Consider the following 122,755-nt stretch of genomic DNA (forward strand, 5'->3'; position numbering starts at 1 on the left):
TGGAGGATGAATAGTGTCATCCCTCTTCTCCTCTCCTCTCTAAAAACCGCGGCCCTCTCTCTCTTAGGGCTGAAAAAATGAACTCAAAGCTGATTAAATGAGCTTATATATGTTGGACCTTGGCCCGGTTTGGGTCCGGTCCAACCCGTTAGCGTTTTTGGTCCGTTTGGCCCACTTTGGGCCAAAACCTTTAAGATTAGTGTCCGATTTTCAATTCTAAATTATTTTTATCCTTTCAAAACAATAAATCAATTTTCCAAGATATTATTTTTCTAAAAACACAGTACCAGACAGACTTAAATCGGTTCAACCGGTTCATTTGTCGGTTCGCAATTTTTTCTCAGAAAATACATTTTCTGACTCAGAAAAATCCATTGAAACCAAATTTCACCTTTATAATTTCAAATTAAAACTTCTAAATTTTGAATCTATTCTTAGCACTAAAATCATTATTTTTATAAAAACGGTTTTGCGTGAAAAACTCGGGTTCTTACATCCTCCCCTCCTTAAAAAGATTTTTGCCCTCAAAAATCCGAGTTACACGACATATCCCTATCAAAACGCCCCACCGTGTCGATGTTTTCTTTCGCCTTCTGCTGCATCACTCTGATTATCGTCATTGCGCACCCGAAGTTTTCCTTAAAACAAATACCGATTTTGTAATACTTTTCAAAACCTTCAAAATAAGTTCAATCTAAACACATTCTTTGTTAACGCTTTTTCAAAGGAGTCAAAATCATTTGTTCGTAAGTCAAATACTTGAAATCACGGTTTCCTCGGATAAAACTTTTCAATTTAAATTCGCATTCAACAAGATAATTTAGAAACCAAGTTCACAAATTGATAAAATCATAGAACTCACTTTTTCTTTTTAAACAATATCCTTCAAAATAAGATCAATATCGAACCAATCATTATTCAAGCCATAAGTCACTTTTTATTTCTCAAATCTCTTCAAACTCATAATTCAACTTTTCCTCAAAATCAATTTCCTTTCAAATCTTAGTCACTCAATATAACATTTTACAAAACTTCCAAGAGACTTTCAATCATCACCTTAAAACGGAACTTTCTTTGAGATGACACAAGACTCTAGGGAAGAATAACCTGCCTCACTTCTTAAACTCTTTAGAAATCCTTGGAATCATAATTACTCAAATTGAAACCATTTAAAATGGAGACTTAAAATCAAAATCAAGGCATGTAGGCCAAAAGTTCCGAGCCACTTTCAAAACCAAAATGCTTAAAAGCCAATTTCATTTCGTTCGTAAATCGGAAACCTTTCCAAGGCTCGGAGTTGTTTAATCTTGCTGAGTCAAAATTTAAAGAAAACTTCAAAGGCAAAACGAACCTAATTAATCAAAGTTCAACTTCTTTTAAAATCCACTAAAACTCTTCCAAAAGTACTTCTTTAATCAAACTTCAAAACATAGGTTCTTTCTCATTTAAATCAATCTTAAAACATCCACTTCCCGTAGACAGATTAAACTTGAAAAACATCTATTTCTTAATAAATCAAGAACCAAGTAATAGAACCTCTCAAATTCATTCCTTTTCTAAATCACATTCTTAAAACAAAATCTTAAATTTCATAAAAATTTTGGCAGTATCTCCCCTAAAACTTGGACTTTGCCACCTTTTTCGGGTCCCAACCAAAACCATGTTTTCCAATCCATTCTCATCCAACTTCAATATCAAATAATTTCAATGTCAAATCAGTTTCAAAATCCAACCAACTTTAACATTAAATCGTTACCAACTCTCAACCCATTACCAATAAATCAAACCAACAGTTTTTTCAAACTATTTTCAACAGTTTCAAACAAATTTTCAAAATCGTTTTAAGCTTTAAAACCTTTTTAACAAGAATCCAAACCATACCATCTAGAAATTGAAAATCTTAAGTAAAAACTGCAAAAGCGTCACTCGTTACTTCAGTTGCCACAAGTGTTAAGCCGCACCCATCATCCGATATGCCGCAACTCCACGAACAGATTTTTTCGGAACACGCTGAACTCGTAACGCATAGGCTAAGATAGCCATCCTCATTACCTCTCCATGTAACGTGATCGACCTCATCCGTGAGTTGCCCTTCGGGTTTCTTTTTTACACCAAACAATCGATACCGAGGTGATCAGTCTCAATACCTCAAGCCTAGTGCTTCAATTATCCCCAAAGGTACTCACAAACAAGCATGCTATGATATATCAAGTAGATATCCTAAATAGCATGAAAGAAAAATGATCCAGAGTATGCAATGAAGCACAATCGGTCCATCCCTCAGGCTCACGAGGACGAACCACTCTGATACCATTAAATGTAACACCCCAATTACCCTAACCTTACCTCTAGCCATAAGACAAAGGTTAATCAGAGGTTACGACAATCCTAAGGCTTATACATATTTATATATAGAAGGAAATAATATAATCTAGAAGCCTGATGATGGAGTAAGCTCAAAACAGAATTTCAGAAGCGCGAAACGTTCACACGAAGCTAACGCACAAGATACAAGATATAGGTGAAAGAGAATAGAACAAATGTATATATATAGTAATATAAACATAGGGAACTAGCCGCAGCTTGTGGAGTTTAAGCCGACTAGTTACAAATATAAAAATACAGAGTTTTAGAATTAAAACAGCTTATACAACCTATCTCTCAACATAGCATCTAAAGCCATAAAGATAAAATACAAAAGATGTGAGAGTAACTATAACAAAGTAAAATAAATTAAACCAAGGAAGAACCATACTCCGCTCTGTCACCATATCCGCAATCTCACCGAAGTAGATTACGACCTGCATCTGAAAAACAACAACAAAGTATGGAATGAGAACCGGAGGTTCTCAGTATGGTAACAGTGCCCAATGATGTAAGATGTAAGGCTCCGGGATGCCGAAGGCAATCCTAGAACTTCACATCACATACTGATATTCAAGCTTAGAGCAAAATAAATAAAACAACTTAAACCATAAACCAGGGTTATCTAAACTTAGGGGATTCTAATTAATACTAATCACACCGATGTATCCCACAGCCTTCGCCAACCTTACCTCCATGCGATCCCATCGCCACCGCCTACCTAACCTCCTCAGCACCAGACAATCACAATTAATGCAAACAAATAAAACACAAGTAGAAGCATATAAAGCAAGTAGTTTAAGTAAGCAAATAGGCATGTTATACAATTAGGCAAACTCACGTAATCAAAGCAAACAAGCACATAAAAGATGCATATGATGAATGCCTATCCAATTGGCTCGTGATATCACTTGTCGGTCCATAAATGCCAACCCGACACATCCTTTCGGATGTCACTTTTCTGCCGCACCCACGAATATAGTGTCGGGCACACTCTATTGAGCCACAGATATTGTGCCGGGCACACTCTATTCACCCACGGATATAGTGCCGGGCACACTTGCATGCATAACCCAAGGATATAGTGCCTGGCACACTCTTGCAGCAGAAAAGATTATCAATCATAATCCGATCCTAGAGACATGATACCATGCACACTATCATAATTAACCCAAGGATATAGTGTCTGGCACACTTTCCACATTCAACAAGCTCATCAACCTCACATCATCACCAGTCATCACCATTTCTCATCTCAAATCACTTTTAATTACCAATTCTCCATATTCATCAAGATCATCATTCTCTTCGAGTCCTCGAATCATCTCAACCATCCTCAATTCATATTTTCCATTCCAACTCAATAGTTCATCAGTTTCCCAATTCATTATCAACAACCACCATATGCACCACTCTCCCTTCTCTATCAACTAACTCATCCTCAATACACCAGAAATCTAAACCTCCGTTTGCTAAGTTTCCAAGAAAAACTAACTAAAGCTTCTAAAGTTCATTCCTAAGTTCTAATACCCAAAATTAAACCCAAAAGTCTTAAATGGTGTCACATAAGTATACAATTTTGTTGGGAAAGTGAAATAGTTTAAAAATAAAGTTTAAGTTATAAAACAGGACGTGTGCGTACGCACAGGCATTTACTTTCCCAACTTGTGCGTGTGCACAGGGCTGTGCGTGCGCACAGGTTGTAAACCCTCATTGGTGTGTGCGTGCATAAGCTGTGCTAGCGCTACAAACAGCACGCCCATCCCTGCCTGTATGTGCGTACAGGTCTGTGCGTCTGCACAGGTCTGTGTGTCTGCACAGGTCTAAAATCTTGCAGGGTTGTGCGTGTGCACAAGGCTGTGCGTGCGCACATACCAGATATCCCAAAATTCTGTAATTCTGCAGAATTTTTAGATTTCGACACCAACCTTTGAATGATCATAACTTCTTCTACAAAATTCTAAATTTTACAAACTTTATATCAAATCGAAGGGTTTTCAATAATCTTTAATTCTAAACCAAATTCAATAAATTTTGAAAATCGAGACAGAAGTTATGATCAGGCAAAGTTTACCAAAAATCCATTTTTACCCAAAATCTCAAATACTCAACTCTAACCAACTTTCTAATTAAAACCAAACTAGTCACAGCCCAAACAATACCAAAACAGCCTAAACTCATATTAAACACTACTTCAACCATTTTCTCAATCACACAACCTTCTAAATCATTCAACAATTCCAATTCTCACCAAATTCACATTTTCCACTTTCCATTAACCTCATTAACATCAACTAACCCCATCAACCATTAACAATCCTCAAATCATCATTACCCAATTTCTCACATCATACACCAATACCATCATTTACCATAATTAACACAACTCATAAATAATCATCAACAATACCAATAACTCTCAACAACCATAAAAATATCAATACTCATGCTCAATTTTCTCAATATCAACAACCATCATAACTCTTATAATCAGTACCAACCATCAACAATATTAAAAATCACTACAATTCCTCCTCACTCTCAATAATCATCAATCCCTCATCAACAACAATAAACCACACATTTCTCATCAACCTTCATGATCATTAAATACCATCCACCTCAATATTCATCATAAATCATTAAATACCAACAACCTCATCAAATCATATAATCATTATTACGAGTATTTGAATTCATTCCACATAACACCATCACTTCATTTATCAACCCTCATCAACAACACCAATCATCAATACTCCCTAACACCAACAATTACATCAGTTCACATATAATTATTCATACACCAATATCATTCAATCCTATCTTAGGGTCAACTAGCCTAAGTGTCCAGAAATGTTACATATTACATAAAGAAAACCAAAACCATACCTTGGCCGATTTCCAAACGCACCAAACACCAAATGAAGCCACCAAACTTGATCCAAAGCCTCAACCAACTCCAACAAACACCAAAACTCAATCTAATATCACATATATATACCAACATCAAAACCTAATATACACAAAACAACTAAACACAAGGGTTTAGTGGAACCTTACCTTATCCAACGAGATTAGGGGTAAAATCCAATATTTACCCGCTACTAGAGATTACCTAAACAAGCAAAACCACAAAACTTGCTCAAGAACTAAACCAAAAAACATGCAGAACTTAGGGCTGGAAACTAGGAATCATAACGCGATTCCTTACCAGATTTTCTTGAATAGAAGAGAAGAGCTCGTCGAGAGCTTCACGTGGCTACAAACGGCTCGTCAATCGGAGCTCCGTAGCTCAAGTTATGGCTCCCGGAAGTGGAGGATGAATAGTGTCATCCCTCTTCTCCTCTCTAAAAACCGCGGCCCTCTCTCTCTTAGGGCTGGAAAAATGAACTCAAAGCTCATTAAATGAGCTTATATATGTTGGACCTTGGATCCGGTTTGGGCCCGGTCCAACCCATTAGCGTTTTTGGTCCGTTTGGCCCACTTTGGGCCAAAACCTTTAAGATTAGTGTCTGGTTTTCAATTCTAAATTATTTTTATCCTTTCTAAAAACGGTTTTGCGTGAAATACTCGGGTTCTTACAAATGGTATATACCGATCCCAGCTCGTCGGCTGGTCCAAAACACAAGCCCTTAGCATATTATCCAAGGTCTGGATAGTTCTTTCTGATTGACCATCTGTACGAGGGTGATATGCAGTACTCAAACTCAACTAAGTCCCAAATGCACGCTGAAAAGCTCCCCAGAACCTTGATGTGAAATGAGGATCTCTGTCAGATATAATGGTAGAAGGCACGCCATGCAACCTGACAATCTCTTTGATATACATTTGAGCCAATTCTTCCATTGTGCAACTTATTCGGATAGGAAGAAAGTGAGCTGATTTTGTCAGTCGATCCACAACTACCCAAATAGCATCACAACCAGACCGGGTTCTAGGCAAACCTATCACAAAATCCATTGTGATGCTCTCCCACTTCCATTATGGAATCTCTAAAGGTTGAATAGTTCCTCATGGTCTCTGATGCTCAATCTTAACCTTCTGACACGTTAAACATTTAGATACATGCAATCCGACATTATTCTTCATCCCTGGCCACCAGAACATCACTTTTAGATCCTGATACATTTTGGTGCTTCCTGGATGAATTGAAAACCCGCTCTTATGAGCTTCCTTCAAGATACTTTGTAGCAGGTCTCCGACGTCTGGCACAACGATCCAGTTTTTGAACCTCCACAAACCATCTTGACCTTCTGACACTCTCCACTGTTTTCCCTATTCAACTGCTGGTAATACCTTACGTATTGCTTCACTATCTCGATGAGCCTTTAGAAGTTCTTATTTAAAATCACTTAAAATCTGCAACTGACTTAAACACAAAATTCCAGATTCTTCTCTAACTCCTAAGTTCAAACCTTGAAATGCCTTTAGTAACTCTTCTTCTAGCAACATCATCTAAGTTGCATATAAAGACTTCCAACTCAAGGCGTCTGCCACAACGTTCGCTTTTCTTGGATGGTAATTCAATTCGAAATCATAATCTTTCAGAAGCTCCATCCACCTCCTCTGATGCATATTCAACTCTTTCTGCTCAAAGAGATACTTCAAACTCTTATGATCTGAGAAAACATAGAACTTAATGCCATAGAGATAGTGCCTCCAGATCTTTAGAGGAAACACAACAGCAGCAAGTTCCAAATCATGTGTCAGTTAGTTCATCTCATGTGGCCTTAATTGTTGTGAGGCGTATGCTATAACATTCTGGTGCTGCATCAAAACGCACCCCAAACCCTTTAATGATGCATCATAGTACACTTCAAATGGTTCACTTGGTTCAGGCAATACCAACACGGGTGCAGTAGTCAACCTGTGCTTCAATGCTTGAAAACTCTCCTCACACTCCGGAGTCCAGACAAAAGGCATATCCTTCCTAGTCAACTTAGTTAAAGGTAAGGCGAGCTATGAAAATCCCTTAATGAATCTGCGATAATACCCTGCCAAACCTAGCAAACTCCTGAGCTCTGTCACTGAAGTTGGTCGCTCCCAATTCATTACTGCTTCCACCTTAGCAGGATCTACTACTATTCCCTGCTTACTCACCACATGACCGAGAAACTTCACCTCACTCTTCCAAAACTCGCATTTAGATAACTTAGCATACAACTTCCTATCTCTCAGAATTTGCAGCACAATTCGTAAGTGATTAGCATGCTCCTCTTCAGTCTTAGAGTAAACGAGAATATCATCAATGAAGACAATAACAAACTTGTCTAGATACGGCCGAAAAATCCTGTCCATATAATCCATGAATACTACCGGGGCATTAGTCGATCCAAAAGACATCACCGTATACTCATAATGACCATAACGTGTCCTGAAAGCAGTTTTTAGAATATCTTTATCTCTAACCCTTATCTGATGATATCCAGATCGCAAATCTATCTTAGAAAACACACTGGCACCCTATAACTGATCCATTAGGACGTCGATTCTAGGTAACGGATATTTATTCTTTACAGTGATCTTATTTAACTGTCGATAGTCAATGCACAAGTGCATACTCCCGTTCTTCTTCTTTACCAGTAATATTGGCACTCCCCACAGAGAAACACTTGGTTGGATGAAATGCTTACCCAACAGATCTTCTAACTGAGCCTTTAGTTCAGCCATCTCTAACGGTGACATCCTGTAAGGAGTAATCAAAATTGGACCGGCTCCAGGCACCAACTCAATTGCAAATTCAACCTCTCGGTTAGGTGGAAATTCATTAAACTCTGATCATCACCTGATACTCCCGCAGTTAATAACATAATACCCTGACATTCAGTTCCAGAACAGTTTACTATCATAGAGTTCAAATAGTAACTATTCACCACAACAGGCTCTTCTGACCCTTCCGGCATAAACTGTACTGACTTCTCAGAACAATCAAGAAAAACATGATTCTTGGATAACCAATCCAAACCCAGAATGAGATCAAGACCAGTCATTGGTAAACAAATCAAATCATGTACAAACTCATGCTGTTGTATACGAAATAGAACTTGTGGACATCCTAACCTAGTCACCATAGCTTCATATGTAGCATTATGCACTTTCAAATCATAACCTAAAACCACCATTCTCAATCCTAACTCATTAGCCTTTTCAAATGCAATAAATGAATGAGTTGCTCCTGAATCAAATAAAGCATTTAAGATTTTACCAGCCATTTCACAATTACCTCTAATCAATGTCTCAAATCCCTCAGCACCTGCTGCAGAAGTGGTATATACTCTCCCCGGCTGCTGTACCCTACCAGTCTCATACTTCTTCTTCTCCGGACAATTATTGGCCATATGCTTGGGCTGTCCACAAAAATAAAATACTCCAAGTCCTAACCTACACGGAACTCCAGGATGATACTTTCCACACCTCTGACAGTTCAGATCCTACTATGGCTACTTTCCAAACGTTCTTCCCTGATTAATATTAGTATTTGGCCTCCTATAATTACCCTGGCCTTGACTCTGCTATGGAACAAAGCCTCCACGCTTGAAATTCCTACCTCTCGGAGCAAAGTTTCTCTCTGAAGGCCTCTTAAAAGGCACCCTCAAACTTCCTTTCTCTGCTGCCGCCTTTTTCACACATTCCTCTGCCACCCTACTCTTATTTACCAATTCAGAAAATACTCTGATCTCCATTGGGGCAACGAAACTCAGAATATCACTCCGAAGATCTCCCTCATATTTAATATATTTCCATTCAGCAAAATCTTCAAGCGCACCTTGATAGATACGAGAAAAGCGACATAACTCCTCAAACCAGCTAGTATACTCAGCAACAGTCATCTGTCCCTGCTTTAACTTTATCAACTCAAGTTCCTTAGCATTTCTGGCTGAATTAGGAAAGTATTTCTTATAGAATTCTGTTCAAAAGACCTCCCAAAGAATCGCAGCACCATCAGGCTGCAGGATACGTTGTGTTCCCTGCTACCAATACTGAGCCTCACCTTGCAGCTGATAAGTTCCAAACTCAGCCCATTGCTCTTTAGGAACCTGTTGGGTCTGCAATGCTCGTTCCATATCCTGAATCCAATTATCTACGTCAGTGGACCATCCTCATCATTATTGTTCCCGTGATTACCCTGGTTTATCTGATTACCCAGTGCCTTGGCTATAGCCTGCAGAGCTGCAGCCATATTTCCCAGGGCAGCCATGAAGTCTACTGGATCATTCCCTATCAGGCCAGGAGTAACGGTGCCTATCCTACCTCTACCTCGCCCGTGACCGCGTTCGCGAGTTGACATCTGGTCCCTATACACACCAAACAAGTGATGTTAAGTTGATCAGTTTCAATATCGTAGGTCTAATGCTTTAAGTTCCAAATGCATGCTCACAAACGTATATGCCATATATATCAGTCAGATATCCTAATAGCACATAAACACATATACAGAGAATGCACAGAAACATAATCAGTCTGTCTTTCAGAGGTGGTAAAATAGAGGTGGTATGATATTACGACCTCTAAAATAAAATGTATACATATAATAGTAGAAAGATTGTAATATACTAGGAGCCTTGAATAATAGGGAAAATAAAAATCGCGAAATAAAAGCGCAACGCTCAAGAAACGAGTTAACTTGCGTGCTAGGAAGGATATAACCATCAAACACAAGATTATAAAAGTAGGAATAGAGTGCCAAAGATACAAAATAACAAGCTCCTAACTCAGCCCGTGAAGTCAAGACTGGCCGGAGAATATTTACACATATATATATATATATATATATATATATATATATATACATATCCAAAATCCAAATGTACATAAACAAAATCCTACCTCTCCATAAACCTCTAAGAGGATCAAAAGAATAAGTTATGCGGAGAGAAAGCTAAGTACATACATATACATCACTGCACTGTCTGCACAACAAAATAACTCAGTAACCACTTCGCCTCAGGGGTCCAAACGCCTAACGAGATGCCTCTCGACCTGCATCTGAAAAATAATAACATAGTATGGAATGAGAATCAGAGGTTTTCAGTATGGTAAAGGTGCCATACACAAAAGATATAAGGTTCTGAGAATGCCAGAGGCAATCCTAGAACGCCGACACTCAGATTATAGAGCTTAAAGTATTAAACAGAAGTCATAAAAGGTGGTTTTCTAAGAGTATCTAAACCTGACTTAACTTAACCTTAAATCTAAATTCCATACTGCCATTACTCCATACCTCTATCTCCATCAGTATTTCACAGACAGTTAACAGATAAAAGCAAGCACAAGAAGGTTACAAATACTGCAGGAAACAAATATATATTTAGCATGGCAAGTACACTTAGGCATACCCAGTTAATGCACAAACAAGTAGTTCAAGTAGAATGCATATGATGCATGCCTGTTCTATGGCTGATGAGGCTCATCTGTCGGTTATCCAGCCAACCCGACAAGTCCAAAAACCTTAGACTGTCCCTCGACGTGCATTCCCAAGAGTCTATGCATAGCTTTTTCTTAAATAATCAATATTGCTCAATGGAGGTTAACATTCCCGAGAATTTATAGTGCCTGGTCACCCTTACGTCATAGGGTCAACAGAGTATCGAGTTTTCAACCTGGTACATATGGTGTCAAGCCACGATACTTACCCAGGGAATCTCATATCTCAGATCATTTAATCTTTTAAGCCAAGTATCATACATGATCATTCATTTGATTATCAGGTCAAGTATCATACATGACCATCCGTAACATTTCATAGTCAATTCATCACTTTACAACTTTACTTCATTTCCAAGTTATCCCCATTTCCTAACTTCGTCTGAATATCAAGTTTAACACTATTATTAATAATTAAAGGAATGAAAATAGAGGTTTAAAGGTTTGAAATTTAGTTTAAAATGTTAAATATCATGTTTGCTAAAATAGAGTCCACGCGTACGCGTGGGATGTAAAACTGCAGCTCGCGCGCGTTCCCTTGTCATGCGTACACGTGGGTGAAAACTTCATGTCATGTGTGCGCGTAGGTGACGCGTACGCGTGGACATGCTTGTTTGCTCCTCATGCGCACGCATGGGACCAGTCGCATACGCATCGCCAAAAATCCACTCCACGCGTACGCATGGGCATACATCCTTTAAAAAAAATAAGGCAAAATTGCAGTAGCTGGGAAGCAAAACTGTTAAAACAGGATAGTTTGTAGGTACAACTTTCAAATTCCCATAACTTCTTCGATTTACAATATTTTTCACCCGTTCTTCAAATGGCATAAACATCACGAACCCAATTTTTATTTTAAAATAAGCTGGAAATAAATTGAAGATCTGGGAGCTAGGTATGCCTCGTCGAAGTTCGGCCAAAACCCAACCTTTGCAAAAGCACCCAAACCTCAATTTTCAATCAAAAACTCCTTTCCCTTTACCACTAATCTGCATTCTTCAATATAACATTCCCCTTCCTCATCATTCAACAATCAGCACAATACCCATTTTCAAATCAACAATAATACACTTTCAATATTTAAGTCCATCAATCAATCCCAACCAAAAACCATAGTTGACCAATCTATCATCATAAACATACCACAAGTTCATACTTCCCCAAATCATCAATTATCCAACAAACACCAACCAAACATATTCATTAACAAATTACTAAACATTCAATGTTCACCTGCATTCCAACTTATCCTATGATCATCTAGTCTAAGTTTTCACAGAACATTATATATTAAATACAAGAAACCTAAATCATACCTTGGCCAATTCCCTCGTAGTGATCAAAGTAACTTATTTAAAACAAACACAGCACTTCCAAAATTCAGTAAACACTAGGCTCGGGTTCCTCCAAATTCGAATATTCACAATTTTAAGCTCCAATTATTTATTCACAACCTAATACACATTTATAACACATATATACCCAGTTTAATACTCAAAGCTCAAATTCAATAAAAATTAAATAGAATTATCGTATCCTTACTTTACTCAAGCTTTACATAAGCAAGAGTGAACCTTTTTCTCAAGCTAATTGGATCCTAAAACATCAAATTAAAGAACAAAGAAATTTAATATCTCTACTAATTTTCCAAAAATTGGGGAAGAAGAGGCTGAGATGAAATAACATGTTACCTATGAAATTATTCTGGTAGAAACATAGAGTTCGACGCGGTGAACGCGTGGCTGCAAACGGTGCGGCGATTGGAGCTCGGACGGAGGAGTTACGACAAATTGAAGTTACTGTAAACGTTCGGAAGGTTTCTCTTCTCTCCTTCCCTAGAAGGCTTTCACGCTGCATCTAGAGGAAATGAGGAAGAGAAGGGCTTTTGGGCTCATTTAATATGTTGGTCCGGTTGGACCGACGGTCCGGTTGGATCGACGGTCCGGTTGGACCGACGGTCCGGTTTGGGTCCAGTTCAACCGGTTCGTTTCTTTCGGTCCAATCTTGGACTGTTTTTTTGAAATTGGTGTTAAAATTCTCGTTTCAATGAGCTCTATCCTAATTTAATATAATATTCGCATTTCTAATCTTCCTTATTAAAAACCAATTTATTGACTAATTATTTACTAATTTAACGGGATTTACACGCAACACTAAAGCTGAGAAGGGTAGCTTCGTCATTTATAAAAAAGTTTATTAGAAAGGACGATTTAAATGGAAATGCAACATTAAGGACGATTTTAAATAAAAAAATAGATCAGAGACGGTTTGGATTTTGACCCTCAACATTAGGAACCAAAACAATACTTACTCTTTATTATTATTATTGTATAAGAATATATATTTGATATTTATAAAAAAATTCATTATACTATTGTAAAAAAATTGATTATTTTACTATGTTAAATTTGATTATTTTAATAATTAATTATTTTGTTAGAAAGATATTAAATAATATAATACATAATAATATCTAATTTTGTGTTAATAATATATATATATATATATATTATGATTTAAGCTGAATCTATTTTTAGTTAATGAATGTATGTTGACAATAAGAAGAGAACAACTCTTTTTATCTCTCATCTCTAAATTAAGGTTAGGCTTACGAACACAACATTGTACTGAGGATAGAGATTCCATACAGGAGTGTCATCTCAAAGCAAGATAATTTTGAAATTCAATGTTCTTCCCACCATTGAAGGTTCTCCTTAATTTGGTAATGAAGACGGAAGAAAATATGTCCATATGATGAACGAACTAAAAAATTCTTTTTTCCTTTGGGTCAAGATAAACAATTAAGTAGCATTTAGAAAAGAGAGACAAAGATTAAAATAAATCTTAATATTGTGTTTGGTATAAAGTGGAAGATAGAGACTGATATAAGAATAAAGTTTTAATTTAATTTGCACAAAGGTTAAAATTGAAATTAATTAATTGAAATAAGAGTATTTTAGATATAAAATGTTATTAAAATTTTAGTCTCCGTTTACAAAAGTTTCTGTCCCTGTATTCTCATTTTTTGAAAGTATTAAAATACTGGAATTTTAGAAAAAAAAAACTGAAATTTTAGTACCAATTTCTAAAATAATAAACATAATATTAAATTTTAGTCTCTTAATTTTCGTTCTAATACCTCAAAACAAATGTTATTCTACCACTTTTACCACTTTCTTAGGAATTAGAATTGAAATGACCTATAAATGGTATCCTATATCATGTGAACTTTTTCTTTGATAAGGATCCTATTAGGTATTAGGTTCGCGCCCAAAATTGACTCTCCTCCCTCATAACATAATTGCTATTGATATGCTACAGTTTCGAACATCAACCATCATTAGTTTGCTATTGATCAAGACGCTCCATTATATTGACTATTTGAGTCCAAATGATGGGGAATGCATTGAATTTACAGGTCCTCTTCAAAGCAATATAGTTTTGCTAATAATTTGATATTGTGTTTGCTAATAATTTGTTTATTTGCTAAAAATATACATGTACATAGATATAAATACACGTAAATATATATAGTATATTTGATAAGAAACTAACAAAAAGACATAAACACATTTCTCATTAAAAACCAATTTGACATCTAATAAGGAAGAAATTGTTGGTGATCAAAGTAATGAGAGTAGAAAGTGAAATTAAAAAAAAAAAAAAAAGTAAACTATCATTTCTATCTACAAAAATAAAAAATGCTGATAAATTTATCCATAAAAAAAATACTATTTATTTTAATAAAATATGAGTTTCATACAACAAAATTATCTAAACCTAAAAAATCACATAAAATCTCAAATTACCCTTATCATCATCTACATCATGTTTTTTCTCTACACTAACCACTCCATTATTCTCATCTACTCATCACCTTACCACCACCACTACCACTAACCCCATCCTCTATCTCTCACCAATAATCAATTGATTTTCAAACAATCCTAGCAGCAACCCCTTCTTCCACTGCTGTACTCCTTCCGCCTTGGTCACTCCTCCTTCTCTCCTTCTTTATCTCGTCCTTGCCGACCAGAGGACCTTCGCACCAGTTCCTGCTTCGCTGCCGCCATCAACCCTAGAGCCACAGTGCCCCGCCTCTTCTCTCTTCACTGCCAACCACCCTCACCTACCGTGGCTACCTTCACCTCACCAGCTGCCACCACCGCGGGTCCTCTTTGCGAACTAAAACCGCGGCGAGCTCTCTCTCTTTCTCTGTCTCTTTCGCCTTTTAGTTTAAACCACCGAACTCTAATTCACTTCTCCTTCTCCTCTTCTTCCCCTTCTTCTTTCCTCTTCAAGAACCAGAAACCTCTAAACCACCATCACAGCCCTGCCATCATCGCCGTCCGCACTTTCAGTCACCAGAACTACCGCGAACCACCATCGTCTCCACCATCTGCGACGAACCCGAGCCATCCTCACCGTCCCAGTCGTTCTTTCTCTCGATCCAAACCACTGCCAGCAAGCCACTCACCAGTGTCGCACCTCCTCCACCAAACCCTAACTCAACCCCCTGTTCTCACTCTCTCTTCTACTCTAACGAGTTGCCGACGACATCACCATCATCATCAGCTTCTCAGTTGCCGAACCCCTTCAGAGTAACTGCCGTAGCTAGCGTCTCTCTTGTCGAACCAGAGCTGAAACAGAACAAGCTCACCTCTGTCTCTCAGAGTTTGGCTCTGGTGAGGATTGCTCAACTCGTTCAACAATTCGTTCAATTTTCCACATGACCTGTTTGAGTTTGGCAATTAATTTGTTGCATGAGCATTAGGTTGTAATACTCTGTTCTGAGTTCAATGAAAAGTTGAAAACAATGATAATAAGGATAATTTGGAGTTTTATGTAATTTTTTAGGGTTTGGATAATTTTGATATGTAAAATCTATGTTTTATGGATATAAATAATAATTTTTTTATGAATAAATCTATTAACGTTTTTAACTTTTATAAATAAAAATATTAATTTATTCTTTACAAAATTTGAAAGGGACAAAATTATAATAAAAATGTGTTTTGTTGTGATATGGATGACCACGTAGACTCACCTTCTCAATATTGAAGGAATCATTCTCAAGAGAGAATGGATTTAATGAGGTTTGAAAAAGCTAGTTTTGTATGCCTATAAAAGGATGTACGGGCAAAAGGAAAAAACAACAATAACAACAGAACAAAAATATTATTCTTCCTTCCTTTTCATACAAATAAATCAATCCTCTTTTATGCAATCAAATACCCTTCTCCTTATATTACTATTACAATTCTTTCTCTTCTTTTATTTTATAAGTATTTTAAATTCTATTTTCTATTACTCTTTACATATAATATTAATAGCAATATTAACCATCTTTATTATATTGAGATAGTATCAAATGCAAATCTCTCTCTCTTTATTTTTAATACTTTTTCTTATCTTTGTATATATATACACATTACAACATATAATATTATTATATATATATAAAAATTATTATTGGGCTAATTATTTTAATACTAGAGTCTTCTATTTGTACATCTCTATTATATATATATCTTTTATTTCACAACACGTTATCAGCACAAGACTCTGATCAAATTTTTAGGAAGACTCAGGTAACAAATTTTCATTATGTCGAAGCTCTCTCATCTTGAATTCAATGCTCTTGACATATCTGGAAACAATTATTTATCATGGATACTAGATGCTGAAATCCATCTTGATTCAATGGATCTTGGAGATACCATTAAGGCTGAAAATAATGCATCCCAGAAGGATAAAGCTAAAGCCATGATTTTTCTCCGTCGTCATCTTGACGAAGGATTGAAAAATGAATATCTTACATTAAAAGATCCTGCAGATCTTTGGAAAGACCTTGAAGAAAGGTACAATCATCAGAAAACGGTGATACTTCCTCAAGCCCGGTATGAATGGACGCATTTGCGTTTACAAGATTTTAAATCTATAAATGAATATAATTCTGCAATGTTCCGAATCACCTCACGAATGAAATTGTGTGGGGAAAAATAACTGATCATGATATGTTGGAGAAAACTTTCTCAACCTTCCATGCCTCGAATGTGCTCCTGCAGCAGCAGTATCGAGAGAAAGGATTTAAAAAATATTCTGAATTAATTTCTTGCCTTCTTGTTGCTGAACGCAATAATGAGTTGTTATTGAAAAATCATGAAGCGCGCCCAGCTGGCGCTGCCCCATTTCCTGAAGTAAATGTGGCAAATTACCCCAGAAGAGGTAAATGGCAAGGTTTTAACAATAAGAAAAATTATGGAAGGAAAAAGAATTATGTTCAAAAGAGAGGATCTCACCAGAAGTGGGACAAAGATAGGAATATCGGGCAGAATAAATCAACCGAGGAGAAGTGTTTCCGCTGTGGTGGAAAGGGTCATTGGTCTCGTACCTGTCGTACCCCAAGGCACCTAGTCGATCTTTACCAGGCATCTTTGAAAAAGAACGACAAAGGAAAGGAAACAAATTTTGTTTCAAATGATGCTGAGAACTCCACCACTCATTATGATGTATCTGATTTCTTTGAGGACCCTGAAGGAAATATTGGCCATTTGATCAATGATGGAATAGTTTAATATGTGAAATTGTGAAGTATCTATGTAAATAAATAATGTAAAAAATTTATTGTTAAAGTTTTATTTTCTATGTATTTAAGTTTCAAATGTGATGTACATAAATAATGAAATATTAATATTTATGAATTTTGAAATTATTAATTGTGTCAAATTTTAAAATAAAATTTTGGTATAGGACATTATTTTATGTACAGTGTTTCTTAGAAAAATAATTCTGATCAAGTATTCAATTTAACTATGCATACTACTCATTTTATTATTATTTGTTTTTGAAGAATGGCAAGGATATGTAATGAAGATGTATGCCTTGCGGATAGTGCAAGTTCGCACACTATTCTCAAAAGTGATATATATTTTACCCATCTTGTGCCAAAAGAGGAATATGTTAACACTATTATTGGCTCAGGCAATGTGATAGAAGGCTCCGGAAGAGCTATAATTTTGTTTCCTGGAGGAACAAAATTTATAATAAATAATGCACTATTATCTACCAAGTCTCTGAGAAACTTGTTGAGTTTCAAAGATATTCGCCGAAATGGATATCATGTTGAGACGATGAATGAGGGAAATCATGAGTATTTATGTATAACAACTCATGATTCAAATAAGAAAGTTATATTAGAAAAATTACCTTCACTTTCATCTGGGTTGTATTATACCAAGATTAGTGCAATTGAATCACATGCCACTGTAAACCAGAAGTTTACTAGCTCAAATGAGTTCATAACTTGGCACGACCGATTGGGTCATCCGGGAACAACCATGATGAGAAGAATTATTGAAAACTCTCATGGACATTCACTAAAGAACCAGAAGATTCTTAAATCTAGTAAATTTTGTTGTGCTGCATGTTCTCAAGGGAAGTTAATTTTAAGGCCATCACCAGTAAAGATTGGATTTGAGTCCCCTGAATTCCTAGAAAGGATTCAAGGTGATATATGTGGGCCTATTCATCCACCATGTGGATCTTTTAGATATTTTATGGTCCTAATAGACGCATCTTCGAGATGGTCACATGTGTGCTTATTATCTTCTCGCAACCTGGCGTTTGCGAGATTACTGGCTCAAATTATTCGATTAAAAGCACAATTTCCAGAAAATCCAATTAAAGCAATTCGTCTTGATAATGCTGGTGAATTTACTTCCCAAGCTTTTGATGCTTATTGTATGGCTAATGGAATAAGTGTTGAACATCCAGTAGCTTATGTTCACACACAAAATGGGTTAGCAGAATCACTTATTAAGCGCCTCCAATTAATTGCTAGACCCTTGCTTATGAGAACAAATCTCCCAACCTCGGTTTGGGGCATGCTATTTTACATGCCGCAGCACTTATTCGTTTGAGGCCAACGAGTTATCATCAATTCTCTCCTATACAATTAGCTTTTGGCCAGCAGCCAAATGTTTCCCATTTAAGAATATTTGGGTGTGCGATATATGTTCCCATTGCACCACCTAATCGCACCAAAATGAGACCCCAAAGAAAATTGGGGATATATGTTGGATATGATTCTCCCTCTATAGTGAGGTATCTTGAGATACAAACTGGTGATGTGTTTAAAGCCCGGTTTGTCGATTGTCATTTTGATGAATCAAAATTTCCAACATTAGGGGGAGAGAATAAGTTTCCTGAAAAGGAACTTAATTGGAATGCATCATCGTTGATGCATTTAGATCCTCGATCAGCGCAATGTGAACTAGAAGTTCAAAAGATTGTACATTTGCAAAGAATAGCAAATGAATTGCCTGATGCATTTTCCGATACAAAGAGGATAACCAAATCTTATATACCAGCGAAAAATGCCCCAATTCGAATTGATGTCCCAGTAGGACAAGTAGCTACTGAAGCGAATTCACGCCAGAAGCGTGGCAGGGCGGAAAATGTCCCAATTCGAATTGATGTCCCAGTAGGAAAAATAGCCACTGAAGCAAATACACGCCAGAAGCGTGGCAGGCCTGTCGGTTCTAAAGATAGAAATCCTCGAAAGAGAAAAGAGGTAAATACTATTCCTGTTGAAAAAGACATAGTAGAGACACCCGCAGTTGTCCAAAATTCTGATATAACGCCAGAAGACGTTCAGGTACCTGAAAATTGTGAAAATGACGAGATCTCGATAAATTATGTCTTTACAGGAGAGAAATGGGACCGAAATAAGACAATTGTCAATGAAATATTTGCATATAATGTGGCATTAGATATCATGCATGAAAGTAAGGATCTTGAGCCAAGATCAGTCGAAGAATATCGACAAAGAAGTGATTGGCCAAAATGGGAAGCAGCCATGAAGGCTGAATTAGACTCACTTGCAAAACGTGAAGTCTTTGGACCTGTAGTCCGTACACCTGCAGATGTAAAACCTGTTGGATACAAATGGGTATTTGTGAGAAAACGAAATGAGAAAAATGAAGTTGTGCGCTATAAAGCCCGACTTGTGGCACAAGGTTTTTCACAAAGGCCCGGTATAGATTATCAAGAAACGTATTCCCCAGTAGTGGATGCGATAACATTGCGTTATTTGGTCAGTTTATCTGCATATCATAAACTGCATATGCATTTAATGGATGTGGTAACAGCCTATTTATACGGCTCATTAGATCGGGATATCTATATGAAAGTCCCCGAAGGACTAAAGATATCCAAACCATCCAATGAATATTCGCAAGGGTTATACTCAGTCAAATTGCAAAGATCTTTATATGGTCTAAAGCAATCTGGACGAATGTGGTATAATCGTCTTACTGAGTATCTGGCCAAAAACGGTTTCAAGAATGATGATATATGCCCGTGTGTTTTCATAAAGAAAACTGCTTCTGGATTCATTATAATTGTTGTGTACGTTGATGATTTAAATATCATTGGGACTCCTGAAGAGATTCCAACAATTATAAAAATTCTAAAGGAAGAGTTTGAGATGAAAGATCTTGGAAGAACTAAATTTTGTCTCGGCCTGCAGATCGAGCATATAAAAAGTGGGATCTTTATTCATCAAACAACATACACAGAAAAGATCTTGAAAAGATTTTATATGGATAAGTCACATCCATTAAGTACCCCAATGATTGTAAGATCTTTAGATGTGAAAAAGGATCAATTCCGTCCTAAAGAAGAAAATGAAGATATCCTTGGTCCTGAAGTACCATATCTTAGTGCCATTAGAGCGCTAATGTATCTTGCTAATAATACGCGACCTGACATATCATTCGCGGTGAATTTACTAGCAAGGTATAGTTCCTCTCCAACCAGAAGACATTGGAGTGGAATCAAACAAATTTTTCGATATCTTCATGGAACGGTTGATATGGGATTGTTTTATCCCTATGGATCCAAGTCACAACTAGTTGGCTATGCAGATGCCGGATACCTGTCTGATCCACATAAAGGGAGATCTCAAACAGGATACCTGTTCACATATGGTGGTACAGCTATATCATGGAGGTCCACGAAACAGACGATAGCAGCAACCTCCTCTAATCATGCTGAAATACTGGCGATTCATGAAGCTAGTCGCGAGTGTTTTTGGCTGAGGAGTCTGATTCAATATATTCTGTCATCATGTGGACTGATTGATCATAAGATAGCTCCAACTATCCTGTTTGAAGATAATGCAGCATGTATTGCTCAACTTAAAGGCGGATACATCAAAGGCGATAGAACAAAGCATATTTCCCCCAAATTCTTCTTCACTCATGATCTTCAAAATCAAGGGACAATTGATGTGCAACAGATCCGTTCAAGTGACAATCTGGCAGATTTATTCACAAAGTCACTCCCGAAATCCTCCTTTGAAAGATTGGTACATGAGATTGGAATGCGCCGATTTCGAGACTTTAAATGATATCGGCAAGAGGGGGAGACTGTACTCTTTTTCCCTTGGTCAGGTTTTTTCCCATTGGGTTTTTCTTGACAAGGTTTTTAATGAGGCAGTCCCCATCACTAAAGGATATTGTATTCTTTTTCCTTCACTAAAACTTTTTTTTCCCACTGGATTTTTCTTTAGTAAGGTTTTAACGAGGCAATAATCCTGAATGGTCATCCAAGGGGGAGTGTTGTGATATGGATGACCACGTAGACTCACCTTCTCAATATTGAAGGAATCATTCTCAAGAGAGAATGGATTTAATGAGGTTTGAAAAAGCTAGTTTTGTATGCCTATAAAAGGATGTACGGGCAAAAGGAAAAAACAACAATAACAACAGAACAAAAATATTATTCTTCCTTCCTTTTCATACAAATAAATCAATCCTCTTTTATGCAATCAAATACCCTTCTCCTTATATTACTATTACAATTCTTTCTCTTCTTTTATTTTATAAGTATTTTAAATTCTATTTTCTATTACTCTTTACATATAATATTAATAGCAATATTAACCATCTTTATTATATTGAGATAGTATCAAATGCAAATCTCTCTCTCTTTATTTTTAATACTTTTTCTTATCTTTGTATATATATACACATTACAACATATAATATTATTATATATATATAAATTATTATTGGGCTAATTATTTTAATACTAGAGTCTTCTATTTGTACATCTCTATTATATATATATCTTTTATTTCACAACATGTTTTAACTTTTTGGCAAAATACTATTTTGTAAACAATAGATATGTGTCACGGTGTCATGTCGTGGTGGATAAGAACAACCAGACGCAACTTCAGTGCACCCTTCCACATTATGTAAGCACCAAAGTTCATCCTACTTGGACCGTGTTTAGAAATACATTGGGCAAAGTTATAATTGATTCTACTCTGGTGGGGTGGGAAAATTATCTTTTAAGTTTTAGATATATTTGACTGTTCACTCTAAAATCAATCAATTATGGTATCTAAAATTGATTATGAAAAAGTGAGAATTTTATTGTGATAAGAATGGAATGAATGCGCATTTATTAATTGGGCGGCTGAGTTTTTCAAAGTTTAATTTTTTAATACAAATTGAGAATTAATGAAAGTTGAATGTTTGAATTTTGTATGTATAAATAAAGGGTATATCTTCACGTAATATACACACAGCAATAATAAAAGTAATAGCAATTAATAACAATATTTTTTCTCTCTTTTATACTCTTCTCTCTCTTTTACATACAATACTACTTATATATATATATATATATATATATATATATATATATATATATATATATATATATATATATATATAACTTCTATTATATCAAGATAATTATATTGGTGAATATTAATTAGGGGTGAGCACGGATCGGTTTGCTTCGGGTTTATGGTGAATTTAGAACCGAACCGATCAAAATATAATTGGTTTGGTTTGGTTCGGATTTGTATTTTTTTGTATATGTACCCGAACCAAACCAAACCGATTAAGAACGGATTGGTTCGGTTCAGATAATTGGGTACCCGATGACTTTGAAATTCATAAAAAAAAATCAAATTTTTATCTTAAAAATTCAACAAGTACAATAAACATGTAACATCAATAGAAATAATCCAAACATGTTAAACGCCAAATACATTAAAAACTAAACTCATTAAAATCCAAACATATTAATAATGTATAATCATTGTCTAATGGAAAAGCCATATATATTTTTTTATTTTTTGTTATTTAATTAATATATGATCGGGTTCGCGGATTGGTTCGGATTCCGCACCCCAAAACCGATACCCGAGCCAATCACCAACAAAATTCATCGGTTTGGTTCGGGTTGGACCCGATTACCCATTGGTTTCAGAACCAATTTAATTGATTTGGTTCGGGTTCGGACGGGTAATCGAGTACCCGCTACCCGTGCTCACCCCTAACATTAATACTAGAGTTTTATATGTATATTTCTCTATCTTATATTTATATATTCCTTATTTATTTATTTCACAACACGTTATCAGCATGAGACTTTGATCAAATTTTTAGGAAGACTCAGGTAACAAATTTTTATTATGTCGAAATTCTCTCATCTTGAATTCAATCCTCTTGATATATCTGAAAATAACTATTTATCATGGATACTAAATGCTGAAATTCATCTTGATTCAATGGATCTTGGAGATACCATTAAGGCTGAAAATAATGCATCTTAGAAGGATAAAGCCAAAGCCATGATTTTTCTTCGTCGTCATCTTGACGATGGATTGAAAAATGAATATCTCACATTAAAAGATCCTACAGATCTTTGGAAAGACCTTGAAGAAAGGTACAATCATAAAAAAATAGTGATACTTCCTCAAGCCCGATATGAATGGACGCACTTGCGTCTGCAGGATTTTAAATCCATAAATGAATATAATTCTGCAATGTTTCAAATCACCTCACGAATGAAATTATGTGGAGAAAAGATAACTGATCATGATATGTTGGAGAAAACTTTCTCAACCTTCCATGCCTCGAATGTGCTCCTGCAGCAGCAGACCAGTAGTATCGAGAAAAAGGGTTTAAAAAATATTTTGAGTTAATTTCTTGCCTTCTTGTTGCTGAACGCAACAATGAGGTGCTCTTAAAGAATCACGAAGCGCGTCCAGTTGGCGCCGCCCCATTTCCTGAAGTAAATGTGGTAAATCATTACCCCAGAAGAGGTAGATGGCAAGGTTTTAGTAACAAGAAAAATTATGGAAGGAAAATGAATTATGTTCAAAAGAGAGGATCTCACCAGAAGTGGGATAAAGAAAGAAATTCTGGGCAAGATAAATCAACAGAGGATAAGTGTTTCCGTTGTGGTGGAAAGGGCCATTAGTCACGTACCTGTCGTATCCCAAGGCACCTAGTTGATCTTTATCAAGCATCTTTGAAAAAAGAAGACAAAGGAAAGGAAACGAATTTTGTTTCAAATGATGCTAAATATTCCACTACTCATTATGATGTGTCAGATTTTTTTGAGGATCTTGAAGGAAATATTGGTCATTTGATTAATGATGGAATAGTTTAATATGTGAGATTGTTAAGTATCCATGTAAATAAATAATATAAAGAACTTATTGTTAAGTTTTATTTTATATTTAAGTTTTAAATATGATGTATATAAATAATGAAATATTAATGTTTATGAATTTTGAAATCATTAAATGTGTTAAGTTTTAAAATAAAATTTTAGTATATGACATTATTTTTATGAACAGTGTTTCTTAGAAAAATAATTCTAATCAAGTATTCAATTTAACTCTGCATACTACTCATTTCATTATTATTTATCTTTGAAGAAAATGGCAAGGATATGTAATGAAGATGTATGCCTTGCGGATAGTGCAAGTTCGCACACCATTCTCAAAAGTGATATATATTTTACCCATCTTGTACCAAAAGAAGAATATGTTAATACTATTATTGGCTCATGCAATGTGATAGAAGGATCCTGAAGAGCTATAATTTTGTTTCTCGAAGGAACAAAATTCATAATAAATAATGTACTATTATCTACTAAGTCTCTGAAGAACTTATTGAGTTTCAAAGATATTCGCCGAAATGGATATCATGTTGAGACAATGAATGAGGAAAATCATGAGTATTTATGTATCACAACTCATGATTCAAATAAGAAAGTTATATTAGAAAAATTACCCTCACTTTCATCTGGGTTATATTATACCAAGATTAGTGCAATTGAATCACATGCCATTGTAAACTAGAAGTTTACTAACTCAAATGAATTCATAACTTGGCACAACTGATTGGGTCATCCGGGAACAACCATGATGCGGAGAATTATTGAAAACTCTCATGGACATTCATTAAAGAATCAGAAGATTCTTAAATCTAGTGAATTTTGTTGTGCTGCATGTTCTCAAGGGAAGTTAATTTTAAGGCTATCATCAGTAAAGATTGGATTTGAGTCCCCTGAATTCCTAGAAAGGATTCAAGGTGATATATGTGGACCTATTCATCCACCATGTGGATCTTTTAGATATTTTATGGTCCTGATAGATGCATCTTCGAGATGGTCACATGTGTGCTTATTGTCTTCTCGCAACCTAGCATTTGCGAGATTACTGGCTCAAATTATTCGATTAAAAGTACAATTTCCAGAAAATCCAATCAAAACAATTCGTCTTGATAATGCTGGTGAATTTACTTCCCAAGCTTTTGATGCTTATTGTATGGCTAATGGAATAAGTGTTGAACATCCAATAGCTCATGTTCACACATAAAATGGGTTAGTAGAGTCACTTATTAAACGCCTCCAATTAATTGTTAGACCCTTACTTATGAGAACAAATCTCCAACTTCGGTTTAGGGGCATGCTATTTTACATACCGCAGCACTTATTCGTTTGAGGCCAACGAGTTACCATCAGTTCTCTCCTATGCAATTAGCTTTTAGCCAGCAGCCAAATATTTTTCATTTAAGAATATTTGGGTGTGCGATATATGTTCCCATTGCACCACCTAATCACACCAAAATGAGACCCTAAAGAAGTTTGGGATATATGTTGGATATGATTCTCCCTCTATAGTGAGGTATCTTGAGATACAAACTGGAGATGTATTTAAAGCCCGGTTTACGGATTGTCATTTTGATGAATCAAAATTTTTAACATTAGGGGGAGAGATTAAGCTTACTAAAAAGGAACTTAATTGGAATGCATCATCCTTGATGCATTTAGATCCTCGATCAAGACAATGTGAACTAGAAGTTCAAAAGATTATACATTTGCAAAGAATAGCAAATGAATTGCCTGATGCATTTTCTGATATAAAGAGGATAACCAAATCTTATATACCAGCGAAAAATGCCTTAATTTAAATTGATATTCCAGTTGGACAAATTGCCACCAAAGCAAATACACGCCAGAAGCGTGGCAGGCCTGTCGGTTCCAAAGACAAAAATCCTCGAAAAAGAAAAGAGGTAAATATTATTCCTATTAAAAAAAGACATAGTAAAGACACCTGCAGTTGTCCAAAATTTTGATATAGCTTTAACACCAGAAGACGTTCAGGTACCTGAAAATTGTGAAAATGACGAGATCTCGATAAATTATGTCTTTACAGGAGAGAAATGGGACCGAAATAAGACAATTGTCAATGAAATATTTGCATATAATGTGGCATTAAATATCATGCATGAAAGTAAGGATCTTGAGCCAAGATCAGTCGAAGAATATCGACAAAGAAGTGATTGGCTAAAATGGGAAGACGCCATGAAGGCTGAATTAGACTCACTTGCAAAACGTAAAGTCTTTGGACCTGTAGTCCGTACACCAGAAGATGTAAAACCTGTTGGATACAAGTGGGTATTTGTGAGAAAACGAAATGAGAAAAATGAAGTTGTGCGCTACAAAGCTCGACTTGTGGCACAAGGTTTTTCACAAAGGCCCGGTATGGATTATGAAGAAACGTATTTCCTTGTAGTGGATGCGATAACATTGCGTTATTTGGTCAATTTATCTGCATATCATAAACTGCATATGCATTTAATGGATGTGGTAACAGCCTACTTATACGGCTCATTAGATCGGGATATCTATATGAAAGTCCCTGAAGGACTAAAGATATCTAAACCATCCAATGAATATTCACAGGGATTATACTCAGTTAAATTGCAAAGATCTTTATATGGTTTGAAGCAATTTGGACGAATGTGGTATAATCGTCTTACTGAGTATCTGGCCAAAAACGGATATAAGAATGATGATATCTGTTCATGTTTTTCATAAAGAAATATGCATCTGGATTCATTATAATTGCTATGTACGTTGATGATTTAAATATCATTGGAACTCCTGAAGATATTCCAACAATTATAAAAATTCTAAAAGAAGAGTTTGAGATGAAAGATCTTGGAAAGACTAAATTTTGTCTCGACCTGCAGATCGAGCATGTAAAAAATGGGATCTTTATTCATCGAACAACATACTATAGAGAAGATCTTGAAAAGATTTTATATGGATAAGTCACATTCCTTGAGTACCCCAATGATCGTAAGATCTTTGGATGTGGAAAAGGATCAGTTCCGTCCTAAAGAAGAAAATGAAGATATCCTTGGTCCTGAAGTACCATATCTTAGTGCCATTGGAGCGCTAATGTATCTTGCTAATAATACACGGCCCGATATATCATTTGCTGTGAATTTACTAGCAAGATATAGTTCCTCTCCAACCAGAAGACATTGGAGTGGAGTTAAACAAATCTTTCGATATCTTCATGGAACAGTTGATATGGGATTGTTTTATCCCTATGGATCCAAGTCACAATTAGTTGGCTATGCAGATGCTGGATACTTGTCTGATCCACATAAAGGGAGATCTCAAACAGGATATCTGTTTACATATGGTGGTACAGCTATATCATGGAGGTCCACAAAACAGACGATAGCAGCAACCTCCTCTAATCATGCTGAAATACTCGCGATACATGAAGCTAGTCGCGAGTATTTTTGACTCAGGAGTTTGATCCAATATATTCGGTCATCATGTGAACTGATTGACCATAAGATAGCTCCAACTGTCTTGTTTGAAGATAATATAGTATGTATTGCTCAACTTAAAGGCGGATATATCAAAGGTGATAGAACAAAGCATATTTCTCCCAAATTCTTCTTCACTCGTGATCTTCAAAATCAAGGGACTATTGATGTCCAACAGATCCGCTCAAGTGACAATCTGGCAGATTTATTTACAAAGTCACTCCCAAAATCCTCCTTTAAAAGATTGGTATATCAGATTGGGATGTGCCAATTTTGAGACATTAAATGATGTCGACAAGAGGGGGAGACTGTACTCTTTTTTTCTTGGTCAGATTTTTTTCCCATTGGGTTTTTCTTGACAAGGTTTTTAATGAGGCAGTCCCCATCACAAAGGATATTGTACTCTTTTTCCTTCACTAAGGTTTTTTCCCATTGAGTTTTTTTTAGTAAGGTTTTAATGAGACAATAATCCTAAATGGGCATCTAAAGGGAGTGTTGTGATAAGAATGAAATGAATGCCCATTTATCAATTGGACGGCTGAGTTTTTCAAAGCTTAACTTCTCAATACAAATTGAGAATTAATGAAGGTTGAATGTTTGAATTTTGTATGTATAAATAGAGGGCATATCCTCACATAACATACACACAGCAATAATAAAAGTAATAGCAATCAATAACAATATTTTCTCTCTCTCTTTTATACTCTTCTCTCTCTTTTACATATGATACTACTTATATATATATTAGTGAACATTAATACTAAAATTTTACATATGATAATACTTATATATATACAAATTACTTCTATTATATCAAGATAATTATATTAGTGAACATTAATACTAAAGTTTTATATTTATATTTCTCTATCTTATATTTATGTATTCCTTATTTATTTATTTCACAACAAATTTGTTATTATCAATCATAGTTACTTTTAGTGGAACTATTTAAAATCTAGGAAAAACAATTATTTGTATTCATAAATTTTGTGAATATTAATAAAAAATACTCATAAAAAAATTGGCATTGTATCCATCAAAAATGGTTTCATACGACCAAAATATTCAAACCCTAAATTTTTATTGACTTTTTAATACATTTTCAAATTAGCCCCACCTTTATCTTCAACTCCACCTCTATTTCCTCTCTTCTTTCCTAAATCTCCTATTTCCTAACACCTCCGCCGATACCTTCATCAAATCTTGCAGCCCAAACACCCCTTCTCTGATTGTTCACCGTTACAAGGTCTCCCATTCCCCTTCTCCTCCCCCGCGGTCCTCCTCTGCTCAAATCCCCTCTTGTTTTCCATGGAAATACGGCAAATTCGAGCTGAGATTGGTGTTGTTTCCAGAGTTAATGAAAATTCTTTTCGTGCTCTTAATAATCACCATGAAGGAAGAAGGGCCAATCGTGGAGAAGGGAGTTGGAGACGAGCGACCCCGTAGTTCAGATGAAGTCCTTGGTATTCTTACAGTTGTTTATGCATATTTTTTGCTTCCTATTAGTTGAACATGTTGACAAGTTGAGACCTACGTACATTTTTCATTTTTTATTACTGTTGCATATCTCTTTTGGTCTCATGGCCTGCTTAAAAAATGAAGATTTTGTTGACTCACATGTTTCCTCTTCAAGCCAAGTGCAATCATGCGAGAGGAGAGGCAACGGCCGTGCTGGGACCATCGTTAAAATTGAAGAAGGCGATTATGCCGAGAGAACAAATCACGGTAGTGGAGTCGTGCGATACGCTTTTTGCATCGACTTCGAGAGTTTCGGAGAACGTGATGAGGTTTTTGGAAGGGGATGGCGGTTGCGGAAGCATGAGCCGTGGTGATGAGGCAGGGCCTTCAATGACAGCGTTCAATTTAACAATAATATCATCTCCGGGAGGTTTGTGTAGCAACAAGAAGCCGTTTCGAAGGGCAACAGTAGAGGATTGGAAGCCAAAAGGGTGGGCAACAGAGTATTGGGAGTGTTAGATGTAGAAGAGGGTAGAGTTTCATAGGTGGTAGGGATATTTGGATGGTAATTGTTGTGAAAGTTTGGGATTTGGAAAGAAGTGGTGGTGAAGTTGAGGTTGAAGATAAAAGGTAGGGATAATTTGAGAATTTCAATAAAAAGTCAACAAAAAAATAGAATTTAGATACTTTTGGCATTCAGAACCCATCTTTGATAGGTACAACGTCAGTTTCCTTTTTTTATGAGTACTTTTGTCAACGTTCGTAAAATTCATAAATACAAATAGTTGTTTTTCCTAAAATCAATCACGTAGAACAAATGTTAAGCATTTTGAAACGTATAATAGGTACGCTAAATTAGCATGGTTATAACTTATAAGAGCTTACAAAACCATTCTGAGGCAATTGGACCAAGTGTTTAATTACAAACACACGAAATACATATCAGTTTGATACTTGAAAAATTAGGTTGATATTGTTGCTTCAAACCTTCATGTTCCATGCATCTTTTTGGTATTGGCTCGCATTTTGGAATTCTTCTAATCCTAGGGATATGCATTTTATTTTAGTTGGTTGATTGCATTAACTGTAAAACCAGTTTGATTCTGTTATTTGATCGTGTCTATCAAACACTTTTGGACATGTGGTATGTCATTGGAATGTTGTGCTTTGTTATAGACTTGCATTTTTTGTGGAATTGTGGTTGATTTACTTTGTATATTAAGAAATTTTGAGTATCCTTTCTAAAAGCTCAGGTGTTATTCAGCATTCCTTTCCATTAAAAATGCAGCATCTTAGCATACAAGACAGCAAATTAGATAGCACATGTACTTCATCATCCTAGTGTGTGACCAATGGGAATCAAATCCTCACTCACATGACCTAGTCATGTTTAAATTTTCAAGCATTCATTAAGAATGTTATACCATATATGAGACAAGAGAATCATATAAATGGGTTGTAATCATGTAACATGTTGGCTGAATTTTCACTACTGTTTAATCCATTTCCTATCTCGGGTCCAAATTTCATGCTAGATGCATATGTAACTTGGTATCTATGTTGAGTATAAATTGCAGATAGGTTTTTAGTTCATCAAATTTCATTTTTTGATATAGAATCCAATAAGTGCCTTGGAATTCAAAGCAATAATCGAATTGGCACCTCTTTGCTGATCTACTTTCATAAGTGACTTAATCAAACTAGCTTACAACCTTACTTCAATTTGCAGCAAACAACCATATGTCCCACGTCACATAGGGTAACACAACCTTCATTACCTCATCATGCAACGCTGGCAGATGGCTTCAGTTTCTTAGGTGGTGGGTTTCCTCCAGTGATAAGCACATACAAATAAAAACAGAGCATTGCAGAACTGAAAACAAAAATTGCATGCATGCATAAATAGTCTAAACAAAATAGGCATAATTTCGCAAGTCGCAACGAAGAGGCTAAAAGGAAAATTAGCAGTTTCACAGACAAAAGTGACAATTAATAGATAAGAAGCCACAGCTTGAGGTACCTTAAAATAGCACTGAAGCCAGTTGGAAATATTTTCTTTGCCTGCATCAAGAAAAGGGAAAATAAGTTTACTATGGAAAAATAGGCACAAGATAAGAGCTGATTTTGTCAAAATTGAATTTGTCAAAATAAGTTTACTACCAATGAGTAGCTCTGAAAGTTCTTCCACATAAGGATTCCTGCCAATGCTGCAAAATAAGGAAGCAACATGTCAAGAGATGAACTAAAAATTATCTAATTGATAATTGGACATCACCAAGCTGCACGATCTTAAGTTTCTTTTCTTTTATTTCCAAGAGCAATGAATAATGATGTCTTGAAAATGACGAAGTCCTATACCTGCTTGTGCTAGAATAAACGGTAAACTTGATTTTCCTTTCCTCCAGACCTTCAAGCTGAAGGTGCTGAGGAATAGTAAAACACCGCCAAAGAGCACACCACTGGTGAGTGTTGCGGTGCTCCGTGAAAAAAGGAATCCAATAATCCCTGCAGTTAGAATAAATCCACCTAAAACAAAAGACAAAGATAAAAATATTACATATTTGCATTTAAACAATAAACTACATTTGATGTAATAGATGTTACACTCATAAGTTCATCAACAAAAATCTAATAAGTGGTACCCACCGATAACTAGTTGGGCTAAAGTGCAATTAAGCAAAAGTTGTATCCACCACCACCACAAAAGCAAACATAGTTTAACAATAAAGTCACCAAACAAGCGAAATATTAAACAATGAAACTTACCAAAGGGAATGCCTAAACAAAAATCGTGAATTTTCGCAGTGCCTTTCTGTTGACTGATGCCTTCCATTGCTGCCTCTTCAGAGCTTATCTTTTCAGCATCATGGTTTTCTTTTGCATCAGCTGCATAACTTAGTGTAGTTTTGGTATCAGAATCGGAAGTATCTGTGCCATGCCTCTCCAGACTCATAACAATTGATAACTATATGAGATATGCTTGCTGTTTTAGTATCAATACCAAACAATTGCTCTAGCATTTTTCATTTAGCAAAAAGTACATTACTTATGCAATGCAAGCATGTTTCTAAGTTATAACTTGCTATAAAAGTCGAGCACCATCCCCCACAATCTCAAAGGAAAGGAGTGGCATATTCAATTCAAGCATATAAATTCACTATGATTTCCACTAAGTTCAGCTAAACAATACCTATAAGCAAAGTGCAAAGACCAGAGCTCGAATATAATCAAACAAATCGTAAGGAAGTAGTTCCATTAGGAAGGAACATCTTCAACACTAAATATAGTGATGAACTAATCCATGAACCCTCCAAACGTAAAAAGGTGAATTCTCCATTTAATCAGACAAAAATGGCAATTATTTAATTGCTACTTAAGGAGAATCGATTAAAATATTATATATTCTTGACGCAAGAATTCAGCTAGGCAAGCTATGATTTCGGGAAGCCTTCCTTTAGATCTGAGTAACTTGATTTGAATCTATGGACATTACTGACAAAGAACAAAATGCACAAAATCTAAAGACATTTGCATGCAATTCGAGCTAAACTCTGAAACTCAGCTAGCTATCTATCTCCTTTAAAAAGAAAAAACCTAAGAATTTGAAATTGATAGATGTTGAATAGAGTTAGAGAAGGTGTTGAAGATTAGAGAGAGTGAGACCTTGGAGCGGACGGAAGGATATGGAAGGTGGGATCGCCGGAGCAGTTGGAGGGTGCGGGTGTGGTGAGAGTGAAGGGCGGCGGAGCAAGAGAGCTGAGGGTGAATGTGAGAGACAGTAGCAGCCATAGCCGTAGCTGACGTCATCTGATCCCGGCCACCGCAACAGTTGATTGGAATTGAATTGGGGAAATCACACACACAACACAAGAATGGGTTTCGATCTCTCAAACTTGTCTCGGTCAATGTTTCTTTCCACCACCGACCATCTTCTCTAATAAGGAATTTGGTCACTCACGCTGTCACGCAATCTCATTTTACTAAACCTTTTTTTTCTTTCTCCTTTTTTTTTTTTTAATGATAAAGTATACTTTTTGTCTTTAAAGTTTGGCAAAAGTTTTAAAATTATCCCAACATTTTATTTTGTTTTAATTTTATCCCAAAATTTTTCGATTTATATCAAATATACCCTCGACAGCTAAATTTTCAAAAAAAATTAAGACCAATCTAATAATAATGCATGAAAATTATGCTTGATTTGCTTGTATTGAGGGTTGTTCTTATGAAATTGTTGTTGAATTAGTCTTAAATTTTTTGAAAAATTAGCCGTCAATGGTATATTTGATGCAAATCGAAAATTTTTGGGACAAAATTGAAACAAAATAAAACTTACGGGTATTTTTAAAACTTTTGTCAAACTTTAAGGACAAAAAATATAATTTACCCTTTTTTTTTAATATTTCTAACAAAATGTAAAATAAAATATAAAGAAGAGTGGTGCACGTTTACCCGCTAATTAATTTTCATATGGAGGTCACGTTGGGGCAACACAGCGTTATGGGAAGGCTGTGTGCTTTACCTGCAATGTGGGATCAGTCCAGACTCCATAACAAAATCGGACCGTGCGTGTTGGGGGTCCCTAATCGGATGGTCCGTCTTGCACACACAACACAGAGGGTCCGAGTTGTGAAGGCCCTTCCACGCGTGGCAGCTCCGTTGCTCCCTAAGACGGTGCCCCCTCAACCAGCATTAAAACTTTTACTTCCTACACCTACCTCCGAAACTTCCTCAAACCATCGTTTTCAATTATCTCCACCCACCCAACAGCTACATTCTTCCTTCTTCTTCATCCTTTAACAATACACACACAACTCTTTCATAAAAAAATAGATCCAGATGCCGAAGAAGAAAAAATATAAAGATGTTAATCGTCCTGAGTATCACATTGTAAATTATCTCAACTATGATGATTATGTAAGTGTATTTATTAATTTTTTTTTAATATTTTAAAATCAGTATTAATGATGTTAGAAAGTTAATTATAGTTATTGTTTGAGGTAGTTTAGGAGATATATAAGAACTTCAGTATTATTATTATTGTTAATGTTATCATCATTATTATTTTTATTATTTAAAATTATAATTACAGTTGTTAGACTTTTAGTTATAGTTAGTTGTTGTTGCGGCATGCGTGGTGTAGTTAGCGTTTTAGCGTAGCTTAGCATGTATTATTATTATTATTATTATTATTATTATTATTATTATTATTATTATTATTATTATTATTATTATTTAAAAATTTACTGATTATTAGTAGTAATTTAATTAAGATTGTTGTTGTTAGTAGTTTAACTTAAGAGGGTGACATTATTATTATTATTATTATTATTATTATTATTATTATTATTATTATTTAGAAATAAATATACTGAATATATCTAGAAATTTAATTAAAATTGTTGATATTATTATTATCTAATAATAATAATTATTATTATTATTATTATTATTATTATTATTATATGTAAGGAGAATATTTTAATCAATCATAATATTTGAGTTAAAGCAATTATAGATTAACCAAAAATAATATATGTATAGAAATTTTTGTAATAATTGTAGAAATTATAATTAATTATTTAACGTTCATAATTAATTTTAGAAGTTATAACAGTATAAGTGATATAAATTTTTGGTAACAGTAAATAAAAAAAGATTTAGGGTGGCGATTAATGTAGAAGATTTTTTATTAACAATTAGAGTTTGTAAAATATAATACAATTTGTTAGCTTTCGGATAAGGTAATCAATTAAATTTAGGAGTTAAAATATTATTAGTTAGTAAATTGGATTTGGTCAAATTATTTGTCTTAATTAAATTCAGTAACTATGTATGTGGTGTGATTTAATTTAATGTTTGTTTGTGGAGTTACTGGTGATAAATGATTAATAATGATAGGTAATTAGTTGATAAGTTAGGGTGCAATGACTACATTTGGTAATTAACAAAAAATTTAGCATGATTTTATTTAATTAGTTGCTCTGGTTAGAAAATTATGATTTTTTTGTAGTAGTATTTGTAATTGTTAATAATTTGACTAGTACTTTATGTTTTTGTAGAGTTCACGGATGTTGACATGTGATCATCCTGTGCCCCCGGATCGGTATGATGATAGAGTGGAGGCGCATCTACGATTTACTGGTTTTTATCATGCGTCCCAGATTGGAATAGTCCAATGTCAGAAGGCGCTGGTGAATGCTTTAGTCGAAAGGTGGCATCCAGATACACATACATTCCACCTTCCTGTTGGTGAATGTGCTGTGACGCTGGAGGATGTGGCCTTAATTTTCGGTCTTCCGACGGACGGTCTTCCAGTCACAGGGATGACTATTAGTAGTTTTGAAGCTTTAGAGGCGGAGTGTCTGCATCAGTTTTGGGTTGCACCAAGAAAGTCAGACTGTAGGGGGAGCTGCATAAAACTGACATGGTTACTGAGAAAGAAGTGCCACGCATCAGATGTCTCTCCTTCCACAATAGCAAATGCAATTGGGACGATGTTGTTGTTGCCATCCTGTGAAACTGCCACTAACAGACAACACTTATACTTTCCGTACAAGTGAGTCCCATCCACCTACACAATTGGCTTACAATGCCTGAATGTTCTAATGCAGGGGTAATAACTCCAAAAGACTCGATGCAATACCCGAATATCCCTGACCAAGTCATCGCCTTGATATGCAGGCATAGTCTCAAAATGGACGACAGCTGATGGCTCCTTATGACACATGGCCTCAAACCATATAGGCAATGCTTCATACGATACTTCCCAACCTCCAAATATTTTTTCTACTGCCTTTTGCTTAGCCAACCATGCTTTCCGATAACTGACGGTGTAGTTGAACTTCGATTGCACGTCTGCAATAACTGATTTTACCTTTAATGAGGGGTCAGCCTCAACCAATGGTTTTATTGCTTCTGCAATTGTGTTTGAATCGAGCTTGGAATGATCCTGAGAAATGGTAGATCTGATACAAGTGTGACTACCATTATACCTCCGTACCACCCAACAATGCTTCCTGCTGATCATGCTAACCCTGATAAGCCAATCACACCCAGACCCATACTGTGTACACTTCGCATAAAATGTCAACGGCTCCGACTCATACACCTGGTAGTCTACACTTCTTCGAATGCTATACTCTTTCAGCACCCTAATAACAGATTCTCTGGAACTGAATTCCATCCCGACGGCAAATTCGCCATCTGTGACAATAGGAATTTCTAGCGGGACGACAACCATATAAAAAAAATTATTACACGGATATTTAATAACCAAATTTAAAGGTACATCAACATTCACTGCATCAATTATGATATACATGAACTTTATATTAGCTTTTATCTCATTCTAAACAAAATAAAAATCTAAACACGTAATTACCTAAATAATTAACTACATACTAATTTATATTTAACTAAAACAATAACTAATTAAATAAAACTATTATCTTAAACTTACCTAAATAATAACAAATACATACCTACACTCATATATTCCGAAAATTCTGGAACATGCATGGCCTCTAAATCCAACACTCGCATGAAAGATGGCTCCTCAAACGGCACTTCGTTCACGAGTGCATTTGCCACGTCTGTCACATCTGGGGCCACAGTGCCATCACCTTGCTCTTCATCCCCGTCTGGACCGACAACTTCGTAATTGCTTTCAAACTCTTCTTCACTGTCACTATTATAATCTTCTCGTACAATATTCCGGTCGGCCTCAGATTGTTCGAATTCAATGTACAACTCGATGAACGAGATTCGGGCACGACTTTCAAAATACATTGAAAACATCTCTTGCAAACTCGCTTCGTCCGTTACATATTTGGATTCAAATTGGACGAATCCACCAAACACCGGTATGGGATATCTGTATAAAATGCAAGATATTTTTCTCGACATCTCAGAATCAATCTTCTCACAGATCACACCTTTGAGCTCTTCAAATGAGATTGTGAAGGGAATAACAACATCTAATGGATTTTCACAAATAAATTTCACCCCTTCAGAAGTTTGTAACAAAATCTGACCAAAGTAATACACTTTTAAAAGAACTCTATCATCCATCTCTCTCACTTACCTAAATAAGAACAGAAACTTCAAAACCAAAATTTTTTACTTCATTTTACTGAAACTAAGAAAGACACAGGTAGAAGAGAGGAGAAGAAGTGGTCGAGCAAGAAGAAGAACCAGATCTGAAATCTTCTTCACGACACACACCCTTTTATACACACACACACACATATATATATATATGCACCCATAACTCGGACCCAACGGTTACTTGATTCTGATTCAAAAAACTATAACACTCAAATCGGACCATGCGACTTCTTTTAGAAATTTTTAATCAAATTTTAAACAAACACCCAACTCGGACCATGCGATTAGTGGCTTCTGATTCAAAAAAAAAATCTATGATACCCTAATCGGACCATGAGACTTGTCAAAGGAATTTTAAACAATTTTTTAACACTCACAATACGGAGGGTCCGATTAGGGTGTTGCTGCGTTTTCAAATTTCCTCTCCATTCAAATCGGACCATCCGATTTTGTCACCATATTTTCATTGCAAATTAATCGCACGGTCCGAGTTCTCCAACCTGCTACTGAATAAAAAGCTGCCCCACACAATAGTTTAGCTCCCATGTGTCCCATAACCATGCGCAACACAACCCTCATCTCCATAACTAAAAAAATGACCCCACGTTTACCACTATGTAATGGCATTTTCATATTAAAAAAGTAAAAACCTATAAATCCTTTTTATTAAAAAGATGATTTATTCATTTATTTTAGTTAGCGTAAAAATTTTAATTTTAGATAAAAATATATAAATAAAATAAGTTTAATTTTGATGTTTATATTATTTTATATAATTATTTAATTACAAAATATTAATACTAAATTTTTATGCAATAAAATGTAATATTCGAAAAAATCAAACCAATCTGACCCCTTCCCTTATTTGAGAAACGTGGACCGCTTCGGTAATTGTTTTTTTAAACCGCCCACTCCAAACAATGTCGTTTGACGTTTTAATTTTCTTTTTTAGGAAAAAAACCCTTAGCTATACGAAAGTCTTTGACCACCCGTAGTTCTCACTCACACTCTCTAGTCTCTAAAACATCATCAACGTATGCTCGCTGCCATCGCCACACCTCTCGATCCTCCGTATTGTATGCTCGTGTTTAGTCGCTCTCCTTCGTCTGAACTCGACTGCTCGCGCCTCTCTCATCTCCGCATTCGAGCGGTGCTTCCTGCTTGTGTCATTGTCACGCCTCTCGAGCCTCTCTCCCTCCTTGCGTGCTTGCTGCTGGTGCTCCTGCTCTCTATCCCTCATATTCTGTTATTTCTCCGCATTATAAACATAAGGAAAAGAGCTGCCGCAATGCTGCCAGCTTCTTCACGTCACATTCTAACTCCTTCTCTTGCATACTCTGCTCATTGGAAGACCACCAAAAGTGACTTTAATTTTTCTTGTTTACTTTTTTTATTTTTAATTTGTTGTTCATAAAAAAATGTGAATCCGTTAATTTAATTTCCAGTTCTATTATATATCTAAATTTTTTTGCAATCAAGTCTAATAAAATTAGTTTAAATTTAACAAAAATTAGTTTTATTTTTGAGAGCACTCCAATTCCCAGCGATAATGCATCCTTTTTTTTTCGCATTCTTTCTTTTTCTTAGCGCTTCTTCTTTTTCTCTGCATGTAGTTGCTGCATTTTTTCTTTTCTTTTTCTCTTCATCTTTCTAGTAATTTTTTGCAGTATTATATATATCTTTTTTTTATTGTTTGATTTTTTTTTTTGTTAAGAGGGTAAAATAAGAATAGTTACGAGAATGTGAGACAAGAAAAGAAGAAGATGATAATGATAACGAAGAAGAAGGAGATGAGGAGTTTTGAATTATTCAAAATTTATTAGAAATAACATTAAATTTTTTTAACAATAACACCAAATTTTGTTAATTTTGATACTGAAATTTAACTACAAAACACAGTCTTTAATGCTGCATTTTTTTTTATGACGATGATGATGAAGAAGAATATGAGAAGTTTTGAATTGTTATTCTTACTTTTTTTAGAAGTATTGTTTCTCATATTTGACTTAAATAAATATATATTAGAGTAAAGTATCATTTTTGTCCCCAACGTTTGGAGTAAGTCCTATTTGTATCCCTAACGTTTAAATCGTCCTATTTGTATCCTTAATGTTTATAAAAGTGATTCAATGTTATCCTACTATCAATTATACTAACAAATCAGATTATATTTTTCAATTATTCTCATTTGGATGTATTCATTATCAATTAGGTCTCACTTGGATGTGTTCAATCTTAATATTATACCTACTATTTGTATTTAGATTCAATTTATGTCCCTAGAAAAGTGAATTATGTAAATGTTGTAGGAATTAGTTTCAACATTTGATGAGCTATTTTTCAGAGTAGATCATTGATTCTATCCCAGACATTTGTATTCTAACTTCAAGAAGAGATTTTTAAAACTCAAACTAAAGCGCTCATGATGTATAATTGACGGCAGGATAACATTGAATCACTTTTACAAATGTTAGGAATACAAATAGGACGATTTAAACGTTAGGGACACAAATAGGATTTACCCCAAACGTTGGGGACAAAAACGATACTTTACTCTATATATTACAATCTTATTTAATTGAATGAATGTAAAAAATAAATTGTATACTAAAAGATCACAAGATAGTACCGAAATTACTTGAATGAATATTTTTGTACTATATTGCAATCTTAGTTAGTTGATGTTCTATTCTTGCTAAGTAGTCATGATGATCAAGATAACAAAGAATAAGAGGAAGAAGAGGAGTAGTTTTGAATTGTTATTTTTACTCTTTTTTTTTTGTCAGGATTGTTTCTCATATTAGACTTGAATGAATATGTATTATAATTTTATTTAATTGAATTAATGTAAAAAATAAATTGCATATTAAATTATCACAAGATAACACAAAAATTACTTGAATAAACATGTTTGTACCATATTAGAATCTTATTTAGTTGAATGAGTGTACATTCACACTTATTGGATTGAATTCTTACCAGAAAAAAAAATAGAATTTCTTAATTTTGACATTGAAATTTCTTATTTTTGATCTTGAAATATTACTACAAAACACAGAAATTTCTTTTTTTAATGTTTTTTTTTGTTTCTTATTCTTTTTTTTTTTCGTTGCTCTTACTGCTTTTAGGAACATTACTTCTCAATTAGACTTGAATGCATACTTATTGGATTGAAATCTTACATGTGCAAAAATTTGAAAGAGAATGAAGGAGAAAACACTGTAATTTACGTATAAGAAGAAAACGGCAACGACAACAATAACGATATGATGATGATGGAGGAGGAGGAAAAGGAATGAGGAGAATAAATTCAAATAAGAAAGGAAGGAAGAGGAGGTGGTGACGATGATGATGATAACGAAAGTGAAAGATGAAAAAAAAGAGGAGAATAAAAAGAGACAGTAGAGTAGCAATGACAATAACGATGATGATGAAGATGATAGAGGAGGAGGAAATTAAAAGAGGAGAATACATTCAAATGAAAAAAAAAAAGGAGGAGAAAGAAGAGGTGGTGGTTGCGATGACTACGACAATAATAAAAGGGATAGATAAGGAAAAAAAGAGAATAAAAGAGGTAATAAAAGCAGTAATGTATGAGAAAAAATGCGTGAACGAAAAACACATTATAGTAACTTGGTTGGAGATGATTAGATAAATAATTTAGATATAAAATTTTTCTGTTTAATTTTTAATGTGTTTAAAATGATTTAATTAAAAATAATTAGTTAATTGTGTGTGTTTATGAGTTCTGATGTCTTATAATACTTTGTATGTAATGTAATTGATTAATAGTTTAATTATGAATTTATGATGAGACTTAGATTTATTAAATAAAAAACTTATTAATTACTAATTTAATTATCCTGCTGATTGCTCATTTGCTAATTTTAAATTAAAAAAATATTTGAAGATTTACTTTGTGATTATGATATTATGATTATGCTAATAGAAATAATAGAGATGCATCTTATTTTTAATTTTAATTTTGAGATCCTAAAATTACTATTATTAGAATTGATTATTAATTGTTAATAGACGGTTAAAATTGATTGTTAATTGTTAATAAATTCTGAGTAATTGTTAGAATTAATTATTAACTGTCTAATTAATTATTATTATTATGTTAAATTAAAATATTATTGTAATATTAATTAATAATATTTTGATTTTTATAATAATTATTTTAAAAATTAAGACTGTATTATTATTGTTAAAATGTTAAAAAACATATATATTTTAAAATTTAATTTTTAATTATTTTATATTTTTATTTAAGTTAAATATTCGGGTTTAATTAGTAATTACCGATTAAACCAGTAAATATGACGGATTCGATCACCGGTATAAATAAAAAAGGAGGAAGAGGGCATCTCCGAAACTAAAATTGGGAGGGAAAGATGCGCGGCGCAACTCAACTGAAAAGCAACATCAGTCGCAAGTCACAACCATCAACGCCACGACGGTGATGTTGCTGTTGTCTTGTGGAGTCGCTAACTCGCTTTGAGCTTCTTGTTTCTTCAACAATGGCATTTCTAACTCGCCTCCATTCCTTCGCAAGGCCCTTCTCCTCTCTCCTCTCCACCTCGCGCCAGGTCTCTCTCTCTCTCTCTCTCTCTAACACAGAACTACTGAAACTTCCTAGAAAGGTAGTACTGTTAGGTTCCTAGGGTTGCCAAACCTATCTCCTACTTGCAATAGCTACTATTGAAGGTTGTAGTTCATTAATCTACTATTTTTAACGATTTATATCAAATTAGGGGCAGATCTTGTAATTTTAATTTCATAATTTTGTTAACTTTAGTTCGGTTGGATTGAAGGTTGAACTTTTAGTTTAGTTTCTGAGTTTGAGCAGGTATGCATGAAGGTATAAATTATTATCATTATAGTCAACGTTTATGTATAGTTCCTTTGGTAGTGATATATGTTTTTTAAGGGCATTGAAATTACCTCAAAATGTGATCATTATAGTCCATTAGTCTAACTAAATGAACCAATTAGTGCATATTGAACAGGAAATGTGGCCTCTTTTTCATCTTATTTTATGAAAAGTAAGAGCATTTCAGGAATTGATTCTGATCAAGCAACACACATGAAATACTTGTCTCAGGAAAGTGCTAGCAGAGGTTTCGTAGTTTGTCATGTAGATATGTGTTTGGTTGCCATTTCATGTAAATCATAGCTGTTCATTTTCATCTTATTTTATGACAAGTTATCACTTTTTCCCCAGAGTGGAGGTAGAGCAATAATGACCAAGATGGACATGAACATGTGCTCGCTTTCTCCAGCTGGTATTGGTTCCTGTGTCTCTTAATGCTCCCATGTGTATGTTTTGTCATCAATTCCTGCTGGCCTTCTTTTGTGATCATTATTCTCTTTCGTTTTGTGTATGATTTATATATGTATCTGTATTCAAGTATGTTCGCCTTTTTTGCTGTTGTTTTAAATACTAGCTGCTTATATTTAAAAATAATTGTGAGTAATGTGTTAATTATTTTGGAAACGTTTCATAGTTTCAACTGAAGCCTCAGATTTAGAATTTGAAGTGATCCATGATGATGTCAAAGCAACAGAAAAAGATGATGCACTTCGCTTGGCTGTCTCACAGCTTGCTAATGAGTTTAGTGAGGAATCAATGTTATCTTTGCAGAAGTTTTTCGGTGTGCGCCGCGCTCAAGTGATATCTACAGGCTCCTTGAAGCTTGACATAGCTCTTGGAATGGGAGGATTGCCAAAGGTGACACTAGTACAGCCACTATTTAGACATAGCCACAAAGATAGGAATTTGTATAATGTTTTGCAGTTTGATGGTTGTTGACACACGTCAAATGCTCTGATGTTCCCTTCTTTTGCTTTCATGTTAGTCATATAGCTTTAGCATCTCACTGAGCTAGTTCGTTTTCTGTGTTAGCAAGCTCATATTCTGAGAACTCCACCTCTGGCATCCTATTATATATTCATGAGGTTTCCTAATTTCTATTACGTTTTAACACGTTAGGGTAGGATTGTTGAAATTTATGGACGAGAAGCAGCTGGCAAGACAACACTTGCACTTCAAGTTATTAAAGAAGCTCAAAAGCATGGAGGTGTGTACAAAAATTGGTGATAGATGATATTTTGACAAAGAAGTTCTTCATGTGTTTGAGTTCAAAATATGAATACACTTTATTAGAGTTGAAATATAAAGGTGTTTGAGTTCCTTATGAATATTGGTGTCATTAGTAAGTGATTATGGGCAATCAATAATAAATAATTAGTAAGTGATTATAGGCAATCAATAATAAATAAATAATTCTTGGAGCACACTGGAGAAAATGATTTTCTCTGTATATTCTGTTGGCAGGATATTGTGCATATCTTGATGTAGAGAATGCATTGGACGCTTCACTTGTGGAATCAATAGGTGTGAATACCGAAAAACTTCTTGTCTCGCATCCAGACTGTGCTGAAAATGTGTTGAGCATGGTTGATACATTAACGAAAAGTCGAGCTGTAGATGTGATTGTGGTTGATAGTGTAAGTATATATGTTTCGTTGTTTGCATCCATTCATAACTAGTGAGGATTTGGTAGAGCAAAAATTTGTCTCATACTAAATTTGTCCACAATCAAACCTTCATCCAAGTATTTGTCTAGCTTTTGATCATTTCCTCTTTGGTTCTGTTTCTTATATGATTATAACTTATACGATGACTTTATTGTCCCAGGTTGCTGCCCTTCTACCCAAGCGTGAACTTGATCAGTTAGGTGTTAGCACCAAACTAGATTTACAACCCCGACTGATGACCCAAGCACTGCGGAAAATTCAGTATTCATTATCACATTCACAAACTCTTATCATTTTTGTTAATCAGGTTGAAACCATACTACTTGATCAATTTCAAACCTTACTATTTGAATTTCTTTTTGTAATATATTTACGATTCACTGGCTTTATCATTCCATCTTCGGACACAGATTAGATTTAGTCCAAAATCAGCTAAGGGATGTGGACCTGCAGAAGAGGTAACTTGTGGTGGAAATGCTTTGAGATTCTATGCTGCTGTTCGATTGAGACTTTCGAGAATGGGATTGATCAAAACTGATGATAAGGTAATTTCTACTTGAATGTACTGTTAGTTAGGGTTATGACATATGACAGACGGGGTATAATAAATTATTTAATCTCCTGATGAAAACTTTACAACCCCGCCACCTTTATTTTATGATTTGTATTATTATATTACTTGTTTAATGCCATTTAGTAAAATTTAGAAATAAATTTCACCTTTTCTTCCCAAGAACCTTTCTCTTATTGTTTAATTCTTTTGCTCTCCCTTGTGTCATCGGTACTTTAGGTGGAGGGTCTTCGGGTCTGTGTGCAAGTGGCGAAAAATAAGCTAGCACCAGCAGCACTCAAAAAGGCCGAACTAGGCATCAAGTTTGGAGGAGGCTTTTGCCACGAAGCAGAGGTCTTAGATTTGGCTTGTGAACATGGAATGATTGTCAAAGACGAGGAAAGCTACCTTATAGAAGGAAATACTTTCGATACTAGAAAAGCGGCCGAAGTGTATTTGGCAGAGGATGACAGGGTCTTTGACAAGTTGGTAATGGACTTGAGAAGGCTATATTTTTGAAAATTCAGGCAGACATTCAAAGATGGCACTTACCATAAACTTGTTCAGTCAGAATTTAGAAGGCCTAAACTCTTTCCATGTTGTGTTTGCATACTGTATACTCATGCGATTGAACTTCGAAAAAGTCAAGTATTGCCTTGAATGAGCATCACCCATCTAGCAGAGGAGTATAAGGCAATTTAAGTTGCAGGAATTTTCAGATGCAAGTATTGATCCCTTTACATCTAACATGTAGCAAAATTTGATATCTATTGTTGTATTCATTTGTTAGCAAAACATGATAAGCTGCACTGTAAATTATGAAGTGTGTCTTTTCCTTGTACCAAATTCTCAGTGGATCCAACCAAAAGAATCATAAAGGTTGATTCTTGGAATCTTGTGGGTGTATTTCATGAATCTGTTTTTCTCTTTTTCCCTGTCATTGAGGGCTTTTTAACTGTTTAGATTCGACCTAAGGATCCGGGAATAGATTTTATAACTAGCACTCTTGCAGTGAAAAATAAATACATAGTTAAAATAAAAAGTTATTGGTGTTAATTTAAGTAAAATTATATCATTCTTATGGTGTTTTAGGTTTCAGAAAAGATTTAGCAAGACATTGTACATGCACATCTATCGTTTTTCCTAACAAAGACCTACAAATTAAGTCTAGAAAAATGAAAAAGAAAAGAACAAGATAACTTCATAACTTTCTTTGAATGAAAATGGTAGGCCAGTTTAGTACGAATTCCACTACCTTATAAGAAAACAACTGTGGATCTATTGCTTCTGGAAAAGATGGAAATATCTAGCTCCATTTAGTTCTTGATTTGATAATGCAATGTAAATTGGAATTATTGCAAGTGGTTCTTGAATATAATAATAATAATGTTACCCCACTTCTTGTGGAATAATAACAAATATTTTTGGTTCGGTATAAGTGACTCTTGACTTTAGAAACCCAATACGATAACAATACTACTACTGTATTTCCAATAGAACATGAATTTGGATAATGATATCCTTAATACTATGTGCTATGAAAGTGAATGTTTACTTTCATGAATAGCAGCACAAAAATCAAGTCTAATTCGCCATCAAAAGGAAACCTTCTCTATCTTCCCATGATCACTCTATTAACCAATTTTATACAATAGTATATGAAAAATAAGAGATAAACAATTAAGAAAATACATCTTATAATAAAAGATAAACAATTTAAATAAAAAATATTGAAAGAAAATCTTATAATATAAAAGCAAAGAAAGACACTCTAATCCAGCCAAGGGACTTGTGCCATTAAATGAAACCAAATATTAATGAAAAATGAAAATGCAAATGAAGCCAATTTTAGCATTACGCCACCCATTTTCTATGTCCATGTTTCTTTCTTGTTACTTGTTAGAGAATACTGCCTTACCATTATAGGCAGATTAAATGAATCAAAAACATCTTCCTACAAGTGGACACTCATATGTATGTGCAACGAATTAATTCATACAAAATTTCATTTATTTTTATTGGAAAAAATTTCATTTATTTTTAGTGAACGTACAGTTTTTATTATTAAATATAATAATTTAATTTTAATGCATCGTCATAATATAAACAAATTTTATACGTATATATCATTACATAAATAATTATTAAAAAAACGAATATAATTAAACAAGTGACAAGACATTAAAATTAAACTTTAAATATAATATAAATTTTATATAAGAATAATCATTTAATAATAAAAAATATGTACAAGTGGTGGAAATGGAAGAAATTATTAGCTATTAGCTAGAATGTGAGTACCATCCAAAAGGAAAGAGTGGGTGAGTTTCTCATGTGCAGAAGATGATAAATTAATTTAAGAGCTAGCAAGCAAGACAACCTGTAAGATGTCATTTCAATGGTGAAGAGAGTTTTAATTTTCTTCTTCTTCATCAAGTGGGTGTTTGGTGGTGTTCTCTTGACTTAGCTTGTAGACTTGTAGTCATTGACTTGGTGGAATATATTGTAGCTAAGAACTATTCATCTTTAATTTCTATGAACAATTACAAAGGCTTTAATTTGTTAGTTGTTTTTTATTGTGTTATGTTATGTCTATATAAACCAACTACTTTGGATCCTCAATGCAATTACAATATATCCTTGATCTTCTTAGCTTCCTTACTTCAACCATTTTTCTTTTTCTCTTTTAAATGGCTCAGTCCTTTTCAACTGTGAAATGTTCTTCCATGCCTTCTACCATTCTCTGCTCATTATTAGTGCTACTAATTGCTGGCACGGCCACAACAGGTTGCTCCATTATTTCTTAATTAATAAGTCTCGTATTTATTTATATATAGAAACTCAGGTACAGTAGACTTCATGTGAAGTTGATTTCTGAGAGCCGTTAGATGATTTGACTAAATTTTTATTTAACGACTCTCACATATCAACTTCACATGAAATTGACTGCACCTGAGTTTTCACCTCTATATATATATGTCATCCTCAATATCTTACAGGAATGTGAATGTTGTTGTTGTTTGGTAATAATATATGTAATTATGTATTGGTCCTTATCTAACAATAAGATGTGACCTATCTAACAATAGAATTGAATTTACTAGTATATATATATAAGAAAAGTTCGTTGAAAATAATATTTAAGTTTTTTTCTTTCACTTTTTCTTTTCAAATATATGACCATATATAACTTCATTATTTTTTATGATCAAGTTTGTATATGAATTGCCAATGAGTAATAGCTCAAATGACATAATCTCTCCATACTCAATTAAGAGGTTGCGGGTTTGAGTTTCATATCTCTGGTAAAAAAAAAAAAGTTTGTATATGAATTCCATTCCACATATGAGATATATAGCTAGACATACGAGAAATAGAAGTAGATAATAATTTTCAGTCTTTTAAATATTGAGAATGTTTTCTCTGTCGTCTCTATTTCTATAATCAAATAAATTTCTATATATCTACCATGATAAGTACTATATTAACATGTCTTCATTAGAATACTTATGAATATAATAACTTAAAATTAATTTAATATATTTCAATAAATTACATACTAATCTACATTTTATTTATTATTTTCATGAAAGACATAGTCACTATTAAATTTTAAAAGATAAAAATTCACATACAATTATCTTTATTTATATTTTATAATTGAGAATGATTAGATAATAATTTAATTAAATTTGTCAAATCATCTAATAATTATTAACTATTAATTTTATGAAAACAAACTGTTATAGTTGAGTTTCTACTTTTTTTTAAAAGCATATTAAAAACTAAAATACAGTTAATTTCATATGAAATTAATAGTGGTTGAACCACAATTTAATCAAACTTCTTATCATGTTGAATACTCATAAATTGAGGAGTGTGATGTTATGTTTGCAGAAGCAACAGGTGTATGCTATGGAAACATGGGAAGCAACTTGCCATCGGCACAAGAAGTGGTTGCACTCTACAAACAATATAACATTCCAAGGATGCGAATCTACGGTCCAGACCAGAATGTTCTGGAAGCCCTTCGCGGCTCCAACATCGAGCTCTTCATGGACATTCCAAAGGAAACTCTAGCACCCTTAGCAGCCACCCAAGACAACGCCAACAAATGGGTCCAGCAATACGTAAGAAACTATGGTAATGTGAGGTTCAGATACATCTCCGTTGGAAACGAAGTCAAACCAAGTGAAACTTATGCGCAGTATGTGGTGCCCGCCATGAACAACATCCAGAATGCTCTAAATGCTGCTGGACTTGGTAACCAGATCAAGGTTTCCACCACCATTGAGACCGGTGCTTTAGGACAATCCTACCCTCCATCGCAGGGTTCCTTTAATGGTGATTACAGAGCCGCATATCTTGATGGTGTCATAAGGTTATTCATTTCTACTTCAATTCTATCTATTTCTCTCTCGCATATGCTTATTTTTTTTTTTGGTGACTTCGCATATGCTTATTTAATTACGACTAATATTTCTGTATTAATTTTATGTGAAATTGATAGTTGAGCGTGAATTTCATGTGAAGTTAATAGATTAAATGATTTGATAAATTTAAATAAATTATCATTTAATAATTTTTTGTTATTAATGTGTAGGTTCTTGGTGAATAATCGATCACCGTTGCTTGTGAATGTGTACCCTTACTTTAGCTACTTCTTCAACCAAAGAGACATTCGTCTAGACTACGCGCTTTTCACCGCTCCTTCTGCTTTGGTCACCGATGGCTCCCTACATTACCAGAACCTCTTTGATGCAATCGTCGACGCCACGTATTCCGCGTTGGAGAAAGCCGGCGGAGGCTCCCTGGAGATAGTTGTGGCGGAAACTGGATGGCCCTCCGACGGCGGTGTGGCCACTTCACTGGACAACGCAAGGACTTATAACACCAAGTTGGTTGAGCATGTGAAGCTTGGGACTCCAAAGAGGCCTGGCAGACCCATTGAGACCTATGTTTTTGCCATGTTTGATGAGAATAATAAGAACCAGTCACCGCCATATACTTATGAGAAATTTTGGGGGCTCTTCCTGCCAAATAAACAGCCTAAGTACCCTATTAATCTCAATTAGTAATGGAACTTATATATACATTTAGTAATAAATAAGATCCAGAATAATGAGTGGTTAACTGAAAGCCATGAGATGATAATTTAGTCAAACTATATCAACTTCACTTGAAGTTAACACTTGAGTTTCTGTAATAAGATTCATGATTTCAGAAAAAGTAATATCATATACTCCATGATAATAAAAATGTTTTGCATGTAAGCATTGTTTGTTGTTAATGATAATAATTATAAAGGGAATGCTAGGGGAACAATGATTTTGTTGAACAATATGAACAATGGACCCTAAAAACTAGTTCAATTAGCTTATATTAACACAGTTTATCTTATATATCCCCTTCCCAGAATCCTAATTTTAATCCTCTTAATTATTAACATCGTAATCATCCCACATTTCCACCTACTCCCCCCCCCCTTTTTGACCAGCTCGTAAAAACTTTTTTCTTTCCCTCAATTCAAACTCCATTCAGGAACTAGTACCCTTCCCCTATCCCATTTGAAACGGCATTGAGAAACTCGGACCAATTCATATCCGGTGCTTCTTCTCTGCTCCTTCCCGTCGTCCATTCTACCCATCGCCGAATCGACCATCCCCGGGAGGCCTCCATTGTGAAGAAGAGCAGCAGCAGGCTAATCCCCGAGTCGGCGTCGTGTGGAAGTCGGCCAGCCGCCACCCACGTTGTCTGTTAACGGCCATCTCCGGAGGTTGAAGTCACTGCATGTTCGCGCCGCTTGGAGTCTTCCTCGGGCAACACCAAAGCAACCGTGGGGTGTGTTTACATGCCGCTATTGAAGGTCAGTTCCCGATAGTCGTTCCTTCGTGTTATGGGTTGCATAGATGTTCACAGTAATTTTCATGTTATGAGTTGCATAGAAGGGTTTTGCTGCTTGTAAGATTTGGTGGGCCTGTTTGAGTTTTTCAAGTATTTGTTAAGATAAGGAAACTGGAAAAAATACTGACCCGTGCATGTTGCTCAGGACTCTGTTCTTTGTGACTTATTTTTTAATGATTGACTATATTTGGGTTTGTTTTGCCTCGGGGTATTAGTTAGTCAGCAATTGGTGTAAAGCACATGTTTAAAATTTGTTGCTTTATGAGTTGTTTAGTCAATCTAAGTCAGATGGTCATTTCTATACATAAATGGATAATTATTTTGTTTTGGCACAGCTGTTTGAAATTTGGTTTAGGATGTAGACATTTTTTCCTCCGAATACCTAACCTAAAAGGGTGGCATGTTTGAATAACTATTCAATTGTCTGATTATGTATATTTGATTTTGAAGAGATAGGTTTGAATTGGTATCCTGTTTGTTTATTTAAGGAAAAAATTGTAATTATAATTTGGAATAAATTTACACTTTTCTAGTGTTAGTTGAAAGTATATTTTATTTTTTCTTCACATGTCTACTTGTATTTGATGCATTTCATTGGATAGGATCTAAATGAAAGTAGTTTTGGCATTGAGTTTGACCATGTGAAGACTCTATTTACATCTTAATCAGGATATTTGACTACTATCGCAATCAATATTTCGGAACATTTTAAATATACCAGCTTTAGACTTTAAAAACAGTGACTAAGTCAATATAAATAGTGCGTTGCCTTGAATTTGCAAGTTAATTGGTCCTTTTGATTTAATTAATACTTGGGCCGCAAAAAATTATACTAGATGAATGTTTAAAGTTGCGCGTTATGACATGACATAAAGCATTTAGGAAGCAATTCTATTGATACTAATATCTAGAGCCTATAAAGATGATTATATTATGACTTGTGTTGGTGACTTTCGTTATCAGAAGTTCAATTTTGACTGCCACGCTTCTAGGGACCTTGTGTTACTTGTTCTTTTATTATCTGCCTGTGTTCTCATAATGCGCACCACTGTTGGTGTTCTGCCGGTGATATTCATATTTTTTTTGAAATTATAGCAAAAATAGTAAAATCACATGGTTAATGGATGGTTAGACTAAAGCGAACTGTATGAAATTTGATGGAGTTTGGGCTTGATATTTTAGAAGTCTTTTCTTTATATGTTTCTGGTTCATGTGATTGAGTTTTAAATTCAAAGAATTAGGGATGTTCAATTTTATAAGAAACAATTGATGAAAAAAAGAGATGGCTTTTAGTGGTGGCTTAACTAGATATAAGTTAAATTGGTTGTCAATGCTATACTTGCATAATGTTTGACGTCTACATATTTATGAATTTTTTATTTTCGATCATGGATGTTGTAAAGACTCATGCTAAAATTTTTAAAATAATTCATAGTTATATAGAATATGTATAGTTCTTCTGGCATAGCAGATCGAAATAAATAGTGCGTTGCCTTGACTTTGCAAGTTAATTGATCCTTTTGATTTTATTAATACTTGCAACGAAAAAAATTATACTAAATGAATGTTTAAAGTTTAGACTTGTGACATGATATAAAGCATTTAGGAAGCAATTTCTATTATTACTAATATCTGGAGTCAATCAAGCAAAGATATTAATATCACATGGTTCATGGATGTTTAGATTAAAGCGAACGGTATGAAATTTGATGGAGTTTGGGCTTCATATCTTAGAATTCTTTTTTTTATATGTTTCTGGTTCATGTGATTGACTTTTAATTTCTATGAATTACGGATGTTTAATTTTGTAAGAAATGATGGATGCAAAAAAGAGATGACTTTTAGTGGTGGCTTAACTAGATATGAGTTAAATTGGTTGTAAATACTATAGTTGCATAATATTTGATATCTACATATTTATGACTTTATTATTTTCGATCATGGATGTTGTAAAGACTCGTGTTAAAATTTTAAGAATAATACATAGTTATATAGAAATAATATTTTTTATGCGTGTGAAATTTTCTTTTTTAAATAATGCGAGCGGACTATTGATGAACCTGTGAGGAAGAACCGGAATCAGAGAAAGAAATAGATGTACCTAGAGCTCATTTGGGAAGTAGAAGAAGCTACTTTTTTTTTACTTTTAAATTATGAAAAGTCACAATAAAAAAAACTAAAAAACAGCAACAAAATATACATTGACACACATTTCATATTCATTTTTTATTTTTACCTACCATATCATACACAATAAAACAAATACTAACTATACAATAATTTCTTTTGCATTGCCATCAAGATTATTATGAATTAGAATTTTAATATCCATTCTCTTGTGTAAAAAAATTGTATCTTTTCAGTTATTTATCCAAACACTACAACTTTAAAATAAGTACTTTTATAACTAAAAATCAACACAAAATAACTTATTTATAAGTTGCTATTAATAAAAGTCCTTCTACTTTAAGCTCTTTTTTCAAAAGAGCTTATTTAAGTTATTAACCCAAATTGGACCTTAGTCTTAAAACCACAAATACCTTTTTCACATTGTTTACGTGGTGGAATTTTGTTACAACAGAAAGGATAAATTTCCATGGTGAATAACATTTTTAGTTCTCTAACTACTTTGATTCTGTTTCAAGATAAAAGTTATTAGTTAAGAATAACCATCTGGTACCAACAAAAATAACCATCCGCTATCATATGGAATCGAACATCCAGCCTCTACTATTTGTTACTATTTACACACTACACCAAGACTCTTCTAAATAACCATTTGGGTGACAATAGAGATAACCATCTGTTAGCTTATAGAATTAAACATCCAACCTTTATTACTTGTAACTGACCACATACTCTACACCAAGACTATTACGAATAACCATCTAGGTATCAGTAAAAATAACCATCCGCTATCCTATTGAATCGAACATTCATATTAAAATACTTGCAACTGATCACACACACTACACCCAGATTATTCGAAATAACCATCTGGGTAATAAAAGAAATAACCATTCGCTTTCCTATTAAATCGAACATCCAGTTTATAATATTTCTAACGAATCACACACACTACACCCAAATTATTCAAAATAACCATCTGGGTAACAATAGAAATAAACATCCGCTATCCTATTAAATCGAATATCCAGTTTAACATATTTGTAACTAATTATACACACCACACCAAGGCTATTACAAAATAACCATCTGGGTACGCTATTGAATCGAAATCGACTTTCTTTGCATATGTTGCATAAAAATTCTAAGCCAGCTTCAAATGCTCAAACCGCATCCCAACTATTGGTATTTCGTCTTCGGCAAGGCAACTATGATCCGGTAACTGCGAATCAGTTCAAAACATACATCATTCAATGACCACGAGGATTAATGGTCAATTCAAATATGCAGTTCACGAAAAAACAGCAATATACTAGAGACCAAACCTCATCAACAAGATCCGTGTCATCACTTCCAGTAATGTCCGTACATTCTATGGCCTACAATCAAACATATACAAACTAATTAGATACCGTACTATTAAACAAGTTTCAACTAAAAAGATTTTATTAATATTTTTTTCAAAAATATCATTAAAAATTTATTACTATACATAACTTACAAGAAATAATAACAATGAAAAGTGTACTCATAAAAAATCTCACCTAATTAGTCAGGCTTATATTAAGTATTTATATAGAGCATGCATGGATTTGCTACATCTGAATCACACCTACACAATTTAAAACCAAGTCTATTTCTATGCTTTGAAAAGTCAAAAAGCTCATTATTTCTTCTTCGATGTGAATGATACATTCCCATTCTCCATTTTCATTTCTTCAATTCCTTCCTTGTCAATCCTCTCTTATTTCTTCTTCTCCTTATTTATTTATTAATTAATTAATTAATTTTTCTTATAGTAGTAATCACTGTTGTATGTATTATGAACTTGCTAATTGGAATTTTGGGACCTTTGAATACTATATTGTATCTTATGCACAACTGTATATATATTTTCTAGCAATATTATATAGCATAAAAAAATAAAAAAGAATGCAAAAACAAAAAAACACATTTAGTGAGCATCCAAAATGAACAGCATCTCCACTTAGAACATATATTTCCATCTATAAATTGAGTTGTGACCAAATTTGTTTGTGCATGCATGGCATGGTAGCATAAGGATGAGAATTTAAAATAATCTAATGGCAACCATGTGGAATGTTTAAAACATATCTGAATTGGTAGTTTCATTCAATTCACTTAACTAAACATGATATGCATTTCTTAAATTACACTAATCAAATGACTAAATTTAAAATTTTAAATCAATTTTATGTTTAAACAAAACTAATAATCAAGTGCCATGTCAAAACTCAATCTAAACATCATTAAAAATAGCATAACATTACACAATTTTGAATTATAATGCCTAAAGATAACAAAATTTAAGACAAATATTGGCCAAACATAAGAATTAAACAAAAAATTTCACTCAAGCATTTCATCGAGCATATGGTGTGCACAATATGTAAACAGGGATTTTAAACTCAATTTAAGCAGCAATCAATCTAGAAAAATCAGCCATCAAACATTTTGGAATCCAAAAAGTATCAATCCATTAATCTAAGCCTAATCTAAACACTCAAAACAGAATTAAAATTTAGTTAAAATAAATAAACGAAAGAACACGAACAGGAGGAAGCATGAAACCTATGTTGGTGAAAGGGGAAGAATGGAAAGAGAGGGGTAGCAGAGGCGGTGTTGCAGCGGCACAGAGCTTAGCCGCTGTTGGGTTGCACTGGGGTTTCTCGCGTGGGGTTGGACTTTGCACAGAAACCAAGGGTAACGTACAGGAGATTGATGAGAAATGGAGAAAGAGGGAAGAAAAAGAGAAGAGAGGGAAGAGAGAGGGGTAGGCGACAGTGGTCGCCGGTGGTGATGGCGGTGGTGTCAGACGGAAGGTTAGGGCTGGGTTGAGAGTGCAGAAAAGAAAAGAGTCCACCGAGAGAGGGAAGAGATAAGGTGTGAAAGGATAGGAAACGTGTAACTGTTTTCTACTAAAAAGTCTGATATTTTAAATTTTGAAAAATAGTTATTATTATAATTAAATTAATTACATCATTAATTAAATTTATGAGTAATTTACATTTGTAACTTTATTGTTCATATTGTTCATTAGAATCATTGTTCACTTATACTTTTTCTAATTATAAATATGTATTTATGTTTGGCATGGAATAAGAGAAGGGTATGTTGTTGTCTTATGCAACACTTAAATGGAATGTTTTCTTATGCATAATTAGTAACTTTTTATTATATTATATGGGTAATGCTAGGTAGACAAAAAAAACAGCAAGAACTTATCTTATTTAGTATTAATTAATTGTCGCAACAATTAATGAATGCTAAATAAGATAAGTTATGACTGTTTTTTGCTGATTTTCTTTGGTTACCAAACATTTCCGATATTATATATATGATTTCTTTTTTCAACGTTGAACCTACCTTCTACCACCGAATTTTCTTAACGTACAAGATAATTAGAGGTACAAAATACACAAGTAAAAGAATAAATGGTTATATAGTTTTTTTTTTCCTAACAAAAAGGAAAATCCCACCTCTAGACTCTAGTAACTTCTGCAAACTGGATGTTTATGTCAATAATCATTATTATCTGGTAAAGTTGATTAACTTTATAGCTCTCTGTAAATAATAGTTTGATGTAGCAGAAGATCATTTGGTTATCATGCATTTACGTCATTATTTGCTTAATTATGATTCACTAAATTAAAGCTATCATATTGAAACAAGTAATTAATTAAATGCATAAAATGATGAGGGCGTGTATATATGGGTCAAACAATCATATATATCATCTTCAGCCAAAAGAAGGCCGATGATTAACGCATGCATAATGTTCAATATTAATATATAAAAAAAATGCTAACTATCCTTTAAAATTCAGCCTTCTCACTCTTTTAATTTTACATGCACATCACAACGAAGTGATTAATTTTGGAAAAGATTGACCAATATGTGTTTTGATAATTCTCATCCTTAATGGGCTCAGCCCAATACTAAGAGCCTTAAGCCCGAAGCTCATAAAAGCATCCAAATGAAATGGACGAGGTTGCGGCCGACGATAATAATGATGCAGGCGACGGCAACGTGGCAGGCGAAGGCAATGAAATGGACGACTGCGGCGTGATGGGCGGAGGCCTGGTAGTAGCGCATCACAATGAAGATGAATATTGCACTTTGAATTGCATCCGTGTGTTTTAAAATCCGGATCGGATAAGAGTTGGAGCTCCGTTCCTATTTGGATCTGGGCTGCATTGGCGGTTCGGGTCATGACAAAAAAAACCTGCTCAAGGAATATTAAGGATAAGTTTAAGATATTTTTCCTGTGAAAAAAAAAAGATATTTTAAAAATTTTTAAAAATATTAAAAAGATATATCCATAAAGGTATCAAATTTCTTGCCATACTCAAGCTATTAGAAATTTCATTTCCTGGATAATGAAGACGTTTATTTGGAAAATTATCCTACTTTAATTTCTTTTTTCCTAATCAATATAAGATGAACGTAGGATGGCAAAACTCTCTGAAATGCAGGGATTTTTGCGGGGACTACCTTAAATGAGGATTCGATTGTGGAGAATTTTTTTTGTGAGGATAGCCGGATGGGATGGGGGACAAAATTCTTCCGAAACAGGTGTGGGGATCCGAGTGGGGATTCCCGCCCGGTCCCCTCTATTCCTCAAAATTTATGAATTTTCTGAATTATTTTTAATAGTTTATTTCTCATATATATTTTTTAGTTATTTCTCACACACATATATATATAGAAATCCAAAACTCCTAATCTTTATTTGCATAACCCTTCTTCAATTCAGAGATTTCTAACGCTGTCCATACTCCATCCAACCTCTCTGCAGCCATCCCATCGCTACCCTTCTCACCGCATCGTCACATCTCACCATGCCATCACCCTTACCATGTCGTAATTTCTATTTGCGGCGTTCCTTTTCGTAACTCTGCCGTCGTATCCATTCTCCTCTCTGTTGCCGCGTCTCTCACCTCGTCCACCGCTTTGTCCTTTGGCTCGTCGTTGTGTCCCCTCATTGCGTCATTTCGAAAAGAAGTCACCATCGTGTCATTTAGATTTTTTATATAAAATCTTGCAATTTTTGTATAAGATAGATATTTGCAACTCTATTCATATGAAAATTAATAATTAGCTAAAACTATTATTTAGATGGGGAATGGGGTCCCTGCAGAGAATAGGCCCCGTGAAAAATAAAAATGGGGATAGGGAACAAATCTGAGGGCAAAAATGAGGAGCAGGGAGACATTCTCGCTCCCATCCTACCTCGTTGACATCCCTAGATGAACGACACTAAACTACTAGTTTCATGTGTTTTTCTTTTCCTTGTTTTTTGTTCAATATGAATTAAGAGTTTAGTTAATAATTAATAATAATAATGTCATAAAGACACATATTAATATAATTAATTAAAGAGTGTAAATAAAATTACTAAATTTAAGGTTTTGGATATATTCATTATGAGAGAGAATATTCTAAAATAAAGATAATTGTAAAATAATAAAATAAGAGGTTAATCGTCGTTAGAGTAAACTATTAAAATAATATTAAAAAAAATTGTCCAGACAAAAATTTTTTTAAAAATATGAAAGACAAATTAACTCTTAAAAAATTATTAAATTTGATAAAAAGAACCCTTACCTCTGGGGGTAAGAAAATCATGATCGGGCTATATGTTGCGTATTATCAACAATTTCCACAGAAGGTGGTAAAATGATGTCTTGAGAAGTTACATATCGGGATTGACGAGAGGGGGGGCTATATTTCTGGGAGCGAACTAGCAAATACAGCTCTTTTTATCATTTCTTCACATGTACCTGCAGTAGCGTTCAAGTAATGCCCTTTGATTTCACCAATATATTAATTAAAATTATTTCCGTTAACAAAAAATACTGAGTGTTAACTGACGAAATAGCTGCGATGTGATATTAGGGCTCATTTAAAAAGTTTTAAAAGTTATTTTTTTGAGCTTTTAACTTATAAAAAGTAGTAATATTAATATTTGGTACAATTTTCAAAACTAAATTATAACTTTCTAAGAAGTTATTTAAGTACTTATAAAGAAGTTTAAAAAAATGACTTCTCTTATAATAAAAAGTTTTTTTTTATCACATTTCTTTTAAAATAAATACTTTTAGAACTAAAAAATCAAACACAAAAAATTTATTTATAAACTACTTTTAATATAAATATTTATTGTTTAAGCTATTTTTTTAAAAAGAACTTAATTAAACTGTTTACCTAAATTAGACCTTAGTACTTAATTAACAACATTATTAATTATTTTAAAAAATAAAAAATCCCATTCAAAATTTTAAAAATCCTAATTTGGATATCTTTAGTGTTTTACCACCACCTCCTCCCACCACACCCACTAATGCCAGTAGGGGTGGAAACAGGCCAGGCCAGGCCAGGCTTTGCTCTTAACAGGCCTGGCCTGTCATACAGTTAATTGGCCTGAGCCTGGCCTGCAGCCTGTTATAGGCTCTTTATAAGGTACTAGGCCTGGCCTGTTATTCAGCCTGGCCTGGCCTAAAGCCTGTTAAAAGGCCTGATATTTTTTTTTTTACAAAAATAAAAATATTATTTAAAAAAATTATTTTTTAATAAAAATATTTATATGTAATATGTCATATATTTAATATTTATAAAAAAATTTTAAACTTTTAATGTATTTAAAATATACAAAAATATTTATAATAAAATATAATAGATTTAAAATATCTCATAATTTTATTTTAATAAATAATTATTTATATATTTAATTATATTTTAACAGGCCCAGGCAGGCCTGACAGGCCAATAAGACTAATTAGCGAACCTGGGCCTGGCCTATTAACGTATTAAGGCTTTTAAAAGAGTCTGGGCCTGTACCTATTTTATAACAGGCTAGGCCAGGTCAAGCCAAACACAGGCCAGGCTGCAGGTCCCTGGCAGGCCGCCTGGCCTTTTTCCACCCCTAAATGCCACCACTAATCCCATCTCTAAATCACTGTCAACTCCTTTTTCTTCTCACCTTATAAGAATGAGACCATCACTTCCTCAATTTAGAGGAATTTGATTCATTTATTATATAATATATATTTGTTATTAAGCGTATTATAATTTTTTTAATTATATTTATATTTTAGATAGTTTTTTATATTATCAATATAAAAAATAATAACTTTTATTAATGTGATGTTTTACAATTAGATACACAAATAAAAATATATCAAGAGTTAATAGCATGCATAATGCAATTTGTCATTTTGTGGCGGTAGTGTGAGGCCTAAGTTTTGAAAGAGGTAGCGAGTGGCAGTACGTCCTAAAATTTAGACTGAATAGGAAAACTTAATTACTTAACTTAATCCATTGACATTGTTGTGCATTTTTTTTTTTGGAAAACAAGATAATTCGATTTCTAATTTTTTGATCCGCCAATATTTAAGTAATTTAAAATTATATTTAAGTTTATAATTTTTTTAAAATATAAACACATCGATTTTTGGTCTAATTTATTTTATTCTAAAATATTTTTTATGTGTACATTTGTATTAACTAGATCAATATAATAAAAATTATGTTTAATTATTTATTAGGTTTGACATATCCAAATGAACATGAAAAATCAATAGATTCAAATGTTAAAAAAAAAATCAGAATTTAATATATTTTTAAATTTTAAAAAATTTAAATATTCACAGATGAAAAATTAATAAATTTTTTTTTATTATATTCTCAAATTTAACAAGATAAATACTAATTTATTATAAATGTGAATTTTATTTAAATATTTATCACCAATTAATATACATAAAATAAAATAAAATTTTTAATATTTATTTAAACGAACGAATTAATTAACCATTAAACCAATATAAATTAATCTATTGTTTTCACTTTGCAACTTTTAAGATAAGAAATTAAGAATCTTAAATTTTGTCGCACAATAATATGCATTGTTGTCGCACAGGCGCACACCTTAGACTTAGACCTCACCCTGCTGCATCCTACAATTGGCCTTGAAAGTGGTTGAATGCGACAAAAAATGCTTGCTACTGGGGCCCACTTTACAATACATTACTAACGTGTTTCAATTTCAGTTTTTGAATTGCTAATTACAAATGTGGCTCTTTGATCATTGAGATTAAGAATCAAAGAAATAAAGTGTTTATCATCTAAATACTTCTATCCAACTGAAAATGAAACGCTAGCAGCTTTGATGTGAAATCATTCAGAGTTAAAATAGTTTAATAATTAAGTTGAAATAGTTGACCACACACCTTAATAATTAAGTCTTGAGTTTTGTTAATGAATACTTCTTAAATTATCAATTTAAAAAATTAAAGAAAAATTATAATACAAAATAATTTATATAATCATTTTATTTTTTTTATAATTATTCACGTAGTCAATATAAAAAATAATTATTTTATGTTAAAATACAATTAGTAATTAGATGTACGAACAAAATTAATAATATATTAAAATTTAATTTTATAATCATATTTTTATACTTATATTAAAATAAAAATTTTAAAAAGTTTTGCTAACAATAATCTTTACAAAATACGCCTGAACTAATTCCTTTAATTGAACTTGCATTCGTACATTTGAATCTTATTTCTATAATTTGATTAAAAGGTAAATAAATTATATGTAGAGGTGATGAGACATAACTTGTGTGTTAATTTGGCATGGGATGCGCATGTGCCACTAAATCTATATCTGAATCCAAACCTGAAAGCGATGTGATGAGAGAACAATAATTGCGTTAAAAACGTGGAACCTTAACACGGATATGAGAGAAGGTTTCTACATATATTTTCTTTTTTAAAATGTTATTTATTATATATAATTTATAAAAAAATATTTGTTAAACTTAAGAGTTAAACATAAATTTATAGTATGTTATTATTATTATTATTATTATTATTATTATTATTATTATTATTATTGTTTCTGTGTGAATCTAAACGCTCTGAGGTATAGCTCGTCCTGCTGGAGTTCAGACTGGCTTTTCTTAGAGCGAAAGGATAGAATTGTCGTTTACTTGCTGAGGAGGCGGCGTTGGGCACCTGCAAAGAGACTCCAATGCTCAAGTAAGTAAGAGTGTGAAGTAATTCAGAGTAAAACTCAATGTATTGCGTACCTCTAACTTAGTAGCTTACTAGTATATATATTGAGTTATTGTGAGGTTTGTTATTCGTATCAGGTTTGTTATTCGTATCTCCGTTGCTATTTTGACGGAGTCTTCTATTAGTGCTTTGATAGTTGGGATTTGTGGTGGTTCGGTTAGAGGGATTTGCGGACGTTTAATTCCGAACTGTTTGAGTTAGGTCAGTTTTGGTAACGGATCATAGCCCCCAAGCTAGACCTGTTTTGAAGAACCAAGTTATAACATGTTGAGCTTTAGAGGTATAGCTCGGAATCAGAAGTAGTCGAAGCCCCCAAGCTCAACTTGGTTATTACGAATTTTGAAAAACGTAAGGGTTGGCTGATGTTTTTTGGCGGTTAAATTGGATTCGAAGGGTTTTTGCTTTGGAAGAGAGAGAAGGCGTTTTTTGGAAAAGACAGGTGCATTTAATGTTTATTGGGTAATGAAGTGGTGGTGGATAGTAACCATTGATTTATGGTGCGCCCTTTTGTATCGACGGATAGGGTTTGTTGTGGGTTTGCTGAGTGGGAGTGGTGGGCTAGTGGGTAATTTTTAGTTGTCTCTTCAAATTTTTGTGTTAGGTTTTTACAGTATCTGATTGTTTTGCTGAAGACGAGTAAGAAAGGTTAGTCGCTCTTTGACTTGGTTTCTTTTTTACTGCTTTTCCTTTGTTTGTGAAATGGAGAAAGGGAAACAAGTTATGGTGGGGACGACTGTTAGGGGTAGGGGAAAAAAGAGGTTGTTGATGAAAAGGATAAGATTGTGGAGGAAGTTTAGGTTTGGGATCCTAACAACCCTTTTTCCTGGATGGCGGAGTCGGTGAAAACGTACTCTTCTGTTTTCGATGATGAGCAGAGCGTGTCTCAGCTAGGCTCGGTATCATCATGGGTTAGGGAAGGTAGTGGTATTAGTCTTGGGTTTTTGCAATGTGGTGCCGTTGATCGTGTTTATGACCATGGTGAGGGGTTCGGTACTTCTTCATGTATAGTTGTGTTTTCGTGGATTTGGGGATGAAATTTTCATTTTCTGAGTTTGAGCGTGGGGTATTGAAGGTAGTGAAGCGTTTTACTGAAAACCAGAGAGTGCTTCATGGGTACAGAGGAGATCAGGACTTGACCTCTCTTTGGAGTGAACACTTCCCGTTGAGTATGGTGGCTGATGAGTATTGTCAGAATCCGGCTAATGTCAAGCTTGTTCAGGAGGTTGGTGATATAGGGGTTTGTCAGTATCTTCAGGTATAATATCTTTGTTCGTCTTGTTTTTAGTAGTGTTAGCTTGTGTTGGTGTGATTTGTCTTGCTGGTTATTTCAGGTGATGGGGGGATCGGCTGTTGTTTATCGGCCGAACACAGGAGCTGAAGCATGCGAGGGATTCATTTGATAAAGCTACGGTTGATCAGCTGATGCAGGATAATTTGGAGAAGGGGAGTAAGCTTCGTACTACTCTAGATCTGGTGGATTCTTTGCAAGAGAAACTCACAGTTACCAAGGATGCTGGGAAAAAACTTGGCGAAGAGAAGATTGCTTTGGAGGTTAGGTTGATAGTCCTTGGTGTTGAGAAGAAGCAGCTTGAGACTGAGAAGGAAGATCATGGGCTTGAAATGTTCGCTGCTGGTTTTGAGAGAGCGGTTGAGCAATCAAAGCTTCTGGCGCCTGCTGTGGATTTGTCTGCAATGAATCCGTGCAAAGTAGTTGTTGGCGATGAATTGGTTGATGATGATGATGGTGTTGAGGGGGAGGGTGAAAACCCTAATGTTTAGCTTATAGTAGATCGTTTGTTTTTGAATAAGTATTTTGGAACTTCTAGACTTATAGCCGTTGGCTTTGTTTGATGTGTTTGTTTTGAACTGCTGGCTTTTAGCCAAATAAATTTGATAATGTTAGGATTTGGTTGCATGTTTCTGTTACATGTTTGATTTTTGTGAAAGATGTTTTTGAATACTTCGGATTTTAGTATTATTTGTTGGCAGTACTCGGACGAGTAGAATATGAAATAGAATGTAGATAATAGTTAATGTTTGTATTGCAATATGATGAACGAAAAAAGTGCGAGGTGGTGTGCCTCATTAAAACCTCTCCAGCAAAACCCTCCTTAGGGATAAAATCTGGTAGTAGGAAAAAGAGTGCATCACCATGTCCGACTTATAGACTAATTGAAATACATTTTTAAAGAAGATATGTTCCAACTGTTTGGTAGGATAGTTCCATCAAACTTTTGTAATTTGTATGCTCCTTTACCGATGACTCTTTGGATCTGGAATGGGCCTTCCCAATTGGCGCTTAGCTTGCCGTGTTCTTGTGGTTTCGTACATCTTCTATTCTTCTGAGAACGAGGTCTCCTTATGAAAATGTCCTCGGTTTGAGTTTCTTGTTGTATTTCCGAGCTATAGCTCGTTTAGCGGCTAGTTGTTGTAGTGCTGACTTGTCTCGACTTTCTTCGACGAGGTCGAGCTCGAGCTCGGTTCTTCTGCTTTCGATGTTGTCGCTTTCGCTGACGTTTGTAGTTCTGGTATTTTGTAAAGAGATTTCAATGGGTAGCATGGCATCACATCCGTATATTGGTGCGGTGTTTGTAACCCACTAACTAATCGGCAAGTGCACCGGGTCATACCAAGTAATACCTCAGGTGAGTGAGGGTCGATCCCACGAGGATTGATGGATCAAGCAACAATGATTGATTGATTGGCTTAGTTAGACAAACAGAAAAGAGTGTTTGAATATTCAAAGAGCATTAAACAATCGTGCAGAAATTAAAATAGTAAAGTAATTGAGTTGGGAATGAAATATGGAGAAAGCAGTTAAGGCTTCAGAATTATCTATTTTTTTCGGATTAACTTTTCTTACTAACTATTTTAATCATGTAGGATTTAATTTATGGCAAACTATATGTGACTAGACCTTAATTCCTTAGACCTTTCTAGTCTCCTCTAAAATTCATTAACTGCCAATTCCTTGGTCAATTAATTCTAATTAGAAGCTGCATGATCAAATTCCAGTTTATATGCCACAAAAACTCTAATTACCCAAAAATAAAAAGATTATATGTCACGTATCTCGTTAAATCCAGATAATTAAAATTTAGGAGAATATGTTTTCAAGCTGTTGTTCAAGTAAAGAGATTTTCCAAGTTATACAAGAACTCAAATAGAAAGAGGGTCATACTTCCGTTCCACCCAAATTCATAAGATAAAGAGCGAAAACAATTCTTAAATTGTAAATCCATACATGAATTAAAATAGAAAAAGCAATAAAATCAATTCATACAAATAGACAGAGCTCCTAACCTTAACAATGGAGGATTAGTGGCTCATGGTTCAGAGAAAAATAGGATTATGATAAAATGTATTTTGGTAGTCTGGAATGGTATATTGTTGTTTTTTTGGAATTACCCTGTTGGAATCCCTTTTATATCTAATTCTAATAATTTAAAATCTATTATCTAAAACTAAAATAATCTCTTTTCCTAAAAATAATATTTGAATTTAAATTTGAATTAATTAACAAGTCTTCAGTTGATGGGTGGGGACCACTTGTTTTGTCCATTCTGTAGCTTCTAATATGTGTTTTCTGGGCTAGAAACTGGGTCAAAACAGCCCAGAAATTGCCCCCAGTGTTTTTTTTTGCGTTTTCTGCACGTGGCGCATGTCACGCGTACGCGTGAGTCACGCGTACGCGTTGATGGTCTTTTTCGCGAGTCACGCGGACGCGTCGGTCACGCGCACGCGTCGCTGAGCAAATCTTCAAATCACGCGTACGCGTCAGTCACGCGCACGCGTCGCTCCTCGCTGCCATCTCCTTTGATTCTTGTGCTGCAGAAACTCCATCAAATCCAGCCGAATGCTACCTAAAATAAACAAAATTGCAAAAGACTCAAAGTAGCATCTATATTGGCTAAAAGATAATTAATTCTTTATTAAACTCAACAAATTAGATGCAAATTCACTAGAAAAAGATAGGAAAGATGCTCACGCATCACAACACCAAACTTGAATTGTTGCTTGTCCTCAAGCAACCAAAATTAATATAGGCTTAGGATGTGAATTTGCATGAGAATGAGAGTTCGATTAAGCTCATGTCTCTTCTTATAGTGGGGTTTACAACTGCAATCCTGAATAGTTTTGGCATCTCACTTTATCCTTTGAAGTTCAGAATGATTGGCATCCATAGGAACTCAGAATTCAGATAGTGTTATTGATTCTCCTAGTTCAGTATGTTGATTCTTGAACACAGCTACTTTATGAGTCTTGGCCGTGACCCTAAGCATGTTGTTTTTCAGTATTACCACCGGATACATAAATGCCACAGACACATAACTGGGTGAACCTTTTCAGATTGTGACTCAGCTTTGCTAGAGTCCCCAGTTAGAGGTGCCCAGAGTTCTTAAGCACACTCGGCTTACTTTGGACCACGACTTTAACCGCTCAGTCTCAAGCTTTTCACTTGACACCTTCACGCCACAAGCACATGGTTAAGGACAGCTTGATTTAGCCGCTTAGGCTAGGATTTTATTCCTTTGGGCCCTCCTATCCATTAATGCTCAAAGCCTTGGATCCTTTTTACCCTTTGCCTTTTAGTTTAAAGGGTTATTGGCTTTTTCTGCTTTTTTTTCGCAAGCTTCGTGTTTTTCGCTGCTTTTTCTTGCTTCAAGAATCAGTTTTATGATTTTTCAGATTATCAATAACATTTCTCTTTTTTCACCATTCTTTCAAGAGCCAACAATTTTAACATTCATAAACTTCACTATCAAAAATATGCACTATTCAAGCATTCATACAGAAAACAAAAAGTATTGCCACCACATCTAAGTAAATAAGACTACTCTTAAAATTTACTCAATTTCTCATGCAATACATCACTTCTGTATTTTTTATTTGAATTCAAGCTCAGTGAGTAATACATGAGACATCTTTTCATAATTAAAGCAATTAAGAGAAAACTAAACTAGACCTAGGATTCTAACTAATAAAGGATCATGCAACAAACAAAGCAAAAATAGCAGAAAACCGGAACATAATATAGAAAAAGAGGGGAGGAATAAAAAATGAAAGGAACTCAACCACCTTATTTATCCTGGCGGTCGTTTTATTCTTCAGGTTGTGCTCCTCAGTGAAGATGATCCGCCTCCCTTTTGGTGCCATAGGAATAAACAGAAAACCCTTAAGCGAAGCGTCAACACCAAACTTAAAGGTGTGCTTGTCCTCAAGCAAAGAAGAACTAAAAATAGAAAGAGACAAATATTATGATGAAAGAAAAAAGAAAAGGATAAAAGAACAAAAGAGAATTAGGATTGGGAGAAGGAGAAATAAAATTAAAATTGGGCGGCGAACTAGTGTAATTGTGTGGCGAAGGCGATGCGTACGCGTACGACACGCGTACGCGTAGGTCGCGATTTTTCCTTAATGACGCATGAGCGTCAAGCACGCGTCCGCGTTCCGTTAGTTTTGTGCGATTTGCGCGAAGCCAGCCGCGCGCACACACAATTCTCTGTTCGCGTGGCTAGGGAACTAAGATTCCTATATGACGCGTGCGCGTTATGCACGCGCACGCGTCGAGGACGCGTCCGCGTGACCAAATTTTGTGCAAATGGCACACTTCCAGCCCCAAGCCAGCACAACTCTCTGCCAAAACACCCATTTACGCTGATTTTCAAGGTTACGTGTACGCGTCATTGACGCGCACGCGTGGGGTGGCTAAAATTGCGGACGACGCGCACGCGTGGGGTACGCGTATGCGTGGGTTTGTTTGTGCTAGAGACATCATTCCTGCGCCACTCCCACGCAACTCTCTGTTCAAATTTATTTTCACGCACACCCATTTGACGCGTACGCGTCAGCGATGCTTGCACGTCGTGTGCCTTTTTTTTTTTGTATCCGGTTCCTGTTTTAAGATAGCTGCATGATCTGAAAAATAGTAAAACTTAGTAAAAATCAAATAAGGAAGAAAACTACTACTACGAAAAATAGCTAAGGATACAAAATTATCGGGTTGCCTCCCGATAAGCGCTTCTTTAACGTCACTAGCTTGACGGTCAGTTCTGCTAGTTCAGCAGATGAGTGGACCTCTGGCGATCAATATCGCCTCCAAGATAGTGCTTCAACCTCTAGCCATTCACTGTAAACTTCCTGTCAGAATTCTCTTCCTGTATTTCCACATGACCATATGGTGAAGCTCTGGTAACCACAAACGGTCCTGACCACCGGAATTTCAGCTTTCCGGGAAAGAATTTGAGCCTTGAATTATACAGAAGCACTCTCTGTCCTGGCTCAAAGACTCTGATGGCAATCTTTTTGTCATGCAGTAGCTTGGTTCTCTCCTTATAGAGCTTGGCATTCTCATAGGCTGAATATCTGAATTCATCAAGATCATTCAACTGAAGCATCCGCTTAATTCCTGCAGCTTCTGAATCAAAATTCAGGTACCTGATTGCCCAGTAAGCCTTGTGCTCTAGCTCAACTGGCAAGTGACAGGTCTTGTCATTGACTAACTGATAAGGGGACATGCCAATAGGAGTCTTGTAAGCTGTCCGGTATGCCCAGAGAGCATCATCAAGCTTCCTAGGCCAGTTCTTTCTTGAAACACTGACGGTCTTCTCTAGAATCCTTTTAAGTTCCCTGTTGGAAACTTCAACCTGTCCACTTGTCTGAGGGTGATAGGGGGTTGCCACTTTATGACGGACTCCATATCTATGCAGAAGAGAGTCTAGCTGTTTGTTGCAAAAGTGACTTCCTCCATCACTAATGAGTGTCCTTGGGACACCAAACCGGCTAAAGATATATCTCTGAAGAAAGCTCATTACCACCTTGGCATCTTTGGTGGGTAGAGCCACAGCTTCCACCCACTTGGACACATAATCAACTGCCACTAGAATATAGTTGTTTGAATGTGAAGGTGGAAAAGGTCCCATGAAATCAATACCCCACACATCAAACAACTCAACCTCAAGAATCCCCTGATGTGGCATTTCATGGTTGGCAGGGAGATTTGTGGCTTTTTCACATCTGTCACAGTGTTTCACAAATGCTCTTGAGTCTCTAAAGAGAGTCGGCCAGTAAAACCCGCTCTGAAGGACCTTTGTAGCTGTCCTTTCACCACCAAAGTGGCCTCCATACTCAGAACCATGACAGTGCCAAAGAATCTGCTGTTTTTCTTCATCTGGGATACATCTCCGGATGATACCATCTGAACACCTTTTAAAAAGGTATGATTCCTCCCAAATGTAGTACTTTGCATCAGTCAATAGCTTCTTTACTTGTTGCCTGCTGTACTCCCTTGGGATAAAATTCATGGCCTTATAATTTGCAATGTCTGCAAACCATGGAGCCTGCTGAATGAGGAACAATTGCTCATCCGGAAACGTCTTAGTCATAGCTGTGGTTGGTTGTTCTCCTGCTTCAGGTTCAATTCTGGAGAGATGGTCAGCTACTTGATTTTCTGACCCTTTCCTGTCTTTTATCTCAATATCAAACTCCTGAAGGAGCAACACCCATCTGATCAATCTTGGTTTAGAATCTTGTTTGGTTAGAAGGTACTTCAAAGCAACATGGTCAGTATAAACAATAACATTAGAACTAAGTAAATAGGACCTAAACTTATCAACAGCATACACAACAGCTAATAATTCCTTTTCTGTAGTTGTGCAATTCTTTTGAGCATCATTTAACACATGACTGGCATAGTAAATGACATGTACAAGCTTACCATGCCTCTGTCCTAAAACAGCTCCTATAGCAAAATCACTAGCATCACACATTAATTCAAATGGTAAATCCCAGTCAGGAGGAGCTATAATGGGAGCAGAGGTAAGGTTTGCTTTCAGAGTTTCAAAAGCATGCAGACAATCAGAATCAAATACAAAAGGAACATCAATAACTAACAGGTTGCTCAATAGTTTAGCAATCTTAGAAAAATCCTTTATAAATCTTCTATAAAATCCTGCATGACCCAAGAAACTCCTCACTGCCTTAACATTAGTTAGTGGTGGTAATTTTTCAATCACCTCCACCTTGGCTTTGTCAACCTCAATCCCCTTACTTAAAATTCGGTGTCCAAGAACAACGCCTTCTGTGACCATAAAATGGTATTTTTCCCAATTCAAAACAAGGTTTGATTCTTGACACCGTTTCAAGACAAGAGATAAATGCTTAAGGCATGATTCAAAAGAATTACCAAAAACAGAAAAGTTATCCATAAATATCTCAATAAACTTTTCAACCATATCAGAAAAAATTGAAAGCATACACCTCTGAAAAGTTGCTGGAGCATTACAAAGTCCAAATGACATTCTCCTGTAGGCAAATACTCCAAAGGGGCATGTGAATGCTGTCTTCTCTTGATCTTGAGGGTCCACTGCAATTTGATTATATCCAGAATATCCATCTAGAAAGCAATAAAAAGCATGACCAGCTAACCTCTCAAGCATCTGATCAATGAAAGGCAGGGGAAATGATCATTCCTTGTAGCAGTGTTGAGCCTCTTGTAGTCTATGCACATTCTCCATCCTGTGACTGTTCTTGTAGGAATAAGCTCATTCTTTTCATTCTTGATCACTGTCATCCCTCCTTTCTTGGGAACTACCTGCACAGGACTTACCCAAGGACTGTCAGAAATAGGGTAAATAATACCTGCTTCCCATAATTTCATTACCTCTTTTTGGACAACCTCTTTCATGGTTGGATTAAGTCTCCTTTGTGGTTGCACAACTGGTTTAACATCATCTTCAAGGAGGATCTTGTGCATACACTTGGTTGGACTAATCCCTTTCAAGTCACTAATGGTCCACCCAAGAGCTGTTTTATGGCTCCTGAGCACTGAAATAAGCGCCTCTTCTTCTTCAGGCTTCAGAGAAGAGCTAATTATCACTGGATAAGAATCATTTTCACCCAAGAACATATATTTCAGAGAAGGAGGTAAAGGTTTGAGCTCAAGCTTGGGGACGTCTTCCTCCTTTATTGGCGTGTTCATCACTCCTTTTGGGGTGGTGAATCCTCAACTTCAACTAATTCATATTCTGAAATAGGATCCAGAACATCATCAAGTACCTCAGCTTCCAGTACTTCTTGAACAAGTGGTTCAATAACATCTATTTTCATACACCCTTTAGAATCATTAGGGTGCTTAAGGGCTTCAAAAACATTTAAGACCACCTGTTCTTCATTGACCCTCAGGGTTAATTCACCCTTTTGCACATCAATCAGAGCTCTACCTGTAGCTAAAAAGGGTCTACCAAGTATAATAGAGGGTTTTACCTCCTCTTCCATGTCTAATATAACAAAATCAACAGGTAAGATAAATGGTCCTACTTTAACAAGTAAATCCTCAACCACACCCACAGGTAATTTAATAGAAAGATCAACAAGTTGAAGAGAAATACGAGTGGGTTTTACCTCCTTAATTTGAAGCTTTTTCATCACTGAAAGTGGCATTAGATGATGCTAGCTCCAAGATCACATAAAGCTCTCTGAATGCCGATATCTCCAATGGTGCAAGGAATGACAAAACTCCCTGGGTCTGGCATCTTCTCAGGAAGGTTGTGTTGAATTATGGCACTGCATTCCTTGGTTAACACTACTGTTTCTTGTTCCTTCCAATTCCTCTTGTGGGTCAACAATTCTTTCATAAATTTAGCATAGAGAGGCATTTGCTCTAGAGCCTCTACAAAAGGAATGTTGATCTGCAGCTTCTTGAAGACATCTAAAAATTTAGAGAATTGCTTTTCTTTGGACGCCTTCTGAAGCATCTGAGGATATGGAATTTTTGAATTGTACTCAGGAGCCTGTGGTAAGGTGGGATAAGTATCAAGAGAGTCAGGAAACGGGTTGTCTGCACGTTTAGGAGGGGCGTGCTCTACATCTCCCTTCTTCTCCTCTGGAGCTTCCTTTTCAACTAGCTCTTCATTGGCCTTGGTCTTAGAGCCAGCTAATTTACCACTTCTCAACTGAATAGCCTTGCAATCTTCTCTTGGGTTCACCACTATATCACCTGGAAATGTACTTGCAGACCTCTCAGGTATTTGCTTGCTTAGTTGGCCCATTTGCACTTCCAGGTTTCTAATGGAGGTTCTGGTTTCCTGCATGAAACTCCTCATCATCTCCCAATTAGAATCTTCTTGGGATTTAGAATTTGCCTGCTGAGGTGGTTGTTGCTGCTGAGACTGAAATTGACGGTTATTGTAATTGTTCTGTTGAAAACTGCTCTGAGAACTATTGTTGAAGTTCTTAGGTCTCTGAGGTTGGTCCCTCCATCCAAAATTTGGGTGATTTCTCCATCCCTAATCGTATGTCTTAGAATATGGATCATTGTTGGGATTTCTAGGACCACTCTCCATGTAATTGACCTGTTCAGAAGAGGGTTGAGCATAATCATAATTATCATTTTGCACAAAGTTACCTGCCATGTCATATGAGGTCTCTTGGGGTGGATTTTGAGTGTTGATAGCTGAGACTTGTATGCCACCCATTTGTTGAGTAAGTAAATTTATTTGTTGAGACATAAGCTTGTTCTGAGCAAGAAGAGCATTAACAGCTTCCACTTCCAACACGCCTCTCTTCTGAGAGGTTTCAAAGTTCACAGGGTTCCCGTTAGATGAGTATAGATATTGGTTGCTTGCAACCAACTCAATCAGCTCAATAGTCTCCTCTGGTGTCTTCTTCTTGTGCAGTGAACTGCCTGCAGAAGTATCTAAGCTCATCTTGGACATCTCACCCAAACCTTCATAAAAGATATCTAGTTGGGTCCATTTGGAGAACATGTCTGGAGGGCATTGCCTGGTCAGTAGCTTGTATCTCTCCCAAGCTTCATAAAGAGTTTCACCTTTCTTTTGTCTGAAAGTCTGAACCTCCAACCTAAGCTTAGTCAGCTTCTTTGGTGGGAAAATTTTAGTGAGAAACTCAGTAACAACCTTTTCCCAAGTATTCAAACTCTCCTTTGGTTGGGAATCTTGCCATAGCTTTGCTTTATCCCTCAGAGCAAACGAGAAGAGCATGAGTCTGTACACCTCTGGGTTCACTCCATTTGTCTTTACAGTATCACATATCTGCAGAAAATCAGATATAAACTGATTTGGATCTTCATGAGGAAGTTCATGATATTGGCAGTTTTGTTGCACCAAGGTGACCAATTGTGGTTTCAACTCAAAGTTGTTTGCAGCTATAGGAGGCACCACAATACTTTTTTCATAGAGATCTGCAGTAGGAGCAGAGTAAGAGCCAAGCACTCTCCTTTGTTGATCATCCACATTCGGATTAGCCACATTGGCATTAACAACATTATTATTATCCATAGTGGACTCTGCAGCCTTGTAAAGTCTTGCTTGTTGTAAACGTCACTTAAAAGTTCTTTCAGGTTCAGGATCAAAGTCTAAGAGATGTTCTTTGTCTCTGTTCCTGCGCATAAACAAACGGAAGACAATAAAAAAATGGAACTCTCTACGTCAGAGTGCAGAAAATTCCCAGTGAGGCAACCTGTGTAAAATAATAAATTAAAAATACTTACTACTCAATAAATAATAAAAAAAATTCTAAGATTTAAAGAGAAAATTAAATAGAGAAATTAAAATAAATTTAACTAGGTAACACCAAACTTAATTTCAGAAAGTAAAAACAAAATTTATTAGTACTAATGTAAATATATATATATATAATTTTTTTATTTTATATTTATTAAATAATAAAAGAAAAAATAAAGAAAACGAAACAGGGGAGGGGTGCTAACGAAAGAACAAAGAAAAGAAAAAAAAATTTACGGGAATGAAAATAAACAAAAATAAAAAATAAAAATTAATAATAACTAATTAAAATCAAAACGCCTAATCAAAGCAATCAAGCAACTAATAGTTGTTAATCACAGTCAATCCACGGCAACGGTACCAAAAACTTGGTGCGGTGTTTGTAACCCACTAACTAACTGGCAAGTGCACCGGATCGTACCAAGTAATACCTCAGGTGAGTGAGGGTCGATCCCACGAGGATTGATGGATTATATGTCATGTATCCCATTAAATCCAGATAATTAAAATTTAGGAGAATATGTTTTCAAGATGTTGTTCAAGTAAAGAGATTTTCCAAGTTATAGAAGAACTCAAATAGAAAGAGGGTCATACTTCCGTTCCACCCAAATTCATAAGATAAAGAGCGAAAATAATTCTTAAATTATAAATTCATACATGAATTAAAATAGAAAAAGCAATAAAATCAATTCATACAAATAGACAGAGCTCTTAACCTTAACAATGGAGGATTAGTGGCTCATGGTTCAGAGAAAAATAGGATTCTGATAAAATGTATTTTGGTAGTCTGGAATGGTATATTGTTGTTTTTTTGGAATCACCCTGTTGGAATCCCTTTTATATCTAATCCTAATAATTTAAAATCTATTATCTAAAACTAAAATAATCTCTTTTCCTAAAAATAATATTTGAATTTAAATTTGAATTAATTAACAAGTCTTCAGTTGATGGGTGGGGACCACTTGTTTTGTCCATTCTACAGCTTCTAATCTATGTTTTCTGGGCTGGAAACTGGGTCAAAACAGCCCAAAAATCGCCCCCAGCGTTTTTCTGCGTTTTCTGCACGTGGCGCATGTCACCACGCGTATGTGTCGATGGTCTTTTTCGCGAGTCACGCGAACGCATCGGTCACCCGCATGCGTCGCTGAGAAAATCTTCAAATCATGCGTACGCGTCAGTCATGCGCACGCGTCGCTCCTCGCTGCCATCTCCTTTGATTCTTGTGCTGCAGAAACTCCATCAAATCCAGCCGAATGCTACCTAAAATAAACAAAATTGCAAAAGACTCAAAGTAGCATCCATATTGGTTAAAAGAGAATTAATTCTTTATTAAACTCAACAAGTTAGATGCAAATTCACTAGAAAAAGATAGGAAAGATGTTCACGCATCATATACCAACATAAAGGGGGTTTCTTTTGTTGATGATTATTCTATTGTGTTGTAGCTCTATAGTACTTCAGGGATAAGCCCGGTCCATTCTCCTTTTGAGTCTTTGAGTTTCTTTTTAAGGCCCTGTAAAATGATCTTATTGGCAGCTTCGGTTAAACCGTTAGTTTGTGGATGTTCGACAGAGGAGCATTGTTGAACTATTTTGAAATTTTGTAAAATCATCTTATTGGCAGCTTCGGCTAAATTGTCTACCGTTATCAGTAATAATGGATTGAGGAATATCGAATCAGCAGAGTATATTTTTCCATACAAAATAAATCATTTTTCGGAAGTTATTTTTGCCAATGGTGTTGCCTCTATCCATTTTGTAAAGTAATCAATGGCGACAATTAAAAATTTAACTTGGTCTGGAGCGGGTGGGAAAGGTCCGAGGATGTCTAGCCCCCACTTGTTGAATGGCCAGCATACCTCGGGCGAATGTAGCTGCTCGGCTAGGTTGTGGATGATTGGTGCGTGACGTTGGCAGTGATCACAATGTTTAACTTTATTCATGCAGTCTTGTTGTAACGTTGGCCAATAATAACATGCTCTGAGGATTTTGGCAGCTAAGCTTCGTCCTCCTATGTGTGTTCCACAGACGCCTTCGTGAACTTCGTCCATTGCCAGTTCGGCCTCTGCCGTGTTTAGACACTTTAGGAGAGGTCTTGTGAAACCTCTTTTGTATAGTTCGGTTCCGAGTATTGTGTAGAAACTTGCTCTTCTTTTAAATTTTCTTTTATTTTGAATGTTGTTGGGTATGCTACCTATTTGCAAGTAACTTATGAAAGGTGATCGCCAGTCATCTTCCTGCAAGATACTTGAAATTGTTGTTAGCATAACACTAGGTTCATCAAGCGTTAGTTGAGATAATATAAGTGTCGTAGTTTGACTTCTTGTTGTTGCTAATTTTGAAAGGATATCTGCTCTATCATTTTGTTCCCGAGGTATGTGGGATATATTGAATTTTTGAAAACTATTGACAAGGTTATTGACGATGGTGTTGTATTTTTCTAATAATGGATCCTTTATCTGGAAGTTACCTGTTACTTGTTGTACCACAGATAGGGAATCGCATTTGACGTTTAGCTGTGTTATGCCCATGGTGTGGGCCAGTCGCAGTCCTGCTATGAGCGCTTCGTACTCTGCTTGGTTATTGCTTGCGTGGAAGGTAAATTGTAGGGATTGTTCTAAAGCTGTTCCTTGTTCGTCTTCAAGTAGTATTCCTGCTCCAGAGCCCTTACTATTTGAGGCTCCATCAATGTATAGTGTCCATTTGTTATTTGTAGGGCTTGGTTCTTCTAAGGTGAGTTCTGCGATGAAGTCAGCTAGTGCTTTAGATTTAATGGCTCTTCGGGACTGGTATTGGATGTCGTATTCTGACAGCTCGATTGACCATTTGATTAATTTTCCTGTCAGTTCGGGTTTCCTCAAAATTTGCCTTAGGGGTTGCTCGGTTCTGACCACAATGGTGTGGCTTTGGAAGTAATGCCACAGTGTCTGGCCGTTGTTACAAGAGCCAGTGCCAGTTTTTCTAGCTTCGGGTATCGGACCTCGGCATTCTGAAGGGATTTGCTGACGAAGTATATCGGGTGTTGTTGCTTTCCTATTTCTGTTACTAAGACAGAACTGACAGCATGATTAGTAACAGATAAATAGAGATAAAGTGGTTTGCCAACCTCTGGGGTTTGAAGGATTGGTGGCTCTGATAGTATAGTTTTGAGCTTGGCGAAGGCTTCTTCGCACTCTTTGGTCCATTTGAACCTTTGTTGTTTTCGTAGAGTCTTGAAAAAATGATGTGATCGGTGAGCTATGAAAGGTAAAAACCTTGGCAATGCTGTAAGTCGGCCAGTTAATTGTTGAAATTCTTTGACCGTCTTTGGGCTCCTCATGTTAAGGATTGCCTAGCATTTTTCGGGGTTTGCTTCAATACCTCGGCAGGTCAGCATAAAGCCGAGAAATTTTCCACTCTGAATTCTAAACGCGGACTTTTCTGGATTTAGCTTCATATTGTACGTTCGAAGTTGTTGGAATATTTTCTTTAAATCATTGATGTGGTCTGCTGCATGTGTTGATTTTGCCACCATGTCATCGACAGACTTCTATGTTCCAGCCAATTTGGTTTGTAAAAATTTTGTCCATAAGTCTTTGATAAGTAGTACCTGCATTTTTGAGTCCAAACGGCATAACCTTATAGCAGAAATTACCATTGTCAGTGATAAAAACAGTTTTATCTTGGTCACCCGAATGCATTAGTATTTGGTTATAGCCAGAATAAGCATCCATGAAACTTAAACATTGAAAGCCAGAAGAATTGTCAACCAGTTTATCAATGCACGGGAGGGGGTATGCGTCCTTTGGACAGGCCTTGCTAAGGTCTGTATAGTCCACACACATCCTCCACTTATCGTTGTTCTTTTTTACCATTACCACGTTGGCTAACCGAGTGGAGTATCTGAGCTCTTTGATGAAGCCAGCATTGAGGAGTTTTTGGATTTCCTCCAGGGAGGCTGCCCTCTTGTCTGTATCGAGGTATCTTTTCTTCTGAGCTATAGGTCGGATTGATGGGTTGATAGCTAGCTTGTGACAGATGACGTTGGGGTCTATCCCTAGCATATCTGCTGGGGTCCATGCGAATAGGTCGACGTTGTGCCTTAATAGCTCGGCTAATTGATCCCGTTTTTCATTTTGTAGTGCATTGCCAAGGTATGTATATTTTCCTTCCTCGGTCGTTAACTAAATCTTAGTAAGGTCGTCTGTTGGCATCGGTCATTTTTGATAGTTAGTTCTAGGATCCAGGTCGGCCAGGAGAGGTAATTGTTCTTAATTATATACTGCCTGGACATACTGCTGTTCGGGTTGTCTTGATTGTTCGTTCTTCAAGCTGGCGTTATAGCACTGCCTGGCTTCCTTCTGGTCTCCGTGGATGGTTACAACTTTGTTATCCTGTGAGAGAAACTTAAGTACACAAATACATAGTAGAAACAATAGCATTGGATGCATTTAAGGAAGCTCTGCCTAGAATGATATTATAAGGACTTTTGCAATCGACAACGAGATATTGTATCTCTATGGTTTTACTGTCAGGATAATCTCCAAAAGTGGTTTGCAACCAGATGTAGCCTCGGATGGAGACTCGCTCACCTGAGAAACCTGCCAGTTCTCCGAATGATGGTTGGAGGGTCTTATCGCTTAGTTTAATCTTTTGGAACGTTGAATAGAATAACACGTCTGCATTACTCCCTGGATCCATCAGGATCTTCTTTACTAGCGGCTCTTCGACCTGTGCTGTGATGACTACGGGGTCGTCCAGGTTGCGGTCGGTTGCCTTATAGTCTTTAGGGATGAACGAGATCTCTGGTTTGTCCTTGTTGATGGGTTGGGATAAGGTTGACTCTGTCATAGTCATCATGGTTCGGTACGACCTTTTTCTTGCTGAGTTTGTGCATCTGCCACCTGCAAAACCACCGGAAATACAATTTATTATTCTGCGAGGTGGATTGATATCATTGTCTACCTTTTTCCCTTTATCTCGTGAATTGTCAATTGTTTTAGATTGCTGGCCGAGGTCTTCTATGTTCCACTTTCGTCTGCGGCTATCGATATATTTGTCCAATAGTCCTTGGCGGGCTAGCTTTTCGAGGACATCCTTCGCTATTACACAGTCATCCGTGGTATGTCCATACTTCTAATGGAAGGCGCAGTATTTGAATTTGTCTACATATCGCTGGTCTTAGTATGTACCGGCCCTGCTTGGGGTTTGATGAGTTTCGAGTGCAGGATGTCTTTTATAACATTTCCCTTTTTGTATTAAGGGGAGTGTAGCTGTCGAATTTGGGTGTCAATCTGAATGACCTCTGGTCTGTTTTATTGCTCGAATGCTTGTTTCGTCTTTCGTCCTCTCTATTCGAGGTAACTCTTCGCAATGCTCAGAATTCCTCAATTTCGATATGGGTTGTTGCTTTTTCTCGAAATTTAGCCGGAGTCTTTGGTTTTGCTATGACTATGGTCTCTTGAAATTTCCCTAGGCGAAGGCCGCTCTTTAGAGCGTGAAGGTGGACTTTAGGGTTTAGGTTAGGTATTTCATTAGTTGCTTCTGCAAACCTGGTCATATAGTCTTTCAGGCTTTCATTTGGCCCTTGTTTGATAGCGCTCAGGTAGTCGGAATTGTGGACGTATATTTTGGATGCGGAAAAATAGTTGACGAACTGCTCGGCCAGCTCATCAAAATTGGAGATGGAACCTTCAAGGAGGTTGGAGAATGAAATTAGGGCGGCTCCGTCCAGAAAGGTTGGGAAGGTGCAGCAAAAAAGTTGGTCGGATTCTTTGTTCATGAACATCATAGTGTGGAATTTAGTGACGTGGACATTTAGGCCTCCTATTCCTTGGTAGGGTTTTAAAGTCGTTGGTAGGGTGAAGTTTTTGGGCATTTCGAAGTTCATGACTTCCTTTGTGAAGGGATTGGTTCTTTTGGTGGTTGTTTTCGGGGGATTAGGTATAGTGTGTTTTGTCTCCGATGTGTGCTCATCGTTGTTGTCTTTGTCATCAGCGTTCTTGTGTTCTCCTCCTTTGCTATGGTCGTGCTGCCTCTGGCGTAAGAGTTCGGCCATTCTCTGGTTTTCGGCCCTAAGGGCCTCATTGATTGCCAGGAGTTCAGCCTGGTTAATATTTGAAGGAGCATGGCTGTGCTCGTCCGCCATATGCTGTGGCCTGCAAAAAAGAGTAGAAAATGTATAGAATAAAGGGTTGTGGGGTTAGAAAAAGTCGGGGCCCCACGATGGGCGCCAAATATTCCTGTGTGAATCTAGACACTCCGAGGTATAGCTCGTCCTGCTGGAGCTCAGACCGGCTTTCCTTGGAGCGGAAGGATAGAGCGTCGTCTACTTGCCGAGGAGGCGGCGTTGGGCACCTGCAAAGAGACTCCAACGCTTAAGTAAGTAAGAGTGTGAAGTAATTCAGAATAAAACATTGTGTACCTCTAGCTTAGTAGCTTACTCATATATATATTGAGTTGTTGTGAGGTTTGTTATTCGTATCAAGTTTGTTATTCGTATCTCTGTTGCTATTTTGACGAAGTCTTCTGTTAGTACTTTGATAGTTGGAATTTGTAGTGGTTTGGTTAGAGGGATTTGCGGACGTTTAATTCCGAGCTGTTTAAATTAGATCAATTTTAGTAACGGATCAATTATTATTATTATTATTATTATTATTATTATTATTAGACAATTGAATTAACTTTATGCCTATAAAAGAATTATCTATCGATTATGAAGAAAAATAATAGAAAGTTCACAAAAAAATATTATTTATACTAAAGTATATAAAAAATTATCTTAGTATATCTATTTTTAAATAATTTTATTTTATTTTTTAAAATCCTCATACAACAATCTATCCTATATCATAATTCAAAATAAAAATAATTATGATAACAAATCCGAGCTATGCACGAACCTATTAAACCCTTGTATCTTACATTCTTATTATATTATTGTCTCATGATAATATGATATCATCTGCAATATTATATTGGATGAATATATATAAAATACGTAGCATGACAATTTGAAAATAGCCACAATGAAGCAAATTTAAATGTGGAAGATATCGTATGATAAATAGCGTTAACAATAATAAATCTCCATACGGCATAAGTGAGAAGTTTTTTCATTTTTTTTAATCTAAGATAATGATTTCATTACTAAGAAAAAATCCATTAAGGACTTACATGCACTGGGATAAATAAAGAAAAGTTCCACCAACCGAATTTAATTAAAAGTTTATTACATTAAAGAAGTATGAAGAATTAGTAAATTCAGTTCATTCCCATTTGTTCTTGTTGCATAGTACGAGCTTCTTCAACACAAAGGGATGGAGGTTTTTTGTACTCATCGAAGATGAAGTTATTTCTGGCCTTCTAAAACTGCCATAGAAGGTTAGCCGCTAGCTCTATTCGATCTGATTTGTCACTGAAAGCTTCCATTTTTTTTGTAACTTCTTTTCAACATCGCCAAAGGTGTTCATCTGGGTTTAGGACGGGAAAATCTACTAAGTGCCAAGCTTCCAACGAATCAGTGCAGAACCACAGACAATGGTGGACTGACTCTTCCGCCGAACCACACCTAGGACAGGTCGAGTTCACTGTTTCAATTCTGGCACTAACTTTGAGCTTTACCGGTAAGGCATCGTGTAGTAATTTCCAAATAAAGCTTCGAATTTTTGGTTGACTTTTCAAATTCCAGATGCTAGAACAAAGGGGTTTTGAGTGGCATTGTTCCGGAAGAAACTCAAGCGGCGGAAGATTGAATTGGAAAGCAATGCTGTACCCAGATGCAACCGAGTATGCACCAGTTCGGTTCATCATCCAGGTAACCTTATCTTCTCCTCCCTAGATATTTATTTGTAAAATAGCTGTTGCTACTGCTGGGCTTAATGTCTTTGTTATTTTTTGTTGATTCCACTGGTCATTTTATTGAATTAGTTCAGACACCCATTTTGGAGCATGATATGAGGTTGGGGTAGGATTAGGAGTAATAGCCACAAAGTTCATGACCCAAGAATCTTCTTTAATTCTGATTGATCTGCCATTTTCAACTCTCCAGAGAATTCCTTTTTCCAACACCTTTATGCTTTCTATGATGCTATGCCATCCCCAAGGGGGGTTTGTTCCTGTCTCAGCACTCAAAAATGTGGAAAATCTAAAGTATTTGCTTTTTAGGACCTTGTAGATTAACGAATGAGGTCTTGTTAAAAGCCTCCATACTTGCTTTGCAAGCATTGCAAGGTTAAAAGCTTTCATGTCTTTAAAATTGAGTCCACCTTGTGATTTCAGTCTACACGTTATCTTCTATCCCACCCAATGTATCCTCCGTTCATTACCTTTTTGTCTCCACCAAAACTGCATAATAGCTTTTTAAATCTCTTCTAGTAGAGTGTCTGGTAGCTTGAAACAGCTTAAGGTGTAAATCGAAATCGCCGTTGCGACAGCTTTAATTAGGATTTCCCTGCCAGAAGAAGACAAGAGAGACCTTTTCCATAGCTAGAGTTTCTGGTTTATCTTGTCTTTGATATAGTTAAAAGTAGCTCTTTTTGACCTCTGAATCACCGCTGGGAGTCCCAGATACTTGTTCTGGTTCCCCACATGAGGCACTCGAAGGATATTAGCTAGGTGATCTCGAGTAGGTCCCGGGGTATTCCGACTAAAGAACACAGATGATTTATTCAGGTTCACCACTTGGCCACTCACTTCCTCATATGTCTTCAGTATTCTGATAAGACTGTGACAATATTTCTCAGAGGCTCGGCAGAAAAGGATAGAATCATCTGCAAAAAATAGATGACTGAGTCTTGGGCAGCTGTGACTTAGTCTCAATCCAAAAAATTCATGTCTCTGTTCTCCTCTGTGGAGCTGATGGGATAGTCCCTCTGCACAAAAAAGGAATAGATATGGGAAGAGGGGGTCGCCTTGTCGCAATCCCCTACATGGTTTGAAAAAACCACGAGGTTGTCCATCCACAGTAAAAGAGTAAGAAACCGTCATCACACATTCCTTGATCTAGTTAATCCATTTGTTGCAAAATCCAAATTTTCTCATTATCTCCCAAAGAAAAGACCATTCAACCCTGTCATACACTTTGCTCATATCCAGTTTCAAAGCCAAATCATACTGACCAAATATCTTATTCTTTTGAAAGTGCATAAATTCATGTGCTATCAAAACGTTATCACTGATCAAACGACCCTTGATAAAAGCACTTTAGGAATCACTAATAACTCTGTTCATAACCAACTGAAGTCTGTGCACCAAAATTTTAAAAATAATTTTGTAGAAAACACTACTAAGACTTATGAGCCTAATATGTGTCATAGAGGTAGCATTTTCAATCTTTGGAATAAGACAGATATTTGTATGATTAAAAGCTTTTAAAAGTTTACCTTTAGCAAAGAAGCTCTTGACCGCTTGTACCACATCCTCCTTAATTGTTTTCCAGAAAAAGTGAAAAAACTTGGCCGTGAAACCATCATCACCAGGGGCTGAGAATGGGTTTATAGAAAAAGCAGCAACTTTAACCTCTTGTTCTGTGATTGGCCTGGTTAACATACGGTTGGTGGTAGCATTGATCTTAGGTGAAATATCACGAATTTCTTCTGTGGGGTCCCTCGGTTTACTGGATGAGAATAGTTTTGTGAAGTAATTCTGAGCAATAGAAGCTATTTCCTCTGTATCCGTTGCTATATGCCCTTCTTCATCCTCTAACATATGGATCTTATTCTTACGATTCCTTGTCTTGAACTTAGAATGAAAGAATTTAGTGTTGCGGTCCTCCCAGTTAAGCCATTGAACTCTTGAATTCTCTTTCCAGTATCTCTCTTCCATTTCTAATTCATCTTCTGCCTCCAAACACTGGATTGTCACTGGATTGGCTTGGTCAGCTTTTTCTTTCTCGTTTTCTAATCGTCCCTTTAACTCAGAGATTTTGCTTTGGGAATTGGAATTAGAATGTTGCTGCCACACCACCAACTTGTGTCTGCATAACTTGAGTTTCCCAGCTAGTCTAAACATAGGAGACCCTATAATTGTATGTTTCCAACAGCTCTTTATCAAATTCACCACTTCAGATTTTTTGCACCACCTTTCCTGAAACCGGAATCTCCTCTTTGCTCTTCTTTCAAGTCTCTCTGTGCTAAGGAGCAAAGGCCTATGATCAGACCCAATATCATTCAAATGAGAGACATAAGCATTGGAAAATTCTTCTCTCCAATCTTTAGACACCAACACTCTGTCAAGTCTTTCTCTAATCAAGTTACTGCCAAATTGTCTATTACACCAAGTGAACTTCTCCCCCTCATAGCCTAGATCCAATAGTCTACCCTCATTAATAAAATCATTAAAAGTTTGGATAGATGTATTCGATTTAGGTCTACCTCCTTCCTTTTCATGGCTAGCTAGTATGGCATTATAATCACCAAGAACCGCAATATTGTCCCTGCTGTTTTCCATGACTGCATCAGTTGACGAAATTGTTCCTCCCTTCTTCGCTCTTCCGTGCTGAAGTATACTCCTATAGCCTCCTATTGTTGTCCACCTTGTTGACTCTTATAAGAGAATTGAATAAAGAAGCTCTCTTGACGTAAAATCTGCACCTCCACCCCTGCTTTCCATGCTACCACCAGTCCACCCGAGAGGCCATTAGAATCTACTGTTTTCCAAAACTGAAAACCAACTTTCTTCATCACACCCTCCACTAACGAGGCATTATTCTTAGTTTCGCAAAGGAACATTACCTCGGAAAAATGGGATTTAATAATCCCTTGGATGTTGTGAACTATCAGGGGTTTGGTTCATATCTCCTTGGGTGCCTCTTTTTGGGTGGCACCCTCTCCCCTTACAGTTGATGTGTTATCTTCTTGGCAAAATTTCTTGTTGTTACTTAGGTTTCCTGAATCCTCCGAAACTCTTTTTACTCCTGAGACTGATTTTGATTTAAACCCCTTCCTTGCCAACTACTTCAAGCTTTGCCTTTTGCCTTCTTTTTTGCTGATCACCTCCGCTGAACTTCCAATAGAAAATTGAAGGACATGTTCTTCTCCACCATCTTTCCTTCCTTTTCCTATAGTACCTCCACTATCATCCACTTCCTCACCTACCTCCTCTCCTCCATACCTCAGATTTTCCTTCTTTCCTTTCACGTCAGCCCCCCTGGTTTGAGAATTATTGTCTTGGACCGAAAGACTCGCAAAACTTCTGATTAAGCTGACTAGCATAGTATTTTTCTGCTACTGCCTCCTATTCTCTTCCCTCTCAACATTGTTAGGATTTTTATTCTCTTTCATGCTTGCAATTCTCCAACCAGTTTGTTCAGCCCTTAGCCACGGTTTCCATTGTTCTTCCCTGACATTGCCTGCCGCCGAATCCTCTAAATGCAAATTACAAGCTCGAATTTCATGTCCTATATGACCACAATAATGACAAAAAGTTACCAATGCGCTCATATTTGAGTTTGAGTTCTATCACTTTTCTATTACTGCCCACAATTTTAAGTGATTGACGCAGCGGTTTGGTAATGTCCATCATAATTTGGATTTTGAGCACCTTTTCCTCCCGTCCTTTCATTTTAAACAGGTCTGAATCTATAACTTCCCCCAATGATTCTCCTATTCTTCTTCCCAAACTGCTTGTTTTACATTGTTCGAGAAGCCCCCTATAGTTGCAGCCATACGGGAACATGGGTAAATTCTTCCTTTCTAATTGCAGTCTCATCGTTCCACCTCTTTAAATTAAGAATGTAGTTCTTGAATAGCCATGGAGCGCCTTTCTCAATTCTTAGAAGATCAATTTCACTATCAAAGAAAAATTGATAAAAGTTTTCTCCGTGATCAATTACCTTGAATCCCTCTGGTTGCCTCTATATTGCAAATAAAGCAGCTTCTAAAGTCCCTGCATTGAAACCTCTGTCAGCAAGAAGTCTCCTAACTAAGCTCCTTGAACATCTCTCGATACCTTCTTTTATGTCTTCATCAATAAATTGCACTATCTAATCCTCCTCAAATCCTGGTGCATGGCTGTTGTCCAGTCTGAGAGCAGCGATTGCTGCCATTCAATTGATCACACGTGGTGAAAATTTCACAATTAAGATTTCTCAGAAACCCTAGCAGAGCACTCAAAAAATCCTAGTAACAAGGCACCCCGAAGTTTTTTCATTAGAGAATTATTATTGTTAAACACTATTTATCATATATACAATATTATTTATTTTTAAATTTGCTAATATGTATTATGCATGTTTGATTTGTGTTTTTCATTTAATTTTTTACAAAATAAAAAATTACTCTATTTATTATGTTTACAAAATTATAAAATTAAATTACTTTAAAAAAATTAGAAATATTAAAAAACTAATACTTAATAAAAAAGTTAGTTTTTTTTTCAAAGATAAATTATTTTATTCAATTGGATAAAATAGGCATTGTCCATTACTAGGACAGCAATACAAGAATTGGGGATCTCCCAAAAGCTCTTTAACGAGCAAAAACGCAAAAGCTTTGGAAAAGAAGATGAAACACTCCAGTAGAAAATTAAGGTATGTGACCTTGCATGTCTTGAAGAAGGTTGCTAGCTAAAGTAAGGATTTGTTCTATTCCTTCAATATCATTTTCAACGATGAGCCGGTTTCTTGATTTCCAGATTTGCTAACACATAATCGCCAGCATCTGAAAGTCACGATTGTTGTTTCTCCGCCTCTTGAGCTTGCCTACACTTTCCGACCACGTTCGCTAGAAGGAGAAGGACCCATCTCCACAAACCAACCCAGGTAATAAACTTCTATCCCAAGCCTCCTTCGATTTTTGGCAGAAGAATAAATAGTGACTAATGGTTTCTGGGCTGAGATTGCAGCGCCTACAGAGAGGGGATATTGTGTAGATGTGGCGGTGGAGGTTCTCCAAAATCGGGAGCTTCTCGTGCAAACATCACCAGAGAAAAAATTTGATTTTTGGGAGTAGAGGCATTTTCCAGAGCTCCAACCATGTGTCTTTGTGCTGCATCAATTCGGGGCTGTAATCAATTGGAGAGTGATAGAACAGGTAGGCAATTTGGTAACCTGAGCTGACTTCATATTTTTCGCTTTTGGTTCTGGCCCAAAATAAATGATCATCACCTTCCTCAATTTTTATTAGCGAAATACGATTAGCCATGTCTGAAGAGAAAATATTATTGTTGATTAATTCCAGGTTCCATTGTTTGCTAGGCATGATTAGCTCATTCACCCATGCTACTTCCATAATCTGATTGCTGATGACTGAGCTATGTGGGACAAGGAAAGGTTGGGATGTAGCTACCCACGGATCCTGGAAAACGCGAATGCTGTTTCCGTTGCCCACCTTCCAGCATATGCTTTTTTCTAGAACTTTGCGGCCCTCCAAAAGGCTTCTCCATCCCCAAGAAGGTAGAGTTTTTGTCTCTGCTCTCATGATATTGTTGTAACGGTAGTACTTGCCTTTAAAAATTTTGGACATTAATGATTGAGGATGCGTAGCTAGTTTCCAGTATTGTTTAGCAAGTAGCGCTAGATTCTAAGCTCGCAGACCTTTAAAGCCAAGGCCGCCCTCCTTCTTTGGTCTAGACATGGTGTCCCAACTAATCCACGCCATCTTTCTTTCTGTTTCTTTTTGCCCCCACCAAAATTGGGTGAGAATACTGTGAATCTCGCAAAGTAAAGTATCTGGAAGCCTGAAGCAAGAGAGTGTGTAAATAGAAATGGCCTCCCTGACTGCCTTAATTAGTACATGTCTACCTGACGTAGATAGTAAGTATCATTTCCACCCCTAAATCTTTTTTCTCACTTTTTCTTTAATAGTCCCAAATGTCTGCTTCTTCGACCGATTAACCGTTGAAGGGAGTCCTAAATACTTGTCCTATGCTCCTATGTATCTAATGTTGAGTCTATTAGCTAAGACAGTTCTCATTTTCTCTGGAATATTGTTGCTAAAAAACACAGCTGATTTAGATAAGTTTACTTTCTGACCACTAAAACTTTCGTATAGAGTAAGGATCTATATAAATAAAAATAAAAATATTCATAATTATTCATATATTAAATACTCTTTACGTATATATAAAACTATAAAAGTACGGCTTTTATTAGTTAATTATGTATTTAGATTTTTTTAATTAACTTAACAAAAAGAGTATTGTTAATTATGGCAAAAATATTTCTGTCAAAACAGTATCGACTATAATTGGCATAAGTATAACTATATTGTATTAACATATATGAAAAGATAACTACTCATATAAAAATATATTTATATAAAAATAATAATAATAAATTATTAAATAATTTATATATTTTACTAAATTAGTTAATTTAATTCACACTAACATTTTATTTACCATTTTCGTATGACACTTATTCAAAGGAAAAGATTAAAAATATTTTTTAAAAAAATATTTGCTTAACCACATTTTAAAAGTATAATTTATACAAAAAAAAATTTTTTTAAAATAATACTTTTAAACAAAAATAATTTTTATAACATATTAAAATTAATTTTAAAAAATTTTTAATTTGTACTATTTAATTCATGGACTAAATGCCTAAATAGGTTGAACCTGTAGTTTATCTGCTTTAAATATATATAATATTAACAAAAATATTGATAGAAACAAGAGATTGAAAGAATAATATGAAAAGTGTATAATTGAGTGTGTATGAAGTACAATATACAAGGGATATTTATAGGTGCTAAATGAATCAAAGTAATAAAGACATAGAATCCTACAATTAATGTACAGATATGCTATATAAATATAGACGATGCTAATTAATCTAAATTGATTCTAATGATTCTCTAACATCTCCCCTCAAACTCAAGTGGGAGCTAAGGATACCAACTTGAGTTTGGATAACAAAATCCGAAAGCGAGTCGGGTGATGAGCTTTCGTGAAGATATCAGCAGTCTGATCCAGTGTCCCAACAGCAATGAGACGAACAGCATCAATAAGGATTCGTTGCCGAACAAAATGACAATCAATCTCAATGTGTTTGGTGCGTTCATGAAACACATCATTATGGGCAATCTGAATAGCACTGCAGTTATCACAAAAAACATCAGTAGGGGACGACTGAGGAGCACCCAGATCTTCGAGAAGCCAACGAATCGAGATAACCTCAGCAGTGGTGTCAGCAAGGGCACGGTACTCAGCTTCTGTGCTTGAGCGAGCAGTGAACGTTTGCTTCTTAGCACGCCAAGAGATGAGATCGTCGCCAAGAAACAAACAATAACCAGTAGTAGAACGACGATCAGTGGGATCACCAGCCCAATCAGCATCAGAGTATGCCTGAAGGATCAAAGAGGAATGGGCAGAAAAATAAAGGCCATGAAAAAGAGTGCCTTTGACATACCGAAGAATGCGAAGAACTGCCGCATAGTGAGTAGTACGAGGAGCAGACAAGAACTGGCTGAGGACATGAACTGGATAGGCAATGTCTGGTCGGGTGACAGTCAAGTAGACGAGACCGCCAACTAACTGGCGATAAAGTGTCGGATTATCCAAAACAGTGCCATCCATAGGGGTAAATCGAACATTAGGCTCAAGAGGAGTAGACTCAGTGCGACTATCTGTAATCCCAGCGCGAGCAAGGAGATCTGAAGCATACTTAGCCTGAGAGAGATAAATGCCATCATCTGTGGAGATGACCTCGAGACCAAGAAAGTAGCTGAGAGAACCAAGATCCTTCATCTCAAAGGTACGGTGAAGTGAGGTCTTGAGATCAGAGATACCATCAACATCATCTCCAGTAATGATCATGTCATCGACATACAAAAGTAGAAGAACAACTCCATGGTCGCTTTTACGAATGAAAAGCGCATTCTCATGAGGACTAGAAATAAAACCAAGACTGCATATGGTAGTGCTGAACTTGTCAAACCATTCACGAGGAGCTTGCTTGAGTCCATAAAGTGCCTTGCGAAGGAGACAAACCTTACTGGAAGGACAAAGATATCCTGGAGGTGGTTTCATATAGACTCTCTGTTTCAAATCCCCATTAAGGAATGCATTCTTCACATCCATCTGACTGAGAGACCATCTTTTAACCGCAGCAATGGCAAGGAGAGCTCTAATAGACGTAAGGCGAGCAACAGGAGCAAAAGTCTCTTCATAATCAATACCATACTCTTGCGTACAACCTTGAGCAACCAACCGTGCCTTATAATGGTCAATAGAGCCATCAGAGCGAGTCTTGATCTTGTATACCCATCTACTGCCCACAACTTCCTGATCAGAAGGAGGATCAACCAAATTCCAAGTGTGTACTTTTTCAAGTGCCTGTATTTCTTCCTGCATTGTTTGTTGCCAATTTGGATTTGTGGAGGCTTCTCTGTATGACTTAGGTTCATGTTGATGAAGAATAGTAGAAAAGCAATGATAATCAAGAAGATGAGGAGGGGGATTCCTTACCCTAGAAGAACGAGTGTGAGGAGGAGACATGATGCTAGGAGCGGGATCGCCGTCCGGACTGGAATCATCGGGAGATGGAGAAGGTGGAGAATCAGGAGCCTCGAGGGGTGGACTTGGGGTAGACCCTGTAGTATCATCACTAGGAAAGAGATCAACATTTGGGTTAGTAAAAAACGGTGATGGAGTAGAAGGAATGGACTCAAAGGAGGAAAAACTAGAGAACATGTGATGCTCCCAAAAGACAACATGACGAGATATACGAATACGGCGAGAGATAGGATCCCAACAACGATAACCCTTATGTTCAGAAGCATACCCAAGAAAACAACACATGCGAGCCCGAGGTTCAAGCTTATTATGTTCATGAGGCTGAAGAAGGACAAAACAGACACAACCAAAAACACGGAGAGAACTGTAATCGGGAGAAGTACGATAAAGACGCTCAAAGGGAGTAGTGTTACCAAGAACAGAAGAAGGGAGTCTATTGATAGCATGAACAGCAGTGAGGACAGCTTCACCCCAAGCACGCTCAGGACAGGAACAGGAAATAAGCATCGCACAGACAGAGTCAAGAATATGACGGTGTTTACGCTCAGCTCTGCCATCTTGTTGAGAGGTACCAGGACAAGAAAACTCGGACAAAGTACCCTGTTCAGCGAGAAAATTTAAAAGTTTGGAGTCACGATATTCCATAGCATTATCACGTCTGAAAATTTTAATGACCTTTAAAAACTGAGTTCGAACCATAGTGGCAAAGTTAATATAAATCTGAGGCAACTCACAACGATTAGTCATCAAATAGATCAAAGTAAAACGGGAATAATCATCAATAAAGAGGACAAAATATCGAGCCCCTCTCATAGAAGCGGTGGGAGCGGGTCCCCAAACATCAGAATGAATAAGATCAAAAGGAGAGCATGCAATAGAGGAATTATTATTAAAGGATAAGGCAGGTTGTTTTGCAGTGCGACAAGAAATGCAATCTAAAGACTCATTTTGAACTTGACCTAAAACACCCGTAGATATAAGAGGACGTAATTTGCCTAAGGAGCTATGGGCAAGACGACGGTGCCACAAGTGAAGAGTAGATGGAGAGAAAGCAGCACAGAGATTTGTAGAGGAAACATGAAGGTTCTCGAGCTCAAAAGTAAAAACTAATATATTTATACAGGCTAAAAAGTAAAAACTAATAACTCATTTAAATCTTTTTTCACTTCAGTATTTATTTTTTAAGTCTTCAGTTATATCTAAAATTAATATAAATATTAATTGATTGCTGTAAAAGATTCGTATCTTCTTCTATAGCCTATTTTTTTGCTAATTTTTTTTAGTTATAATTCATAAATTTGATAATAACAATGCAAAAAAAAATTGTAATTTAAGTTGGTTTATAAAAACTGCAAATAAGCGGAGTGCGAACACAAATTTCTCTCATAACAGCTCACATATATTATGAATTAGTTCGGTTCAATTCATTAATATTTAGTCTATTATGATCTGGGTTAAACGAATCTTGTTAGGGTGTTAATAGAGTACTTATACAATGTGTACAATGAATTATTTATTTGGCCCAATATAAGTTAAAAAATAAATATCCAGGATAAAATACTATTAACTTCTCAAACACAATATACCCATATTATCCAGAATAACCATCCGGATACTAAAAATAATAAATATCTGCCTATTAAATCGAGCATTTCTAAACCTTATTGTACACATTGTACACATATTTTATCGGCACCCTATACTTCTTCGGGCTAAACGGATCGGATTGGCCGTACACCCCCTCTAATTCCCTTATGAAAAGCAGGGAAAATAAAACCGCTAAATTTGACTTTGGGACTTTGAGAGGCATAGGAGTAATGTTTTTACATTAACGACAATAAAAGTGAGTTAAGTAAAAAGGGAAAAGCAGGTGCTATAAATAAGAAGCTTGGGGTGCAATTAAACACGCACTGTGCTTCAAACAAAACAAAACAACACAACACAAGAAAGAGTTACAAGAAACCTCGTAGTAGCGTTTCTTTTCTGTGGGGTCTCTCTTTTGTGTTGTATTGTGTTGTTCATGTTCACGCCTTCTTTTCCATTTACAATTTCATTCTCTTCTAGTTATTTCTTCTCTCTCTCTCTCTCTCTACACGCACCGTTTTCTTCTTTCTTGACACACACCTCATTAGGATTTTCCACGATTCCTGTGTTGTCATAATCATCATCTTCTTCTACCCTTTTGCCCCAAGATTGAAAATTTATTTGTTATTCTTCCCTGGGTCTTTCTCAATTTCGGTCCTTGGCATGGCTAATTGGAGAAAACAGCATGGTGAGACTCATCATCAAGTGGGTCGCTGGCGATCCTCAAATTTTAACTCCAAAAGAAAGCCATCCTTCGGTTAGTATTACTGATTTTTATTTTTTTAAAATTTTGATCATCATTATTATTATTGTCTTGATTTCTTGAAGGGATCTTTCTTCATTATTCTTGTTGTTATATATTTAATTTTTTAATTCTTTAGTTGTTGCATGGATTATCTATTAGATTGGCTTCAAGAAGTGGCTGAGGTGATAGAATTGTGAACCACAACATGATTACATCACCGACCTTTGATGAAAAGTCTTCAATTTGGCTTTTGGTTTTCAGAGAATAGGATTCCCTTGTTAACTATAAATGCCTGTTCTTGAATGATTGATTGATTTGTGATGGTTATAGGTTTCTTGGAACTGACTTCAATTACATATATGGTTGAGTTTGTTTGTCCACCATGTGTTTGAGTTGTGGTTTAGATGGTGTGTTCCATAGTGTAACCCTGCCATTTTTTGTCTGTGCTATAAGGCCCAGGATCTTGGTTATTAAAGGCTTTAAGCTACCTGAGTGACTCGAGTATTTTGGGCGGGATGAGTTTATGAATGTGATTGATTTGTAGGTTGCTAGGTTGCAATTTCATGTCATTGAATTGTTGAAACCGACAGGCTTATAGATTTGTTAAGCTTCCTTTTGAAGACGAGGTTCCGCGAATTCAGGATGTGGTGAAACTCAGACTGTGTGTGCTTGCGCAATTCCAAGTGGATACCTATGAATTGAATCTTTCAGTGACAATTTGAAAACAAAACCCTAACTCATTTAATTGGCGAAGCTTATACTAAACTATGTTTTTGTTTTTAGGGTATCTTTTTTTCAAATAGAAATTTTGACTTCTTTGGTGTTTTGAACACAAAGACTCTTGTTTTTGCCTTTTTGGCAAAATTTAGGTTGTTGCAGTATTGCAGGAATTACTAAATTTCCTGTTTGATCTACCTTTGAAACATAGTCTGTCGTTTTCCGAACAGAAGCTGTCTAGGTATCTACTAATCAAATCTTTTGGAGGCACCTTTTTGAGATGAATCCCTGCCCCATTCAGTGATTGATACTTAATGGTTCATCTATTATACTTGTATTCTATAAAAAATGTTGTTGGTTGGCTTTTGTACCGAAGCTTGGTAGGTCTTGCTAATTGGAATGGTTTTTTGTTGAATCAAACAATCATATGAAGTAATGCAGCCTTGGTATATCTTGGAAGTACTTAAGCATTTACTTAATCATTTCTTAGTTTCTGCTTCAAGTGTTGCAAGTTTTCCGTTCTTTTTACACATCTGTTTGAAGTATCTCTGCTTATAGAATGATTGATTTTGAGAGGGCATCTTGTATGAGCGATGCAAACTGATACAATGGAAAATACTTTGAAAGATGCTAGTGTTATAACTGAATCAATTTTTAGTGGACCACCGTTATTGCTTCTGATGCATTTAGGGTATGCTATGTATTCATATTCATCTTTCATGTTGATCTCTTGTGAATGTGATTTGTATCCATTTGTTCTTCCAAGGCATTGCCCTTGCTCCTGAATCTTCACATTATTTCCTTTGTTTTCAAAGTTGTTTGGACTGTAAGACATTTTTTCATTTTTCTTTTATTGTGATTGACAGCAATATGTCCTTACAAGCTAATTGCCTCGTCCTTTCTTATTTCTCAGATAATTGGCATTCAACGGTGCCAGCCTGGGAAAAGAAGTTTTGCACTACGGTTGGTTCAGTGCCGTGGGGAAAACTAATAGAATGCAAAAAGTATATGGATCTACATAGCAATGTGGTAAACTGGGACGACTCTGCTGGCAAAGAGGCATTTGACAATGCGAAAAGTAGGTTTTGGGCTGAGATCAAAGGCCTCCCTTGTGACATATCTTTGCCCGATCCCAACATGTATGTTGACAATGTCGATTGGAACTCAAGCGTGGACCCTGAACTTCTTCTGGACTTGGAGAAAGCCAGGTTCGAGGATGATGCTCGAGACGAAGTTAGCAGTGGTAACCAATCTCAAGTCCAGGATCTGCCTATTTGCCCTACTGGATGGGATGTCGACGTAGAAGAAAAGCCTTCTGATCCACTTTCCACTGTTGTGGCCCAAGGTTGGGGCTATGACCTGCAAGAGAACAAGGGAGCAGACTCTTGGGAACAGAATTATTTTCCTCCAGCTGAACCCGCGAAAGAATATGAATGGCAATATTCTGGGAATGATGCTTGGGGTTGGAACCACGAGCAGTCGTACGACATGGACTTCCACAACATGGGAAAAGGAAGAACCGGCGGGAACACGAATTGGGGTGCATGGGATGGGTCCAATAGAAGGAGAGAGAACATGTCATGGTCTAAAACTAATGGACATCATCACGGTAATCCTATGAATAGAGGAAGAGGAAACAACAGAGGAAGAAGAAGAGGAAGTTTTGCTCATGTGGATAAGGTACCTACTGCTACTGCATGGCAAGTGAAGACATAAGAGAAGCTAAGGATCAAAGATTCAAAGGCATATTAATGAAACTGCTAGTTTTGTGAAGGTAGCTTGGAGATTCATAAGTTTTGTTCTCTAGAAAACATTGTAAAATACATATAATAATAAAACAACAGGTTTTTATGGTAAAAGTAGATTTGATATGAGAGGAAGGATGAGACAGCATTTGTTTCAAACTTTCAATACAATTTATTAGATAGCTTTTATGTTGGATCCATGGTTGTAGTTATAGGTTTATCCCTTACCCTATTTAGAGGTTTATGTATATAGATAAAAGTGGAGCTATAATATGTTCATTCTTGTGATCTTGATGGTATATTATGGCCCCTCTATTTGTTTGTCTCTGCTGCTCATAGTTTGTTCTGTGTGATCAATATTGACACTCAGAAATGAACTTGAATAAAGAATGTTAATTTTCATCCTTTGATTCATGTGACTGATCCTACTCAGTTGAAGAAAGCTTTATTATCATTGTGGCAAAAGATTATTTAATGACTAGAGAAGCATTACTTAAATTTTCTTGAAGTTGAAGGTCTAGAAATATTTTTATATTAATCTTTTTCTTCATTTATGTTTCTGGTCGGGCCAAGTTATAAACATCTCAAAATGAATCATTAATAAAATAAAAGTATTATATATAACATATATTCTTTTTACAAATTTAATTATAATTTTCAATTTTCATTCAATTATATTATGCACCGAATGTTAATGCAACAAAACCCAATATCTCATTTTTTATATATAAACTAGTGTATGTTTCTGTGTCCTGCACGGGATGATACATAAAATTATATAAAAAAAATTTATTAAAAAATTAAATAAAAATTATATATAGTAATTATTATTAAAAATAATTAGTATTTGTTTTAATCAATTTGGATTGGTTGAATAGTCATCTCATTTATCCGTTTAAACAAATATTTGGAGTTCGAATCTCGCTTTGTCTGTATAACAATCTATTAGTTAACAGCTGACCCTTAATAAATAGAACATTAATATGTGGTGGATTAGTTCTCGACTTGCCGAGTTAGGAAATCCGTAGAAAAAAAATTATATTTGTATTTAAAATAGGTTAATTTCTCATTAATAAAAATATTTATAGACTTTTGTCTTTGTTAAAATTTACTTGGGACAATTTTATTTGTTGGTATCGTATTCATTTTTGAAGTCAAAACAATATGATCAACATTATTAGTTGTTGAAACTTCACATTTTATGAAATGATTTTTAAATTTTTTAATTTATAAATTTATGTCATTACAAAAGTTATTAGATGGATTAATATTTCTTGGTAAGATGATGTACCGAAATACCATCGTTAAGTATTAATAAGTGTGAAGAGAAACCAATAATAACTTTTGTTATTCAATATATAATTTATTCTATTAAAAAATAAATTAATATTTCTTGAACTGGTAAATACATTTTCTTCTAATTTCTTATACTATTTTATTTGACAATATTTACCGTTAAAAAATAGTAAATAACTATACTATCCTACAATATATATGATGTACAAATAATTTCTTATCTTAAAATTAATTATAGTTAGTGAGATAAAATTTAAAATATTTTTATTTTCTTACTCAAATCTAAATTTAAATTTAGAATTGATTAACAACTCATCCTTTTTTAATTTCAATAACAAAAATAAAATTGGTTAAATACGAAATATTCAGTATTTAATAATTTCAATCATTTAAATTTTAGTTACCAAAAATTGGGTTAAAAATTAATTATAAACTTAATAATCGATAATATATATTATATTAGTACGTAAATAATAATATCTAATGTATTAATTATTATTTTTTTACAGAATTAATGTATAATTTATTAAGAACTGATTTATTATTCAAAATTTTTTCCATAAACTTTGTAATATGTAAAAATAATGATCTTATTTTTTAATTATTTAAAAAATTATTCATAATTTTTTAATTATGTAATTAACTTAATTAATGACTTTTATTATTGGTTTTATACTAAAAAGTATCAATTTATACTATTTACATATTTAAATTAGGATAAATTAGTAATTTTATATTCGCGTATATTTAATAGGTTTCATGGGGCAGGCACTTATGTCCGTGTTCCCATTAGGGGTGGCAAATGGGGAAGCCTGCCCTACCCCGCCAAAAGCGTGCCATCTGGCGGATTGGACCGCCCCGCCCTGCCTAGTGCGACGGTACTGAATTCTTCCTCCGCCCCGCCTAACGGTAGGCTGTCGGGTTGACGGACCAAACCCGCCAAATCTCTCTCTCTCTCTTTTTTTATTTTTTATAAACCAATAAATATTAAACAATATATATAATTTCACAACCATTTCAATAAATTTATAATTTCTAAAGATATAAAAATATCATAATTTCTAAATTTACAAACATTAAAGTCTTTATAATTATAAATATATAATAAACATAATTATAAATCAAATTTTTTAAAATAAAATAATAAAACTAACATTGTCCAAAGCAAAACAAATATTGTCCAAAATATATAATTAAACATCTTCAAATTTATAATCAATCAAACATAAAACATAATCCAAAATATAATTTAGAATATCTTCAATTATCATTTTTATCCTCTTGTAGATCAATAACATTATTGAAATTTATAAAAAAAATGGCTCTGACAAAAAAAAAACGCTTGGCTCGGCAGAGAAGCCTTCCCCGCCTCGCCCCACCGAAACCCGCCAAAATCCATTTTAAAATTTGGCGGTCTCAAATTTTCAGTCCACCCCATCCTTTTTGGCGGATTACGCAGGCTGACTCGACGGGTTTCATCCCGTTTGTCACCCCCTAGTCCCCATCCATTTTCACGTAGCAGATCGTGAGAATTTCACAGGTCTCCATCTAACCCTAAATCACGAGCAATTCCTGCAAATACATGTTTCTGCTGTTTTTGTGATCATCCCTATTGATAGCATTCGTTGGCTCGTGACGTGACGTGGAGCTATTTCAACCACTTGGTAAATTCTTAAATAATCAAAATCTAGGATATATGATATATCCCTTTTCATAAAGTCACATGTATTCTTGTTATAACAATATTAATAGGAGATAAATGGATAAATACTAAACTATTGTTTGGATATAAGATGGAAAATAAGAGGAACGAAAATGAAAAGAAAGAAATGAGAGGAAAGAAAAATGAAAAGAAAAATATATTTTTTGTGTTGTTTAGATGAAGAAAAAATGAATGCAAAGAAAATAAAAGAAGATAGAAGAAAAAGTAAGAAAAGAGAAAGTTATAATGGAGTAAAATTACATTAATATTTTTATATATTATATATAAATTATAATTTAAAGGATAACTCGATACTTTTATCCATGTTTGCACTTTCCCCGTTTTTCGTAACTTTGAAAATTTACATGAGTTCTGCATACACTTTTTTTGTTTTTCATTGAATTTTTTTGTTGATCCAAACAATGAAAAATTGATTTTTTTTATCCATTTTCTTCTCCAACATTTTATTTTTCTACAAATTCTTCTAATTCAAACAATACGAAAATAAGTAATATTTTTCCTATATATAACAATAACTAATATCATATATTATAACTTGTGAAATCATAATATTTTGAGAGATAATACATAGATAACTTAAATATTAATAAATTAAAAATTTTTTAAAAAAAATAAAAATATAAAAAAATTGCATTTTTTTTGAATTTGTCCATAGTTTACGATTAAAAATACAAAAGATTTTGGGTTTAACATCCAGAAGTAGTAGAGAATCTGGCAGCCAGAAAGAAAGGGCACCATCGCCGGCACTCTCACCACCTCTCTCGCAGTCGCAGCTCCCACGCTCGCTTGCAGGTGCTTCTCTCTCGCTTTCTCTCTCAATTTCTGATAGCTAGATTGTGTATAAATAGTTACTGCTGCAAGAATTAATAATAGCTTAAAGTGATGAATTTTTCAGGGTTTTGTGTTTTTGTGAGTTAATTATTTATCATGGAAGTGGATGAAGAAAATGTTCCATCAAATACTGCTTCTGAATCCGCCATAGGACCTTCCTCTGATGTTTCCGTCAATGCTGCAACTCCACCACACCCAATTCAACCCATTATTCCACCACCCGTTATTCCTCTTTCTGCGCCTGTGCCACCTATGGCTCCAATTCCCACCATTCCTCCCCCTTCTATTGTGCCTCCCATAGCCCCAATTCCGGCCCCTCCTGTGGTGCGTCCATTGGCGCCGCTCCCTCCTCGCCCGCCGCCTATTAGACCACCTGTGGCGCAAAATGGCGAGGTTGGTTCGGAAGATTCTGATTCGGACAACGATGATGCCGGTGGGAGGGTTAACCAGGGTGCCGGGGAGTATGAGATATCGGAGGAGAGTAGGCTGGTGAGGGAGAGGCAGGAGAAAGCAATGCAGGAGCTCATGATGAAGAGGCGTGCCGCCGCTTTGGCTGTTCCGACCAATGACATGGCTGTGCGTGCTCGCCTTCGCCGGCTTGGTGAGCCCATAACTTTGTTTGGTGAGAGGGAGATGGAGAGGAGGGACAGGTTGAGGATGATTATGGCGAAGCTGGATGCCGATGGCCAGCTGGAGAAGCTGATGAAGGCTCATGAGGATGAAGAGACTGCGGCTACTGCCGGGAAGGATGGGGACGAGGAAGAGATACAGTATCCCTTTTACACCGAAGGGCCAAAGTCTCTCCGTGATGCTAGGATTGATATTGCTAAGTATTCTTTGGTTAGGGCAGCATTGCGTCTTCAACGTGCCCGGAGAAGAAAAGATGATCCGGATGAAGATGTGGATGCGGAGATGGATTGGGCATTAAAGCAGGCTGCTAATTTGAGTCTTGAATTCAGTGAAATCGGAGATGATCGACCGCTTTCTGGTTGCTCCTTCTCACGAGATGGAAAGTCGCTTGCTACTTGGTGTGTCTTTGTTACAAATTGTGTAACTTTACTCCCCATTTCCCATGATTGCCCTGTGAAATTATATAACTGATAATGTTTTGGTTTTTCAGTTCTCTAACCGGAGCTGCCAAGTTGTGGAGCATGCCTAAAGTCATCAAATCTTGTACCTTAAAGGGACACACAGAGCGTGCGACTGATGTTGCTTATTCTCCTGTGCACAACCATTTAGCGACTGCATCTGCTGATCGGACCGCAAAATATTGGAATGACCAGGGATCTTTACTGAAGACATTCGAGGGTCATATTGACCGTCTTGCACGAATTGCTTTCCATCCATCAGGAAAGTACCTAGGCACTGCTAGCTTTGACAAGACATGGAGATTATGGGACATAGAAACAGGTGAGGAATTGCTTCTTCAAGAAGGTCACAGTAGGAGTGTATATGGTTTAGCTTTCCATCAAGATGGATCGTTAGCTGCATCTTGTGGACTGGATGCTTTGGCTCGTGTTTGGGATCTCCGAACTGGGCGAAGCATTCTTGCACTTGAAGGTCATGTCAAGCCGGTGAGACATTATAAGATGATACAGTCTTTTAATGCTCTCGAATTGCAAAAGATTGACTATGATTATGTTTCTGTTCTCAGGTTCTTGGCATTAGCTTTTCACCTAATGGATATCATTTAGCCACAGGCGGTGAAGACAACACTTGTCGCATTTGGGATTTGAGAAAGAAGAAATCCATGTACACCATCCCTGCTCACTCCAACTTAATATCACAAGTTAAGTTTGAGCCTCAGGAAGGTTACTTTTTGGTAACTGCCTCATATGACATGACAGCTAAGGTATGCACTCATGTGAAACAGCAACGATCTGTCGAAGAGAGAATTTCAATATTTTTAGTAGTCCATTTTCTTCTGGTTCTAATTATTTATATTTCATATTTTGACATCAGGTGTGGTCAGCCCGTGATTTCAAGCCTGTGAAGACGCTATCTGGGCATGAAGCAAAAGTTACTTCTGTGGATGTTCTTGGTGGTATGATTTCTACTTAGAAAGGAATAATTGCATCCATAATATATGGCTCTGATTTTCACACTCTTGTTGCTTATTTGTTATTCTATGAGTATATCCATGCACCATGTTTCACTGCTCTTATCTGTTGACCATAGAATCCCAAATGATTAATCAAATAAAGTGATCTCATTTTGAAGTGCCACTGAATTTAGCTAATAGTTTGCAGCGGAAAAAAAATGTTACAATGAGTTCTGTAATTTTGTTGGGGAATGCAAACCAAGACAGAAAATGCAATGGAACCCTGAAAATGCTCATTTTAAGATTATAAGATCACCCAGGCTTAGGAAGTAGAAACTATGATGCTCATTTTATCTTTTTATTTTGCATACGGATATTCTTGTATAGAAATTTACAAGATACACCATAACCTTTTCGTTTGTCAATATACATCTCAGAGAATCTTATTTTCCCCTACACTGACTCTGTCTTTTCTTGTTTGTTGGTTGCAGATGGCAGTTATATTGCTACTGTCTCACATGATCGTACCATAAAATTGTGGTCCACCAATATGAGTAGTGAACAAACTATGGATGTTGATTAGGCTATTAGATGGGATACACTCTCTGTATTGGTGATGAGAATCACAACTATCGCTGCCGTTATAAACAAAATTGTAACTTGCTTCTATAGGATGGTTTTTTGGTGAGATATATAAATTGAAGATATCATTTTTCTTGTTGTATCATGTAACAAAGTTCCCTGCCTAATGGACAAATTGAATGACTAGACTTATATCATAATCGTTCTTGATTTCCTTGTTTTCTTGGTTGCTCGAATCAGTAGAGATTATGACTCTGATGCATACCACAAGATAATATTGTCTGTGTCCTAAACGTTAGATTCACAATGACAACCTTGTTGCTAGCTATGAATCCAAGGCATTGTTTTGTAGGTGATTCTCTATGTACTTTTGGTGAATGTAACTATCAATCTTTCCAGAAACTATGATTATCATCTGAATCTCCATTCTCCAATACGTTATCATCCTTCCATGTAAAGAAACCAGATTAGAATTGCCATGTAAAGAAACCTATATTTGATTATTTGTTTCCACGTAGGTAAAACTATCACCTTCCTTTACATCAACGGTAACAATAAAATCAATTCTTCAACAACATATTGAACTATAAATGATTGGCAATACACCATTCACAATTTTTCTCACTTTCATCAATCATTTCAGCCTCCAACTGGGAGAAGAAAATATTGATCAGTATAATATTGTTTTCCAATGTGTGAAAAGAGTTTCAACAAGCCACTATTTTCCATCAAGACCACAGCCAATATGGCTCAACTCAAGTCTCTAAAAAATGAAAGGGAAAAAGGAAGAAAAGAATCATGAAGATATTGCTAACAAAATTTATGTGTGATTCCTATACTATGCCTAAAAATCTAAACCTGAAATTTACACGAGCGCTTGGATAAATGATCGGAAAAAATTTCCAAGAATCCAAAAAACTGAATGGCTCACCTTAATAGTCACAATTCAAGTATAAATCCTCCTTAAAAGTTCTGACAATGGTAAGGAGTCAGGAAAAATTTTTTTTTTTGAAAAAAACTATGAAGATGTAATGGGGTTAGAGAGATCAAGTCTGGGTGGAGATAATGGTGGTACTGCTGAAGGGGTTAAGCCATCATCTATGACTTCCAAAATTCTTCTTGCAGTTGATTGGGATACTCCATTTGCATCGAATTTTCTAGAGAAAATGTTTTCTGATCTGCCATTCCTAGTTGAGTTGTTAATATCAACAGATTTTAAAAAGTTGTCCTTTGATAGTGTTGTTTCGGCTGCTTTCGCGATCACAGAACGAAAAACTCCGGATTCCCTCAAACTCTGAATGATAACCTGAGAAGATAATTATTTTGGAAGAAAGTTCAGACTGTTTACTCAGATACTATGCAGATGATGAATATATAAAATTGGTTGGAGAGAAACCACAACATGGATGTCAGGCAAGTGACCATACCATGGGAGAGTAAATGCGAGTCAGGATGCCCTTCCTCAAAAGCTTCAGGTTTAGTGTTTTGTCTGTCCACACAACGCGTTCGCGATACCTATATCAAATGAAAATTCCTTTTTAAAATGCAAATAAATTGGGAATTTGAAGTGAAGTTGAATCTGCTCGGGGAACTTACCACTGAAGCATCTCCTCTTCAGTTGCAGTTGAAGCAATTATGAATGCCTACATCATACATTAAATGCATTCATCAAAACAAAATACGTACCCATGCACGTGAAGAAAATCCAGAACTTCACCTATCCAACCATGAAGGAGGAATAAAAGAAAACTAGAGACACATTCACATCATGTCATGGAGTTCAGTCATCAAAGGAGGGAAAAAGAAAAGATGTGCTGTTGTACCGACTTCATAGAATAACTATTAAAATAGACGACTATATGATTTGAAGAAAGGGGGAAAAAATGACAGTGTGTCACCCAACCATGCACAGAATTAAAGCAAACTTAAAAGAAAAGACACGACTTTTGTTATGACTTAACCAGGAAACCTGTGTGCAAGACTTAAATACATGCCAATAGATGTACAAAATCTTGTAATATAAGAATGCAGCGATCACCCCAATCAACAGGAAAATGGGGAAAAGAAAAAGAATGTAGTAATCAAAGATAATCTGGTACTCATAATTCACTCCAAAGTTCGGATAAAAACTAGTAATACTTCAAACCAGAACCAGAAGCTAAGCAAGCATGAAAAAGAACTCACAGCTCTGTCAAAGTCCAACATGAAGCATCTTTTAACATCTTCTTTAGTTGGCTTGCAGCCACACCGATCACGTCTTGAGGTCAAATCGGAAAATTTGGGGTATGTGTAATGCAGAACAGCTGCTTCATCCAACTTGATCTCACTGTGAACATATATGACATCTGGATCAGTGCAAATTATGTTCAGAAAGTTCGAAACCACTAATAGAATATTAGAATTTGGGGGTATTTTTTTATCGCTATGTCAATTTAATCAGAAAAAGTCAATGCTGACTAGTAACCCGAGGCTCGCCAAAGTAGCATAAAATGCTGTAAGATTGTCAAGACCAGCCAATATGAGACCAACAGTTTGCACTAAGCTTGAAGAGGCAAATGTGACTTGTTCAATATGAGACCAGCAAACACAATTTTTATTTTTAATCTTCGAACAAGACAACTTGGCATATAATTAGACACCAAACTACAAACTACAAACAGATGCAACAATATGTCCCCTTGACTATAAAAGAATGTTGCAAATTTTCATACAAATGCATTCAATGAAATAAGCAGAATCAACATACTTAGGTGTCTTCATATAGTTGTGCCATCTGTGAGCACCATTTGGACGGAGATGATCCTGAACCCTAGCAGCAGCTTTCCCGTTTCCATAAGTAAGAAAATAGTTTGGATTGCCACGAGTTGCTTCTTTGTAATTTCCAAAATATACATCCTTTGGAAGGTGGTCATAGTTCTTCTTGAACATTGAAACCTATGAAAACATTATAAGATAAATATGTCAAATATTACTTGTTTCCATTTGGGACAGAGTAAGTTGGAACAGAATGAACCAGAGCAGCAGAAGGGCTACAAAGTAAAATCTGGATTGGATTTATATTTACATGTTAAATATGTGCCAAGTGCCTGGATTCAGAAACAGATTCAATTATATGTTCAAAACCTTACAAAAGCTATCTATGTATATACCTCGCTAAAAGGCTCCTTGATATCATCTCGCTCAACACTGCTCTCCTGAACGAAACATTATTCCAGCAAACGAACACAGTGTGATCATCTAATTAAGTCGAATGATAGTAATTTCAGAATCTTAAATAAAACACATGCACTCACATAATTTGGAAAAATAACCATATCAACATTTCCAGGAACATCAGATAGCAACTGTCTTAAAGAGTACTCCTGTATTCCTGCTGGATATACTAGCTCATCAGTGTCCAGATGAATGATCCAATCCATTCCAGACTCCTGAACATAACAGCATCGTGAAAAGGTAAGACCTTCAAGGGATTAATATCATATATACTTATATAGAGATAATAATTTAGCACAAGGAAAACAAACCATACCCTTGCCATGACAATAGCCATTTCCATGTTCAAAGATTGCTTCACAAACAACTCATAGTTGCATGGTTTGTAGAAGAAGCTAGCCAACCAAGTCTCATTCCATATTCGACTGGTAGGTAACAAAATACTTATTAACACAGGGATTACAAAAGATTTGGCACATTATTTAAAAAGCAGAATCCTGTGTGCATAAACATTAAGAATATCGGAATCTAAAGAATCCACACTAAGGAAGAAACTGATAACATTATCTTAAATGGGCTGTTTATATCACAATTTAGCATTCCATAATAAAGAGAGCAGTCTGGCGGTTGTATTTGGCTTCCTTTGTTGTGGGGAGACAATAGATTGGAACATTTTGCATTTAGGACAAGTAACCACTAGCTCACAATAACAATCCAGTAACATTACTATTACTTTTAGGGTTTGGCTCACAAATATTACTATTTGGCTTATGGCACTTGTTAACATTACCTAAGATTGAAGCTTTTAAATTTTTTAATGCATTGAAAGCTTCAATCTTTCAATTTTCCAGTAGAAACTACCAAACCGTTACATTTATCATGACTAGATAAAACATACTAGAATATTTGCAAACTAAAATGTCTCTGCCACAAATCTATGGGGACAAATCTACAGAGAATAAGAATAATAAGCCAAGCCAGATCCACAATACATGTTAAACGTTAAACCCAGTAAAAAAAAACGCTAGCATTAAGTCTACATGGCCAATTGGTCAATAATGCACAAAACTTCTTGTTCTTTACGTTTTGTTTCAATCATGATGATTGTTAAACAGTCAGTGGCTCCACCAAAGGGGAAAAGGCCATTTAATAAGAAAGAAAGAAAATTGATTACACCAAAAATTTAAAAAAAAAAAAAGTTTCCAAAGTAGAACACGCATACCTTTTAGCTTGCTGTTCTTCTAACTCTCTAGTTCTATATATAACTTTAACCCCCTGAAACAAGAAAAAGACGTTTCATTTGAGCATCAAAAAGGTTCAAAGCATAAATTAAAATAGCCTAACCAAAATCATAAAAACAAATTGATTACTGATACAACAGTACTAATTGAATTAAAAAAGTTAATAATAACAATTTAAAATGCAAGATAGAGATTGCTTGAACTCACAGGAATGCTTTCGAGGACTCTAGATACATTAGGTGATGCAGCCTTCCCTTCCACGAAAAGGAGGAAAGAGGAAACTCCAATGACCTTGTGATAGAAGATCCATGGCAGAGTCTGTTCCAAACCAGCTGAAGTACTCGTTGTTATGCATATCTGCCACACCAAGGAAAAAAAAAAGAGCTTTTCTTTAACGAAAAAATTTAAACTTCACTGATGAATATTAAAAAAATATAATAATAAAAATCATATATTGATGAGACGGAAATTTCAAAATTCAATCTTCCAAAAGGGGTTTATGCAGATAGATCCAAAGCAAGGGTCAACCGAAAGCAACGATCACAATTGAGACTAAAACGCAGAAGAGAGCAAAGCAAAACGACGATGGAATTGGATCTCGAATTGAGAACAAGACCTTGGGCCTGAGATCGGAGGAGTAATCGAGCTTCCAGTCGCGGAAGTACGGAAAGGAAGGGTGGTTATTGGAGGAGTGGCCAAGGAGGATGGTGGCGCAGTCGGAGCTGGCGCTTTGGAGGTGGGAGGTTCCGGCGGGATGGGAGTTGGCTCCTCCGTCGGCGTCGGACGACATACCGGGGAAGTCAGGCTGATCGGGGGACCAGCGGGAGAGAGGGTCGGTGACTCCGCCGCGCCATTGGAGAACGAAGGCGAAGGAGGCTAAGGTGAGTGGCAGCACCGTGAGCAAGAGGAGAAGCCTCGAAGACGAAGATGAAGAAGCAGAAGACGAAGAAGAATAGGTGGGTCTGTGCGAAGAAGAGTAGAGACCCGCCATGAAGAAGAAGAAGGTGGTGTTGTTGGGTGCATGTAATGTGAAATGTGGTGGTTGTTGTTTGGTGTAAGGTTATGTATATATATGAATAGAATTGAGCTTCTTGTGTTGAGAGAGAAAGCGAAGGAAGAAGGAAACTGAAAGAGAGAAGAGAATGAGACTGTGGGAGCCGTTTTGTCGTTGGTTTTTCAGTTCATCCATTATTCAATTAACCGCTTCTTCATTCTCTTTATTTATTTATTACATTATAATTTTTTTCTTCGAAATTTATTATTAATAAGCTGGAATAGCTCAGTTGGTTAGAGCGTGTGGCTGTTAACCACAAGGTCGGAGGTTCAAGCCCTCCTTCTAGCGTAAATAAAAGATTTTATAAAAATTTTGGTCAAGTGGCAATACAAGTTTTGAATTAGAACAAATAATTGTCAACCAAGAATTTTTATTCACGTGTAATTGATTTAGAATTGCATATAAAAAAAGTTCACATTATTGAAAAAAATTAACCCTTTTTTTCTGTATACCTAATACAATGATAGAATTAATGAATTATAAAGAGAAGACTACACAATTTGAATAAACTTTAAATTCCTATGCATTGCTTTGACCAAACTTAAAAAAACAGATAATATAGAATAACCATAGTTATTATCTGTGTGTTAGGGTGATAGATGCCGGCTACATTTGCATTGCTAAATGCTAAGTACTAAATTTGGTGATTAATTCAAAAAATGGGAGCGCATCTAATTTCTAAAATAAAAATACTATTATATTAAAATTAATTATATTTTAAAAATTATTTTATATCGATAATTAATTTTAGTAGTTAATTTTAATATATACTTAACATAATTAATTTTAAAATCATGAATATAATTTAAGGGGTAACAATTAATTAGTTTAGAGCTATATAATGAAATTCAAAGGTGTGCAATGATATGGGTTAGAATTGTATGCAAAACTTTGGGTGTTCACATACAAAACATTTAAAAAATTGTCATATTTCTACCATGTATTGAAGCATAACTTGCAAAACAAATTGAGGGTTGTTCAATTTAAATCGCCTTTTAAGGAACTTTATATAAGAAGATTATTAGTGTTCCAGAGATAAGAAATAATTAACGAGAAAATCATGTAAAATTGGTGATATTCTATAAAGTTCTAAAACAATTGATAATAAAAAATTTTGAAAGAACCCTTCTCCTTGTTCGAATGAGTTACACATCAACATAACTCAACAAATTAAGATTAAAATATAAAAAGATGGCAGACAATCAAGCTAAGCTAGAGTTAAAGGGTCATTATCACAATACTTATCTTCATCCCTTCCCTTTAATTAATATCTAAATCAGCATGGACACCTTCTAGCTAGATTAGGATGAAAATAATGAGATTATAAGTCAATAATAAATGTTAATAGATTCAAATCTTAAAATAGCAAAAAGTAAATATTCCTATGTGTATATATGTGATGAAGGGTAAAAAATAATTTGTATACCTAACATTTTTCTATTTCCTTTAAATTTTTATATTACATATTATTAACATCTCAAATTATGTATGGGATATATATTATCATTTACTATTAAATAAATTTGGGATTCCAACCAATTGAATTATACATGATATATATAGTAATATAATTATATTTATCATGATTTTTCATAATAATTAAATATTACGTAAATATATATTTTTTTCTTTTTAAAAAAATGAAAAACAATTTTGAAAAAGGTTAAACAACTCGTATTCAAAAAGGAATAATTTATGGCCTTGTCGTCATTAAGATATAAACCAAATTAAGCCACGGTACCAAGACCCTTTTGTTGAGCCTTTTTTTTCACTAAAAGGTGGGAAAACACGTTAACAAATAAAATCACCTATACAATTAAATTAATGACAATGATAAAAAGAGGAACTAACACACACTATAATTCAACATATAACAATGACTTTTAACTGAATTTTCTAGAACAAATTAAAGTGATGGCGGATCAAGAAATGATGTGTTGAAAATCTAAATGCTAAAACACACTTTTTGCAAAAGGGTGATAATGGAGAAAAAGTAAAACTAAAATTTCTTGTTACTTGCCTAAAAGGTTATTACCAGAATTATTGCAAAGAAAGTATGGGTTTTTTTTTTTTTTTTTTTGGTGACTAGAAAGTATGGGATTTAATTAGCTCCAAAACAATTTACACTTATGGTAAAGATATATAATTACAACAGTATTTTTTCCTCCAAAAGAACGTGTTACAAAATTAGTTAACCTACATATTAATTTTTATATGATATATAATCACTTCGATTATAATAAATAAATGAATATTAATGACATATATTACATATTTAAAAATAATTTTTACTACTAACATAATTTTATGTGTTACCAAAAATAATTTATTATTTTTTTCAATATTTATATATATTTTACAACTACTTCAAAGAATGAATAGTATTATTCTATCTTAATTATAAATACTAAAGTAAGAAAAGAATGGACCAATCATTAACCCAATCCGAATAAGAATTGAACATTTTATTATATATATATTAGCAGAATTATTCCTTTCATGAAATATTATTTTTAGTATTTTTATACTACAAGAAATACGTCGAATAGCGGCGGTTTTTATAGGGTTTGCGGCGGTTTTTTACCACCGCAAAACAACATATCAGCGATTTAACAAGCGTTGCAAGTTAGGGGGTGGAAATTTGATTTTGTGGGGATTCTAAAGAACCGCCGGCACAACCGTCGCAAATCAAATAACTGATTTTGCGGCGATTTCAAAACCGCCGCTATTTGGTCAGTGGATTTTAAAAAAAAATTGCAGCTATTTTAATTAATTACTGTTTTCTAGAAGCATTTTTCATAAAACCAATTCGAGATCATATTCTTGAAATCATCTTTAGAAAAAAAAAAGAAGGGGTTCAGCCTGCAATTGAACATAAGCTAATAGCCAAAGATAAATAAATTAAATAATTACAATTCAAAGAAGAAGCCAAAAGCTTTTGTTGTCACAAATGTTTTGTCCTCAAAGGCATAGGCATCATATATCATCATCACATGAAGCATGCATTATGCGATTTTTTGTTACTAATAATTTTAAATTTTATGGGGCAAAGTACTATTATTGCTCTTTATCATACACATGTCACCTATCTAGAATGGTCACTGAACCATATGACTAAGAAATTGAATTGAATAATACCCATCAAAGGATGTAAAGTTAGCATATATAAATTATATATATTGATTGGGACAAAAATTCCTTTATAGGGAATTGAATCTAGATTTGCAAGATTTCAACACATACTGAATTTACTAGTTCAAAATTTAATGCACTTCTTACCATATAGCTGTGGAAAAATATTCTTTAAATTGTAATGCGTAGCATATGAAAAAAATATAAAAATGATTAGCCTACGACTTTTCGCCACATTTAAACATCGTGTGGACCACATCAGGTAATAGTAGAAGTATTTTGCTTTTTTCTATTTTATTTTTTGTTTTTGGTTGGTAACAAACTCAAATGTATAATATCATACCCTTTTTTTTATTACTTTATCACACCTTTATTTTATTATTATTATTCACATTGTTTATAATCAGTTATTTTTTTATGCTTTTTCATACACAAATCAAAACTTGAAGTTTTACGCTTGTGTTTAAATAAATAAATGAACTGATTTTCCGACCAATTCAAAAATTAAATATTTTATTATTAGTCTAAATTATAGTATATATAATTAATTAGTTTTTACATAGAATAATAACGAATTATCAAGTGCTTGTAAGTTATAGGATTCAGTTGATATTGTTCGGGTGAAATTATATATATATGAGTAATTTACATTAATAAAATGATTAGAAAACATTTTTATTTATTTGTCCTAATTAAACTTTCTTTTTATATTGGTGTCCTATTTAATTTATATGTAAATCGTTGTATTTTGATGGGTTTTCTGTTTGTGAATAATATCTAAGGAAGTCCCATGGGACTTTCATATATAGATATGAAAAAAAAAACCATGAAAATATTTATGTCACTGATATTAAAGATTTGTTTATTTTTTCTTCATAAAAACTACTTTTTTGCATGTTATGCGGAGTATGGATCTCCCTGCGAATGAAGTATCAAATCTCCATCACAATTTTCAGAGACAATACCTCTGACTGAGATTTCAGCTCTCACAGAAAAAAAAAAAAAAAAAGTGCAGCTGAAAATGGCCATCTTTTTCAATGTAACATTATTAGAATATGTGATAGGAAATTAGGGATACACATTTTTTCCCCTTATTATTTCTTCTATTATAAAACAAATTATATTAACTTTTTTTTTTACCAAATATTTTCGAAGAAAAACAATTAGAATTTATCTTATTTATTATTTATTAATTGTTACAATAATTAATAAATACTAAATAAAATAAATTTTAGCTATTTTTAATTAATTCTTTTTAGTTACCAAATATTATTTTTACTTTTTTATTGATTATTCCTCAATTTGATTTAGCTTTATATAAAAATCTTTCATCACATATGTTCATAATGGCTAATAAATTCTTGTAGATATATATAATGTATGCTTCGTAATTATAATTAAACACCAATATATACTATTTTACTATAATAAAAATAATAACAATAATAGAGATGTAACTGAAAAGTGAAAAGTGTTTTAAAGATATTGATTGAGAGGATAAAAGTAGAAAATTTTTATTTTTTTTAATGTATAAAAACCTAAAATTTCATATTTAACTTATATTTTTTTATGTAAACCTTTTCGACCATGTTATTGTAAAAATTATATTTTAATAAATAGCGTGGATTATTATTTTTTTCTATAAAAAAATAAATAATATAAAAGATTTGTTTGAATGAATTTTTTAAAAAAATATATTTTTTAAAATTATTTTTTAAAAATATTTTTTAGAAAAGTAAAAATAATTTTGTATATAAATATCTCATGTAAATTTTGTTATCTATTAATTATGTTTGAATACAATAATATAAAAATATTTATTTATTTATTTACTATGTGAAATTATTTTTTTTAAGTAATGAATATTCTTTTTAAAAAATATTTAAATCATAACTTCTAAAAAGATTTATTTATTTTTTTAGTATTTTTATTTTTATTATTAAAAATTTATCAAACAGATTAAAAAATAAATTGAATGACACTCAAAACAAGTTTAAAGACATTATGTGCATTGCTAATTTCTCTATACAAATTTTAGTTATACTTTTTATTTTTTTGTGTAATTTCATTCTTTATTAAAGAATCCACATATTTTAATTGTAATATTAACATCATTAGAACCTTTATTAATAAGACTTTAATAATAATAATAATAATAATAATAATAATAATAATATTTAAACACTGAAAAAAAAAACTTTGTGGAAAGGGATGAGAAAAGACAACAAAAAGGACATACTTTGGTTCAGTATTTGTATTTTATTTGAGTTGATATCTCCATTGATTGAATGTTAAGTAGAGATATGTTTGGTTTCATGGTGATAAAGAAGTTATTATTCTATCCTACAACGTTACGTGTCACTAAACCAAATAATATTAAAAGAGCTGCCAAACTTTTGGGTCATTTTCCTACAACTTGTATTGGTGGCTAATCTATTCTATTCAACTACCCTATATATATATATATATATATATATATATATATATATATATATATATATATATATATATATATATATATATATATCAAATAAAATTGTATGCATTTTGTGAAGATAAATCATATTTAGAACAATTTTTTATATATTTCTTTTGCACATCCTTTTATGGTATAAAAGATATTTTTATTTTTTATTACTTTTGAGCAATTATTTTTACAGTGATACTTATATGATTAAATTATTTTAATATATAATTAAATTCAATTAAATTGATTTAATAGTTTAAAAATTAATAATAAAAATTTTTAATTGAAAAAAAAAAGAGACATAAGAAAGAAAAAAAATTAATTAGACTTAATTATAAAAATAAATTGTTTATTTAATATTTTTTATTTTTAATATTAAAAATAGAAGACGTCCAAAATTGGTAACTAATATAACATTGTTTTTTATTTTTGTAAAATCTCATTATTCACCATTTATTTATTTATTTATTTGGACGTGAATTTCCATTTTTTCTCTAAAGCAATCCCTTTGCTTACAATGGGCTTAAAGTCATTGTAAATGGGCCAATGTTTAATGCCTTCAAAGTAAGAAGGCTCACAATTAATTAAGTTGGGTTCGTTTAGTAATTAGTTTATTAGTCTGTTTAAATAAATATTAGAAATTCAAATTTTACTTTGCGTATGTACTATATAGTAATCTATTGACCAATGACAAATCTCTAAATAGAGTTTGGATTTACAACAAATTAATTCTTAGACTTAAAAAATACCATGAACAATTAAAAAAACTCTCAAATTTTTAACAAAAAAAAAGGAGGCTCACAAGTTCTTGTGAATGATTCATCCAAAAAAATAAGCTATTGTGAATGAGACAAATTAACATAAAAACTATTTAGTGTATAATAGTTTCACTTCGACTAAATAAAAAAGCAAGCAATTGGAGTCTTAAAATAGAGTGAAGCTACTAGTTTGAAATTGTTGGGGTTTGGAGAGACTCTAGACAATCCATAATTTAAAAGAAATTTGTAAATCTCACTCTCTCGAGGTTGTTTTTCTCTGTGAAACTAAAAACCAACCTCAACAAGTAGAAGCAAAGCTTAAATCTTGCGGTTTCAAAGATTGGTTCATTGCGGATTCATCGAGAGTTGCTGGTGACCTTGCTTTGTCATGGAAGGAAAGATGCAATGTTCAGATTATTAATTATGACAACTTTTACATTGTGGCCTCAATGGTGGAAGTTGGCACTAATATTTCTTGGGGTATTATTGGAGTTCATTTGACCTCTCATGATCAAGGTAGGCGGATACAGTATGAGGCTCTTCAACCTATTATTCAATCATTTCAAGGACGAGTGATAATTATGGATGATTTTAATACTATTTCTAACCAGAATGAAAAGGTGGGTGGGGGAGTGAAGTCATCAGATTCTATCGAAGCCTTTAATTCGTTTATTGATGACAACTCTCTAATGGATATTAGAATAGTAGGCAGACCATTTACATGGTCAAATCAGAGGTCTGGTCCAGATTTAATTCAGAAACGGCTTGATCGTGTGCTGGTTGGTTCTGAGTGGTAGCAACTATTTCCTAATACTATTGTTCTTCAGCTTTCTGAATCAGGTTCTGATCATGCTACTCTTCTCACTGATTTAAGCCCGAGAATAGAGAGAACTAAACGGTGATTTAAATTTCAAGAACGATGGTGTTCTAATGATGAGGTAAGACAGATTGTGAATAAGTTATGGAAGGAGAGAATAGAAGGCAGCCCCATGTTTATTTTATTTCAAAAATTGAAGAAGTGTCGACACAGTCTTATCTTATGGTAGCAGTCTAATAGAACGAACTCTAAAGAGAAAATTGATTCTCTTCAATCTCAATTAGAGGAGTATCGGGCAGCAGAGGTGATAAACCCCAATTTCGTGGTTTATCTTGTGCTTAATTTAGGGAATTTTATCACCTTTTCTCACATTTATTTAATGAAATAGCATGGTTTTGTAATTCTCCCTTAATTTGTGCTTAAGTGTAAAAATATGCTTTTTAGGCCCTTAAATTGGTGATTTTAATTCAGTTCAATTCCATTCGATGCCTTGATATGTTTGTTGAGTGATTTCAGGATCATAAGGCAAGTAATGGATGAAAGAAATGAATAGAAAAGCATGCAAAGTGGAGAGTTCATGAAGAAATGAGCATTTGGAGAATTGAGGGCCACGCGCATGCGTCATCCATGCGTACGCGTGAGTAGGAGTTTTGGCCAGCGACGCGCACGCGTCAGCCACGCGTACGCGTGACACTTGGCATGTGACTCACTTAAAGTGAAATCGCTGGGGGCGATTTCTGAGCTGCCCATGCCCAAATCCAACTCGTTTCTGAGGGTATTTCATGCAGAATTCAAGCTTGGGCAAAGGGAGAGCAATTAGTTGTAGGATTGGCATCATGTAGTTTAGTTTCTAGAGAGAGAAGCTCCCCATTATCTCTAGAATTAGGGTTCTTAGGCTTATTTCCATCTTAGATCTAGGGTTTAATTCTCGTTTTCATCTTGTTCTACCTTCAATTTCTTGTTCCTACATCTTAATTCTCTTAGTTGTAGTGTTAATTCTCCTTTTATGCCTCTTTTATGTTTATAAATGCTCATGTGGATTTGGATCTCCTTTAATGCAAATTGATGTTTGATGTTCTTTCATTGTTGATTGGAGTTGCTATGATTATTTCCTTGCAATTGGTAGTTGGTAGATTTTATTCTTCCTTGCAATTTATTATGCTTTCCTTTTATGCCTTCCAAGTGTTTGACAAAATACTTGGAAGGATGTTAGAGTAGATTTTGAGCATTCTTGGCTTGGAAAGAGGAATTAGGCAATCTTGAGTCATGAATACCCAACTCATGTTGGTGATCTAGAGTTGTTAGCTAGTATTGTTTCCATTGACGCTAATCTTTTGCTAATTCAATTAGTAAGTTGATTAGGACTTTTGGATTGAGATTAGCTAGTCTTATTTGACTTTCTCTAAATGTGAGGATAACATCATACCTTCTTCCATTATTGGAGATGACAAAATGAGATAAATTCTTATTAATTATTACCATTAGTGACTAGGATAGAAAGCCTATATTCTCAATCTTTGCTATGAATGTCTCTCTTTATTACTTGCTTTCTTTAATTGTTTTCTTTACTTTTCTTGCCATTTATTTTCTTGTCCTCTTATCAAATCAAATCCCCTTGCATTTTCATAGCCAATAATTGACCACTTCATTGTAATTCCTTGTGAGACGACCCGAGATTTCAATACTTCGGTTAATTTTTCATTAGGGTTTGTACTTGTGACAACTCAAATTTTTTATGTGAGAATTGTTTGTTGGTTTGGAGCTATGATTACAACAAAGTTCTTATTTCTATAAGAGAAATTCTAGACCGACACGACGATTTCTCATTACCAAAATGGCACCGTTGCCGGAAAATTACAATGGTGCTATGTTATTGGCTATTGTATATATTGTGAATATGTTTGCCTTTTGCTTCTTTGTTAGTTGTTGCTAGTTGTAGGACTTTGCTTTCTTTAATTCTTGTTAGTTTTTGTTTTTGTTTTCTCTTGTCACCATGAATTCTCATCACTTTGGCTATGAGTGTGATTCAAACTATGTTGTAGGAAATAGAAGCTTTAATGAGGATTTGCATCAAGGATTTGGAGATCAAAGGTGGGAGGAGCCCCAAGCTTATGGACAACCTTCTTGGCAACAACCTCCTCCGGTTTCTTATGGGTACAATCCAACTCTTGATGCATACCAATCTAATGTGTGCGATGACCCTTATTGTGATTGTCAACCACAACCAACACATATATATGACCCTTTCCCTCAACATAGTCCTCAACAACCATATTCACAAGCCCCATACCACCATTCACCCCCATATGACCCTAACCCAGATCTACCGTACCAACCACCATATGAACCATATTTAGAGCCACCACCATTCCAACACTGATACTCCCAAGGACCACAATTTTCATAAACACCACCTCAAGACTTTCACCAATATGAACCACCTTCCAACTACAATACCTTTCCCTCAAACAATGAACCCTCTCTTCCACCACCACATTCATCAGACGATCTAATGCGAGAGCAACAAGAACTTTTAGCTAGGTGTCTGAAGCAAGATGAAGAGCTTGAGGAGATAGAAGCCAAGGTTGCTATTATGATGGAAGTCGTTAGCAACATGGTCTCATCCCGCCTAAGTCTATGCGATCAAGGCACTCCCATTGTTGAATGTGGAGAAGCACTCAAGGAGCTTAGTGAGAGAATGGACTTGAAGCTTCAAGAAAAAGAAGAGGAGTTAAAGCAAGAAGTCCAACAAGAGGAGGAGGTAGAGATTATTGAACAAGAAGAAGTAGTGGTTGGAGATTTAGGATATGTTGAGTACATGGAAGAATCATAAGTTGGAGAGCCTTCTGCCATGAAGTATGAAATTGGTGTTGAGGAAGAGAGTGTGCAACCTCTGAAGCATATCATGGTTGAAGACTTTGAAATGGTTTATCAAGGGATGGATTCAATCATTAATGAGTTTCTACTTACAATCGAATCCTCTCCCATTGAGCTTGACATAGGGATTAAAGAAGAAGATACCCACTTCCCACCCACTTGGTGAGCAATAAAGAAGAAAAGGAATTGGAAGAAAGCTACCAAGAAGAAAGATTGGAAGAAGTGGTACAAGCAACTAGCCCCCTTATATATGATGATTCTGCATCAACATATGATCCTTTTGAGCTTGATGAACCCTTCCCCAGTGGACTTGGAATTGATGAGGAGGTCGATTTTACTAAACCTCCTATTTATGACTTGAGTAATGGGGAAGAGCTAGAGGACATTGGTGAAGAAGAATGCAAACTTAAGGAAGCTTGGCAAGAGGAAGAGCTCGAAGAACCTTGCCGAGTGGTGGAAGCCTCTAGAAGAGGATGGACGGGAGTGGAACGCGCTTTATCAAGACCGTTGGAAACTCTTCTACCTAAGTTGTCATCTAATTCTTCATTTGAGTGGGTAAAATTTCTAACTCTTAGCTTTATTATCCCACTTGAATTTGGTTTGCTTGAGACGGATGGCCAACTTAGGGCGCTTTGTGGAATTAAGCGTAAAAGAAGGATGTTTAGTGGTTGGAGCTATAAATCTAGGCTTATTATGGTTGAGGCTTCAAAGACTAGGAGCATGGATTGGTGTAGTGCTCAATTGGATGGGTCTAGGAGGATAGTTTGGTGCCCTCATGAGAATTCATCCTGCTTACCACCCGGAGGATATCGCCATGATCAACTTGAAGAGGGGTGCAAGAACAAAGTGTGGGATCCCGGATTACAAGGTGTGGAGCAACTTTGGGAACTCATGGTTTGTGAAGAACTCCATCAAGGCTTGGAGATATCAACTTTGAATGATGGAGCTTATTGGAAGTCCAAGCATTAGTGGATGTTCAAGGATGGATTCAAGCACAAGCCACCTTGATGAGAGCTTCCCATAAGTCCAACTTAAGGACAATAAACAAAAGTGTTAGGTGGGAGACACCCCACCATGGTAACATCTTTCCCTTTTTCTCTTTTGTATATATTGGTAAAATTAGTTTAATTTCATGTTTTGTTTAGTTAGTTGAGTCTATTTGGGAGTCTAGTAGGTCAAATAAGGTTTTATGATGTTTTGGTAGTTGTTCGGAGGCTTGGAATGCTTGGTTTGGTGCAAAAATATGAAAAAATTTTGAAAAACAGAGCACCATCTACGTGTACGCATGACCCACGCGTACGCGTGACACCAAGTTTTTCAACCATCCACGCATACGCCTCGCCCACGCGTACGCGTGGATCCCAAATTTTCACCTCACAGCCAAAAATCCGAGAGTTGTGCGTGAAGTGTGCCAGATTTATGCCTCCACTCACGCGTACGCATCACCCCACGCGTACGTGTCGATCCTCTTTCACCTCACCACGCGCACGCGTACGCGTGGACTGCCTTGCTTCACACACTTCTTTTCTTCTCTTCTTTCCATTTCTTACCTTCTTCCATTGTTGGAGATGACGAAATAAGATAAATTCTTGTTAATTATTGTCATTAGTGACTAGGATAGAAAGCCTATATTCTCAATCTTTGCCATGAATGTCTCTCTTTATTACTTGCTTTCTTTAATTGTTTTCTTTACTTTTTTTGCCATTTATTTTCTTGTTCTCTTATCAAATCAAACCCCCCTTGCATTTTCATAGCCAATAATTGACCACTTCATTGCAATTCCTTGTGAGACGACCCGATGTTTCAATACTTCAGTTAATTTTTCATTGGGGTTTGTACTTGTGACAACTCAAATGTTTTATGTGAGAATTATTTGTTAGTTTGGAGCTATGCTTACAACGAAGTTCTTATTTCTATAAGAGAAATTCTAGACCGACACGACGAATCTCTCATTATCAAGAGGTCCATGGAGGTAATATCATCTCAAATTTAGAAAGCAAACTAGAAAAGGCTCTCCATAATGAAGAATTATATTGGAATGAAAAGTCTAGGGTCAGATGGCTTTAGGTGAAAGATCAAAATACTAGTTACTTTCACCAGAAATTTTGTAACCACACTCGTCAGAATAAAATCTGGCACTTGATCGGAAATTATGGCGAATTACTTTCTTCAAATGCTGATATAGGCATATAGCGGCAGTGGCAGAATCTTATTTTAGAGATATTTTTTCCTCCTCTTGTCACAATGATATAGCGGCAGTGGCAGTGGCACTTGAATGTATGCATTACCTCAAGAATAAAAAACAAGGTCTGGAACATGAGATGGCCCTCAAATTGGATATGAGTAAGGCCTACAACAGAGTAGAGTGGAACTTTTTGTGTTTTATGTTGGAGAAAATAGGATTTGATCCCTTTGGATTATTTGGATTCGTGAACTAGTGACAACTGTTTCTTATTCTGTGATTGTGGAAGGACAACCCTATGGTTTTTTCAAACCACAAAGAGGTCTCTGCCAAGGAGATCCTCTTTCTCCCTATCTTTTCTTATTTTTTGCAGAAGGTCTCTCTTTCTTGCTACACAAAGCAGAATAAAACAGTCTCGTTGAGGGCATTCAGATTAACAGGCGTTGTCCTAAGGTCAATCATCTTCTATTTGCAGATGACTCTATTCTTTTTTGTAAGGCTAATTCAACTGTTTGTGGAAATATTCTTGATTTATTAACTACGTACGAGTGCTTTAGCGGTCAGAAAGTTAATCTTGGCAAGTCTGCAGTTTTTTTCAGTCATAACACTCCTCTTGACTCTCGTGCTCGTCTGGCTTCCTCCTTAAACATTTCACACATAAGAGCTCAAGATAAATATCTTGAGCTACCATATGTTGTTAATAGATCAAAGAGAGCCACTTTTAACATGATTAAGGAGAAGGTACAGAAAAGAATTCAAGGTTAAAAGCGTAACCTATTTTCTGTTGGGGGAAGATTAGTTTTATTAAAGGCAATTGAAGAGGCCATCCCGATTTACACTCTCTCCTGCTTCAAATTACCAGACAGTCTAATCTCTGATATTCACTCCTTACTGACTTAGTTCTAGTGGGGTCAAAAAGGAAATGAAAGGCGACTAGCCTGGATCAGCTGGGACGCTATGACCCGCCCAAGAAAGGAAGGAGGTCTTGGTTTTAAAGACCTTAAGGCTCAAAATATTGCTCTGTTAGGCAAACAGTATTGGAGAATAGCAACACATTCTAATTCTCTATTGGCCAGAATTTACGAAAGTAAATATTTCAGAAACAGAAATATTATAAATGCAGAACCTGGACCACTCCCTTCTTGGAGATGGAGAAGTGTTTTGCAAGGTAGAAATGTGGTGGAGAAAGGACTTACCTGGAGAATAGGTAACGATATAAACATTCGTACGTTTGATGACCCATAACTGCTTCTCCCAAATCCATTCACTATGCCAATAAATGTTCAACACTCGGCCATTGTTGCTCCCAGAGTAAAAGACCTGATTATTGAAGAAAGAATTTAGAATCAGCCGTTAATTACAGAGATCTTTTCAAGTGATATTTCAACTAGAATTCTATCTTTGAAAATTTAAGGTGGAGATGACACACTCCAATGGGAACTGAACAAATAAAAGAAGTATGATACCATATTAGGCTATAGAATGATGTACCTATTCTTACACCCTTCGCTTGAACTCTGTCCAACCCATATGCAGCAAAAAGCCCCCTGGAAACCTTTGGAAGATGAAGCTCCCTCACAAAATCAAACTGTTTATTTGGAAGTGCCTTGATGGTCGGCTTCTGGTTCTAGCCTAGATTCACCGGAGATTTTTTGCAACACTGACACTGTGTCCATGTTGTCAAGAAGAGGACAAAACAATCCCTAACTGTCTTATGCAATGTCCAGCTATAAGAGATGCTTGGTCCAATAGTTCTCTGAGTTTATGCCTCTCTACCCATCCAATTACTGAATTTTGGTCTTGGTGGAACACCACGACGGAGCAGATTCATTCAATGGGTAGTGACAATCGGAACTAACAACTGCTTGCTATTCTATGTTGGAACTGTTGGAAAGTTAGGAATCTCTTTGTTTTTGAAGGAACCAACACTGTCCCAACTTCTATTCTTGATACTTCTAGTAAACTCTTTTGAGAAATTCAATGCCTCCATGTAGCTTCTCATTGAGTTAATTCACAAGTCTTATTCTTTGGAAAGAAATCTACTTTCACTTTTTACAATTTTCTTTTCTATTTTTCACTGTTATATTTCTTTTTAAGTGTGGTTTATTTGAAAGATTCCCATCATTCATTATTTTTGTCCTGACATGGACTCTATATTTCATTTACTAAATTTAATGCAATATATTTTTATTTTTAGAAAAAAAATATTAAAGTCTTAAATTAAGTAATAAAAATGCTACTCATCTTTTAAATATTATCTTTTACTCAATTTTAAAATTTAATATTATATTATTTTAATTTTTAATTAATTATATCTCCTAATTTTTAAAATTTATTATTATTTAATTAATTTAAATATCTATTTTATAGTTTAAATTATTTAAAAAATAAAAAAAATTACTTATTTTTTATTTTCTCTCTCTTCTAATAACCTCACACCACACTGTGTCTCTTAATTCTCAATCTCTTTCTCTTCTCTGCATCACTTTAGTGTTCCTTTGAATTTTTCTGTTTTGAGGTAAAGTATCCAAACTTCAAGTATCTTTTAATTGTATAAGGAAAAGTATAAAAAAACAACTCCTCTATAAGCCAACATAAATCAACTCTATTATAATTTAAATTTTATAAATAAATAAAAATTTAAAAATTAAAATTTAAAATTCGAAAAAGATTTTTTCTACATTTATCCTAATCACATTTATAATACACAATAAAAACAATCCATAAAAAACTTAATTTCTTTCTATTTATTTAGAAACAGTAAAAAATCTCCCTCCACAAGCCTGCCGTCTCCACACATTTTTTATTCCGCCGCCTATCGACTACCGTTGCGTCTTTCGTCGCGCTGCGCGGCCTCTTCCACGCGTCCCATCGCTGTCCTTCTTTGGTCGACGCTGTCGCCCACCGTTCCGACGCATCTGCACCGCCATAGCCCCATCCGTTGCAACGCAGCCACCGCCGGTCCCCTATTCGCGACGCGCGATCAACTACTCCGATCCATGGCGACTCCTCCACTCGCGATGCGTGACCTTCGTGGCTTCCTCCTCGCAACGCGCCACCACGAGTCTCCCACCATCCACGCAACACCGTCCAAGATGTCGTCGCCGGTCACTCTATGGCTCTTCTTCTTCTCCTCTCCTATTTGGTTTTGAATGATTCTTTTAACTAGTTTTTTATGTTTCTTTTTCCTAAATTTCGGATGATTCTTTTTATTAGTTTTGGATGATTCTTTTTCCTATATTTTGTATGTTTTTTTCTTAGGATTTGGATGATTCTTTATCTTATGTTTTGATGTATTTTTTGGAGTTTGGACGTTTTTTTCTTAAAAGAGAAATTAGGATTTGCGTAATAAATGGCAAAATATGAATTAGAATAAAAAAAGGCAATTAATAATCATTAATTTTGTATTTTTAAAAAATAAAATTTAAATAATTAATAATTAATGACAATTAAGTAGTATAAAATGTAGTTTATATATGCTTGTTGGCTTGTTGTTGACTATACCCCTCTTAATTCCTAACGGAATTGATTATATAAATATTTCTCTGCAGATAACTAAAACTCACATAATTAAAAATGACACATCAAAAATATAAACACATATAATATTAACATAAATATATTTAAAATTAGATCATTACACATCTAAAACTACACTAATATTTTAAATCCAAAATCAACAAAATAATAAAAATTAGATATTTAATGACACATCTAAAATAACAAGCATAATACATTTAAAACAAAGAGGCCACTTAGATAAAGATGTTAAAAACGTCTTTTTTTAAAGATGTTTTTAAAAAAATTAAAATTTAACATATATAATTAATTAAACTATGTTATTTTTTATTAAAATTAGACTGGACAAATCAATTTAGCCAAAAAATTAATAAATTAAATTTTAAATCGGTCTAAATTAATATTTTTTTATAAAAAATAACTATAATATCCCTAATTAAAATATCCCTATATATATTAAAAACTCTAAATCCTAATCCTATAACGACGGAAGAAAAAAAGGGATAGAATTTAGAATTTTCAAAGTTAATATATATAATAAGAGTATTTTAGTCATTTTCTATAATAGAGGTATTGTAATCATTTTTTATGAAAAATAATATTAATTTAGACCGATTCAAAATTTGATTAACCATTTTTTGGTCAAATTAATTTATCTGCCTAATTTTGACAAAAAGTAACACGATTTAACCGATTATATGTGTTAAATTTTAATTATTGAAAAACATCTTT

General features: G+C 35.1%; 9 protein-coding genes and 2 non-coding genes across 13 annotated transcripts; 7 read left to right on the plus strand and 4 right to left on the minus strand.

Annotated features, from left to right (window-relative positions):
• Window positions 1–28,872: 28,872 nt before the first annotated feature.
• Window positions 28,873–29,903, plus strand: LOC107647927 (uncharacterized). The gene is made up of 2 exons (XM_016351977.3): window positions 28,873–29,209; window positions 29,380–29,903. Exons 1-2 carry the CDS (start codon window positions 29,104–29,106, stop codon window positions 29,721–29,723), a joined length of 450 nt encoding a protein of 149 aa, XP_016207463.1. The 5' UTR covers window positions 28,873–29,103; the 3' UTR covers window positions 29,724–29,903.
• An 883-nt stretch (window positions 29,904–30,786) lies between these two features.
• LOC107645514 (protein FATTY ACID EXPORT 1, chloroplastic) lies at window positions 30,787–33,193 on the minus strand. 2 transcript variants are annotated; one of them, XM_016349559.3, is made up of 6 exons: window positions 32,868–33,193; window positions 31,971–32,169; window positions 31,563–31,730; window positions 31,365–31,411; window positions 31,225–31,265; window positions 30,787–31,077 (listed from the first exon to the last, which is right to left on the minus strand). In XM_016349559.3, exons 1-6 carry the CDS (start codon window positions 33,009–33,011, stop codon window positions 30,987–30,989), a joined length of 690 nt encoding a protein of 229 aa, XP_016205045.1. In that variant the 5' UTR covers window positions 33,012–33,193; the 3' UTR covers window positions 30,787–30,986. The 2 variants fall into 2 exon arrangements, with proteins under 2 accessions (XP_016205045.1, XP_088347795.1); XM_088491669.1 differs by lacking the exon at window positions 31,225–31,265 and having other exon boundaries at window positions 30,787–31,111; window positions 31,362–31,411; window positions 32,868–33,141.
• A 2,582-nt stretch (window positions 33,194–35,775) lies between these two features.
• On the minus strand, window positions 35,776–37,274 carry LOC148554464 (uncharacterized). The gene is made up of 3 exons (XM_088490331.1): window positions 36,686–37,274; window positions 36,034–36,503; window positions 35,776–35,919 (listed from the first exon to the last, which is right to left on the minus strand). The coding sequence occupies exons 1-3, from the start codon at window positions 37,272–37,274 to the stop codon at window positions 35,776–35,778; spliced, it is 1,203 nt and encodes a 400-aa protein (XP_088346457.1).
• Window positions 37,275–41,620: 4,346 nt separating this feature from the next.
• On the plus strand, window positions 41,621–45,300 carry RECA3 (RECA homolog 3). 2 transcript variants are annotated; one of them, XM_016349562.3, is made up of 8 exons: window positions 41,621–41,902; window positions 42,538–42,598; window positions 42,821–43,044; window positions 43,306–43,393; window positions 43,651–43,823; window positions 44,014–44,160; window positions 44,264–44,398; window positions 44,644–45,300. In XM_016349562.3, the coding sequence occupies exons 1-8, from the start codon at window positions 41,834–41,836 to the stop codon at window positions 44,920–44,922; spliced, it is 1,176 nt and encodes a 391-aa protein (XP_016205048.1). In that variant the 5' UTR covers window positions 41,621–41,833; the 3' UTR covers window positions 44,923–45,300. The 2 variants fall into 2 exon arrangements, with proteins under 2 accessions (XP_016205048.1, XP_016205049.1); XM_016349563.3 differs by lacking the exon at window positions 41,621–41,902 and having other exon boundaries at window positions 42,520–42,632.
• Window positions 45,301–46,717: 1,417 nt separating this feature from the next.
• Window positions 46,718–49,672, plus strand: LOC107645517 (glucan endo-1,3-beta-glucosidase). Its single transcript, XM_016349564.3, has 3 exons — window positions 46,718–47,190; window positions 48,301–48,784; window positions 49,007–49,672. Exons 1-3 carry the CDS (start codon window positions 47,094–47,096, stop codon window positions 49,476–49,478), a joined length of 1,053 nt encoding a protein of 350 aa, XP_016205050.1. The 5' UTR covers window positions 46,718–47,093; the 3' UTR covers window positions 49,479–49,672.
• Window positions 49,673–72,302: 22,630 nt separating this feature from the next.
• LOC148554465 (small nucleolar RNA R71) lies at window positions 72,303–72,408 on the plus strand. Its single transcript, XR_015887701.1, has one exon. It is a non-coding gene; the product is annotated as a small nucleolar RNA R71 (small nucleolar RNA).
• Window positions 72,409–75,291: 2,883 nt separating this feature from the next.
• LOC148554466 (uncharacterized) lies at window positions 75,292–77,105 on the minus strand. The gene is made up of 4 exons (XM_088490332.1): window positions 76,697–77,105; window positions 76,590–76,651; window positions 75,533–76,118; window positions 75,292–75,299 (listed from the first exon to the last, which is right to left on the minus strand). The coding sequence occupies exons 1-4, from the start codon at window positions 77,103–77,105 to the stop codon at window positions 75,292–75,294; spliced, it is 1,065 nt and encodes a 354-aa protein (XP_088346458.1).
• A 14,301-nt stretch (window positions 77,106–91,406) lies between these two features.
• Window positions 91,407–94,705, plus strand: LOC107645518 (FK506-binding-like protein). The gene is made up of 2 exons (XM_016349566.3): window positions 91,407–91,840; window positions 93,459–94,705. The coding sequence occupies exons 1-2, from the start codon at window positions 91,747–91,749 to the stop codon at window positions 94,259–94,261; spliced, it is 897 nt and encodes a 298-aa protein (XP_016205052.1). The 5' UTR covers window positions 91,407–91,746; the 3' UTR covers window positions 94,262–94,705.
• A 3,267-nt stretch (window positions 94,706–97,972) lies between these two features.
• LIS (WD-40 repeat family protein / small nuclear ribonucleoprotein Prp4p-like protein) lies at window positions 97,973–100,965 on the plus strand. Its single transcript, XM_016349567.3, has 6 exons — window positions 97,973–98,101; window positions 98,205–99,168; window positions 99,261–99,714; window positions 99,795–99,992; window positions 100,103–100,184; window positions 100,673–100,965. Exons 2-6 carry the CDS (start codon window positions 98,237–98,239, stop codon window positions 100,762–100,764), a joined length of 1,758 nt encoding a protein of 585 aa, XP_016205053.1. The 5' UTR covers window positions 97,973–98,101; window positions 98,205–98,236; the 3' UTR covers window positions 100,765–100,965.
• Window positions 100,966–101,333: 368 nt separating this feature from the next.
• LOC107645520 (glycosyltransferase-like At2g41451) lies at window positions 101,334–106,411 on the minus strand. Its single transcript, XM_088490008.1, has 11 exons — window positions 105,834–106,411; window positions 105,425–105,574; window positions 105,199–105,251; window positions 104,293–104,401; window positions 104,057–104,191; window positions 103,913–103,957; window positions 103,510–103,697; window positions 102,948–103,089; window positions 102,360–102,406; window positions 102,191–102,278; window positions 101,334–102,069 (listed from the first exon to the last, which is right to left on the minus strand). The coding sequence occupies exons 1-11, from the start codon at window positions 106,206–106,208 to the stop codon at window positions 101,782–101,784; spliced, it is 1,620 nt and encodes a 539-aa protein (XP_088346134.1). The 5' UTR covers window positions 106,209–106,411; the 3' UTR covers window positions 101,334–101,781.
• A 74-nt stretch (window positions 106,412–106,485) lies between these two features.
• On the plus strand, window positions 106,486–106,559 carry TRNAN-GUU (transfer RNA asparagine (anticodon GUU)). The gene has a single exon. It is a non-coding gene; the product is annotated as a tRNA-Asn (tRNA).
• The last annotated feature ends 16,196 nt before the right edge of the window (window positions 106,560–122,755 follow it).

This window comes from Arachis ipaensis, chromosome B6 (assembly GCF_059453495.1).
Source record: "Arachis ipaensis isolate K30076 ecotype BB chromosome B6, ASM5945349v1, whole genome shotgun sequence".
Classification (NCBI taxonomy): Eukaryota; Viridiplantae; Streptophyta; class Magnoliopsida; order Fabales; family Fabaceae; genus Arachis; species Arachis ipaensis.

Bases quoted from the DNA above. Each gene is read 5' to 3' on its own strand.
- RECA3 (XM_016349562.3), top strand. From the start codon at position 41,834: ATGGCATTTCTAACTCGCCTCCATTCCTTCGCAAGGCCCTTCTCCTCT. The intron at 42,599-42,820 runs GTATTGGTTCCT...AACGTTTCATAG, and splicing joins GTGCTCGCTTTCTCCAGCTG to TTTCAACTGAAGCCTCAGAT. The intron at 43,045-43,305 runs GTGACACTAGTA...TTAACACGTTAG, and splicing joins GAATGGGAGGATTGCCAAAG to GGTAGGATTGTTGAAATTTA.
- LOC107645520 (XM_088490008.1), bottom strand. From the start codon at position 106,208: ATGGCGGGTCTCTACTCTTCTTCGCACAGACCCACCTATTCTTCTTCG. The intron at 105,575-105,833 runs GTCTTGTTCTCA...TTGGTGTGGCAG, and splicing joins CCTCCGATCTCAGGCCCAAG to ATATGCATAACAACGAGTAC. The intron at 103,698-103,912 runs GTATATACATAG...ATGTTTTCATAG, and splicing joins TCAAGGAGCCTTTTAGCGAG to GTTTCAATGTTCAAGAAGAA.
- LOC148554466 (XM_088490332.1), bottom strand. From the start codon at position 77,105: ATGCTAGGGATAGACCCCAACGTCATCTGTCACAAGCTAGCTATCAAC. The intron at 76,652-76,696 runs GTAATTTCTGCT...TCAAAAATGCAG, and splicing joins TGTTTTTATCACTGACAATG to GTACTACTTATCAAAGACTT. The intron at 76,119-76,589 runs GTCTGTCGATGA...TCATGCTGTCAG, and splicing joins AAATTGGCTGGAACATAGAA to TTCTGTCTTAGTAACAGAAA.
- LOC148554464 (XM_088490331.1), bottom strand. From the start codon at position 37,274: ATGGATGATAGAGTTCTTTTAAAAGTGTATTACTTTGGTCAGATTTTG. The intron at 36,504-36,685 runs GTATGTATTTGT...TAATTGATGCAG, and splicing joins TTCGGAATATATGAGTGTAG to TGAATGTTGATGTACCTTTA. The intron at 35,920-36,033 runs GTCAGTTATCGG...ATGTGTCATAAG, and splicing joins AATCGAAGTTCAACTACACC to GAGCCATCAGCTGTCGTCCA.
- LOC107645517 (XM_016349564.3), top strand. From the start codon at position 47,094: ATGGCTCAGTCCTTTTCAACTGTGAAATGTTCTTCCATGCCTTCTACC. The intron at 47,191-48,300 runs GTTGCTCCATTA...TTATGTTTGCAG, and splicing joins TGCTGGCACGGCCACAACAG to AAGCAACAGGTGTATGCTAT. The intron at 48,785-49,006 runs GTTATTCATTTC...ATTAATGTGTAG, and splicing joins TATCTTGATGGTGTCATAAG to GTTCTTGGTGAATAATCGAT.
- LIS (XM_016349567.3), top strand. From the start codon at position 98,237: ATGGAAGTGGATGAAGAAAATGTTCCATCAAATACTGCTTCTGAATCC. The intron at 99,715-99,794 runs GTGAGACATTAT...TTCTGTTCTCAG, and splicing joins TTGAAGGTCATGTCAAGCCG to GTTCTTGGCATTAGCTTTTC. The intron at 100,185-100,672 runs GTATGATTTCTA...TGTTGGTTGCAG, and splicing joins TTCTGTGGATGTTCTTGGTG to ATGGCAGTTATATTGCTACT.
- LOC107647927 (XM_016351977.3), top strand. From the start codon at position 29,104: ATGAAAATTCTTTTCGTGCTCTTAATAATCACCATGAAGGAAGAAGGG. The intron at 29,210-29,379 runs GTATTCTTACAG...TTCCTCTTCAAG, and splicing joins TAGTTCAGATGAAGTCCTTG to CCAAGTGCAATCATGCGAGA.
- LOC107645518 (XM_016349566.3), top strand. From the start codon at position 91,747: ATGGCTAATTGGAGAAAACAGCATGGTGAGACTCATCATCAAGTGGGT. The intron at 91,841-93,458 runs GTTAGTATTACT...CTTATTTCTCAG, and splicing joins CAAAAGAAAGCCATCCTTCG to ATAATTGGCATTCAACGGTG.
- LOC107645514 (XM_016349559.3), bottom strand. From the start codon at position 33,011: ATGACGTCAGCTACGGCTATGGCTGCTACTGTCTCTCACATTCACCCT. The intron at 31,412-31,562 runs GTATAGGACTTC...CTTATTTTGCAG, and splicing joins GTTTATTCTAGCACAAGCAG to CATTGGCAGGAATCCTTATG. The intron at 31,078-31,224 runs GTACCTCAAGCT...TTTTGTTTTCAG, and splicing joins GGCTTCAGTGCTATTTTAAG to TTCTGCAATGCTCTGTTTTT.